Source organism: Ambystoma mexicanum, chromosome 4p (genome assembly GCF_040938575.1).
Source record: "Ambystoma mexicanum isolate Mex_15411 chromosome 4p, UKY_AmexF1_1, whole genome shotgun sequence".
In the NCBI taxonomy this organism is placed as follows: domain Eukaryota; kingdom Metazoa; phylum Chordata; class Amphibia; order Caudata; family Ambystomatidae; genus Ambystoma; species Ambystoma mexicanum.
In genome coordinates, this window is record NC_090927.1 from 46,395,584 (window position 1) to 46,539,762 (window position 144,179).

Below are 144,179 nucleotides of genomic sequence, written 5' to 3' on the forward strand. Positions count from 1 at the left end.
AGAAGACCATGATGACCAGCTCTAGGCTGGGAGGCCTGCGGGTCCCTGACCTCTGCAAATATCAGGTGTCAGCGCAGCTGGGGCCTATTCAGGCTTGGGTTGTTGCTTCTGGGTGCCGGAAACGGGTAGAGGTGGAGCAGTCTCGTCTACCCCTGCTCACTCTGCCCTGCGCCGGCTCTGGCCAGGAATCTTATCTTCCACCAAACACACTGTCATGTTGATGTTTCCGGGGCAACAAGGGCGGGAGGAACAGGAGCGGGGGAGAAAGGGAAGTGACGTGGGAGGGCGGGGGTTAAGCAGTTCATGTTTGGGGTTGAAATAAAGAGCACGTTGGAAAGCACAGCTCCGTGTCTTCAATTCTTTAATATGCGGTGCGCCGTCCCATGCGGGACAGTACAATGGCGACGAGGATGGGATGACGAGCGGCGAGCCCACCTCCCTTCGGAAGAGAGGGAGAGACACACTCTGCCCCACGCCTGCGACTGAGAGCAGAGCACTCGCTAATGCGAACGCCGGCCACAGCACACGGAGGCCAAGGAAAACGCTGAAGCCCGGGAGCCCCGCCTGATCCCAGCGGGCACCGGCCGCGGGGAAACCCACGCGGCTAGAGCAGGAGCTCGCCCGCGCCCCGCCTGGCCGCATCACGAAGCAGAGGCCAGGCTGCAGCGGTGAAAGCACGAGGAAGTGAGGCGCCCTCCCCACCAGGTACAGCCCCTTCCCCCACCCTACAGAGCGCACGCTTCCACGAGCGCAAGCCCCGCAACAACAAAGAGCTGGAGAAGGCAAGGGGAGAAGGTCTTCAGGCACCAACAGCCCCGTGATCAAGGCCTAAGTGGGGCCCACGTGGGGTCCCCCACGGGGTAGAGATAATCAAGGAGAGAGAAACCAGGACAACGCCTGGTGCAAGTGGATGGTGCTCGTGCCTTAACAGGCGGCCATCGCACGGCAGCAGCAGGTCCCCAAGCATAAAGAACACACACAACTGCCAACATGTTGGATCAAGATGCTGGCCAGGGCGGGCAGGCCCCAGGGAATGGGCCTCCAGCACCCACAAACCCGACACAAGACCACGTACCATATCAGTTGCCGGACACACTAGCAGCACAAATGCCTGGAGCGCTTGATGTAACCGACACAAGCAACATGGGCCCCCGATGGACCAAATGGATCAGAGACTTCGACCTGTACATGGGGCCATGGGGCCCGTAGCAGATGCCAGGCAAGTGTGCCTCTTGAAGCTGGCGGTAGGCTCCGCCACCCGTGACATCATAGATGAGATGCCTCAAGACTCTATAGATTCCATACAAGACCTTAAAGACGCCCTGGAAGCCTACTTTACGCCCCACACCAATGTGGACTATGAAAGGCACCTGTTCCACACCACGAAGTAGGCAAAAGGGGAGACAATTGACGCATATGTGATGCGACTTCGCACCAAACTCAAACATTGTGACTTTGCGAATTACTCTAACACCAAGGCCCTTAGATCCCAAATAATATCAGGGTGCGAGTCCGAAACCTTTCGCAGGAAGCTCCTACAGAAATCCTGCACGCTAGAGGAGATCCTAGCGCTGGCCAGGGTGGAAAGAGCCATCGACTCCCAGGTGGAAAGTTTCAGGAACGCACCGGCAGGGGAAAACCTGAATAAATTACACCTCGAGAGGAGATCAGAAGAGCTGTTCTGTTACAAGTGCCGGGTTCGAGTACCCACATGAAGGGACATGTCCTGCTGTAGGGCAACGCTGCACTTTGTGTGGCGAGGAGGGCCACTTCAAGGCAGTGTGAAGACTATTCAAGGATCGAGGGAGAGAGAGGCCAAGGGACAACATCCCCCGATCGAGGAGTCGCTATACAGGGACACCCAGCAGCCACCTAACCCCAAGCACCTCCAACACCCAAAGCCAAGCCCCGAGCGATCCAAGGGACAAAGACTCAGGTGACGACCGGAAGAAACGGAGAGAAAGGCGAAGGTTCGTTATGCGGGCCAAACCAGAAAGAAGATCACAACGGCATGTACGCTACTTGGTGGAACAATCACCTACGGAGTCGGATCCCAGCTCGTCGGGGAGTGACCAGAAGAAGAAGGCGTATGTGTACGCTCTGGGCAACTCCACGGCGACGGTCCATAGCCCTACACTCATCATCAAATTGCAGGAAAGACCAACAGAATTCCTCATAGACACCGGCGCCACTGTCAACGTGGTGAGTGAACAAGTCTACACCAAATTGACCCCTAAACCAAAGCTCCAGCTGGCCACTGTCGACATATACGCCTATGGAGTGAAAACTCCCTTAAAGTGCTTAGGACTGTTCAGCGGGCTCTGCCGCTACAAGGGAAAAGAGATGAAGGTTCCGATTCCCGTCCTAGCCACCGAAACAGATAGCGGTTGTGTTTTGAGTTTTAAGGCAGCCGCGGACATGGGCCTGATACATATCCTCTACAACATCATGGTCCAAAAATACATAGACCCTGTGGACATGATCAACAATTTGTATCCTAAAATATTCAGGGGAATAGGGAAACTTAAAAATCGACAGGTCAAATTACATGTAGACAACTCAATATGCCCAGTAGCTCAGCCATATCGGGGAATCCCGGTAAACATTCAGAAGAAGGTGGAGGATGAGTTGAAGAAGCTGCTGGAGCAGGACATTATCGAAAAAGCCACGGGAGCAACCACCTGGGTCTCCCCAATCGTTCCCGTCCCGAAAAAGGGGTCTGAAGCCATCAGGCTATGTGTCGACATGCAGCGTCCCAATCAAGCAATCAAAAGAGATAAATACCCCGCACCACAAATTACCAACATGATACACTTGCTGAATGGGGCAAAGGTTTTTTCAAAGCTAGACCTACAGAAAGGGTACCATCAGCTGGTTCTACACCCCGAGAGCCGCAACATAACCACGTTCGTCACACACGTTGGGTTGTTCAGGTACAAGAGACTGAGCTTCGGGGTGTCCGCCGCGGAAATCTTCCAAGCAGAAGTCCACAATATAATAAAGCACATCCCGAATTGTCTGAATTATTCAGATGACATCTTGGTGTTCGCAGCTGACGTGAACAAGTACGACGAAACCCTCACGAAAGTGTGTAAAGCCCTACATGATGCAAATCTCACACTAAATAGAGACAAATGCGAATTCCGAAAGAACACACTAAAGTTCTTTGGTCATGTGTTCTCGGAGGCGGGGATGACCCCAGATCCAGACAAGGTGTCAGCCCTAAATGACACGGTGGCGCCAACTAATGTATCGAACTTAGGTCATTCCTAGGTTTAGCCAGTTACTGCAGCAGGTACATCCGGGACTTCGCCTCAGTCAGTGAGCCCCTAAGGAAACTGGCACACCAGAATGAAAAGTTTGACTTGACCAGTGACTGCCAAGGGGCCTTTGAAATCATCAGAGAAAGAGTCGCTAGGGTGGAGAACATGGCCTACTACGATCCCAACCGGAAAACAGAATTGACAGTGGATGCCAGTCCAGTCGGCCTGGGCGCCATTTCGGCTCAATTTGATCTCAAAGAACCACTACAGAAACACGCCGTGGCCTATGCCAGTCGCAGCCTATCGACCACAGAACAAGCATATTCCCAGGCTGAAAAGGAGGGTCTGGCCGTCGTATGGGCATGCAAACATTTTCATTTGTTCTTATACGGAAAGCCGTTTCAAGTGGTCACGGATCATCAGGCTCTGTTGTTCCTCTATGGCAACCCGCAAGCCAAAATGCCACCAAGGATCACCCGGTAGTGTCTAAGACTTCAAGACTACACCTTCGACATCCTCCACAGGCCAGGGAAGGGTGAAAAGCCTGCTGACTTCCTGTCCAGGCGACCCAGAGGTGAAAGCACGCCCCAGGCCATCCGTAGCGGACCGCTATATGAGGTACCTGATTCATCAGACCACGCCGGAGGGTGTCAACACAGAGGAACTGGCAAGGGAAACAGAGAATGACCCTGCATGCCGCATCATATGCGAAGGGTTGATGTCCGGACAATGGCGAAGGGCCAAAGAAAGAGGAAAAGCAGCAGGAGGACAAACGTGGGAAGACGTACAACGATTTCTCCTAGTGAAGGAAGAGCTGGCCGTGTCGGAGGATCACCTCCTGCTCAAAGATTGCAAACTAGTGATCCCAGCAGCAATGACAACAAAAGTCGTCAACCTCGCACATGAGACCCACCGAGGCATTGTCTCCACTCAGCGCATGCTGCGCCAAAAGGTCTGGTTCCCACAGATGGATGCCCAGGTAGAGACAGCCCTAAGAACATGTTCCACATGCTGCCTCATTACACCTAACCGACATCCCGAACCCCTGGGAATGTCTGAACTCCCACAGAACATAAGGGAAGTTGTGGCCGCAGTTGTGGGCCCATCGAGGGAGGAAAATACATCCTGGTGGTGATGGACGAATATTCGCGATATCCCGAAGTACAACTGATCTCGTCCACAGCGGCTCACCACGTCGTCCCCGTACTGGACCACATGTTCTCAGCATATGGCGTGCCCAAGGTGCTCAAGACGGACAATGGGGCTCCATTCTCTGGACACCAATTCGCCCAATTTGCGGAGTACTTAGGCTTTCGACACAGAAAGGTCACACCCTTATGGCCCCAAGCCAATGGGATGATCGAACGGTTCATGGCCAACCTCAAACATGCCCTCCAGGTCGCACGCCTCACGGACAACACTATGAACAAGTTTTGAATCAGCTGTTGAGGGACTACCGGGGGACGCCACACAGTACAACAGGGAAGACGCCTGGTGAACTCATGTTCGGGCGAAACACGCAAACACGACTCCCGCAGGCAGAAGCCATCATACCACGACCCACACTGGACGCTGAGGTCAGGGGGCAGGATGCTGAGGCTAAGGCAAGAATGAAGGAATATGCCGACACGCGACGGAGAGCTCAGCCATCTCATATAGCAGTAGGTGACGTTGTGGCTGTTCGCCAGCCGTCGACCCACAAGCACACGCCTGCTTTTCGAGAAGAGCCCCTTCTCGTCACACAAAAGAGGGGCTCCATGATCACAGCTCAAGAATCAACTGGAGCGATAATCCAAAATTCGTTTCACTTCAAGGAGCTTCCACAAGATGGGACAAGACGCTTAAGTGGCCGAGTGCAAGCTCCACCTGATGAGGAGTCTGGTGACCAGCTGGCGGATGACCCGTGGGAAGCGGATGAATCCGAGCAGGACAGAGAGTCAGAAATGGTCGAGAGTCGGGCGTCACCCAGATCTGGACCAACGCGACCACAACGAGTCCGGAATAGACCTCGCCGATGGATCGAGGAAATGGACTAGAGACTCACCAGAGAGCCGCCTGTTGCGAAGAATCTGGTAACTGTTTAAAAAGAGGGGAGATGTCATGTTGATGCTTCCGGGGCAACAAGGGCGGGAGGAATGGGAGCGGGGGAGAAAGGGAAGTGACGTGGGAGGGCGGGGGTTAAGCAGTTAATGTTCGGGGTTGAAATAAAGAGCACGTTGGAAAGCACAGCTTCGTGTCTTCATTTCTTTAATACGCGGTGCGCCAGTCCCATGCGGGACAGTACACACACCCTGAAAACGTGGGACTGGGCATTGAAACATAAGGGCATCACTGCCTGAACTACCAGGCTCTCTGGTGTGGGAGGTTTTGACAGATATTCAGGATTGCTACTCGAAGACCTGTACTTTTTGGTGAGGTTCTTGTTCACAGCTGAAATAGTTTTGGGTGCCTCCCAATTTGTATTTACCCTTTTTTGTGGGGCGATATGGAAAGAAAGTATAGGATCCTTCTGAGGCTCTTTATCATGAATGTCCGTCAGGTCATTTTGCTTGAATGGAGGAGCAGGCCGGCCCCATCCTAAGTATATTACTCTGGTCATACGTTGCTATAAGAGCCATCTGTGTGATCTGCTAGGTCCGGTTTGCCAAACTCGAGCTCTGGTGACAAGTCTATGGAACTTGACGATTGACGATTTTCATACGAGTCCTTTAGCCTGGACTCTTCAGAGATAAGGGCCTCTGAGACATTTGGTGTGCCAAACTCCAAACCAAAGGCAGGAGTCTCTTAGTTTGAAGATTTGTGTTCTTTACAAATGGAAGACAAAGGGATGAAAAAATCCTTCCTAGGTTAAAGATGATATGATTTTTCAATCTCAGAGACTTTTGCAGTTTTAGAGGCAAAAGACATGGAAGACGTAGACCCCAATGGTTTCGACAACGATGGCATTGATGCCCTCTGTTAGGGAGAATTCTCATTGATTACTAATTTCCCTCACCTAGTGAGTCCCCCAGCAGCTTTGCTGGACTTCTGGAGTTTATTTGTTTCCACTTGGTAAGAGTGTGAGCTTTTCCCCCACTCTTACCTGTGTTTTGCCATGTGTATTTCCTCTGTTTTTGTGATTGTGGACTCTGGAGTACACCACTTCAGTAGCCCCCTTCTTTTGTGTGTCACACAGCACCTTCAGTGCAGTGGCACAGGGTTGTCTTTGAGACTTCCCACCAACTCCATTTCTTCCATGTAGTACTGGAAAGGGTTACTTCGTATCCCTTTTTATCTGTACCTCCTAGAGCATTGTTTCGCTCTTTTAACATTTAGACTTGGCTGGTGGCAGTAGTATCTACCCTAACTTTTCTACCGCGATTATATTAGATAAACGTGGTATTGTTTTAGGCTATTATGAAAAAGACACCAGACTCATAAACAAAATTCACCAAATCATCCAAACCTGGATGGCCACACATGGCCTATGTTTTAACGACGATAAGACTGAGCTCTTAATCATTGGCTCCACCAATAAACTGAACAAACTACCCCAGCTTTACAACTCCATCACGATCGATGGCATTAAAATCAAGTTAGCTAAGGAAGTTAAAACCTTAGGTTTCTACTTAGACTCAGCTCTCACCCTCGACAAGCAAGTAAATGCTACAGCCTCAGCAACCAGTTATACCTGCAAAGTCATCCACGCCTACAAACCATACCTTTCCACAGACAGCTGCACCACCATAACGCGAGCCCTCATCCTCTCCAAATTAGACTACTGCAATGCACTGTACTTAGGCACCAGTAAACATAATATCAACAAACTCCAAACCCTGCAGAACAATGCCCTCAGAACAGCCCTAGGTATCCCCAAAGGACAACACATATCTACCCATAGAAGAGCCGTCAACTGGCTGGCCATCAATGACCGTATCAAATTCAAAACTCTGAACATTACACACAACTGTCTGAACAACAAAGCTCCCGCATACCTGACAGAAAAATTCACTAAGCACACCTCTGAACGCCCCATCAGAAAGGCCCTCTCAAACAGCATCAAAGTCCCCAACTTCAAACTGAAAAGAACCAGTGGGTCTAGCTTCCCGGTTCTAGCAGCGCAGCTCTGGAACTCCATCCCAGATGCACTTAGAGCCACCCCCTCCTTCCATGTGTTCAAAGCCAAAGCTAAACTCTGGCTTAAAACCAATGACTGCTAAAGGCCCCAAATGCACCAAATACTATGTATATTCACTGTAAACACTGTAACTTATCTTTACTGTAAGTCATCCGACAGTGCAACACAAAAAGATTATGATATATGTAACATATCTCTTTTGTAAGTAAGAATTGCTTGATGTATGAGCCTGCAATATATGATCCTGTAACTTAAGAAATGTAACGTACTCATGTACCTGTAACCCAAGATTTATTTTCTGCAAGCGCCCAGTTGCTCAACGGCCAGGTGCGCTCTATAAATAAATAAACAACAATTATATTAGCCTCAAACATAAACCTGCTTGACCAAATTATCTTTCTCTTGGCTCCAGTCGGGTTTATTTGCCATTTCTTTTTGTTAAAGTCCTTCTTGTGTTTTACTTTGCGCGGCAAACCAGGTTCGCCGTCTTTGTTCACCGTCTTTTGGCGGGCTTCTGCAGAGAAGCCCTCCTCTTGGCGCTGGGTGTCTAGGTGGGCTGAATGTGAGGGAGGGTTGTAGTCACCCCCTGCAAAGGGTATCCTAGGAAACCCAAGTCGCACTTTGCCATGATTGGCTGAGGTGGTTGTCCAGGCTGGAGAAGCGGGTAGAATGACAACTGCTGCAACTATCCCGTCCCGGTGAAGCCCTGCTGCAGTCCTGAGCTATCTACCCTTCGTCGACCAGGGAAGATCCAGTCGGGAGTCTTCTTCCCTTGAGCTTGGTGGGGATAACCAGCTCATCTTCCACAGCCAGAGGATCCTCTTCCTTGGTCGAAATTGCTGCACACTGCTGTAGTGGTCCCAATAGCCATCTGAAGAGCCTCTCCTGTTTTTATGGAGTGCACCTTTTATTCATCGTCGCTGCTGCCGGCCTCATCCCTGTGTGGTGCAGACCCCTTCAGACGTCCTCCTTCACCTCGAAGCTCCAGGAACCGTGGGTCTGCGGAAACCATCAGGAACAACTGCTAGGGCACCAGCTGCACCATTAGAATAAGGTACTGTGTTCTACTTGAGGAAACAGGGTGAACCCCTTTTCTTCATCTCCAAGGCTTGCCCTTGTCTTCCCTCCTTCTTATAACTTTTGCTTCTGAACATTGACAATATCAAAGTACTCGTGGCTTCGTTGAATCGTGAACTGTCTGACTGTGTGATCCTCGACAACAGGCCCCCGGTGTCACTTGACCCTGGCTCCGGCCCTTTGACTCTTGAACTCCTGTCAACGAGTGATTCTCGATTCTGTCTGCCTAACTATAATATTGCCTGTGATTTTTGCCTCCAACTCCCTCTGGGTATCTCAGGTGCTAAGTGTGTTTTTTGCCCCGGTAGCATTTCACGTTACGGATACGCATTTATTCAGTAGACCGAACTGTCAAAAAGTGGTCGCAATTGTATTCACGGTAACGTGTTTTTTTGATAATACCGGTCCATTCAAACACAGGGTACTTACCTTGAGACATACTGTACAAAGTGAATTGGTTAGTTGTAGTATATTTTTCGTGTGGTTTTAAATTTAATAGAAGTGTCGTGTTTATAACAAATGGTTAAAAAATAAATGTACTTATATTTTTCTACCTGAAACCTTGAGTCAGTGTTTGCTTGAGTCACAGTAATTGTGGTCTATTTGTGTAATCTCTGCTACTGCTCATATACTCTTGAGATAAGTCTGGCTGCTCCACCACTGCTACCACTCTGACATAGTAGTACAGGCTTGTACCAAAGATAAAACTTGTATTACCACCTGTAGTCTTAATTGTGTGTAGTGGTCCCTAAGGGCACTGCACATGATTCTGCCTCACACCCTCAATGACTCTGGTGTCGATGGAGCCCTCGAGGGAGTCAAACCCGGACTCGATAGTCTTTGACAATTTCTTGTCAAGTCGAGACCTCGAAGATTTTCATGGGGTTTCTGGCCTACGTCCCGGGATCAAGGACGTGCATGATTTAGCCTTAGCCCTTTCCTTGTCAGCTTTAAATGGTGCAACAGGAGCATGACTTTTAGTCATTTCTTTCAAGCGGGTTGGGCCTCCTTCTCGAAAATGTCCAACATTCCCTGTCTGAATGCCTCCCACTTGGCAGGAGTCGACGACTTGCTTGGACAGGTAATACTTCTCTCAGGAGAGGAATCGGAGGAGGAGGTGGAAGGTGATCTATATCTCCTTTTCTTCATCTTCTTGGATGAAGATGAAGAATGGTGCAACCCACTCCTGGATTAAGAGCACTTTTTTGACCTTTTCCTTAGAGGAGAGTCTCCTCTCGACTCGTCGCACAATTGCTTTTTTGACAGTGTCATTGAGGGGGATTTTGTGGGGGGCTGAGCCGCCGCTCATTTCTACACAGACAGTCTGCTGTCCTATGCTCCACGGTAAGGCATCACAGACACACTCGATGACGATCCGTGAGAGACATCTTGGCGCCAAAATCTTGGTATTTTTTTAACCCGGTCTACGGGGTTGATGGTGTCGATGACGAGTCGCAATTTTCACTCAAACCGAAGCGCGCCGTAATTCTCAAAGCGTTAGCTATTGTGGAAAATCTGAACTGGACATGCTATATGTACCAGTGATGATGTCGTCCTCGAGACTGAGGGCCTTGAGGGACATCGAGTCAACTGCATCAACGCACAACGCCCCTGCCGAAATATTTGTTGCTGAAGCAGCTAAAGCTGGAAGGGAAGATAACTAAAGATGAGGAATACATACATGGGAGGACCCAATCTATTCAAAATGTTATTGCTCTAGAGTACTATTTATTCATATATTGCTTCATTCTTAGAATTAATCCAAGGTAATTGATTGTTGAATCGTGCCTTTAAAGTTCCACAAATTTTATTTTATGTAGTTTACTGTGTTGTTTTCCAAATAAACATTCATTTTTTTATTTTCGTTTTTTTGGATTTTGCAACTGGTTAAAACAAATTATTTTCTTAAAAAGAAATGGTTAAAAAATAGAATAGAATCTCGGACCTATACCAACAAGATGGTGGTTGTTGATGCTGACTCCTGTTGTTGAGTGGGTTCGGAGATTTGTTTCCTTAATATATGAGCTCCGTTGGTCAGTAGGTTTGAAGAAAGAAAAGAGAACAATAGGGTGATCCCTTCTTAGTGGTAGGGTCTACCTGCAAACTGATGTAGGGATCTTATCTGATCCAGATTTGACTACTCAGGTCGCAAAAAAAGCCGACCGGTTTCAGTGGTATTGAGACTGGATATCACCACTTTCTTCAGGGATATAGACGCGCACTGGTTTTTATTGTGTGGTCTGTAGAATTCTTCATAGGAGAACTGGGTCTCTAAGATCCAGGAGTGGAGAGTCACCCCAATAATGCTTTAATTTGCGAATCCACTGGGTTCGTTTGCCCACCTTCCACTCGCTTGTCGGAACGCCGCAGTCGTCCGTAGCGTTCCGACAAGCGAGTGGAAGGTGGGCAAACGAACCCAGTGGATTCGCAAATTTAAAAAACGCATGTTACCCGAATCCAGGACCCTGATAGATGGGATTTGATTAAAGCATTATTGGGGTGACTCTCCACTCCTGGATCTTAGAGACTACATAAAATAAAATGTGTGGAACTTTAAAGGCACGATTCAACAATCAATTACCTTGATTTCGAGTGTGATATAAAATTAGGGAAGTCCCGAGGTCTCGTTTCCCAACCCAGGTTCCAGTTTTGTGGATTGCTCTAGAGTAGTCATGAAGGCGATCTGATGGTACCCTGCATTGAGGTGAAGGGTGGTAAATACCATGGCACCTTGTAGATCTGTGAGGATGTCATCCAAGGTGGGTGTGTTAGGTAGCCGAATGTCCACACCAATCCGCACCCCTTCTGGGCACTTGGGTTTATTAGCGACTACTATGGGCGAAGCCCAGGGGATGGGTCCTTTCACTCGCTCAATGATGGCTTGGTACTCGAGCTTGATAGTCTCTTCTTCCTCTTTCTTGCGTAGATGAAACAGTATTTGTCTGTGCCCTAGAGCTATGGGCTGGACAGACGCGTCAACATGCAGGAGAATCTCTTTCCGCTTCAGGCACCCTGCACCCTCAAACAGACCTTGACATTTTCCTAACAGGAAGTGTCAAGATTATCAATTGGCGGGCGTACCCTCCTGAGCCTCCTCCTCACCTTGACCTTCTGAAGAACTGTCCTTAGGGTCTGTTTGCTTCTTCCTTCTGTTCTTTCTTGCATCGGGATCTTTCTTTTCCTTTGGCTTCTTGTCTTTTTTCTCATGCAAATAGGGTCTAGCTTCCTCAGAGGCCACCGTGACTGGTTTAGTTACCAAATCGCGAGGAACTCCAAGGAGCCAAACCGCTAGACCAGGGAAAAAACCTGCCAGCACCAAAAAACACTGGAAGATGTTGCTGCAGTTCAAAGGAGGTTTCATGATGATGAAAAATGGCTCAAACTAGTAGGTGAGTGCTTCTTGGAATACGCATGCAAGTTCACGTAGTGGAGAACCAGAAACAGCCAAATCCACGGAATAGCTTGGCCACTAAGGTCCACAAATCCACTTGAAGGGACCCAGAGAGGAATCCCAGGGTCCAGAATGAGCCAGACCCGTTATCAGAAGGAGGAAGGACTCTGCGACCGTAGCCGCAAGCAAGATAACAGAAGAGGGAGTTCAATCCAAGAGCAACGACGGGTTGACAAGGAAAGGCAAAACGTAACAGAAGCGGAGAGAAAGCGCTGCACTGAGAACGAGAGAGAGTTCTCACTGTGACCGAAGAAAGGCAGAGTCAGTACAAGTCAGAATTAAACAGAGTGAGCGTGAAGACGTGGAAATAAGAAGACAGGTAAGTAAGATACAGGAAAGCAGAATCTACGGTAAGAATCTGAGCAAAGTCTAGAAAGAAGCGGAATAAGCAGTACAGTAAACAAGATTACTGCTGTTAAGTAGAAGTGGAAAGATAGCGTTCATGAGAACGCAGAAGGAAAAGCACGTAGTAGAAAGAAATAAGAGCTCAGGCGAAATGCCAAGGAGCAAAAGGAACGAGCAGGAATCGAGAGGAACTGTGGAACACACAGCAGTGATGACCTTCGGAAATGACGATACAATGCGCTGTTCCGGGGGAAACAAAACTTAGATAAACACAAGGTGGCCATGATGGATGAGGACTAGACCGCGTCTCACACAGCATCCAGAAGACAATCGCTAGTGCTTCCATCTCTGCCACAGCTTCCAGGGGCGAAGCCTGACAGTGGGTCTATGTCATTCTGATACACTTGAAATACAAAATTGACTAACCCTAGGTCCTCGACTGTGGAGCAATTTAGCAGGTTGTCTTTGGCCACAGGGGTCCATAGACTGTTGCTTCCACCACCTCCTGCTCATGGCACACCTTTGTCCTGAACACCCCATCCAAGGGTAATGGCGAAGAGCCACCCTAGGTAAAGATACAGATTTTCAGAAGTCGTAGCACTGGTGTGGGCTTGAGTCTTCGAAACTGTGTTGCCGGCATAACTTTTACCGAAGCCCCAGTGTCAATGAGTATGTCCATGTCCAGAATGGACAGTGAGCACCGCAGCATCCTCCAGACATGTTGCTGAAATGAAGACTGCTTCTTCGATGTCGACAGCGCCTTTAAGTCTTGACAGCACTGACAGTACTGACCGTTGATCTTCAACAGCTGCCACCTGCCGCTATTGGGGTCTAGGCAGTATCGGGGTAGGTTGTGACGACTGGGCTGTCTGCCAGGGAGCTCAGAACATCTGGGTATAGTGGTTAGATTCTATCGCAATCCAAGTGAATCACACAGAATGCTATCAAATGTCATTATCTTTATTTCAGGTACATATTTACAGGCTGCAGCTCTCTCCCTTAATCCGCCACTAACTGACCCCAGTTCCAACATAAACATTACAAGGCTCAGTGATCCTGATGATGACACAGTTGTTGTGTTCCAGCATGGAACAGTATGACATAGCTACAGCAGTGAATGCAGAACACTGTACCATAATGTCATGCCCTCTTCCATCACGTTTTTACCGTTCCGTTAGTAATGGTCTAGTAGTTTTTGTTCTAAGATGACCGCCGCCAGGTTTATCCAGACACAACATCCGCGCCTCTGTGCGTTGCGCCTTGGATTCTTTCTGTGCTTTTTTATGCTCACTCCTTATCGCTTACTTTCTTCCCTTCTTGCTTGCTCCCTTCTCAGGATGTCTGCCCTTCGTTTCCTCTGGTATTCCTCTTTCATACTTTCTCGCTCCCTTTGGCCATCTCCGTGCTGGTCTCTCTCTCTCTCTCTCTCTCTTCGCGTGGCTCGTACACCTTTACTTTCCTTTCACCTTTCCCTATTTCTCTTCTCTGCGTCCGCCGACATTTCTGTCTCCCGTTCCACGGGATTCTTTTCCTTACCTTCCTCTTCAGCTCTGTCCTTTCCTTGGTTTCTCTGTTACCTTGTTTTCCAGGATCGCCGCTGCTCCCGAAGCTTTCCTGTAAGGCTAGACGGACTTCTTCCGTTCCGGCTAGTGGACTTGTCGGCTGTTAACACATTAGAGTGATGCTAGGTCCTGTAGATTCTTGTGATCGGTGTACGCGACAGTCTGATGCTTAGCCCCTAGAAGATGGTGTCTCCAAACCTGAAAAGCGTCCTTGATGGCAAGGAGCTCTTTCTCCGTGACCGTATAATGTGTTTCGGTTGACATGAATTTTCGTGAGTGATATGCCACTGGATGCAGATGACCAGTCGTTGGACAGGGCTGGGAAAGGACTGCACCCAGTGCGAACGAAGACGCATCTGCTTTCACAATGAAAGGGAGTCCTGGGTCCGGGTGTTGTAGGACCGGGGCTGTAGTGAAAGTAGTCTTAAGGGAATCAAAGGCAGCTTTATGTTCGGTAGACCAGGAGAAAGATACAAGAGGACTGGTCAAGGCAGTCAAGGGGTCAACAATAGAAGAAAAGTTAGCGATGAAACGCCTGTAAAAATTAGCAAACCCTAAGAAAGATTGGAGTTGCTTAAGGGTCTCTGGAACCGGCCAGTCCGTGATTGCACGGATCTTAGACTGATTCATTGCCAACCCTCCTGGAGAGATATGGAACCCCAAGAATTCGACTTCCTTAGTATGAAACAGACACTTTTCAGGTTTCGCGAATAACGCGTTCTTTCTGAGTCGGGATAACACTTCTCTGACGTGGACGATATGTTCCTCAAGTGTAGAGGAGAACACGAGTATGTCATCCAAATATACCACGACATAGATGTCTAACATGTCGCTAAATACATCGTTAATAAAGCGCTGAAAGGTGGCCGGAGCGTTACACAAGCCGAAGGGCATCACGTTATACTCATACAGACCTTGGCGAGTGCAGAACGCTGTCTTCCACTCATCCCCTCTGCGCATACGGATCAGATTGTAGGCCCCCCGGAGATCCAGTTTGGTGTATATAGATGCATGGGTCAGTTTATCTAAGAGCGTAGAGATGAGAGGGATGGGCTAGCGATTTTTTATGGTGACAGCATTCAATCGCCTGTAATCCACACAGGGGCGTAGATCCCCCTCTTTCTTCGGGACGAAGAATTTGGGGCTGGCTGCAGGCGAGGAAGAGGGTCTGATATGGCCCAGAAGTAGGGCTTGTTGGACATAATCTTTCAGGGCCTGTTCTTCAGAAGGCAACAGGGAATAGATACAGCCTTTTGGTATCGATGACTCGGGAACCAAATCAATGGGGCAGTCATACGGTCTATGTGGTGGCAAACCTTCAGCCGATGCCTTATTGAACACAACGTGGAAATCGTGATATACCGAAGGTATGCCGGTTAGGGTCGCCCCTACCGTATGTGAAACTCCAGCCGATACCTCCTCCCCGAGTGTTAAAGAAGCCACCGCCCCGAGAGCTCTTGCAGGGTTGAGCATGCCCTCTGGTTCCACCAAACAGTAGTGCTGACATACTTCGTACTCAAAAAGAACCTGGCCCGTACCCCAGTTAATAAGCGGGTTATGCTTCCTCAACCAGGGAATGCCGAGTATGATCCCAAACTGTGGTGTCGAAATGAGGTCAAAGGATAACGTTTCCTTATGGGTGCCTTGAATGACTACCTCCATAGGGGCGGTTTGTTGTTTGATCGGACCGGATGCAAGAGAGGTACCATCGACGGCCTGAACCGGTTCGTGATGCTTCTTTGAGATCAATGGGAGATTCAATGTGTTGGCCAATGCGATATCAATGAAACAACCAGTAGCCCCTGAGTCTATGACTATGTGTACGGAGTGTGAGCACTCCCTGGTGGGGTATAGCAGAGCATGGACTATGACTGGTTTTATAGGACCAAAGGCCGGGATGACTTCGGAGGAGTTTTGCAACAAGCTCGCCTTGTCCCCCGATCTCAAGGGCGAGCTTTCTGAAAATCGAATTCCTGTTTTTTGGGCGACGGGGACACTCCTTGACATAATGCCCATTGAGACCGCAGTAAAAACAGGCGTTGTCTGTCCTTCTGCGTTCTCACTCAGCACGGGTGATGGGGCTGCGTATCCCCCCTATTTGCATGGGTTCACTGGTAGTATCTGACGGAGGGAGGGATTGGTTGCTAGAAAGGCCGGCTTCTGCCCGACGCTCGGTTCTCTGGGCGTCCACCCGCAGGGTCAGATCGACCAAGTCAGAATAAGAGGCTGGGAGGGATGGAACAACCGAGAGGGCATCTTTCAAAGCACTGCACAAACCACTAAAGAACACCACAGCATTTTTGTTCTCGGGCCAGGACGTTTCTGCGGATAACTGGTTGAACTGTGTAATGTATTCTATTAGGGTTTGTCTGCCCTGAGTGATGTCTAATAACTCTAGGTCCCGGGATTGTGCCTTATACCTGGTGTCAAAGACCTTAGACATCTCGCTCTCTAAGAGGTCGAAATCGTAGAGGGCCGGGTGGTCACTTTCCAACAGAGGGTTCGCCGAGCTAGCAGCTACACCTGTCAAGTGTGAGAGCAAAAAGGCCGCCTTGGTGGTTGAGTCATGGAAGGCCTGGGGCCGGCACAGGAAGTGGAGTTTGCATTGGTTTGGGGACGTCCGGTACTTCCTGGGATCGCCCTGATATCTTTCCGGGGCAGCTAGAGGGAATGGGGTAGGGATCCCCACGGGAACCGGCGGTGTGGGAAGTGTGGAGGGGCCAGGATTTTGGGGCATGGAATCACCAAACTCAGAGTCCGCCGGTAGAGGGTGGCAGGCACTCTGCAAGGAATCCAGACGGTGATGGATAGCAGTAGTAGCTGCAGCCATGTCCATCCTAAGGGCCGTGACAGCTTGCATTAAAGTGGCCACGGGGTCCCCAGCTGAGGCTTCCATAATCTAGATGACCAGTAGGCTTTACAGTCTGTTAAGACTTGATGGTTGTGTAGATGATGAAACCTCCGTCCTCAAGTACCACACGGGCAAATAATAAAATCACTGCCCGTGCAATCTTTGAGGTCACAGGTGTAGAGTACTGTCAGCCTGGAAACAGGAACGCTGGAAGGACCCCCCTGATCACTGCAAGGCAAGCAACGAGGTTAGGCAATGGAAAGCAAATCCAATGAGACCAATGAAAAGGGCACACAAGAAGGCTTACCCGAATGCAGGTGGTAGGATGCCCCGGGTGTAGCAAATGGGTAGGGGTCTGTAGTGGTCGACGGCAGCAGGCAACAGATGGCAATTAGGATGGCACTCTAGGTAGATGGTGCACACCTGAATCAGCAGAGAAACATGAGCAAGGTACAATGGTAGTAAAATCTGTAATCAGTCCAGTACACAATCCGAGGTCAGAAACCAGGAGGTAACGTCTATTGCAGGGGAAATCCAAGAAACAATCCAGAAGACAAGCCAAAGTTAAGAGTTCCAGGTAAAGCAAAAATATGCAGAAGTACCAAGGAGAGGTCCGTGGAAGCAGTCCGTGATCGATTGAGCCAAATGAACGATAACAATGAAGACGCCAAACAGTACCTGCCGAGAGCAGCTGTGAAGCATTGTCTGGAGTCCGCTCGATTCATTTGAATGGTAGCGTGGTCACATGGTCGGATCACGTGACGCGAGTACCGTGTCACGTTCTTTGTCCACTGGGATGCCTTCCTGATCACGTGGATAACGCGATGCGTGATCAGCGTCCCTCCTTCCTCTCCTAAATAACTTCCTGGTCACGTGCTGATGCACGCGGCAGGCACCCAAGCAACGCCAAAAACCATGGTGCAGCATGGAGTGACGCCACGGCACTCGCCACCGGAGGAAAGGAGCCTGCCCCGGGCACAGGATCCTCCCGTGCCTGCGCCAGCAACTGTCACGCAACTGCCGTTATCGGGTGTGTGGAGGCAAGTGGGAAGCCGGGGGGAGTTGGTTCGTGACCGGGGACGTGACAGTAGCCCAACTAAGCTCAACCTTGGCGACAGCTTAAAAATAATAAATGTGTTTGTAAATCGATTAGTGCTTCCTGTTTTGTCAGGACTACATTTTTTTTATGTAAGGTTGTCAGCACGAGTGCTTCACATAAATTTGTGCGGCTACTACACAAGCTAATTGCATTGATTTCCTAATATATGAAGATGTCACTCCAGTGCGCCAACATAAGCAGATATTCAAAGGTGAGTCAAATTAATGGAAAATATCATTCAGTTAATTCTTCCAATAAAGAGATGTTCAAATTGATTTTTCTGATACATTGATATTTATTGGCTTTGTGTTGTTTTCACACTAATCAAATTATGACTTTGTTCCAAAACACAAATGGCCTTATTCTTGGTGTTGTGTGTCATAATTCAAATTTCACAACTTTAGACCCATTTTCCACATGACAAGTTTCCTTTCTCATGAAGTTTCCAAATTCATAACTCGTGACTAATTTGCCATCTACAAGTTTCTTTTCTCTACTTGTGTTTCCCCATTGACTTTTGCAAGGGTTCATCAGGAGAAAAAAAGGGAGATAGTATTGGTCTGCAGAAAAGCAAAATGGAAAGATAGAAAAGAAAAACATAAATATGAGGTTTAGATTCCCTTTTCGTTTTGAAAATGTTAATTACAACATAATTGTTTTCCAACATATTGATATGTAACTTTAAGTTTGACAGACTCACCCTATTTTGGTAATTAATTGCATTTGGGATTCTTGGACCAGTCATTATATCCAGAAAAGTTAGTTCTGTTAAAGCCACTACTGGTATTTTACAGCTTGAATCAATGGTAATCTAATTTTCCGTTTCTTAGTGTCTACAGGGAAGAGAAAAAGACAAAAAGAATATTGCCTTGATTAGTTTCCCTAGTAAGATGCTATGGTTTGGAGAAAAGCTTTGTTGCTGGAGGTAGTATTTTTTAAATTAATTAAATGTGGCTTTTTAGGTCTTACCTTCCTCCGAGTTTTTCCTGTTTTCAATTTTGTTGAGCGGGATTGCCTTGATAAGCAATTTGTTCGTCCTCAGCAGCTTTCGCACTGTAACTACGCCGAAATACGCTATTTATAGCGTGCCTATTGCGTGATGACATCACCACGCCACGCGCAATGGTTAGATTTGCATGACGCGATGATGTCACCACGCTTGCATGTTTCTGGCGCTTCCCGCGGCCATTTTGGGGCAAGACGAACACCTACGAATTCTTCTCTAAAGTTGTAGTGTCCTGGTACCTATTATAACACTAAATGGTTTGTACATTCTGTTTTCTGCATTCATTAATGCAATATATTATTTGTTTTGGACTATACTACTATTTGCTACTAACTTAGCCTAAAACAGTACCAAGGCTATTTTCATAGTCCGCGTTAGGGAAAAATGTAGATACCACTGCCACCAGCCAAATCTTAAAGAAAGGGGAACAAAATAATGAAACAGACAAAAAGGGATTACTATTAACCCTTTCCAGTACTCTATGGAAGATAGTTTGTACTAGGTCTGTGAATTTAAAAAGACTAGTAAAAGTCAATGGCAACTTTCCATGTTTCTGGGAGACAGTAGTCAGTCCCAGAAAATGGAGTTTAAAGTGGGAAGTCTGAAAAAGACAACCCTGTGTCACTGCACTGCGGGTGCTGTGTGCCAAACGATAAAAAGATGATGCCTATGGAGTAGGTGAGGCTCCATAGTCTATGAACACAAAATGTACAACACACACAGAAAAACACATGTAAGAGTGGAAAGGAAAGGCTCACACTCTTAACAGGTGAAAAAAATAAATCCAAGAAATCCAGCAATGCTGCTGAGGGACTCAGTAGGTGAGGGAAATTAGCCATTCTGGAAAATTCTCCCTAACAACTGGGATGAAGAAAACCACTGGAAGACTACAAAGTATGAGCCAAACAGAAAGAAAGGGCTTTGACAGTGTGCCGTGAAGTCCCACAGCAATGTCATAAAACTTGGAGGCAGGGACCATGGAAAGGAGAGAACCCACAATTTTCAAATCAGCTGGCCGGGGTTTGCTGAGAAAAACTTTGACACATGGCATCCGATACAAGAGAGAAGCTTAAACCAAGGTCCCAACGCAATGCGTGGGAAACAAGAAGAGACACAAGAGTGTAAGGCGAGGTCAAGGTGTTCTGAGCCAGAACCCGAGAGAAGCGGTGGAGTGATTGCAAGATAGCCAGAGTGGACCTGGAGGTCCGTTAACAATGCAGAGACCACCCTGACTAAAGGATTTCAGATATCGAACCAAATGAAGGAGGAACAGAGATACCATTTGTGACACCGCCGAGGAAACGGGATGCCGACCTGACAAGTGAAGGTCCTCGTCTGTTACGAGCCCCAGTGACGTTATCCCTAACCCACACAGGTAACGGGGAACGTGCGAGACTCGGGATGGAGGATAAAGATAGTTACTGAAATGCTCATACTCGTCTTAGTCAAGGTAAAGTATCAAGAATACATAAAGAAAGAGAAGTAATACTGGAACCATGAAATCTGTCCCAGTGAAGATAAAGTGTGGACATTAAGAAAAAGGAAGAGCTTGAGTTTGAATAAGGAGAAAGGAACAAACTTGTCCCAAGGAAGGAGGGCAACCAAACTAACTAGAATAAAACAAGGAGAATAAAAAGGAGAGAGAGAATAACCAACTGAAGGAGACAGCTGAAACTTGAAGAATCTAGTAGCAGAACTGTATGAGCTGATAAATGTAGTTACCAAGAAGTACCTAAGGGTACTTTATTGAACTGAACTTGGTGCAAAACCCCCTCACAGGAGAAGGGAGTCATTCTCCTGTACTGTGGTGGACTGACCTTAACTTGGACTCTCACTGACCACTGACGAGCACCCTAGTTATGTTAGGCAGGGAACACCCTTAGCATAGGAAAAGATGGGAGTACAATTCAAGGCAGCTACTACGGCACATCAATGCCTTTTATGGGAAATCCCCAGCCTATATGAAATCGCTAATGGTCCCTTATGAGCCATCAAGATCCCTCGACTCATCTAATTTGACACAGATGAGCTGCACAAATTTCAAACAAACTAATGGCCTAGGTACATACATCCTTGGCTGTCTGCTCAGCCAGAGTCTGGAACTCCCTTCCCCTGGCTCTAAGAGAAGAAGCTAACACTAGAATGTTCATGTGATCACTCAAAACCTTCCTCTTTGAGCAATCTTTTAACCCTTCACCTTCTCTCCTGATCCACTGTCCCGTTATATTTTTGTCTGTCTCTTCTGTGCACTTATGCGCCCTGATTCCCACGGACTCTGGCACGTTACAAATTAATAAAATAGAAAAAAAGGGTGTGTAGGTGTCCCAACCCCCTCTGAAGAAAATAGGTTGTTTCCTGGGTTAGATTGTTCTTCTCCCTTTTTCTGTTTCATAGATAAACTACTCTGGTGGGGCAACAGAGAGGATGTCGTCTTAAAATTCTCCAGGTTTTCTTTCTCTGTTAGGGAAGACATTTCCCTGGACACTGTAGTTAGAGGATCCTACATTTCACAAGGGGATGATCTCGAATAATTCAGAAGGATACACTTAATTTCTCCCGTACAGGACACACAGGGCTCGCCCCACCCTTCCTGAGACTCTGATCTGCTCCGCACTGTCTCCCCACCTGGTTGCTTTCATATCCCTTGTGGACAATTGCCCACTGCACCCTCCCCTGTTAGCGGCAGCTCCTTTTTTCTCTTCTTCCCTCACTGTGTTCTTCCCCGTATGATTGTAAAGCGCTCTGTTGCTTCCGGAAGCTAGGTCGCACTCAATAAATACCCTAACAATAATAATAAAAACGGGTAACACCCCATGACCCTTCTTCCGCCTTGATTTTCCCAGCAGAGTTACATATGTTACACACCTGGTGGGGACGGTTACCTGCAGGTCTAAGGTAATGATTGCCTTGCCTGTACGTGGGATCCAGTAATCACAAGGACTAAAGAGTTGACAATTATCAAGCCCACTGACAGTATTAACACAACTTCACCCTGACCACGGAAGCCGAATGGAAGTCGACCCTCCACCCTAGGTTGGCACAGGTTCCAGGTTTTGAAATAACAGGGTACCACGTGGCAGCCAGCGGGGGGGAAAGAGGGTTAGGGAGAAGTTGTGAATAGGTAGGGGGAATTATGGGGTTTAGGAACGCCAGAAAGAGGTTTAGGGAAAATGAAATGGATAGGTAGGGGGAGTAAGGGAAACACATGCATACATAAATCCTAGGAACCTAACAGTGTTAGCATATCCTAAACATGAATGTTCAGTCCTCTCCCTCTCTGCATATCCTGACCCTTGTTGTCCTTAATCAGAGGCCTCAACTCTTGTGCTGTTCCCGTCTTCCAGTTTTCAACTTGTGTACTCATTTCCAGCATGACCAGAAGCAGATGATGGCAGGGACAATGTACAAACAACATATAAGCACATAACCAGTCTCATAGAGACGCAAAAGCAACTAGCACAAAAGACATGTGGCACGTGACAACATTGAAGTATGACCATGGATTAGCGGCAACACAGACTCTCTCTCTCCTGGCATTCTCTCTGTTAATTATGCATCCATAGCATAGGAGAGGATGAGTACCCATATGCCCAATAGCAGTTCTTATTATGCTCCAGTATTGTCTATGGAACTCAAACATGCCGCCAACCCATTACATCCTCTCACACAATATGCAATTGTCAGCTTGGTACTTATTTCTGGCCTGGGGAACCGTCCTCGGTCTCCCCAGGCTGTCAAGGAATGAGTGTTGCACAAAACCACCTGCCCGCGATCGCTGCTGCAGGGAAATGGAATTAGAGTGAGTCGGTCTCCGGGCTGGCAGGAAACGGAACGGACGGTAAGGAGTGAAAAGCTCATAAGCATGCCGTCACTGCACCCACACTCCTGCTGCCTCGCTCACTAACTGCATCTGCTCATGCCTGTGCCTGCATGATTGTGAACCACCAGCAAGCAGCATGGGCCAAGGGAGGCTTAAGTAGCCATCTCGTCAGGCTCCTCCCACGTGTCCCATCACGTGCCTGCTGACCAGCCTGATAGGAAATGTAGTCTCCCAGGGAAATACAGCCTCCAGATGCCTGATCCTTCCAGACTCTGTTGGACCTGGACTCCAGACTCCTGACACAGCACATCAGTCCAGCACTCCACCTCCCAATCCTTATTTTATCATACATGCCAACATTCTGTGACCAAAAATCTGTAGGAATCTTAAAGTTTCAAAAATATTGAGAAAATCGGTATTTGTTGCCACTAAATTGGTAGGCGGTAGGACTACTTAAAAAGCGGTATCCTACCGCATAAATCGGTAGGGTTGGCAAGTATGTAGCAGGTGCCAGAGAGAGGGGTGCTGCATTGTGCAGCTATGCTGAAGAAATAGCATATTGCACTTGCAGGTGGGTGGAAGTGGCGAGACTCGCGCTGGGCGGGGCTGAAACGTGCGGTTTCCTCCCGGCTCCTGGCGCAAGCTCACACCTGCCAGAACTCATTAGGAGGAGTGGCTCTCCATTGCTTCAGCGGCTCGCCCCAGCATGTAGATGACTGGCACTGGGGAGCTGAGGTACAGTGAACCATGTGGCTGTTGATATCCAGAAGTGCTGGAACGGATCTCACGGGCACCTCTGACAGTCTGGAGAGGTTGCACTGGCCTGCTAACTGCTGCCAGTAAGAACACACCATTATAAAAGCAGCAGCTTGGACACATCCCCACTGAAGAACGTTCCTCTGATTCTGTGTACTTGTGCACCTTGCAACCGTGGCTGAATAAGCTGCTAAATCCAGGCCAAAAAAAAATAATAATCATGTTTGACGTCACATCAAGAATCACATATAAGAATGTCCCCAACTGGCATTGAGATCTCGTATGAGTCTGTGAAAACATCTCCATTGTGCTTTGTGGCAACAAAGTGGATATTAAAGACAGGAAGGGGAAGGCGAAATCCATAGTCTTCCACAGGAAGAAGAATCTCCAGTACTAGGATATTTCTGCCAAGAGTAACGACAACTTTGAAAACCCCTTCCTGTGGCTTGCAAGAAAGCTAATTGGTGATCCCAACTTGGAGTTTGTAGCAATGCCTGCCCTCGTACCCCCTGAATTGTTATGGACCCAGCATTGGCAGCACAGCAGGAAAAAGATTTACAGATTGCCCAAACCACTGCACTGCCGATGAAGACGACGATCTGTGGGGGAGTGCGGCTGGAGCCCAGCGTCAGAAGGCAACTGTCCTGTGATGTCGATGGTGCAGTGTGTTTGCCACTTTATTATCCAGCTGAGCAGAACATGTGCTTAATCTTTGGGATGCTGAAGGAGATGAATGGGCTTCGGAGTGAATGTGGCAGTAAAATGAATTCCTTAATATTTTGGACCTGCGTATTTAGCTGTTTTGGACTGCAATTACTTTACCCCTCAAGTTTCAAATCTAATTTAAAGACTGCTACAGTCACATCACTTCAGTGGTGAACCCTGTTTGTTACTGTCATTCCCGTTCCTTTTTTTCGTTTAGACCATAATAAAGTTGTATTTCAAATACCTAAGCAAGTGAACTTGTATACACTGTAAGTACTTCTTTTAAGGATGCAGTTCATGTGGAACCACCAATACTGTTTACTGTTTGTTTTAATTGATTTTCTGGTTCTGTGGCACTGTAAAGACACTAGTCCATTACCCTGTGTATTGAACATGCTACTTGAAAGGACTTGTTGCTCTGCTGGTTAGTGTGAAAGTGACTCCATGTTGGCCGGTTAAACCATGCTGAAATGTTGCTCTTGTCTGCAGCTGCAGATGTTAACTATTTGACAAGTCATTACTACTCCTGTCTGTCTTTTGGACCTCCGCTAGGAAAAGGGGCACCTCGAGATACTATATAGCAGTCTAAAACGTTACTGTTGGTGCTATCCAAGCTGGTGCAACCGCTGGCTTTGTTATCTAATCTCTCTCCCTGGCTGTTCAACCAGTATCTGGCACTCCTTGCCCACCGCATCGCCGCTCTCTGCCCTAATTTCCAGTGCTATGCGGACGATACCCAGCTCATTTTCAGGCTACCCTCAGCCTCCCCCTCTCCTTCCCTCATCTCTGACTGTCTGTCTGCTATCCAAGAATGGTGCGCCGCCAATGACCTCTGCCTTAATGCCAGTAAGACTGAGATTCTACTCATCGGTACTCCCACTCCCTCCTTCCCTGCAGCTCTCTGGCCTGCCTCCCTTGGCCCCCTCCCTGCTCCTACCTGCAAGGCAAAAAACCTTGGGGTCATCTTCGACTCCACACTCTCCTTCTCTCTTCATATTTCTGACGTCGCCAAGAGGTCACACTACCAGCTGCACCTCCTCAGAGGTATTCTTCCCTTCCTCTCCTTCCCCCAGAAGCTCACTGTCTCCCGAGCCCTGGTTCTCTCGAAGCTGGATTACTGTAACAGCCTCTATCTTAATCTGCCTGCCTCCACTCTCCGCCCTCTGCAACTCATCCAGAACAGAACTGCGAGACTTGTCCTTGGCCTCAAGCCCAGGGACCGTATCTCTCCAGGACTGAAATCTCTACACTGGCTCCCAGTGGCTGCGAGGATAAAGTTCAAAACCCTCTGCATTGTCCACAAGGCCTTCTGGGGCCTGGGTCCTAAATACCTTCAACTCTCTCTTCCCAAATATCTTCCTCCCCGAGCCCTTCGCTCATCCGCCTCCAACTCCCTCATGGTCAGCCGCTTCTCGAAGCAACGAGCTGGGGGTAGATCTCTCTCCGCGGCAGGGGCCTCCCTCTGGAACAGCCTTCCTGCCTCCCTGAAACTTGAGGAGAACCACCTCCGGTTCCGGAAGTACCTCAAAACCTTCCTCTTTGCTTCTGCTTTCTCTCTCCCTCTCCCCTGCTGAACAGCTAATTAATTCTTCACTAAACTGCACTGATCCTGCAACTGGACCACTCTAAACTGCCTTCGGTCCTGGGCCCAGCCACTGATCCCCTGGAACCCCTCTGCACTACGGGACTGTCTCTGTTTCCCTACAGCCCCCCCCCCCCTTCCCCAGCACTTGTTCTGCACTTACCTTGCCACCAGCTGGCCCTTTTTTATTTATTACTTTACGCCACTTACCTTTACTGCACTTCCCCCCCTCACCTTCCCCTTGCACTTTTCCCCCTCCCCCACCCCTGCACTTGCGCGATCTGAATGACACCTGGCCTAGTAGGATCGTTTGTTATGTCTCCCCTTGTTCCTCCCCTCCCTGCCTCGTCGCGCCTTGAAACACCTGTGTATAGGCGCGTTACAAATACCATATCATATCATATCATATCTCTGGAACATAGCATACAAGTTGCAGCTGGTTCATACGTGTCCGAACGGATGCCACTTTTACACGCCAATTCTAATTTTTCATTTTGATTGGTTTGGCAAAATGATAATTTGGGTGCTTTCCGCTGTAATCCGGGGTGTATACAGAGATGGAATATTGATCAAAATAGATTGCGTTGTGAATGGTTTGTAATATGGGAATTAAAATGTTGGAGAGCTTGGACTCACACGGACCCAATGTCCACATATTGGCTAATAAAATATTTAAAACCCCAGATTGCTCCAATTGCTTGACCTAAAGTTTTGCTTAAGTTTGATACAGTGCACCACCCTCAGAGTCTGTTTGAGTGCAAAACCATTCCCACCCTCAGAATTCTCAACATGTGCAGGTTACTAGATGCCCTCTTGACTGCTACGGATAAGGGCGGTGGCTCAGGGGAAGGTGGCAGAGGGCAGAGCTCAGAAAGATAAATCAGAGACGAGGCATGGTAGCTGAAAGGCAGATAGGTGGGAGCCGGGGTCTGGCTGCTGGTTGGTGCTATAGTCTGTGGGGAGCGCTGGGGGGTTCAGGATGCATGAGGGAACAGCCAGGTGATCCATACTGAGATGGAGAGACAGGGGAAGTGAGTTCCAGAAAGTGGGTACAAGGACGCAGACGCAGGCTCCTCCTAGTCTGGAGAACTTGAAGTGGGGGGACTACCAGGAGGTGTGTTGAACCTGATCTGAGTATTCGGGTGGGGCGGGAGCATGCAAGTTTGTTTTGGAGGAAAGCAGGGTCTTTCTTAATGATGGCACACATGGCTTTGAAGGAGGCCTGTCGGCTGACGGGCAGCCAGTGAAGTACCCTGAGTGTGGGGCAGATGTATTCTCTAGGGGAGAAGCCATGCTGCAGAGTTTTGGATATGTTGGAGCTTTCTGAGTTGAAAAGCAGGCCCCCTAGATAGAGGGAATTGGAGTAGCCTAGGTGCCAGAGGATGATGGCCATGATTGCAGATACTTTATAGGGGTAGAAGAGCTATGGAAAGATCTGCTTGAGAATGCAGAAGTCAACGGTGCATGATCTGGAGACAGCATAGAGGTGGTGCGAGATGTGGCGCGAGAGGGTCAAGTACGAGCTAAAGGTGCATTCTAGGTTTTTGACAGATGGCGATGTAGTGGCAGGGGTCCCATGGAAGGCGGCCATGAGGTAGGTTGGGGAAAGAGAGCTGTTTGGCCACAGATTAGGATTTCAAGTTTCCCAGGATCGAGAAGGAGGTGGTTGTTCATCATCCAGCGGTCTACGTCTGAGAGGCAAGATGCAAGATCTGGGAGGGGTGAAGATGGGGAGTTGGGGATCTTGAAGGTGATTTGAGTGTCATCGGCATAGTTGTAACAGGGGAGATTGTGGGTGCGGATGAGCACAGGAGGGACAAAATGTAGAGGTTGAAGGGGAGAGGGAGGCTCCCTAAGGGACTCTGGGGGGCACTGGGGGGACTGGGCGGGGGCAGAGGAGAAAGGAGGGAGGAAAATGATTTGGGAGCAGCCATAGAGGAAAGAGGAGATGCATCTAAGGGCAGTGTCCCTGATGCCTAAATTAAAGAGTCTGTTTGTGTGAATGGAGTGGTTGATCCTGCCGAAAGCTGCTGAGATCTGTGTACTGCATTCCACAATCCCTAGGCATAGGTGGTCATAGTAGGCACTGCATATGAAGGGCAAACAGTAACCATCCAGATGTTTTGGTCTACAACCCCCATGATCCTTCACCTATGACACTGCTGGTTAGGGCTGATGGGAATTGGTGGCCAAAACACATAGTGGGTCCAATGGGCTAGCCTTTTACATACATTTTCCTCTCACAGAGAAACCAATATAGGTTCTCGTGTCCCCCCGCTGAGAGGATGAGTGGAAAGGCCCAGTGACTGTTGGAACTCAAATGAATACATGGGGATAGATATCAGGAGTAGTATGAATCCTCAAATGCATAACACCTGGATTGGCCTTTGGTCTGATTTCCGAGCAATGCCTCAGCAAGAATCACTGCGAGGAAAGATGAAGCCCCAAGATTCACTGAACCTTTACTGCAGGATGAGCGAGCACATGGAGTCTCAATTGGGTGCCATAAGGTCCTTCAATCCTCACCAGAGATGGGGCTTTAGATGTACAGGACATAGCTGAGGCAATGCTAGTTCCTTGGTTTTGCAACAGGACTAGTTGTCAGAAGAAGGACCAAAGGATCCCTACTACCCTACTAGCATACTTGCCAACCCTACCGATTATTGTAAAAAAAAAAAAAATACATTTTTTTTTACAAAAATCGGTATTTGTTGCCACTAAATCGGTAGGCGGTAGGACTGCTTAAAAAGCGGTATCCTACCGCCTAAATCGGTAGGGTTGGCAAGTATGCATTATCCCCCTCCTCCGGGCCCCTTACAGGTCTGGGTTTGTCTGGATGCAACCTGTGAAACAGTCTTACCATCCTTGGAGCATAACTGCCTCTGCCGGCTCCCAAGAATTATCCTCCGGACCATACCCTGCCCATTCAATGAGATACCATAAGTGATTCCGCCTCCTTCTGGAGTCCAGAATTGGATGAAACTCATACTTATGTCCATTCTTCAGTAAGGCCGGCGGTTTCTGGGTCAGAGCAGAATTCACTGCAGGTTTCACTAAAGAAATATGAAAAACAGGATGTATTTTAAAGGTTGCCGGGAGCTTCAACCAGACTGCCGTTCTAGAGACACAATTCACAATAACATAGGGGCCAATATACCGGGGTAACACTTTCCGAGACCCAGGCAATTTCATATTTTGTGTAGACAGCCACACCTCATCTCCCAGCGTGTACCTAAGAACCCCTTGTCAGCGTACTCTTTATATGATTCCTTAGCCTTCATTAAGTGTTGTCGAGCTCTTTGTCTAACTCTGGCAATCTCCTGCTTCCGCTCCGTTATGGCCGGTACCTTATTGTCAGTGGGTAACACTTCAGGTAGCATGTTTAACTCTTGACCATATAAACACATGTTAGGGGACATGCTCTTAAGATAGATTTCTAAACTCTGAACTGGTGGTCAGAGGTTTAGGAGGCCACCCTAATTTAGTGGAACAGGGGAACCTTCTGTCAAGCCAGGCCAATCACGGTAGCTTGGTAGGTGGTCAAGACTAAGTCTCAGGAGGGGTGAGAGTGATCAGAAGCCCACAATAAGCACACAGTAAATCTCCACAGAACACGCTTAGACAAGTGTATATAAAAAATAAATACATATACATTTATTATAGGCCATCATAATTAAACACTACAGTTACCACACACGCCTTTCACTATTTAACATATATACTGTTACCTTTTTGCCTAATGTGGTAAAGGGGAAAACACAACCACAAACTGCAACAGAAGGGTGGGTTAACACAAATATAGCATTAGGCCTTTCTTCAGAATCATTCCCTAACTTAAGCAGTCCAGCACTACGAAGTGGGTAGCCTTATGCTCAAAAGTACAGTAGTGCGTTGAAAACGTGCGGTCGCGCATAATGAGAGAAAGTGTGTCCTCTTCAGGAAGCTGTAGCAGTTCAGGAAGTGGCTTGAGGTGTTGGTGAACAGTGTCCTACTATTCGAGAAGGGTCTACCCTTGCAGGCAGAGCGACCTTCGAGTTTCGGGAACAGGTAGGGAGCGCAGGCTAGCCCAGTATCTTTTTAGGGATTCACATGCATAAAGAACAATGGCTGTATAGGGGGCCACCGGTAAATGATGCAAGTACTCACCGACCCTCGACACAGTCCAGGCCAAACTTTGCCAGTCTAGGCCAGGTCTCTTATAGGTTCAACGCCTGCAGATTCACGTTGCTCCGGCTATCAGCGGCTGCGAGACGGGATATTCGTCTGTGGTGGGAAAGTAGCCTTTTCTCCATTCTCGGTGAAGAAAAGGAGACAGTTCCAGTGCAGCACGTCTCAGGGCACAGGCGGACAGGCTGGAAAGGCTCCTACAATGACCATCATCACAGCAGGGTGACACAGGGACCGCAAATGCTCACGGCGTGGCTCATTCTTAAATCGCAACCCAGAGAACCTAGGACTACAAAATATGGTGGGAGAGGGCCCAGGACCACAAGCTGGCGATTCCTTAAGTCTTGAGTGTCAACTTGGGACGGCGGTGCTCCTATGCGATACCTCAGGTTTGAGCTGGTCAGTTTGCTGGATGGCACAGGAACACTTCTGATGAGGCTCTTTGGGAGGGTAATCAGGAGGTACCGAGAGTAGTTGTTCCCACTAGTCCAAAGGGTCGAAGCGCCCTTGCAGGTATTCAGTGATCGATAGGAAAACAGGGGTGCTAGGAGACAACATTGGGCACAGGGTGCCAAACCTTGCAGCACATCTCTGACGGTTCCACAGGTCTGCCCTAGCATTTCAGGATACTTGGCTCCTTCTGTTATTCAGTGTGAACTTCAGGTAATTGACCTGGAATGGATGCCGAGCCCTTCTCTTATCCAAGATTCGTTTTGCGGTCCAATCTAGGATAACCATTCAAAGATCTGCTCTCTTGCATGCACGCCAGATCTGGACCACTCATGGTCCATGCTGGTCCCAGTTATTTAGGCATACCAGACATACTAGCACCAGTTGTGTGGATTGGGACTAGACAGTCCCAATCCTCTTCCTGGGCACTAGCACACGTGACATGCAGGAGCCTGCGAAAGTTGTGGTTTTTGCAGGAGGCTGCATGCCCAAATAAGGAATTCCAGGGAAAATTGCACCGAAGGGAAATCTTTCCTAATACTCGACCCTCCCAGACCAAGGACAGGGGGAATTAATCCACGCCTGGATGGGCCTCATGTTCAGGTCGACTAAACATTCTGGACAACCCATCAGCATTTCTATGTTGGACACCTGGCCTGTGCTCAATGGTGAAGTCAAACCCTGGCAGGCTGATGGACCACCGGAGCAACTTTGGATTCTCTCCCTTCATGTTCACTAGCCACTTTAAGGGCTTATGGTCAGTTTGCACAGTGAAGTGGGTCCCATAGTGGTAGGGCCTCAGCTTCCTTAGGGCCCACACAACAGAGAAACATTCTTTCTCTACAGTGGGCCACCTGAGCTCTCTGTCCTTAAACTGGTGACTAATGAATCCAATTGGTTGTTACTTGGCTTTTTCATCTACCTGTGATAGTACAGCTCCTATCCCAGTGTCAGAGCTCAATAATAGCACACTTGTAGTCTGGGGCCCTGAGGACAGGGGCCTGGTGCAGGGAGTCTTTTAAGCCATTGAAGGCCTTTTCGCACTCCTCAGACCAATAGACCTTCTTGGGTTTCTTTGGAGTAGTGAGTGCAGTCAAAGGGGAAGCTATGCTACCATAGTCTGCCATGACGTTTTGGTAATACCCAGTGAGACCTAAAAAGGCTCCCACCCGAGTTTGTTTAGTGGGGGTAGGCCGGTCTTGTACTGCTGCTTGTACTTTACTGGGTAGAAGCTGAATCCTCCCTCCACCTTTCTCATGTCCAAGGTAGACCACAGATCCTTGTCCAATCTGACACTTACTGGCCTTTATGGTCAAGTGAGCCTCCTGAAGAGCCTTCAACACTATTCCCAGGTGTTTCACATGGTCTTCCCAGGTGGCACTGAAAACTGCTATATCATCCAGATACGCTAAACAGAATTCGTCCAACCCATTTAGTACATGATTCACAAGCCTCTGGTAAGTGGCAGTTGCATTCTTTGATCCAAAGGCCATTACCCTTAACTGGTAAAGGCCTTCAGGGGTTGAGAATGCCGTCTTCTCCTTGGCATGTTCTGCTAGGGCTATTTGCCAATAGCCTGCAGTGAGGTCAAACGTGCTGAGGTACTTGGAGGCACCCAAGGTATCCACCAGCTCATTTGTTCTAGGCAAGGGGTGTGCATCTGTCCAGGTGACAGCATTCCGTGCCCTGTAGTCCACACAGAACCTCAGTTCAGAAGTACCTGCCTTTGGTACCAGAAATACAGGACAGGACCATGGACTACTGGTGGTCTCAATCACTACAAGATCCAACATCTTGCTGACCTCGGTTTTGATGTAGGATCTCCCCTTGTCTGACATCCTACATCCCCTACTTTTGGTAGGTACACTATCTCCAGTGTCAATGACATGTTGGCACCAAGGTGTCAATCCTCGGGTTAGTGAGAACAAGGGGAAGAACTGCCTCAGCAAGGTTCTTGCTTCCTATTGTTGATTAGGAGTTTGGTGAGGGGCCACTTTGACACCCTCAATGGAGCCATCTGAAAGGCTACTTTGGAATAGGTCAGGAAGAGGTTCTGATTCCCCCTCTTCAATGCTTGATGCCAAAAGTAGTGAAGCTATTTCAACCCTACGGATGAAAGCCTTCAGCCTATTTATGTGGAACACTTTTGGGACTTGACCCTGCCTCCTAAGAGCCACTAAATAGTTAACCTCACACAGCTGTTCCACAACTGTGTAAGGGCCTGACCATTTATCCTGTAGAGCTCTAGGCCTTATATGGCTTATAATCAGGACTTCTTGGCCTGGGGTAAAGTGTATCAGTGAAGCCTTCTGGTAATACCAATGTTTTACCAGAGCTTGACCAGCCTTCCACTTATCACTGACCTGAGCCATCAGGAGGACCATTCTCTTCCTTAACCGCAGCACATAATCCACTATAATGGAAGTGATATGAGTAGGGAGCTCCCACCCTTCCTTGACTATGGCCAGTGGTCCCCTTTCAGGGTGACCGAAAAGAAGCTCAAAGGGGCTGAAACCAACACTGTCTTGAGGCACCTCTCTGTAGGCAAAGAGTAAGCATACTAACAGGAGATCCCACTTTCTCCTTTGAGGTTCTTCCAGAGCCCCACTTATGCTCTTGAGAGTCCTATTAAATCTCTCAACTAAGCCATTTGTTTGTAGGTGATACGTAGATGAAAATGTATAAGTGACCCCACACTCTTTCCACATGGCTTGCATGTACTTAGACATGAAGTTGCTGCCTCTGTCAGACACAACTTGCTTAGGGAAGCCAACGCAAGTAATGTTTTAGCAACGGACTTGGCAGTCCCTGTCTTCAATGAGATGGCTTCAGGATATCTGGTGGCATGGTCAACCAGCACCAAGATAAACCTATTGCCAGAGGATGTTTGCGGGTCATGGGGACCAACAATGTCGATCCCTACCTTCTCGAATGGCACCCCCACCACAGGGAGTGGTCCCAATGGACCTGGATTGTTGAACCACTTTTACCAGAAATCTGGCAAGTGGCATAACTCCTACAATGGCCTTCTACCTGGACCCCCATCTTGGTGCAGTAGAAATGCATGGGTAGCCTCTGCTTGGTTCTCTTGATTCCAAGGTGACCAGCTAGAGGAAAGCCATGAGCCAGTTGTAGGAGGAAGGGTCTTAACTGAAGGGGTATCACCAACCTCCTATGGTCACCTTCAGTAGACTCTGTAGGCTCACTGTACAGGAGCCCACCTTCCCAATAAATCCTATGTTTCTCAGGAGGTTCACCCTCAAGCTGGAAACAGGCTTGTCTCCTTAGGCCTTCTAAAGATGGGCACTCACGTTGGCCCTTACTAAACTCTTCCCTATCAGGACCACCTTCAACCAATAAACTTTGGAGTTCAGAATCTCTTCCTCGTCAGGTTCAGGTCCTTGGCCAACTCAGGGCCGGTCTTAGACCAGATTGCACCCTAGACGGGAAGCATCGTTGGCGCCCCCCACTCTCCAATAAAATATAACAATGAAAGTTACAGATGTTGTCAATAGGGCACTAAGTAAAGAACTAGATGGAAACGAAATACAAAATGCATACATTAGACACTAAGTGACAGTCTTAGAATCCTACCTGTATTATGTGTTCAAAAGTAACTTTTGTTGACTTTTATCCTTGCAAATACATCAGCTTTTTAGAGTAGCAACTTCGGTTGGGTGATACTTTATGTAAATATGTTCTATGTAAAGTGTTTTGGTGAAAGCGCTGTGTATGAGCGCGGTGTATGAGCGCGATACAAATAAAATATCATATCATATAAAAAAAATATCATTATCATGACTTTATTTGTGAAACTTCCCCTCCAAACACCCTGCTCCCGTACAAGGTGGGGTGACTCCACCTTCTACGAAAGCAGGGTGTTCGATGGGGAAGTTTCGCAAATACAGTAATGATAGAGGCACCCACACTGTAGATTGGTGATCACTCTATTTAAACAGGCCTGGCTGAGGATGTGTGTGGGCCCATTTCAACAGGATTGTTGGGGCCCCCTCCTTGGAGCAAAAACAGTCTGAAGCACCTGTGGGGTTTATACATTACAATGGCAACAAAGATAGGGTTAATAGCCGCCAATTACCACGAGACGGAAGCAGTCAGGGAGCTTAAACACGAAATGCCCACTGAAGAGCTCTAAACCCTTCTTTGTCAGCAAATGGGTGATGTGGAGGAACCAGTTTTAGAAGGCAATGAGGTGGTAACACTTATGTATATCCCGTGGCAAAAGAAAACACGGCTGGTAATGCAAGCGCTGCAAAGGGCACTTTTTAAGCCCCAGAACGAGAAATTAATATATTGCAAGTCTGCCGATTGGAAACCTTGGTGCACTTGTAGGGGGGCCCCAAGGAGTGAGGTCCCTTTAATTTGAAAAGGTTGAAAGTCCCTGACCATGGAAAACAATTGTGATCACAAAGATACTGGGTCTTCTTTTAAATGTGTGTGCGCACCCAAAATGTACACCGATTCCAAGGACAGACCACATCTTTACATAGAAGTAACTCTTTTCAGAGACACTCCCCAAATCTTTAAACATCTTCAAAAAGGTTATTTCATTAACTTTGGACCAACTGAATATAAAATTAATTTCAGAGCTAATACATCAATGTCTCTCCATCAACCACCAGCAGGCTAAAATAAGTATTGCCATCATCATCACCAACACCAGCACATGTTGAGAAATCAGAAAAGGACTGACAGCATTGTAAAGTCGACGAAAGTAGCACCCTGAGCAGGTTAGTTAGTTCCAATAGGAGGCTTCCCCATTGAATCGTGGCCCTGAAAGTGGGGTTTAAAAGTGATGTTTGGGCTGCAGTGTTGACGACAAGAGATTCCTGGTATGAGCCACTTTTAACAGCACTTTGATTTAACAATGCAAGATTTGTAGTGCATCTTTTCCTTTCAACATTGTGTCAGGCGCTCAATGTGAAGGCACCAAGCACTGCACCACTTTTGTACTCTCTGGGGAGGCTCAATGAAACAGCTTGTTAAGGTTACCTGCTGGCATTGCCCCAGGCACACAGAGTGTGCAGTATCTGCATGGAAACTGCACTGAGGTTCAGTTTGATGTACAAAGTTGAAAAGTTGGACCACCATAAACTTTCATTGGTAGGCTGCAAAGAAAGTGCACAAGGGAAAATCAAAAGGACATTTCCTGTGGCCAAAATCTGGACAATTGCCATGAAAAATAGAACATTGTGATCCCAAGAGAGCCTTAAATGTACTTTTCTGCAAGACCAGTAGTCCATGCAGCTGAAACGGGAGAGAAGAGTTATGACTGCTAAAATGGGATTTGGTGGCTTGACAGGGTACTTCATTTTTCCTAGTGTTTCTACATTCTTCCGTGTGGTTGATGCAATCGACTTCTCCTCAGACGGTTTTCATTAGAACATGATTGTCTCCATTCTGTCATCCTATTCTGTTAAAAGTGCGCTCATTCGTCCACCAAACTAGAAAGTGTCTCGCCTACCTTCCGTTTTGCCACAGCAGAAAAGATGCTGCATAAAACTGACCTGAGAAAGGTTACTTTAGCAGGTCACAGGCAATTGCAAAATGGGTACTTGTTTGGCTTCAGGAAATACATAGTGGCTCTTTTTGATTCATGGACCTGTTCTCCTAGACCCAAGGCAACCTACAGTGCTGTCATGGCTGTTTTACTATTTTAGAGGGGCCGCTGGGCTTCTTTGCATAGAATGTGGAAAGTGTGCCTTTTGACAACAGCACCAGTGTTTGGATTCATGTTTCTGGTCCCGATATTTCTTTTATTTAGGGGGCCATTCTAAAGAGTTGAACATTCATACTGTAAACTCATGAACTGTAACTCTCCATACAAGAACACATGCTTTTAAAGGAAGACTGATTTTGGCAGCACCTCCTTTACTCAGTGGGGGAAGTGGGCTGCAAGTTTGGTTTCATACTATCTACTAATGATATTTTTCCAAACTAATGATGAGAAGGAAATGTTTCGAGACTTGTTTGGTATGCTTAAAATGGAATCCGAATCTGGGATGCTTTGCATATATTTTCGATGTGATGGATGCTTTTCATGTAATGTGCTGTTTTTGGATCATACTCTAATAATAATACAGTGTATTCTAACATTGATCTCGACAGGGCAAGGTTGATTATTTACTGGCTAAATTATGGATCGACGGGGACGCATTGTGCATGTCTAAAACTACAGTTATTTTGCAGGAATGCAATTTAAAAGAAAGAACAACTCCAAAGTTTACTGTTAATCTACAAAAGGTTGCCTTTCAACCCTGACCTGGAATGCAAAGTTGGAATATTTTATAAATCTTTCACACATAAGGCATAATCAGAATGTTGATACCTTGCATTGGATGAACTGAAAATAACTTGCTTGGTAAAACAGAGACCCACTCTACCAGCCTTTGAGCCAGGAATTGTGCAAGCAGCCGAACTGTTACTAAAAAAAGCCGGCTTTAGAGTTCCTTTCTGCAGGGATCTGACTATACAGTCTAGGTTACTCGGAGTCAGCTGTCCATCTACCGAGCACGCTGAAATCGTATTGCCCCAATTACAATACTGCTCTGAATAGAGTATGTCTCAGATACATCTACACATACAAAATATATGGTGTTTAATTTTATTTTCGTATGAGATAGTCGTGGTGGTGCTGGGTACTGGGTACGATTACAAACAAATCTTACTCAAAAAACACTGTATGGAACTTTAATGGCAATGGCACCTGGGGCAGCTTCTCTCGCACTGCTGGAGGTCCTTGCTAGTTGGAGTTGGCCGCATCAGCCCCCTGTCTGCTCCTGTCCTGTGCCTGGGCGGCTGCTGTGTTGGGGCTCTCTCATTCCTCCGAGCCCAATGATGGCAAATAAATCACTCCCTCTGACTGCACTGAGACGGACAGGGAGGAGGCACATGAGGTCAGGCCTGGCTGGGCCCGGCTGATAAGCAACAAATGTTGCTTTTTACCAAGAGCAGCTGAATAGCCGAAAATAAAGCACATGGAGCTGGCCTGGCTTGGCTGAACAGCAGCAGCAGCCAGAGCCAGGCATCTTGCAGTCAGTGCTCTGCTCGCTCTCAAACATAGTCTGATTTCAAGTAGCACTTTTATTTTACACAGATAACGTTACCTGCACCCTGATGACATACAGACTTTATGAAATGAAATGATGCAAAAGCATCAAACATCATTACTCAGTGTGGTTGATCCTCTTGGAGGACTCGGGCTGCACTGGCTGGCGCCCCCTAGAGGCTAACATGCCAGGCAGCCGCTTGCCTGGCCTTATGCAAAAACCGGCCCTGGGCCAACTACCTCCACCTTAGTGGCAGGTGAATTAGGGGGAATATTCTCTTACCCTCTTCTGATTCTTTTGACTCCCTTAGCCTTGGGTTTCCACTTTGGCTTTAGCTCAGACTTGGACTTGGCCAGGGCAGCCTTTGTTTGTGACCTTGTGCATGGTCTTTCTGCTGACCTAAGTCTCTGTGGTCATTTCCCAGCAGAACCTTTCCAGGGACTTGCCTCTGAACACTCACAGGTATCATTACTACTGTTCCACTAATGGTAAGATTTACACACATTACTGGGAACCTGAGAGAGGGGCCATCCGCTAACTTGGTGGGCATGGAGGGAGCTCTGGCAAGCCCTTCTTGGTTTACCAAAGTGGAATCCACCGCAGTTTTACTGGCCCCACTATCATAAAGGGCGGCGTGTCAACTCCATTGATTAGCACACTGGGCCTCATTACAAGTTTGCCGGTCCGGGAACTACAGTAGCAGTAAGCTTGCCGGTACCGTAGTTCCCAGACCGGCAAACTACGAGTTCTGCTTGTGGGTGGTATTACGGCCGCCAGGGCTGACGCGAGCAGAACCTGACGGTAGTAATGACCCAGTAATTGCCCATTCGCGGGTGCCGGAGAAAAATTGCAAGTTTGGCAGCAGCCTGCCGGTTTTACCGGCAAGGCTACTGCCAAACTTGTAATGAGGCCCATTGTCTTTAAAGTAGTGCTTAGTATTGTCAGGTATACTAGCATTGGCCTCTGAAACGCTAGGCTCCAAGGAACCCAGGGATACTAAGACTGCTTCAGACTCTATCCCACTGGGGAAGGAGTCCAAAGAGAAGGATGTCTCTGTGACAATTTCTTCTTCCTCATAAGAGGGGAAAGCCATACTCACAGAGTGGATCCCCACGGTTTTGACCTTACATCTGGGTTCCCCCTTCACATGGTCACTTGTTCCACAAGCCACACAAGATCCATTGGGTCTTGGGACATAGGGAGGCTTGCTGCCAGCAGAGCTATGCTTGGGAGGATGACTCCCACTACCCTGAATATTCTCATGGGACTTAACTGTATTAGACGTTTTGTGGCCCTTACAGGAGGAAGATTTATCAGTACTCCCACCCTCTATATCTTTGTGCTTTTTCCCCTCCTCCTGCTTACCAGGAGCAGGCGTGACCTTATAGAACACTCTGTGTGACACCCATAATTCTGCTGCAATCTATCTCCTTAGAGTCAGCCAAGTGCTGCTTAAGCTCAGAGGAACAAGAAGCAAAACTATGTTCAAGCGTGACTAAATACATCATCATACCCTCAAAGGTGGTGACCTTGTAACCTTCCACCCAACCAGTCAAGTTTTTTTAAGGAATCGGTCACATACAAAACCCAAGTATTACCTTCTTCTTTTTGCAATCTCCGAATCTTTTTAAGTCCTGGGAAGGAGTCTTCCCAAACTTCAAGACCAGAGTTTGCTTCAATTTTGCAAAGTCCTTTCTGTCAGCCTTTGACATTTCCATAATGGCACTGCAGCCAGAATGGGGCAGTCGACTGAGCAACCAGGCAATCTTATCAGCATCCACAACTACTTGCACTTCACATGCATACGCAGATGCCTTTAACCAGTCCATGATGTCAGTCTTGTCATCATACATCGTAAGCAGATCTTTTGGAAATCTTGGATGAGAGGAGGAGCCAGACCCATTACCAGATCCTCTAGAGGAGCCATTGGCAGCTTGTAACTTGGCAAGCTCCAATTGGTGATCCCTGTCCTTCTCTTTCTCCGCTTTCTCCAGTTCTAGCTTAGCCATGCAAAATTCAAGCTCCTTCTGTTTAAACAGCAACTCTTGTCTCTTGAATTCCAGCAGGGACTCGGCCTCAGAGCCAGTGAAAGAAACATGGGACACTGCATAATCCCTATTATCATCAGTCTCCTCTATGAAGGCAGCAACAGTCCTTTAATCACAGTTACTGGGAGCAGCCCCAGCACCTTCTGCACTGTCATAAGAGGGTAGGGCTGTGATTTGGCTTTCCTGCCATTCCATTGTTGTTGTGTGGTGGATGATAGGGGAGCATGGGTGAGAGTAGAAACCCATTTGTTTTGGTGAGGCATGATGGTGCATGTCTTTTGAGGTTGTGAGTATGGGTGTGAGTAGTACCCATTTGACGTTATGTAGGTATGTTGAGTATGATATGATATGATATGATATGGCATTTGTAATGATATGATATGATATGATATGATATGATATGGCATTTGTAACGCGCCTATACACAAGTGTTTCAAGGCGCGACGAGGCAGGGAGGGGGGAACAAGGGGAAGACAGACAACGATCCTACTAGGCCAGGTGTCATTCAGACCGCGCAAGTGCAGGGGTAGGGGGAAGGGAAAAGGTGCAAGGGGAAGGGGGAGGGGGGGGAGTGCAGAACAAATAAGTAGAATAGAAATAAAATAATAAATAAATAGGGCCAGCTGGTGGCAAGTGCAAGGTAAGTGCAGACAAGTGCTGGGGGGGGGGGGGCTGTAGGGATACAGAGACAGTCCCGCAGTGCAGGGGTTGCCAGGGAGGCAGTGCAAGTGAAGAGTGACTGGGCCCAGGACCGAGGTCGGTGAGAGTGGCCCAGTTGCAGAATCAGTGCAGTTTAGGTGAAGAATTTAGCAGGGGAGAGGGAGAGAGAAAGCAGAAGTGAAGAGGAAGGTTTTGAGGTGCTTCCGGAACCGGAGATGGTTCTCCTCAAGTTTCAGGGAGGCAGGAAGGCTGTTCCAGAGGGAGGCCCCTGCCGCGGAGAGAGATCTACCCCCAGCTCGTTGCTTCGAGAAGCGGCTGACCCTGAGGGAGTTGGAGACGGATGAGCGTAGGGCTCGGGAAGGAAGATATTTAGGAAGAGAGAGTTGAAGGTATTTAGGCCCCAGGCCCCAGAAGGCCTTGTGGACAATGCAGAGGGTTTTGAACTTAATCCTCGCAGCCACTGGGAGCCAGTGTAGAGATTTCAGTCCTGGAGAGATACGGTCCCTGGGCTTGAGGCCAAGGACAAGTCTCGCAGTTCTGTTCTGGATGAGTTGCAGAGGGCGGAGAGTGGAGGCAGGCAGATTAAGATAGAGGCTGTTACAGTAGTCCAGCTTCGAGAGAACCAGGGCTCGGGAGACAGTGAGCTTCTGGGGGAAGGAGAGGAAGGGAAGAATACCTCTGAGGAGGTGCAGCTGGTAATGTGACTTCTTAGAGACGTCAGATATATGAGGAGAGAGTGGAGTCGAAGATGACCCCGAGGTTTTTTGCCTTGCAGGTAGGAGCAGGAAGAGGGCCAAGAGAGGCCGGCCAGAGAGCTGCAGGGAAGGAGGGAGTGGGTGTGCCGATGAGTAGGATCTCAGTCTTACTAGCATTAAGGCAGAGGTCATTGGCAGCACACCATTCCTGGATAGCAGACAGACAGTCAGAGATGAGGGAGGGAGAGGAGGAGGCCGAGGGTAGCCTGAAAATGAGCTGGGTATCGTCCGCATAGCACTGAAAGTTGGGGCAGAGGGCGGCGATGCGGTGGGCAAGGAGTGCCAGATACTGGTTGAACAGCCAGGGAGAGAGATTAGATCCCTGGGGAACGCCACAGGTGGAGAAAAAGATGTCAGAGAGGAAGGACCCAAGTTGGACCTGGGAGGGTCGATTGGAAAGGAAAGAGGTCAGCCACGCCAGAGCCTGACCAGTGATACCCAGGTTATCACGGAGACGGTTGAGCAGGATGGCATGGTTGACAGTGTCAAAGGCAGAAGAGAGATCCAGCAGAATGAGAACACACGGAGTGTTGAAGTCGAGGTTCAAGAGCAGGTCCTCACGGATGTTCAGGAGAGCAGTTTCCGTGCTTCTGGCCGCTCTGAAGCCAGATTGATGGTCATGGAGACTATCAACAGCTTCAGCATGGAGGTTAAGCTGGGAGATGGCCAGTTTCTCCAGGAGCTTGCCCAGGAAGGGAGTGATGGAGATTGGGCGATAGTTAGCCAGACAGGAGGGGTCGGCAGAGGGTTTCTTAAGGAGAGGGTGCACAAGGGAGTGCTTGAGGGGGGATGGGAAGACTCCAGAGGCGAAGGAGTGGTTGAAAAAGTCAGCCAGGGCAGGAGCCAGGGAGTCAATGTGGTCCTTGATAGTTTTGGAGGAACAGGGGTGAATCTGTTTAGACGAGACTTTCATAGATCGGACTTGTCTGGAAACCTCGTCAGCAGAAAAAAGGGGAAAGGCAGAGAAGGAGGGAGGAGGGGTGGCTGCAGAAGGGCCAGAGGAAGAGCAGGGAAGAGAGGGGGGGAGGTGATAGGAGGAGAGTGACGACAGGATGTCCTGAGTTTTAGAGATGAAGTGGGAGGCCAGTGCAGTGCAGAGGGCCTGGGAGGGGACAGGAGAGGTAGAGACTGCAGCAGGGTTGGCAAGCTCCTTGCAGATTTTAAAGAGTTCAGCCGAGTTGTTAGATGCCGCAGAGATGCAGGCTTGGATAAGGGCTCTCTTCTTGGTGAGAACAGAGAGACGGTATTGCCTTTGGAGCAGGCGGCAGGCCAGTTTGTCAGAGGATGAACATGAAGCACGCCATTTCCTCTCTGCCACCCTGCACTTGCGTTTTAGGGTGACGAGATCCGAATCATACCAGGAGTTACATTTGGCTTTGGGCTTCAGGTGGATTTTCATGACAGGGGCAAGGATATCAAGAGTATCAGATATAGCAGAGTGGAGCAAGGAGAGGGCTGTGTCAGGGTGGGAGTCAGCCGAAGGGGGAGGAGGGGGCGAGAAGGTGGCAGCGAAAGCCGCAACTGACACGCGCTTCATGGGTCGGATGACCGAGAAGGTGGTTGGCAATGATGAGGGTGGCTTTGCCTGTGGGGTAGGGAGGGTGAGGTGGGAGGATAGGAGAAAGTGATCACTCCAGGAGAGAGGAGTGGAGAGAGGGACAGAGAGGGGAAGGTCAGAAGAGATCAGAGCATCAAGAGTGTGCCCTGCAGAATGAGTAGGCCCAGACGGGAGAATAGAGAGTGAGAGAGAGTCGCAGAGGTCACGAAAGAGTCCAGTGGGGGGGACAGGAGGCATCTAGGTGGATGTTAAAGTCCCCAAGAAAGAGGAGTTGAGTGGTAGAGGACAGGAGTGAGGAGGAGAGGTCAGCCCACTCAGAGAGGAAGGAGGTCATTTGACCAGGTGGCCGATAGATAGTAGCCACGGTAAGGGAATGGCTAGGAGAGAGAGAGAGTCGGCAGACAAGACATTCAAAAGAGGAGTAGGTCTGCGTAGGAGTGACAGTGGCAGGAATCCACTCAGGGAAGATAAGGGCAACACCCCCCCCTGCACGGTTGGTCCTGGGCACAGAGAGGATCTTGTAACCTTCAGGTAGGAGTGTGTCAAAGCTCGTGACAGAGCTGGCTGTGAACCATGTCTCAGTGAGACCGAGGACGTCAAGGTCCAGTTCCTCAAGAAGGCGAAAGATATCGGAGGAATGCTTGATGGCATAGCGAGAGTTAAGAGTGGCAAAGTGGAGAAGGTTGACCATCCTTGAAGGACTTCCGGGGAGGGGTACAGATCAGAGGTACGCCCTGCGGAGATGTAGAAGAAGGAGGTGAAGAGGGAGTGCGAGAGGGGGCAGGGAGGGGGGGTAGAGGCAAGGTAGCCGAAGACAGGGGGGGGGACAGCAGGGGAGGAAAGGAAGTTGATGAGGCGAGGGAAGCGTCTATCAAAGAGGTGAAGGTTGGCCTGAGGGCCTTGGACCAAGACGGTCCCATTAGCGTAGACATTAATGATGGCCTTAGAGGAGCGGAAGGGGGCCAAGAGGACATCCCAACGGGTGCCACCATTAATGGGAGAAGAGGAAAAAGGAGAGAGCACAGAGACCATATGAAGGGTCCATAGGTCAGGTGAAGGCACGAAAAAGAGGATGTCAGTGAGAGTTTCCTTAGAGCAGGCACTAGTGTAGGTGTCAGCGATAGGGAGGCCTGGGTTGGAGACCGGGATGTCCTTTTTAAACTTTTTCCTACCAGATTTAGTGAGGAGAGCAGGATAGTCAATAGAGAAGCAGTTAGAGAAGATAGGCGAGATAGAGAGCACCATGGAGTTGGAGGGGGGGGGGAGACAGATGATGCGAGAGCCCACAGACAGGAAGGAACGGCAAGACAGGTTACCACATTTCAGAACAACAACAGTATTGTGTTTTAGGAACACAGTGGAGAGGCCACCTAAGTTTGAGAATCCTGCGAGGAGAGAAAAACCCTAGTTACCACAACTGTGGAACACAGTGAGGTGAAGACACCGTGCAAATGCAGTGGCCAGGTGTGGGTGGGGGTGGGCAGGAAGAAGGTGGAGAAGGCGAAATTACTTGCGGCTTGCGTCCCCTGCGGACACCTGCAGACACACAGGGAGCCGCAGCTGCAGGAGTCGCCCTTGGCCTTGGGGCCCTTAGCCGCAGGGGGCTGCCGGGCAGAGGGCTGCCCAGGGGCAGGGTGGTAATAGAAGAGGGAGGAGAGGAAGGGGAGGGGGTGTGGGCGGGCAGGGAGGCGGGAGAGAGAGGAGGACCAGGAAGTGGGAGGGGAGGGGAGAGCAGGCACAACAACGCGCTCAGAGCGCAAAGGCAACAAAAATTCATTTTTTTTTTTTTTAATTTCAGAAATTCACTCACAGAGGCCCGCTAGGGCCAGGCAGGGCTTCCTGGCCTGCAGTTCCCTCTTGGCTACCGGCGACCGCTCTCCCACGCTCAGCTCAACAAAGAAGCGAGCAGGGGGAGCGGGCGTCGAGTAGCCCAGAAGGGAGGCAGCCAGACAGCCAATCAGAGGGGGGGTGGGCGGGCAGGGAGGCGGGAGGGAGAGGAGGACCAGGAAGTGGGAGGGGAGGGGAGAGCAGGCACAACAACGCGCTCGGAGCGCAAAGGCAACAAAAATTCTTTTTTTTAATTTTTTTTTTTAAGAATCACAGAAATTCGCTCACATCCTTCCTGGCCTGCAGTTCCCTCTTGGCTACCGGCGACCGCTCTCCCACGCTCAGATCAACAAAGAAGCGAGCAGGGGGAGTATGGGCGAGAGTAGCACCCCATGGTTTTGGTGTGAGGCATGTTGGTGCATGTTTATTATGTGGTTTTGAGTATGGGTGGTGGAAGCCCATTGAAGTAACAGGTGTGGGGCAGGGCCCTGTCTGCATACTGTTGGTAGTACAGGTGTGGTTGGGACGCCTTCACATCTCGTTGTCAGTTTTTACAGTGTCCAGTTGTGAGGCTGTTGGGTTTAACTGGACTGGAGTGGTCCTCATTCCCAATAGTTGGAATAAATCCAGAGTTGGAGGATCTGGATGGAGTGTCAATGTACGTTTTCTGATTTTTGTTTTGTGTTTTCATTCTGTTCACAGTGTATGCCAATTAGACTGGTGTATTTCTTATGATAATGTGGCAATTTTAGTTTCTTTTCCATCTGGTTGCTGTAGGTTCATTTTGTGTGTATGAAGTGTTGGATTCGGTTTGAGACACCCTTGCAGGCCTTCAGTGATCAATGCAAAAACAGGGGTTCTATGGGACAACAGTGGGCTTAGGGTGCCAAACCTTACAGCACGTCTCTGGAGGTTCCACGGGTCTGCTTTAGCATTTCAGGATACTTGGCTCCTTCTGTATTTCGGTGTGAACTTCAGGTGATCGACCTGGAATGGATGAAGTGCCCCGGCTCTTATCCAAGATTCGGTTTTGCCCTCAAATCTGGGAATGTCATGACCGCAGCCTCCAAGGAGTCAGGTTTAGCCCAACTGCCTTGGAAGCTGGGTCACAACTTCATTTCCAGGCACCCATCGGCTCCCATAGGGGCCTTATGGACCTTGTCCTGGCGCCAGTGGCGCCAGGCTCATAAGGGGACCCAGTCCCGGCACAGGACGTGCCGGGCTCATGATTTAAGGAATGGTGCTTGGGTGGACCTACCTGCTGCAGACCATGCTGCTCACTCACCTGCAGGATGAAATCCTCATCCATCCATGGCTGGAACTACTTTACCTTCTGGGTGTGGCCAGCACCACTCCCTGGGACTGGATACTGGAACTATTCTGGAAGCTGGGACTTCTTACCTGGGCGAGGCTGCTGTGGAAGGAGACACCTAAGCACTCCAGTAAACTATTTAAACCACGCCCGATCAGAGCAACGTGCTTCGCGTTATTCTGCAATAGCAGCAGGACGCTCACCGTGTCAGCTCCAGAGAATCTTCAACTTCTGCATCTGGGGAAGAGAAATCCGCAATCTTACCTTCCGAAATACCATTTTCGTCTTCAGCAGCATCTGAAAAGGGAAAAGAACACCAGATTAGCACGAGATAAAAACCAGCGCAGCACTTACCCAGTCCATTGGTGCATCTCAAGCCACGGGCTGCAGCTTTCCATTTTTCCGGCACCCTGTGGAAGCAAAGACATTGGTTAGTAAACCTCCGTGAAACTTTCCTTACCTGCGCTGCATTCTTCTCGCCTCCGCCGACGCTGCTACTCGCATCTGCAAAACAAAAGGACATCATTAAGAAATACAAAACTCCATCTATACGCACGTGTTTTGGGCAGCGCTCATCTTTCTCACTCCTCGGTGCATTCCTCGACATCCATTTTTCTACCCAGCTGCTTCTACGACCTGAAAAAGGAAAAGAGACATTAAGAAGTGCTTTTAACTTCGAATTGACATTTTCTACTTACTTGCCTGCAATACCTTCGCCATTCCATCGCTCTCCAGACCTCCATATTCAAGCAACCGCCGTTCGTGCTGCTAACAACGGCCTAGCTCCAAATCTTCATCCTCTGCAACCAAGAGGCTGGACGATTAACCAGTGAAGTAACTGGCTTCGGCGCCCCTGCACAGACGCAGGATGGAGAGCTCTGCTTTCACCTACATAAGGTGAGCACATTTAGCCTACGAACTACTTGGGAGTACCAGGAAGGGGAGGCAGCTTACCCAGTCAGGCTTATATATCCATATTAACCCCTTGCTCTCATAATTGCAGACACCTCACCCTTCAGATCAAGATCTCAGTGAGGAAAGGGCCTTTCCAGGGTGGCATTCGAGGCCTGCACGTGACCCTAGAAGACTCAGAGAACCCCCAGCCCAGACCTGCGCCTCCGAGGGATTCAGGTGAGCGTTACAGAACGCGAAGCCTACCGCAATTTTCCCACCCAGGCGCAATGGAAACCTCGGACACAGATCAACTGGCTCAATTGCTTGGGGAACTAAGGGCAGAAGTACACGCATCTCGCCAAGAAACAAACGCTTTACGAAGGGAGTTGATCATTGCCAAGGAACGGACGGATGATCTGGCCAGACAGTTGCTACAGGCTCAAGCGGGACAGACGCCACTGCCTCCCTATGGAGGGGGCGGCACTCCTACAACCTCAAGTAATCCGGTGCAAATTAATCTGCCAGGGAATGTGCCTTTGGCCCCGCCCGAACGTTTTTCCGGTGATCCAAAGCGATATGCAGTATTCATCAATCAATGCCGCTTGCACTTTCTGTGTAGACCTGCCGCATTCCCAACGGACCAAGCCAAGGTAGCGTTTGTACTTTCCTATCTTAGCGGTAGTGCTGCAGATTGGTCCATTCCTCTTGTGACACAGGATGACCCGCTCCTCTATAACTTTCAAGACTTTCAGACCAGTATGGAAAAGTTGTTCGCAAGACATTCACAGGGGCAGGCCTTGGACAATGAACTCCTGTCACTCAGACAAGGTAATCAGGATCTCCTGGCTTACATAGCGTCCTTTAATAGACTGGTGGTTGAGACCAGGTGGCCTGAAGATAAGAGAATCACGCTCTTCTACAGAGGTCTACGTGGGGAACTTAAAGACGTTTTAGCACAGGTGGTTAATCCGCCGCAAGACTGTTCAGATTATATCGACCTAGTAGTCCAATTAGATCATCGGCTACAGAACAGGAAGACCGATCGATCCAGATTTGAAACCCGGGTACTTTCAAGACCTCAGAGCTCCTCTAAAGGGAATGACTCCGTGGAACCAATGCAAATAGGAGTAGTAAAAGGACCATTAACTCAGAAAGAACGGGAAAGAAGAAGGCAATTACAGCTGTGCCTATACTGTGGGAATTCTGGACATTTCCTTCGTGATTGCTCAGTGAAACCGGTCAAGAAGACCGTAGGAGTTTCTGATAAAAATGCTGAGAAACTGGAATCGGGAAACGACCTCGCCCGACAAGCGTAGAGGTCCGCTTGCCGAGCGTTAAAACCAGTTCCTTGACCTCGCATTTGGTAATGCCTATGGTCCTCATAAGTCCCAATAGACCAGATTGCATGCATGCTATCAAAGTATACATTGATAGCGGAGCAATCGGTAATTATGTGGACCAAGACTTGGCTATCAGGATGGATCTTCCCCTACGTCCCAAGATGGTAAAGGACGTAATCACTACAGTGGATGGTACTGAAATAGCTTCCGGACCAGTTTCTCATACCACCATGGAGGTAACGTTGTTATGTCAAGACGGACATTGGGAGAAGATCGTGTTTGATGTAATCAAGGCCCCGCAGTTTCAGGTGATTCTGGGAATGCCTTGGTTGGAAAAGCACAATCCTCAGATAGACTGGCGAGCCAAGGTAATTCGGTTTCCAGAATGCGCTTCAACCTGTTATTCTCAGCCCGAAATCAAGCTAGCAGCCATCACTTCCGAGGACCCCCGATTACCTCTGGAATACCAACAGTTCAGCGACGTCTTTCAGAAAGATCAAGCCAACACCCTGCCTCCGCATCGGTCATACGACTGCCAGATAGACCTAATACCTGGGTCCACCCCTCCGTGCAGTAGAATATATGCCCTCACTGAACCAGAAAACCTCCATCTCAGGCAATACTTGGACCAGTACTTGGCTAACGGATTCATCCGTCTCTCGAAATCCCCGGCTTCCTCAGCTTTGTTCTTCGTCCCGAAAAAGGAAGGTGACCTAAGAACTTGTATCGATTATCGCGCCCTGAACCAGATTACAGTCAAAAACCGATACCCGTTGCCCTTGATTCCTGAATTATTGGACCAGGTAAAAGGCGCCTGCATATACACAAAGTTAGACCTCAGAGGAGCTTACCATTTGGTACGCATTAAGGAGGGCGACGAATGGAAGACGGCCTTTCGCACTAAATATGGATTATTTGAGTATCAAGTAATGCCCTTCGGACTATGTAACGCACCGGCCGCTTTCCAGTTTTTCATGAATGATGTCCTCAGAGAACTTATTGATGTGTGCGTAGTCGTTTATATTGACGACATCCTGGTATACTCAGCCTCAGAAACTGATCATCGTAGACACGTCACAGCGGTTTTACAGAGACTTCGCCAACACCGCTTGTTTGCTAAACTGGAGAAGTGCACCTTTCACGCAAAAGAAGTGGAATTTTTAGGATTCATCTTGTCACCCAACGGAGTTCACATGGACTCAAGAAAAGTGGATGCTATCACCAAATGGCCTTCCCCAACTTCCGTGAAAGGTGTACAGAGCATGCTGGGCTTCGCTAATTTTTACCGAAGGTTCATTCCTGAATTCTCTCGGGTAGTCCAACCTATCATGGCTCTTCTGAAAAAGAATAAAAAATTCGAGTGGACTCCAGAAGCCGAACAAGCCTTCCAAGAATTAAAAGCCAAATTTATCTCTGCTCCAGTCTTAAGGCATCCCCGTCCAGAACTTCCCTACATCGTCGAGACAGACGCTTCCAGTCTTGCAATGGGGGCGGTGCTGTCACAAAGAGACCTCGAAACGCACCAGTTACACCCTGTAGCCTTTTGGTCTCGCAAATTTTCGGCTCCTGAGATCAACTACACAATTACGGACAAAGAACTCTTGGCAATTAAGTCCGCCTTTAAGTCCTGGCGGCATTATCTTTTGGGAGCCCGGCACACAGTAACTGTAATCACGGATCACCGTAACCTCCAGTACCTGAAGTCAGCTAAAGCTCAATCTTCGAGGCAACTACGCTGGGCTTTATTCTTCGCAGAATTCGATTTTGTAATCACATATCGACCAGGCGTTAGGAACGGAAAAGCAGACGCCCTTTCCCGGATAGGGGTAGACGAACTTACAGCTAATCCGGAGCCGGTGCCAATAATTCCTGAACAAAAGATACTAGGAGCAATCAACACACTATCCCTCGAAGAGATTAAAGCAAGGGTCAATCAACTCATAACTCCCGAAGATTCATCGAATTGGCAATTGAAAGGAAAGGATTTTACAATAGATCAGAACCTATTGTATTTCCAAGGAAGACTATTCTTACCCTGCGTTGACTTACAAAAACAGGTCATCACCTGCTACCATGATTCTCTAATGGAAGGACATCCTGGAGTTGCCAAAACCTCAGAGAAAATTAAAAGGCATTTTTGGTGGCCATCTTGGAGGAGAGATGTTAAAGAGTTTGTGGCTTCTTGTGGTATCTGCGCACAAAACAAGAGTCAGAAGGAAAAACCAGCAGGATTACTACGTCCAATAGACATTCCACCAGGCCCTTGGCACACGCTCTCGATGGATTTTATCACGGATTTACCCCCTTGCTCTGGATACAACACAATTCTAGTGATCGTGGACCTTTTTTCAAAAATGGCTCATTTTATCCCACTGAAGGGTTTACCTACAGCTTCCATTCTAGCCCGAGAATTTCTTGAAAACATTGTCCGGTTGCCCGGTTTCCCTTCAGTACTAATCTCTGACCGAGGGAGCCAATTTATTTCCCATTTTTGGCAGAGTTGTTGTCGTTTAGCACAAATTGATGTACGACTTTCCACCAGCCATCACCCTCAAACCGACGGGCAGACTGAGAGAACTAACCAAACTTTAGAACAATATCTGCGCTGCATGTTGCATCAATCCGAGGGTACTTGGAAGGATGTCCTTTGGATTGCTGAATACGCTTACAATAATTCAATCCATTCTGGGACGGGAAAAACCCCTTTTTTCCTGCTGTATGGAAGTCATCCTCGAACCTCAAATCTGGACCCACCTCAAGCTCTCGGAACACCTGCTGTTGACCATCTGCATTCGACGATAACTCAAGCATTTAAAGAAGCCACAGCTCATCTTCAACGAGCTAAAGAATCATACAAAAAAGGAGCAGACCAACATCGAAAAGAGGCTCCTCAATATCAAAAAGGAGATCAAGTCTGGCTGTCCACTAAACATTTATCTTTAAAAGGGCCACGCACCTTCAACCCAAGATATTTAGGACCCTACTCGATCACGGCCGTGATTAACCCAGTGGCTGTCAAACTAGAATTACCTACTCGAATGAAGATACGTCCTGTCTTCCATGTTTCTCTCCTGAAATCTGTGCAACTCGGAACCCGTTTGACTAAACCTCCTGAACCAATCCAAGTTGACGGAGAATCCGAATTTGAAATTCGAGACATCTTGGACTCCAAAATTTCCAAATAAAAACTATACTACCTGATTGATTGGAAGGGATATGGACCCCAGGAGAGATCTTGGGAATCCTCAGAATATGTACATGCACCTCGTCTAGTCCGAAAATTTCATCGGGCTTTTCCCAACAAGCCAAAACCTCCGGTAAAGACAAGCTTGGGAGGGGCCTTGAGGGGAGGTGCTGTCATGACCGCAGCCTCCAAGGAGTCAGGTTTAGCCCAACTGCCTCGGAAGCTGGGTCACAACTTCATTTCCAGGCACCCATCGGCTCCCATAGGGGCCTTATGGACCTTGTCCTGGCGCCAGTGGTGCCAGGCTCATAAGGGGACCCAGTCCCGGCACAGGACGTGCCGGGCTCATGATGTAAGGAATGGTGCTTGGGTGGACCTACCTGCTGCAGACCATGCTGCTCACTCACCTGCAGGATGAAATCCTCATCCATCCATGGCTGGAACTACTTTACCTTCTGGGTGTGGCCAGCACCACTCCCTGGGACTGGATACTGGAACTATTCTGGAAGCTGGGACTTCTTACCTGGGCTAGGCTGCTGTGGAAGGAGACACCTAAGCACTCCAGTAAGCTATTTAAACCACGCCCGATCAGAGCAACGTGCTTCGGGTTATTCTGCAATAGCAGCAGGACGCTCACCGTGTCAGCTCCAGAGAATCTTCAACTTCTGCATCTGGGGAAGAGAAATCCGCAATCTTACCTTCCGAAATACCATCTTCGTCTTCAGCAGCATCTGAAAAGGGAAAAGAACACCAGGTTAGCACGAGATAAAAACCAGCGCAGCACTTACCCAGTCCATCGGTGCATCTCAAGCCACTGGCTGCAGCTTTCCATTTTTCCGGCACCCTGTGGAAGCAAAGACATTGGTTAGTAAACCTCTGTGAAACTTTCCTTACCTGCGCTGCATTCTTCTCGCCTCCGCCGACGCTGCTACTCGCATCTGCAAAACAAAAGGACATCATTAAGAAATACAAAACTCCATCTATACGCACGTGTTTTGGGCAGCGCTCATCTTTCTCACTCCTCGGTGCATTCCTCGACATCCATTTTTCTACCCAGCTGCTTCTACGACCTGAAAAAGGAAAAGAGACATTAAGAAGTGCTTTTAACTTCGAATTGACATTTTCTACTTACTTGCCTGCAATACCTTCGCCATTCCATCGCTCTCCGGACCTTCATATTCAAGCAACCGCCGTTCGTGCTGCTAACAACGGCCTAGCTCCAAATCTTCATCCTCTGCAACCAAGAGGCTGGACAATTAACCAGTGAAGTAACTGGCTTCGGCGCCCCTGCACAGACGCAGGATGGAGAGCTCCGCTTTCACCTACATAAGGTGAGCACATTTAGCCTACGAACTACTTGGGAGTACCAGGAAGGGGAGGCAGCTTACCCAGTCAGGCTTATATATCCATATTAACCCCTTGCACTCATAATTGCAGACACCTCACCCTTCAGATCAAGATCTCAGTGAGGAAAGGTCCTTTCCAGGGTGGCATTCGAGGCCTGCACGTGACCCTAGAAGACTCCGAGAACCCCCAGCCCAGACCTGCGCCTCCGAGGGATTCAGGTGAGCGTTACAGGGAAAACCAATCCAAGATCTGTTCTCTTGCATGCATGCCAGTCGTGGACCAATCATGGTCCACGGTGGTGCCAGTCATTCAGGCATACCAGACATACTGGCACCAGTAGTGTGGATTGCGACCAGACATTCCCAATCCTCTTCCTGGGCGCTAGCACACGTGACATGCAGGAGCCAACAAATGTTTCGGTTTTTGCAGGAGGCTGCGGGCCCAAATAAGAAATTCCCAGGTCTGCTCGACCCTGGGTAGGGCAAAGGGACAAAATGGCCAAAGGACAGAACAAAAGACTTCATGGCACTAGCCACAGTCTTGAGCCAAACGCGATAAACGCAACATGGTTCATTGAAAAGAAGTAGAAATACTATAAAAGTAAACTGCTGCCACCAGTTCGTTCTAGGCACACCAAATCCTTAGAGGGTGTCTAGAGCCATAAAATAAAAGGTCCCCTAATGCGCAGTGCTTTAAGTACTTGGCACATAGATAAAAAGTTACCAAGAAATGGCAACATAGTCAAAGATTAAGGGAAATAGTTTCCCAGTACTGACAGACTGAAGGACGTGTCTGTTTCCCCATAACAGCTGAGCAACTGGTAGCCACAACGCCTGCACCCAAGAGGTTACTCCGTCTGCAAAAAAGCAATGGAGAAACGGTTCCATTGTCTGTTTGATTCAGTTTGCCCATCAGTCTGCGGATGATAACTTGCAGACAGAGCGCAGGAAATTCCCATTATGGCACAAAGGCTCACCAAAACCGGGACAAAACTGTGCTCCCCGATCTGAAACAATCAACAGTGGAAGACCATGTAACCTTGCTACATGTTGTAAGAACAGTGTGGCCAATTCCCTAGCATTGGGTACCCACACACAAGGAATAAAGTGGGCCTGCTTGGAAAGGTAATCTACTACCACCACGATAGTGTTGTATTCCCCATCCTTAGGGAGATCAGTTACAAAATCCATAGTAATGTCTCCTAGAACGACTAGCTTTAGATCTCATACATGTATCACAGTGCTGAATGTAAGCATGAGTATCACAATTCATTCCTTGCCACCAAATGTATCTTTGTAACATTCTCACAGTCTTCCTTTCATCTGCATGGCCCGCCAACGGGGACTTGTGGCACCACAGCAGCGCCTTCTCTCTCAGGAATTGAGTGGAGAGGAACAACCTGCCTGCTTGGTAAGGCAACCCATTCCGTATACTCCCATCATTCCTGTCCTCCCAATTCTGAAATTCCCTTGTGGAATGTTACCAGATGCATTACTCCATCTTCTAGTCGTTGCGACATAATTTCTCTGATCACTAAATTGGATACATCCATTTCCACTTGAAAAGGCTCCTCCAAATTCAGATGCTGATCGGGGCTTCCGTAAACGCAGTCTTCAACTTCAGAAATGTGGCCTCAGCTTCCTCAAACTGACCTGAACCCAGTGGCCTTCCTCACTAGTCGCGTTATTGTGGTGATGATATGTGAAAAATTGCTAATAAAGCACTGGTAAAAATGGACAAACCCCCAAAAAGACTGAACGTCCTTTACACACCGAGATGGCCCCTGTGTGACTGCTTGTATCTTCTTCCCATCCATGATCACACCAGCTGGAGTGAGGATAAATCCCAAAAACTCCACTCAGGTGGTATGGAACTCACATTTCTCCAATTTTGCAAATAGATGATAGTTTTGCAACTGTTGGAGCATGTCCCTAACCTGTTGAACATGTTGTTCTACTGAGTTAGAGTAAATCAGAATAACATCTATTTACACAATGACGAAAACATCCCAAAAATCTCAACAACTCCAGCACAAAGTGCTGAAAAGCAGCAGGGACATTACACAGCCCAAACGGCATCACCAAATATTCAAAAAGGCTGTACATAGTATGGAAAGCCGTATTCCACTCTTAGTCCTCCTTTACACAAATCAAATGATAGGCCCCTCTCAAGTCCAATTTGATATAGATCTTGGTTGTCTTCAATTGATCAAGTAAGCCAATGGCCCTGGCTAGGGTAAGGCAGTTGTTCGGGTGAGGAATTTTCTGAAAAGGTTGATTAACTTGAGGGAATAAGCTGCTGAGGAGATCATTGCTTAGACATGTTTCTGCATGTTTAGTTCTGCGTCAAGGTAAACTCCTAGCGTTTTGACGTGGGGTGGTGTTCCTGTCGATGCAGAAGGAGGTGAAAGCAGGACTGAGGTGTTTGGGGCGGTGTGGGGAGCCCAAGATAAGGAGCTCTGTTCTTTCAGTGTTCAGGCACAGATGGTGTGTGGCCATCCATGCCTGAATGATGTTATGTTATTTGGCATTTATATAGCGCCCTCTATATCATTAGTATGATCTCAAGGCGCTTGTGGGTGCACGTCGTCAGGATGCATGTCAAACCAAAATGCTGTCCTCTGTCCAAAACCACTATTCATTCCCTGCCAAAACCAGGAGAATGGGTCCCTTCTCCTGGGATATCAGAGACAGCCTTGAGGGCTGGGTGACAATACATTCTTACCAAAATCTTTAAAAGTCTCTTACTTCTTCCGAAAGATTCGGATGAATTTGTTTCAGGGTCTTATCAATTCTACTTCTTATACTTGTTATTTCTCATGCTTTTCCTGGACCCTGTACTTGTCCCCTGTGGGTGAGTGTACTATTCCCAGACAGTTCCTGGTTATTTACACACTTGTCTACTTTATTGTAGTCACCACTATGACGAGGGAGATTACTCCCAAGTGATGCTGGACTTAAGTAGCTATGAATGTCACTACCATGACAAGGGAGATTACTCCTGAGTAATGCTGTGCTTACAGGACTTTGGGTTTCACCACTGCGACGAGGAAGATTACACCTGAGTGATGCTGTACTTCGGTACCTCCCCGATCCCACAGGATTTCCCACGACTCCCTTCACCTTGCTGGGTGATGGAGTGCTACCGGTTCTTCCCTTCTTTCTCAGAGCGGGTCTGCTGAGCCAATGTTGTAGCGTTCTTAGTACTGTTTATGGACCAGCCTGTCCACTTCCAGGAGGTCATGCCACTGCTGGATTCTTCACGTCTGCACTCTGCTGTTTCCTTGCCGAGGACCGACTGCCTCTCAGGACGTCTGCTTCTGCTTGGAACTCTGCAGCGCAGGACAGGTAAATGCCAGTGTCCCTCGCGATATTCCCTGCTTCCCCTCTCCATCACTGTATGTCCTCCTTCAGTTTTTATAGAAGGAAGCTGGGCCCACCCCAGCGCACCTGGGTCTTTTCTTAGTGTCTGTTGGGTGATCATCAAGTCTCCTTGGAAGCAATTATTTGACAGTATTTTTAAAGCTCAACCTGTTGGTACTCTGCATGTTTCCTTGGCTCGTCCTCGACTCAGTCATACTAGGTTTACAGAGGGGAGAAGAAAGAAACCCTACAAGAAGCACTAGTATCTTCAGGTTCAGTTTCAGTGCTATTTCCAGGGGACAGGCAGGCTCTCTAGGGGAAAAGGGTTTTGGGAGTTACTTCACAGAAGGAGAGTCCCGCTTTCCACAACCCCTAACGGGACTATTGGGTAGCAGTCTCACCTCCCTAGCCTCACAGAGAAGGGCTCTCCTGTGGGCAGAAGTGACAAGATCCTGTGAATCATCACAGTACATAAACACTGTTCATAGTAAAACTTACTATGCAACAAAAACAATGTACATGCAAAAAAGTGCTCATTAGAAAACTAACATAGCACCAATATGGTGCAGGTCTACTTAACATCCCTACTGAGGAGCAAAATATATTAGTCAGGAGAGGCTGTTAGGTAATGAAATTAATGCAATGAACCAACCTGCCGAGGTTAATCTATCAGCTTTGCTCTAGGATGATACTGTGATCCTGGACAGACCATCGTAACCGTGCAGTACTGGGCTGTCATTGTTAAAAAAGGTTTATTTCCTCACATTCTGGTGGCAATCATTGGAATTTTGCCTGCCCCTTACTTTCCTCTATGCCTTCTGAGCTAAAAACGTCCTAGGCTGGAAAGAGCTGGTCAAATATCAAAGCCCTCTGGTGAGCTTTTTTGACCCAAACTCTTTTCTTTTTTCGAGTATTTAAAATGTACTTCTTCACCTCCTGAGGAGCAATCTGCAAATCGGTGTAAAGCAATGACTATATGCAGGTGAACCTATAGCACCTTTTCTTTCACCTTGAAGTATGACAAGACCTGGGAAGCAATTAAGTTGGTGCTGAAATGGTCTACTGGGCTGTGATCCCAGCTTCTCCACTTCACCAGAGTATGTGATCCTGAGCAACACATTTAATCTCATGAGGTCAGATTCTCAAAAAAGCAACGCGGATGAAAGAAGCGCAGAGAATGTGCTCAGGTCAGTTTATTCACAAAGGTGGAGCAAGTATTTCTGGACGGAGTGTACTGTAGCGCTGTCATGGTGCGCAGCACTCCACAGTCTCCGGTGCACAAACCGCATAGAAACTACTGTTTCCATCTGCGTCCCTGGCAGTTGCCATGGCGTCTCTCGTAGCGCCAGGCACTGTGGGAAACTCATGGTGACATAAGTAAGACAAGAAAAAAAGGAAAATTAAGGTGTCTTCACCTTGTTTAAGACTGATGCTCACAGTTGGCCCTTGTCCGGGCTGCACAGGTAAATAGGATGCTTTTCAAAGTATTTTTTCTTTTTCAAAAATACACAAAATCAGTAAAAAGTTTAACAAGGGAAATGTTAAATTCACATTTCTAATTTTCCGTGTCTCGTATTTTACTCTTATTTAGTGAGGCAACCAGTAAATACGTAGGTCAGTTTGCTAATAAGTACATGTGCCAATGCATTTCGTTCTATGACCATCTTCAGGGCTGTACTTGAAATCATATTAGATATTTCTAAACCGTTGTAACAAGTAGGACAATGCATCATATTACCATAAAAAATGTAAAACACATACCCCAAGTAGATCCGGAGGGTAGAAGTCAAAAAGGAGAAACAAGAAGCACAAATAATGTCAGAAACACTCTATATTGTAAAAGACAAGTATTGCTACCGTGTTAATCTGAACAATCTGTACCTTCTGTGTTGTTGTTATCCTCACGGCTACGTGTACATAATTCTTGTTGTGTCCAATGCTCCTGTTAACCATGACAAAAGACAGTCAAAGCTCTTCTATGTGTTGGGTGTCTCTTCTGTGCGGTGTGCATGGAGGTCTCTTACCTGCTAGTTTGAGCTTGCGTTCTGGACCAGGCGCAGGGAAAGCGAAAGCGAAATGCGTGCGAGTGCAGACGCTATGCTACATTCCCCTGGAAACCGGGGCAGGGCGACGGGCAGCAGCGCGAATGCCGCTGCACAAACGCCTCGGGCCCCACCTCTCCATGAGGTCACAAAAGGGTGGGGTTGTCGCCATGGGAATACTCAATGCTTAGCAAGCTCCGTGTGTGTACGTAGATGCTATCTAAAACCAATTAAATGAAAGTGATGAAGCATATGGTGGCGGTTTGAAAGCTACCGTCTTAATCAATCATGGGGTGAGTGGATGCGTAAAGGGGTGGGATAATGAAGCTTATCAACAATGCCCTCTAACTCTTCATATTAAAATGACCAAGGTTCTCGCTATTATTATCCTACAGTTAACATGGATACTGAAGCTATCTATTTATAACTCGATTGGAAAATCTAAATTAGGATGAAGGAAGTCTCGCATTTCTTTGAATAAAACCTAGACACCACATTTGAATATCATAGAATCAACAATGCATAATGAAAGTTCTCAATGTTCAGGTTTAGAAAATACTTCTCTCTGGATCATAGGAAGCACATGTAGTTGATCTCCTCATTGATTCCTTTTAGTATCAAAGAGCTCAGTCTGTCAATCCAGAACGTCTCACGTTGATCAAGATTTTTTTTGGAAATCTTCATGCTTCTCTCTTCTTTGGACTCTTTCTAAGATTACAAATTTAATTTGGGCCAAGTTGTGCTGTTTGTTCTGCCAATGTCTGGCCACTGCTGAGTTTGCAGTCTTATTCCTGATACAACGATCTGTGCTCGTTACACCTTGCCTTTGCTGTGCGCTGTGTTTTGCCCACATAATACAGACCACATGGGCATTTGATCCCATAAATAATCTCTGGTGTATCACAAGTTGCTTAACATCCAAGTTGTATCTTCTCTCCGGTGTAAGGATGGTTTACTGTTTCTCCTTTCATAATGTAGCTACAATTGCTGCAATTCAGGCATAGGAATGTTCCTATGCGGTCTGTGTTTTTCTTCTTCTGTGGTGGCCTGGTGTGGATTAATCTGTGTTTTAGGTTTGCACTTCGTTGGTAAGCAAACGTAGGAATTTCCTTGAACAATTGCTCAACCCTTTTATCACATGTTACATTGTTCCAATTTTTCTTGATGATTGCCTCTAATTCGATTGCTCTGGCATGAGTACTTAGATACAAAAACAAGTGGTGGTGTCGTGTCCTTCTTAGTTGTTCTCGGCTTGAGTAAATCTTCTCTGTTTTGTGTGGCTGTGCGTAATTCCGCCGATGTTACTTCTTCCTCTGAATATCCTCGTGCCAAGAATTTCTTGCCCATCTCTTTAACTGCTGCATCATAGTTTCTTTAGTTGCTGACTATTCTCTTCACTCAGAGCATTTGACTCTAAGGTAGATTTTAATCAGGCTAGCTTGTTGGAAGCTTAATCTTTGTAACAAACTGTTTCTGTCTGTACTCTTCTGATAGATCGTCATCTGGTATTCTGTTTCTGGGATTTTTATCTCAACATCTAGAAAAATGTATGGACTCACGTGAGTATTCATACGTGGGTCTATGTTGTTAATATAGCCAAAAAATTCATGGAGTCGCATTTCTGTGCTTCTCCAAATACCAAAAATATCATCAATGTATCGAATTCAGATGATAAGGTCTTGGTTCCATAGATGATTCAGAAGGATATGTTCAGTTTCAAATTTATCCCTAAACGCATTTGCATATGCAGGGGCCATGATGGCCCCCATAGCTGTACCCGCAACTTGCAAGTAATTTAAGTTCTTCTACTGAAAATATGAATTATTACTGATGAATTCAAGAAGTGCCATGATAAATTCTTTTTGGGGAGGTATTTCACCTTCCTCCAAATGTATCAATTCTACTGCTTCCCTACCTAAATCGTGAGGGATAGACGTATAAAGACTTTTGACGTCAACTGTGACACAGATGTTGTTGATGTTAAATGGGACGGCTCTCAGATGTTGTAGAAAATGTGTGGAATCTTTGATGTAAGTGCTGGTTTTTTGGATGAGTGGTTGTAAAAAATAGTCAATATATTTGCCAAGTGGTTCCAGAATACTATTGATTCCTGCTACTATAGGTCTTCCCGGTGGTTTTTGCACGTCCTTATGTATCTTTGAAAGAGTATAAAAATGAGGTATCTTAGGATGTGTGTTCGTCAGGAATTTCTTTGTATTGTGGTTGATCCATTTGAGTTCTTCTGCCTTTTCCAAAAGTTTCTCTAAGTTACATCGAATTTCTTCTGTAGGATCTGAGTTAAGTGGAGCATAGGTGTTGATGTCACTAAGTTGGCTTATGCACTCTTCTTCATAGTCGCTGGTGTTTAAAAGTACCAAGCCTCCTCCTTTGTCGTCAGATCTTATCGTTATGGAGTCATCTCCATATAGATTCCTAATCAGTCTGAGCTCATGAGGTTTCATATTCTGATTCATGGGGTGTTTGAATTTGACTTTCTCCAGGTCTCTTGTCACCTGTTTTTGGAAGATATCTACAGAAGGAACAGTTATCGGTGGAATTAAATTACTCTTACTTCTGAATTCCTTAAGATCCAAATCGTCTATATCTCTAGGGTTGTCATCTTCCATTTCGATAAAGAACATTTTCAATTTCATTTTGCCAACCAATTTGTATAGTTCAATTTTAGAATCAAATAAGGTACTGTCATAGGTTGGGACGAAGCTGAGTCCTTTTTGTAAAGTTTTAGTTTCACTTGAAGTAAGGATTCTTGAGGACAAATTGATCACTATGTTTTCTTCTGTTGTAGCCTCGTGTTCGGTCTTCCTCTGTTTTTCTTTTCCCCCTTCGTGTTCTCTTCTTCCTCCTCCTAAAAAAGGCACTCTGTCTCTATCGGATGTTTCTGCTGTGTACGCTGTTCTAGACGTTCCCGGGGTGGCTTCCTCTGCTTGGTTGGTTGTTTCTCTTTCTGTATCCGTGCCGGAGCTTGATGTTTCACTGATATAATTTGTCTTAGGTTTTCTTAGTGGGGGACCATATTTCTCCATCCAACTATATACTTCATCTTTCAAATAATCGTGTGTATCTCGTTTAAATTTTCGAATTTTCTTAACCTCCAGTTCTGTTTTATATCTGGACAATTTATTCTAGAATAGAGTCCACTTCTTCTCGATTGAGGGTTGCCACTAATACTTTTTTCTATTTCCTGGATCTCTTCTCCCAACTCTTTTAAATTTTTGGCCAATTCTTGTATAGTAAGTAGGATCAGATCTAAGAAACATTTATTAAGTATGGCTTCCCATTTTTTTTACAAAAGCTTTACTCTCCTTGCATAGGGTGGGTCGCAGCTGTATACGTAGACCTCTTGGTATTCTTTGGCTTTAATGGTATCTCCCCAGCATAATCGCATGGAGTTTGCGATTAATCTCCTTCCTTATTAGATATTCCAATTGTTTAATTTGAAGAGTTGGATCTTGTTTATTAGTGCTTGGTGCACTGAATCCGCTGTCAGTAATCAGACCAAGTATTTCGTTTGCCTCCTCGGCTGTGAAACCTAATGTTTCTGCTCTGTTTGTCGTTAAGCCTTCTATGTCGGCAAATGACATTCTTTCTAATGGAAATTCTTCAATGTTTCAAAATGTGTGCCTCCACCTTGGGTATGCCTAGACCAAGTTCAAGAAATACAAAGTATAGGTGGGCACCTATACTTTGTATTTCTTGAAACAAGTAAGACAGACAAGTCATCACAGTTCAAGGGTTTTAATTGAACAATGAAAGATGTTGTGTGGGTTGGAAAAACACCTAATCTAAACCTAAATCTAAGATGGGGATGGGTGTTGACCATCAAATGAAAAATAAGGCAGTCCTAATGGTGTTGTGTCAAACAAAAGGGCCTATACTAATAAAAACCTATTTCCAATTCCTTACGCTCAGTTTCAATTAAAAAAAAGTGTTCTCAAATAATAAATCAGGAGGCGGTAGCCTGGGTCTCCCTTGCCCAAGTTTTGACCATGGGGTAAAGTGGAGTTGGTGGAGCACAGTACAGTCTCAGGCTTCTCTAGCATGAGACATTTCCAATGGCCGTTCTCAGGACCATCGATGGCTAAGTCTCGTTTCTTCAGAAAGTCTCTTTCCTTTGGGGCCTGATGTATTTAAACAACAAAAACAACAGTTCCTTCAACAAATAAAAGTATGTTTCCAAAGTTCAATATGGGTGATGGTTTCACCCCTGGATCCCCGTATTCTGGGCTGACCCTTTGTGTATTGTTATTTCACAATTTCTGATAGAGTGATAGCTTCACCGTCACTCTTCTGGGCTGACCCCTTCTCAATAGTATTTCTTTGGAACAATTCAGATGTTTGCGGGCGTCATGTCCATTTTCCTTATTTACCATTTGAGATTCACTTCCCTTACTTTCATGCCAATTCCCAAACCAAAGTCTTTCTAATGTAGGGATCGTTTGCTCGACCTTCACGTATTACCACTTTGCGTTCCTTTGGCAGCCTTTCTATGCCCTTCTGGTTTCTGTAGTTTCTCAATATGGTGCTCGACCATAGTCTCTTGAGTTGACACCCACGTGGTGTCGATTTCCCTCTGCCGCTGATCTCTCCTTCATACCTTTTACAGTTCACTTATAGTTCATCAATTCTAGTTTCAGAACTCGCCACTTTGCGATTCTCACCCAACACCTCCCGGCTTCTATCGCTCTTCCCCTCAACTCACTGGGTGTGCTTAACCGCCTGGAATTCTGCTTCTTTGGAGTCAAGGCCGGTAACATGAGCACGGGAGCCTCCTCTGCTCCGCCTTATCAGCATAGGCTGGCCCTGCGTACCATTGAAATCTGCAGCATGACACTGGGGCTATTGTCTGCTGTCTTAGATTCTCATCGAGGAAGGTTCCGTGGGTCTGGGACGAAAGGGGCAAGGTCACTTCTAGCCTCGCCACCCTCTTGATTCCTGCCACCTTTCTCCTTTGTTTGAACTGGTGCATGGTAGCCATCTTGTCGTGCTGTCTGCTGTACTCGCCTTCTCTGTACTATGCTCTCTGGCTCCACCTTTTATCCCTGTGCGGAAGGGAAAGGTCCGTCAGGTGTGTGTGATTCTGTTCAATTGCCTGACTTTGCGTGACCCTGGTATTGGGACATGTCAGGTAAACGGCTCTAGTGTTAGTCCGTTGTCTGCTGTGTTGTACGAAATTATTTGTGTTGGAAAAGGGGATGGGGCAGTGATTTGGAATATCCTATGTGAGAGGATGGGGAAAAGGTGTTAATGGAAGGGGAATACCGCGTCTCACCCATCCGTGTCCCACTCTCACTCCCCAAGGACCCCCAGGAACTGGATCATATACCGATGGCTGTGTCCTGGCCACCTGGACGACAGATCCCCGGGGACCAGCTAGGGAGGCTCCTTCAGGTTTCTCACAGCACACACATTACAAACGTGATGCGACAGTTCAGTAGCGTTCCAATCGCCATGTTAACGACATAGGAGCTCATCGTCACGGTCCCCGATCGACTGTAACACAGCCTTACTAACCATCTGGTGCTTCTGATTGAAGTTGGTACGCGGTTCGCTACCTTCTTGTATTCGTATCTGGAGTTCTAGTTCTTATTACTTGTGCTTTGTTTTCTGCTCACACCCTGCTGACTCCGGCCTACTTTACAGACTGTTCTTGGCTTATCCCTATACTGGCTTCCTGTTTGAATGCTGCCAGGCCACAGTTTGTTTCACAGACTGCCTTTCAGATGTTTCTTGTACTTTCTTGCTCGCATTCTAATCGACCTCGGCTTGTTTCATGGACAGCAACTGGATATATGTTTCTGCAATGTTGCTCGCCCTCAAGACAGAATTCTGCAAATGACGTATATACACGGGAGCCAGATCCGACTGATGCACGCCTGCACTCTTCAATATCGCACGCTTTGGTATCACATGAAACAAGAAAAAGAAAATATAGGGCCTCATTACACGGTAGGCGGTAAACCATGGTGCTATTAGCGCCATGGTTCATGCCGGTAAAATACCGGCACCGCCTTGGCGGAAAGGGGAATTACTGCCCTATTCCAAGGTTTGCGGGTGGTAATTCCCCCTTCCACCATTGCCCTTCCCCATTCCCATTTTTGCCCCATAGGGCTCTATGGGAATGGGGAAGGCGCTAATTACGGTACCGCAAGTTGCGGTACCGTAATTAGCTCCACTGGTCCCTTTGCGGGAAGGTTTTTAACGCCTGCAAAAAGCAGGCGTTAAATTCCCCAACCCGCAAAGGGACCTCGTAGTAAGGCGGTAAGGATTTACCGGTACCGGTAAAATACTGGTACCGGTAAACCCTTACCGCCTACCGTGTAATGAGGCCCATAGTGTCATACTTGCCAGCATAATAACATCACATGTCATATGGCACTCAACCACAAGGTTCTAAGCATAACAATGTGAAATAAATAGCAGAGGTAATGGTTTAAAATGTGCACTTACAACCTGTGCTTGCTGGAGCCCTTCCCCACCATCATTTCACATGGGCACACATGCCAACCCTCCCAATTAAGTCAGGAGACGTCTGATTTTTCTGTGAAAAATGTTGATATTTTTCACGTTCTCCCACCTAAAATAATTCTAGCCCCAATTCATTCCTATGGGAAACTTTAAGTCTCCCGATTTCTCAGAGGAAATCTCCCTCACAGGTGCCTCGGAATGTTGCATGTATGGTTGGGTATACCGAAGTGTTATCACCTTGTTGCCTTTGACACCAGTTCCTCTGCATCAGCCACAAAGAAGGATTTATAGATTTCCAGTGGGCATTTATTGTTTTGACTCTCCGATAGCTGGAAGTCTCGTGATAATCGGTGGCAATACGCCCCCCCCCTGGTATTTCTTTGTCTCCATTAAAATGTATGCACCCCATGGGTGTCTTGGACTTTTTCTGCTCCAGTCAAGGCCCCGACTTCAACCGTCATGTTGCAATGGGCCCTCACATATCTCTAGTCGGGCCCATCCAAGCACAACCACTGTTAACACCAGCCGGCGCCACTGAAATACACTCAACCAATTCTGTTGCCAAATCTGCATGCAGGCCAAAGTCTTTGCCATGCATGTGCTCCGTGCAACTCTGTTCTAACCCAACTGCAATATCACGTGATTCGGGGGGCTACTAAGTCACTCTACAGCTAGTAGCCCAGCACACCAACCGCGGTCATTGTATGCTGACTTCATTTGTGTTCCATACCCTCCATATGTGTGTTCTCTGTTCTGCACACATCATCTAAGCTCTGGGCATGTTTAATGTACTACCTCAGACCCTTTGGAGTTAGCTTACTTCCCATGTGCTACTTGCTTCTGTACGCATGGGCTTGTGCTTTGCTTACTCAGATGTGCTGTATTTCTGAATGCCCCTAAGTCCCAGACGAAATAATGCAGTACATTTCTTTCAGGGAGATCAGGATATAGAAATAAGTAAAAACAGCAGGAAACTTGCCCCAGTGAGTACTCGAGGTAGCCAGGAAGAATGCTCATTCTGAATAAATGTAGTTTTGGGTGAGGCAATAGTTCACAGCATTAGGAGAATGCTGTGATCAAAATGGGCGAGAGACTTGCAGCCTGTGCATTTTCCGTTGCTACAAGCACAAATGATTTAGGCAAAAGCCCACTGTAAACATCGACGTGCATATAGTAATACGTAGCTAATTGCAAATAACGCTGCCTCAACTTCCTGTGCCCCAGGCCTGTAATTCTTCTTCACATAATTCCTTGCCTAAGCACAGCATCCTGTATTACACTTTACCGCCCGATTCTTCCATTAACCCCCCCATAGCTGAGGCTCATCTGAAAACAGTGAGATGGGGCCTTTAAAAACACTCTCCTCAAAGTGATTGCTCTGGGAGAATATCATTTGGAAAGTCAAAACAGAACATTGCACATTTGTTCCTCTAGCAAATTAATAATATGCTTATCTGGCCCTTCAAATGATAATGGCAGAGAACAAGACTCGTCTCATTCCATCTGTGCTTCTTCTCGCACAACTGATCAACATTCACACCATTGCTTTATTACCTTCACTTGAGACCACAGCTTCTGTTTTTTGTTTCCTCCTTTTTGGAAACTTGACAAAAGCCGCTAAATCTTGAGTTCAAATGCACAAGTCCTTATCAGTCTGAACACACTTGAGGTGAAATGCCCCACTGACAACCTGACGTTCTCTGCACACATGTGCCTAGAGTGGTTCTATACTAATTGACCTTTTCACAATTGACCTCGGGAGAATTGACCTCGGGAGAATTGACCTAATTTAGAAGGCCAATTAGGACATATATAATCAGGGGGAATCCCCCTGCAGCCCCCACCCAATCCCCTTTTATTAATTATAATCCAAAACCAACCCAATACATATATAAAATAACTAACTAAATAACTAAAATAATATAAAGGTCAATTTTGCAGAAGGTCAATTAGGACCACTATAATTAGGTAAATTGTGCAAAAGATCAATTGTAAAAGGTCAATTTGGGTAATACCCCTAGGAGTTACATCAGGTCAGTCACAGTTCATCACGTAAATCAAATAAATGACTTCACACCCACCCACCAGCTGAAATCGAACGCTTTCATTTTGCAGCTCTGCAGCTGCTGGCTCTGTGTCTTGATCTTACTCCGAGACATGAGCGCCTCGGGACCCATAAAGCAACTTCACAGACAGACTAAAAAGCAGTAGGATCAAACACCCTAATCTGTAGGCGGTACAGTGCTTAAAAAGCAGCAGCCTACCGCCTAAATTGGTAGGGTTGGCAAGTATGTAGTGTGTATATTTGTCATGTAGACCGACTTTTGCATACATTTACTTGATCATTTACCTTAAGAAGTGGATTTCAGTTGGCTATATCTGATGTCATGTGACTTGAAATGTTGCTGTTATTGAAGCACTGCTACTGTTGTTTATTTCTGCACCGATATCGGGCGCCATATTGAATCTCCAGTCTGTTTCATTGATGGTAATGTTGCAGGGTGTGAGTTTATTTCTCACTGCTCTTTTGTGACCAATAGTTTTCAAATAGTTTGCCAGATATGAATAATGCTGAGACCCAATGACTAATAAAGAAAACCAAGAAATGCAGCTATAATCCCCGAGAAATGTCAGGCACGATGTGATGTCTCTATGACACACTGACATTAGAGTCTGTTTCATAACTCAAGTAACATACTTACTGGTGGGCAGACCGGCACCCGCAAGCACAACTCGATGAATGCACCGGCTTCCCCATTCCCATTGAGCCATTCTGGGCTCAATGGGAATGGGGAAGAATATTTTCTGGAGCCTGGGAATGGGCGATTACTGGGTCCAGCAAGGTCGTAATGACCCAGTAATGACCCAGTAATTGCCCATTCCTCGGTGCTGGAAAAAATTGCAAGTTTGGCGCCAGTCTGCCGGTTTTTCCAAATATTGCTTATGGCATTCCAGACGACCATATATACAGCAATATTTTTGGTGGGGATAATATGTAGTGAAACCCTGAGAATGAGGGCTCTTAAAGAACGTTTTTAGTTTTGGAAAAATGGTTTGCTCCTTAGAGATAATGGTAGAGTATCCAAGCGTGGTCAAATCCTCGTTATATGGCAACGACTGGATGGAGACTACGGACCAGTTTCACTCCTATGCATCTTTAGTGTACCTTATGGAATATTACAAAAGGAGGTGGCATTAGCACCTTTTCTTAGCATTTATCCCAATAAATGGACCTGTGCCACTTTTATCCGTTTCCGGTGGAACCTGCTTAATACAAAACTAATTATGATGAGACATAAGAAGATACCAGCAAACTTGAGAGGGTGCAGGTTTCGTAAGGCTATGGGAATTTTAGAACCTACGAAACACTGGGTAACAATCTGTCTGGGGCTAAATGGACTTCATGAGTTGTATCTGGGCAGGTTTCTTCATTCGGCTTCGGAACTGCACTTTGGAAAATATATGTCTGGCGGGGCGCACAACATCTATAGTAATCGGTATTACTTCTTTTATTAGAGCACTCAACTTCGAGGATCTTTAGTACGCTTAACAATTGCGATTAGTTTTCCTATTGCTGAGTAATGCTGCTGATTAAAATGATTTATCTATTTTAAACTTAGTATTATCATATTACATCTTCTATGTTTGAAGCTTTAATTAAAAGTTGATTTTTTTTATCAATTAAGAATAAAAATGTTTAAAAAGTACTACTACAAAGAATAAGTGTAAAGACTGGACGGGGTGTCTGTACTTCTGTCTACTATTTGGGTGGGGAAGAGGCAAAGAGGCGCCACAGCCAAGGCCCTCAAATGGTAAATGTGGGCAAGCAACCAAGGCTGGTACTCAATGGAGGGGATGCAGGGTGGTTCTTAGGTACAAGGTATGTCTACAAACTATGTTACGTGCTACCACAGATCTTTTATTCAATAACAAAGGTTAAGTGGATATATACAAATAAATAAGACTCACTTTTACTAAAAACCCGACTTCAATAGTCAACACACTATATACAACACTATGTGGTACCGCAGTTTATCTTCGGTTCAACAATAATGCATAATGCACCCTCTTCTGCTGCAGCACAGATGACATGATGGCTTCTGGTGAGTTGGACCCAGCACTTGACTGCCCCGCACACCTCCACCAAGTCTAGACCCTCAAAACTCTACCTTTGGTTTGGAATGATGGGAAATCCATCGTAGGGCAGTTCACTTCAGGCAGAGACACTGGACTTCCTCAGCCATAAAAGATAGACAGATGTCGAGGTTGCAATGCCCCTTGAAGATTTATTCCTTGGTTGGAACTTATGAACCGCCGGGCGTCGAGCAGCACTATGCCAATGTACCCCCTCTTCCGGGTGATGCACTGCAATCCAGCTTTCCAGTGATCACAAAAAGCCTCTGGACCCTGGATGATGCTGGTGGATGTCTTGGGCTCTAGATTTCTGAACACTCTTCTTCTGGACACATGAAGATACCTCTGCAGGATGGCAGACACTCAGGACTGGTTTCCAGGACACTTCGGGTAAAGAGCAGCAGTTGCACGATGTCCCCTCGTACCTACGGGAAGAGGTCGCCTGTGCAGGCCCTCTCTTGATCAATCCTTGAATCAGCACGGCACCAGAACAACTTCCTCCAGCTGGATTCAGGATACAGCCTCTAGGCTTACTCCAAGCTTCTGATACAGAGGTAAGTGAGGGGTCTTCAATCACAGATCAGTGCATTCATCAGGCAGCACCAAATCAGGCTCACAGACATTCAGGCCATTCACCCAAAACCAGACACCCAAAACAGTGGATGTGTATTAGGGACAGCTCCCAGCCTTTCACAGCACACACTGCATAGTACACGATTTCAACATGGAAAACAAAGAAAACTACGTAGATTCACTGGCTTTTAACTTAAAATGTTGAAAAACACTTACAGTTGCTGGTCATCAGGATTCCATGGTGAAATAGGTGAAGACTCCAAGAAAAATCCATAAATCCTGGTGTAAAGCTACATACCATAGGAATGATCCACGAAAAAGCCAACAAAAAAACCATATTCCAGTGGCAAAAAAAAAAGCTGAATCCAGGCAAAAACCCAAACCAAAGAAAACAATATCCACGCTCCACAGTGACTTGGTAAAAAAAAGAAAATAAAAATCCAGGGAAAGAATCCATAAATCCAGATGTGAAATTGCAATCCTTATGTCTGTTCCAAGAAAAAAGCCAAGAAAAAACCATAATCCAGGAAAAAAAATGTATTAATCCATACGAAAAAGCACGCTGTTCGAAAAAAAACCTGACTCCAGGAAGCATCCAAAGAAACCCAGTAAATCCATTGAAAAATGCAAGAAAATCTGAAGGAAAACCAGAAAAAATCCAAAAAATGAAAGACTGAAATAACGGAGACGCGACCGCGGGAGAACCATTTGGAGCATTAACTTTAAAAATGGCGCTTACGTTTACGTAGCAGGACGTACCGTGCGTAAGAAACAAAAACAAACTGGTGTTATTAGTTTACATACATTTTTAGGTCAATAGCACCATCTAATGGTCATTTAATATATTACAAGTTACAATGAAATTTAAACTCAAGATACAGTTATTTATTTATTTAGATGGTTATATGCGTTTAAAAGTTTATATTTAAAAACTATATTTAGATTTATAATATAATAAAAAAAAGAAAATAAGGATACATTACCTACCTATGATGAATTCTTCTTATTTTATATTTTACTAATATGTTATGTTAATAAACAAAGAAAATAAGGATACATTACCTGTCATTCATTAATTTTTCAGCCGGCAACTGAGCTGTTATATGGGTCGGTAAATGGCCACAAACTTCTCTAAGCACAGATCCGCTAGCTTCCCCCTGATGTTCAATGGCTTTTCTTTTCAGTTCTGTCAAGGTTTTCCTGATGATTATATTAATTTGATCAGGCATATGGTTGTGTTCATGTTTACCTTGTACTTCTGAGCCGAATGTTATTGCGCGTGTGTTACATTTATTTTTTGTATATTCTGCGCAGCGCCAGTAAATCCGTTCTTTTCTCTGAAGTTCTTTATAGAACACGTAACCATTCAAAATTAACTGCTTTCCGTCTTTTTGACTGCTTATGAATTCCACTTTGTTTTCCATTGTATAACCTGAAACGATAGATAAAATTATTTTTTGTGTTATTTCATACTATGCGTTTTATAGTATATTTAATTTTCTTTTAATGTTCGTTTGTCTTACCTGTTTTGAGTATGAATGAATTCTAATCTATTGCCTGCAGTACGCTCTCACGAGATGTTCTGTCAGGTAATGACGATTTTCCACAGCCGTTACTGGTTTCCTGCTACCAAAACAAGGTTCTTTACTCAGGATTGTCACCTATTGTGTTAACCATTTCGTAACCTACTTTTTTCGAGTATGTTAGACGAGTGGGTGATCACGGGCGAGGGGGAGGGGAGGGGGTGTTTGGATGGTTCGTGATGTAGGGTGAGGTTGGGGGGTTGGGGGGGAACCCCCCAATAATCAACGGTATTTGTTATGTTTATTTATTTCGTGTTATTGACAATGTTAAATTATCTTTTTTTTCGACATTTTTTTTCGGAAAAATTGACTTTCTCCATTATATGCATAGGTTGTCGACATTATTGTTTTCGACATTTTATTTCGACATTTTTGTTTGTCGACATTTTTTTTCGACATTATGACTATAAACCTTGCAAACTATTAGAGTCAGACTCCCCTAAGGCAAGTAATCCTTTTAGTAACACCGAGGATATGGATTTACCTCGCACTTCTCCTCCCCCTAGCCCCTACTCATTTTCTGTTATTATCAGTATACTAAGACTTACTAGATAAAGGACACGATTTTACACATATGGAGTTAAGAGAAATGAAAAATGTATCGAATGCAATGATGTACAAACTAAATCATCTTGAAGGTTTCATTATGGCAAAAGAGGCCAGTGCTCCGATTCACTGTCATTGTGTTTATGGGTCAGGCCAATTAAGCAATCTAAATGAAAGACCTATTCAGGTAGATAAGCAAACTCAGTACTGCAATACTCGCACAATTGTTGAGCCTCAACTGCTGAAAGAGGATCCTATTCAACCTTTGGATCTTTGTCCTGTTACATCCCCAGATAGCTGGTTGAATGATATTGACCTCATCAAACAGGATTTAAGGGAAATTAAGATGAGTTTAACAATAGGATCCCGACCTGCTTCGCCCCCTCCGATATCTCAAGATCCAGTAACTGCTGATAGTCCTTCTGTTCTTGTGAAAATCATTGAAGAGGCTGCACAAGAAGAGGGCAATGAGTATATTCCTAAAGAAAAATCTTTGTTTCTATCGCGGCGCTTGAAAAAAACAAATCTCAGAGCGGTTTAATGCGCTGAGAAGCGCAGGAAAGAAAAATTGTTTATAGAAAAAAATCCACCAATAGACCATTAGAAAAGGTACATATTGATCTTGAAGAGACGAAGGTGATTCCTTGCCTTCAGGACGATGATGCAATTGACGTTGATCAATGGTCTGAGGAGAGTCGTGCTCTTCTTCTTCCTACTTTGCCTACAAAAAAAGAAAAATAATAGTAATACACCTCTTAGTATCCAGAACATAGATGATTGTGATAAGCCCTCTTCTCCTCTTAATAAGGTGAGTATTTCAAATTCAAACGAAAAGGTTCTTCAGCCTCGAGGTCAGATAGGCTTGCCTCAATCCTCCCACAACGAATGTCATAAAAACAGCGTGATTTGATTAATTACTTTCCTAGTACTGGTATGAAGTCTAGTAACAAATTGGTGAATACGGTGGAAAACCATGGGCATTCAAAGGTGGAAGTGTTTACTAATAAACCTACAGATGACAAATTGGTGATCTCCGAGGCTCTTGGTGCAAGTGTTGGTACCACCTATGCTAAGGTTTGTAGCTCGGTGCATGGAATTGCTAATTTACCTCATCCCCTTACTAAAAACGATTATGTTATAATTAGCGGACCGGGCAAATGTAGAGGACTCCCTCATTCAGAAGTGAGTGATGCTTTACCTAGTATGATAAGCGTCCCTTCAGTCTTAGTACAAAATCCCGTTGTTGTAGATATGCATCCAAGTCCAGCAAGATCGTGGTTCATCTCCCATGTAGAGTGCCACTGGCCCCCAGTTTTGATGGCAAAACAAGTGGCTTCCTGATGAACTCGTTAAGTTATGCCAATATCATTCACTTCTTGAATACAGTGCTTGAAAGCGGTGTAGTTTCATCGCAATCACTGGCTAAGGAATTGAACTTAACAGGAGTGGAACAGCATTCGCGGCAAGATGGGATGACAAATAATGTGAATCCTGTATCTTGTGTCCCCAGTATTGGTGCATTGAAATCAAGCCCATCCATTCTGTCATTGAATGAGGGGGGATCGACCTCTAGTCTGGAGTATCACGTTGGAGGTGCCATCGCTCCATTAAACATGCCACTCCAGGCTTCCCACTCTGAACCAATGAGTAACGCAATGGCATCTCCTCCCCAAGAGTTTAACATTATTGAATTAGAGGGAAACCCTGATATCCTAAAAGGTGAACAAATCAATCGAAGATATTTCTTGGATGTTATTGCCTGTATACCTTCACTCCGTATCCTCACTACTGGGGATTTTGATCGGATTGTCCTTGCTAGTCTGAACAACTACCGAATGATATGCTATGTATCTAATGTCAGGGTGTTGAAACACATCTGGGGATTTAGTTCCAACTTAATGGAATTGGGCTTCTGCTTGTACACATTCAACTGTGAAATTGGAGCTGATGAGTTCTTGCAGAAGCCGGTAGTAAGGAATGAGGACCCCCTCCCCCCCCCGGAGCATCGGATGGCACATTAGTGGAGGACAACTGATAGCAATGATGGCAGGAAAGCATGATTTGGCCTGAATTGAACCCTTACTTTGTTCAATCGCTTCATTCAAAAATGCAAAAAACCACGATTTAGCAAGTAAGGAAATCGGGTTTGGATATAGTTTCATGGAACTCTTGTGGCCAATTGATGCTGAATGGGTGGTTGACTTATTTCCTTAGTAAAACTAATTTAGATATTATTCTGCTACAGGAAATGATGAGTGTACATGGAATAATCCTGGAAGGTTTTAATACATTTTGTAGCCATGCAATTAAGGGTAAATTGGGACGTCCGATGGGAGGACTTGCGATTGCAATCAATTACAGGATTAAAGGTAAATCTGACATTGTGTATTCATTAGTAAACGTGTTGGCAATCGCAATTGATGTTTATGAAGAAATCAAAGGTCCTCTAATTATACTATCGGTGAAATTGAAATTGAAATTATTAGTGGAGGCCATGTTTGACGATCTAGATCTATGTTTAGAAAGCATCTATATACAAAGGCCTCGCTGCAACATTATCATTGCTGGTGATTTTAACTCAATATGCATAGATCTGAATGGGGAAATGTTGCTTGAACGAAATTCAGGAAAGAGCTTAGCACAGACTTGTGGTACTAAATTGATTGCTTATTTTGGTACGTGGGAGATAGCATTTGTGAAAATGTCTGAATCAGGACATACATGGAGTCAGGGTCTGCTGTCTCGACGATTGATTTTTTTGCTACCTCTAACACGTTGATGCATTTACCTGCACTGGTCTTCATTCACCCGATTACATATGGAGACCATGCTCCGATACAGTTATACCTGGATATGTCCTACCACTGTTATAAGGTAAACCACTTCCTTCCCCTTACTGAAGATAGACCGCCTTAAGACTTCAATTAGGTGGAATCCTCGCCTATGTAATGAGATTTCGGATAAGGTATGGAATGAATTTGCAAAGGCAAAAGCATTACACAGCTATCACCTATCTCCCTTTTTAAAATAAATAATCATAGGAGATATTATAACTCACGCCATACAATCGATAAGGGCCAAACCTGTAGTGAATAGAATCCCTAATGCTGATAAATATGACCCTGAGGTTCAGTTGTTAAAACGCAAAAAAATAAGGAACTCCGCCATCTTAAAAAACTTGTAAACGATTTACTCCAGCCCAGGTATCTAAAAAAACGAATTCTTCAAATGTATAAAAATAAATGGAGATTCTTGCGAATTACAAAATTTTACAATCAAAATTGTGAGATTATTCGCAAACTATGCAAACATGATTCTAGGGCGGTATGGGCCACCATACGTAATACAAATTTAACTTACTCAGTAACCATTGAGAATACTATATCTGCGCAAACATGGGCTAATTATGTTTCTGAGAAATTATCCTGCCCCCCACGCTTCAAATGTAATGGGATTGTGCTGGGTACAAGTATCAAATGGGATTGCTTTGATTGCACTGAACATGATATTATTTGGGCAATGAATAAACTTGGCCATTCTAAAGCCCCTGGCCCGGACGGGATTCCTTCATGTGTGTATAAATCAGATCCTGTTTTATGGGCTTCTATTCTTAAGATCAAATTAGATCCAATAATAAAATAGGGAATACTCCAGAACAATGTGGCACATCTATAATTGTCCCAATTTATAAAAAAGGAAATCTAAATGATCCCCAAAACTACAGACCAATCTCCTTAATAGATACCTGTGCTAAGATATTTTCGAGTCAACTTTTACATGACCTAGAGAAATTCATAGCACAGAATACCATCCTCTCCAAAGCCCAGATTGGATTCAGGAAGGAAATGGGGACTGCATTGAATGCAACTTTGATTTCTCATATTATATCTAATACAAAAAAGAAAGGAGGCAATCCTGTCTAGATTGCAAGCATAGATTTGTCAGCTGCGTTTGACTCTGTGATGAGGGATTTGCTCTGGCGCATATTACTCATCTTGGGGATACCAGAAGGAATAGTATTCTGGCTGATGAGGTTGCATTCCGCTACGGCATATAGGGTTAAAATCACCACACAGGGAGCAATGACTGAGTCCATTAAAACTGTTATTGGACTCAAGCAGGGATGCAACCTTGCGGCGATCCTTTTTAACTTATATCTGTGCGACCTTGATGATTTATGGAGTGGGATGGGTATGTATCCTATTAGATTGGGCAATCTTAGATTGCATTGGCTCACATTTGCTGATGAATTGATCATCATGGACTCTACACCAGCAGGTCTTCAGGTCAAACTCCAGCTATTTGAAAGTTATGCATATGACCTGAATTTAGTACCGAATGTTGGTAAAACCAGTATAGTTGTTCTTCATGCAGGTAGAAAATTAAAATAATTTACATGGAAAATTGGCAAGTTGATTGTACAACAATGAACCGAGATACGTTATCTAGGTTATCAAGTGAGCTGTAATTCATCTGTTGCTATATGGAAAAAAAGCCTTAACCAGAAAGCCCGACCACTAGCGAGTGAAATGAAGTTGATTCTTTCTAAATATTGCCTTTTTTCGCTTAAACCATTAAGGGATTTTTTAACAATGAAAGTACAAGCAGTTTTAATTTATATCCTTGATATGTGTCCCTTTGATTTAAGTAACTACCTGGATTCTTTACAAGGTCGTCTACTCAAAGGAGCCATGCATTTAGCATTATCCATACCCAATTGTGTAATCAGGCACAAATTTAGTCTTATTTCGCTCTCATGTAGAGCTTTCTGGCTAATTACGCAAAGTTTTTAAATTCCCCGAATAATTGCTTGTATAGTGATTTGTATATCCTGATGGAAGAAAAAACGGTCTACTCTATTAACAATTATCAAAAACGTATGCAGCATATACTCTTTGGGCTTTCTGTAACTCAATATGACCTTTGTTTTAGAGCTGCTTTCGTTAAAAAGAAACTTTTTGAAAACTATTGCATCTGTACATTAGATCAATTAAAGCAGTATTCTACTTATACAGAATATGCGAAATTTACACGCAAGAGATTGTCATGCTGCCCCTACATTTCTACTTTTCCTTGCTCACTCATAAGAACCTACTACATTCGATTTAAATTAAATTAATTTCAACCCAAGGAGCGATGTAGATACTGGGCAGATCTGGCACTGCCTATGCAGATGATGAAATGCAGGTTTCCTCATTGTAAAGAACCAAATTAAACTTTGAAACACTTGGTGCTTGAATGCCCGCAGTTTAAAATACCTCATACTTTGTTTTTACTGAAATTTGTTCATCTTGATTTTGCAGATCGCACTGTATTTTTATGGGATAGACTTATGTATGGTTCCCACTATCCATTAATTTTTGCACTAGGTCACTTCTTAAAGTTTATAGAAAAGGACCTAGCATTTTTTGAAAAATATGAGGGAACATGAAAAAGATGAAACTTTTAATACTTCAATGCTGAATATCGAATATGTTGTCTTAGTAATTGTTTTGTGATGTTTTTATGGATGTATTTTTAATGTATTGTATTGTTGTGACACAATTCTTATCTATGATGATTCTCTTTGTAAAGGTTTTATTAACCAAATACAAATAACATTTAAAAAATAAGCATGTAGCTGCACCAGCCCATACCCTATTCTGTGGGGCAGCACACAGGTGCCAAGAAACATACATTCAGGGTACAACGGTGTACCCTTACCCATGGGTACCATGGGGTACCATAGGGGTATCCCATGGGTATTGTTCACAAAAAAAGTAAAGATGAAGAGCTGCAGTGCCAGGGGTCCAAACTTGATTCCTGTGCAGAAAACACACACAGAGTAGTGGAATAAGGACAAGGAGGCCTTGTCTCTCCAAAGCATTTCCAGCATCACAATAAGATGATCTCAAAGTGGCATGGACACTATCAAATCCTGTAATGCAAACGTCAGCTTTACTATCTGGTCTCCCATCCCGACTGAAGATAACAAACACAAAGCTACCATGTAAACAGATTAAAGTGATCTAATGGCCCTTGGAAAGGAGCCTCTGTTACTGGATGGCATCACACCACAATACAGAGTCCAAATAACCGGACAAAGTCAAGACAATGGCAAGTTGCTGTTTTATTAGCAACTATCTAAAACAGGAAGTTTACAATGAACATCAACAGACGTACGCTCATTCTCTCAGCGATTTCCACATGAAATATAATGATATACTTCTTTATACGTCAGAATGACGTCATGCTACGTGGCAATAGTAAAACACCTATCAAGGGCTGGGGTTGGTTATGGGACGCATCTAGATATACAATCATATAGGAGCTGAGTTTGTTATTGGCTGACTTGGCATCTTCTGTGTTCTTTCTTGCACCTTAATGTGAGAGGATTCATCCAATGTACACATGTTCCTCTTCAGCATAGATAGCTGACCTCGACTTCCCAGTTCTCAGGCCAGACAGCCTCCCAACGCAGCTCCAACAACCTTCTATTCTACTGCGCCACAGCCTCTTCATAATTCTTTGTCTTACTTATTTCATGATACCAATGTCCAGTTTCTGTACAATGGCAGCTCTGCCTGCATTCTATTCACTACTTGTAGCTAGCCTGTACGATGACTTAATCTATTTTGCGTTTCAGCGTATGTACATTCAATTTACTTCTGATTTCTGCAGCACTTTTTACGGTGTAATCTTCTTCTTTTATACTTTTAAGGTTCACTTGATTCTTTACTTCGTTATTTCTCCTCTAGGATTCATGCATCGTATTCATTCAGTATTTCAGGACTTTGTGCACACTTTCTTATGACGTCACCAATCCATTTTCTTAGTTCTTTCTCATATTCCTTCAGGAATCTCCTCCTGCAGGCTGTCATCAACTCAAGGGCACATTCGATATGATTGTCTTAATGGATACCATCTTCCAAATAATCGCTGCGGTATTGGTACAATAGTTGGTGTTAGACAGGGCATGGTCTCATGTCTCCAATAAAAGGGAGGTAGGGGGGGGTAGGATCTCCTGTGGATGTGTATGTCTGCTCCTCTATATTCACCCCTCTGGTCGAGTCCTCAACCACCTCAAGTTTTCCTGCTTCTTTGAAACTTCTCTTGAAAAAGGGTTTCTTTGGTATCCATATCTTTGTTACCCCCCTCAGGGTGCCTGCATTTTTGATGTGTTAATCCACACTCCAAGTCATGTAATTACATTCACCCCTTGGGGTACAGGAGACCCAACGTCCCACATAATTTTTATGATCTCTTGGATACAGGAATACTTGCTTTTATCTGGTCTCTAATGGTACTTTCAGTCTGTGCATTGTCTTCTGTTTCATCTTTCACATCGATCATGATCTTCATTCCCGCTGTTTTCTGGCATTGTCCAATTATTATCCTTATAACACAGAATCCAAAAATGATCATCACCAATATTGCTCCAAGGAACTTGAACACATTTGCCATCCAGTCAGGAATCCATGCAAACAGAAATGAGAACCAATCGTCATCTCCAATAGCTTTTGTCTCCTCCTCCATTTTCGTGTGCAGTTCTGTCAACATAGTTATAGCATCATGTTGTGGAGAGCTCCGCACAAATTTACACCACGCCAGAGGAGGAACTTCAGAGGGGTTTATTTGAGCAGCAAGGTAACACAACCCCCATCCTGGGAGCCAGATGCCAACTGACTCTCCAGAGCTTCCCTCTCCCAACCTCCCCACATTCCACCTTCCAAACCACAACATGTATACTTGGAAACCATTGTCAGGCACAGAAGATTCTTAGAACAACAAAGCCCCTTGAAGGTGAGGCTTACAGTAGAGATCAATGCAGGCACAACTATCTACAGCATAGTTACATGAAGGAAACCTCCTACAACTATAAACAGCATGTTTACATGAAGAGAACTTCCTGGGCTGAGTCCTCTCCTAACACCTCCCTTCTTTCCAAAAGAATTTTCCACAAGGCACAGAAATGCAAAACTGTAACATGGCTACCCATTCTCCACACCATCCACACCACTTTTGATGAATGCCACTCTCTCTTTGTTCCACACTGCTCCTCCTTCCACCAGAACAGATGATCCTAAATCTTTTACTACCAATTTGGATTCCGAATAAACAGCTGCTCCCTTCCCCACCTTGCTGGTAGTTTTATCTTAATCCAATCACCTTCCTTAACCAACAGGTCCCTGCAGCAGTTTATGCGGTCATAACAGATTTTTGACTTGACACCACTCACTCGCATCCTCACTCTCACACTCTCAAAATCAACGCTCACCATTCTAGCTCTTTCCATCCAGGCAGGACACAAATGAGAATTAGGTTTCCTTCCCCGCAGCACCTCGAATGGAGATACCCCGGTGACACTATGCGGCGCCAAACGGTACTGAAATGTCCTCCTCATTATCGTTCTCAACCAATCTTCTCCAGTGGCCACCGCAATTCTTATGGCTTCCACAAGCATTCTATTGAATCGCTCGACAAACCAGTTCCCTTGGGGATGATAAAAGTGCTGTGTTTACCTGTTCCACACCATACTTTCTCAGAAATTCTCTGAATTCTCTAGATACCAGCTGTGTGCCATTGTCTGATTGCATCTCCTAGGAAAACCCTCTCTCCAAAACAGCTGGTCAAGAAACTGAATAATTTTGCGGCTTGATATTTCTTTAAGTACACACACTTCCAGCCATTTAGAGCGAAAGATCAATTACAACTAACAAGTGATCATCTCTGGAGCCACGGATATTAAAGGGTTCTAACAAATCCAGCGCTACCTCATCCCAAGCAAAACCGGACTCTCACACACAACCATGGGAACCTTTTGAACTGTTAACCCTTTATTACCTTCAAAGCATTCTGAACAAGCTGAACCCTGCCCCTCTACATCTTTATCTAACCATGGCAACCAAAAATCACCCCTCACTAAACTTTTAATCTGTGCCAAGCACAAATGACCAACATGGGCCAGATCAATTACCGCACTCCTCATCCCCACGGGCACCAAAGGTTGGTGTCCACGATACAGGTAATTTCCTTGAACATATAACTCGTCTTTTACCTTCCCAAAGCCCACCAACATGGGATCACTTCCTTTAATGCTCTTATTCGTCACCATCGAAAGAATGTTATTGTACAAACCATCCTCCACACATGCGGCATCCCACGCATTCCTTTGTATGCGGTCTTGGACCTGAAAAATGTCCACTACCTCCTCCTCCTGAATCTCACCGGCACTTCCAGCCCTGCTCTGCTTCACCTCTCTTGACAGAGCATCCGCCACAAAATTATTCTCCCCACAGATGTGCACCATGGAAAATCTCAAACCTTGCATTGAGGTCACCCATTTCATATTCGGCGAGATAGTCCCTCCAAACCCCCTTTTGAGGGAATACTGACTAGCGGCTTGTGGTCAGTGCATATAACAAACTCCCTACCACACAAACATCTCTTGAATTTTTCTACACCCCACACACACGCTACTGCCTCCTTCCCTACCACCGAGTACCTGCGCTCAGCTCCCTTCAAGCTCCTGGAAGCAAAAGCTACGGTATGTAAACCTCTGCTGTCTTGCTTCATCAGTACTACACCAAGTCCATAGTCACTAGAGGAGTGTCCTCCGATTTTCCTCAAAACCGTCCAAAATGGGAACATTGACTACAGGAGCTTTCACTTCCTCAAATTCAAGTTCACATTTCGCATCCCAGCAAAAATTCACACCCTTGCATGCAAGTCTCTGCATACTCCTTGTTTTGTCTGTCAAACCTTTAATGAACTTTCCATAAAACTCAATTAATCCTAAAAAGGACAAAATATCTCCTTTACTTTTCGGAGCCAACATGTTTTTAATCGCCCCCACAGCATCTTCCTTGGGTCTAACTCCACTCCCCGAGATCTCGTGACCCAGATAGACCACCTTGCTGGCCCTGAAAATACATTTCTCCATGGCTATCGTCAAGCCAGCCTCCTCCATAATTTTCATAACTCTCTTCAATCTTACATCATGTTTTACCTCATTTGCACCACAAACTAGTACATCATCATGGTAGCACATCACACCCAACTCTCTACTTAGCAACTTGTACATGATGTTTTGGAACATGCTGGCAGCTGGTACCAGTCCAAATGGCATTCGTACACACCTGAACAGTCCTATGGGCTTTATGAACGGTGTAAGATCTTTGGAGTCTTCATGGAGTTCTATTTGGTAGTAAGCTGATTTCAAGTCTAGTATGGAAAAAACCATCACCCCTGAAACTCCCACCAACAAATCATCAATTCTGGGTAGAGGAAATATTTCAGCAACCACCATACTATTAAGATGTCGGAGGTCAATGCATAATCTTATCTGCCCACTGGCCTTTCTAACAACTACGATGGGACTAATCCATTCTGATGTCTGCACCCTCTCTATAACTCCATCCTTCTCCATTCTCAACAACTCTTCCTCAACCTCTTTGTCTAATTCCAGGGGTACAGTACACAGCTTGGCAATCTTGGGAATAGCTCCATTCCTCAATCTGATCTTGTGAACAAACCCTCTCAAACAGCCAAGTTTACTTACCTTTCGCTCACCCACCGTTTCAATGACATAATCTCGTGACTCAGCACCATTCACAGATAACACCTGCTCAGGGTTACCAGCTTCCAATATAATCTTGAGCTCCGCCTGGTCACTCCAGGACAACAGCTCCCCACCCTTGGTTGCAACATATATGGTGGACATAGCTCTCCTTCCCTTGAACTGGAGCTCCCCCTCGAAATAACCAACTATTTCTATGGGAATATCTCCATAAGCATTCGCCTTGACATTGTTTTCTCGTAAAGTCCAACACAAACTCATTTCTCCACACCTTCACGCTGATCAAAGTGTAGTCAGCACCACTGTCAATTAACATCTTTACAGGTATGCCTTTGATCATCACTTCAGAATAAAGTTTAAGAATTTTTACTTTGCCTGCCACAGCATTGACTGAAAATACAATCTCTCTGCCAGCTCCATCAGCATCACACATGTCATCCCACTCATTCACTTTTCTGAATTGACCAGCAGTAAAATTCTTGCAGCACCGTGCCAAATGCCTTTTCCTCTCGCATTCATGACAAATTATGTGGCACGCAAGGCACTACTTGTCAACAGAAAAATGCGTGGTACTCCCACACCTGAAACACCTTTTACCGGTTATGTTCCTGGAATCTCTAAACATGCCACCTGCACCCCTTGAGGACAACCTGGGGTCCTTTGATAACCCCCATGACTGTCCACTGCCTCTGTCGCCTGGAAACTTTCGCTCGTCTCCTCTCCACTCAACCTTCTTGGACAATTCAGTGGGAAATCGCTTTGATGACGTCTTGTACACTCTGGGCCTCATTACGACCTCGGCGGTAGCCATGCCGCTAGTGGCGGCATGGCTGCCGCCAAAATCGCGTCTGGGTCCGGGTTCCCAGAATGAGGAATTACCGGGCCATTCCGAGTGCAGAGGGCCCGGTAATTCCTCTTTCTAGGAACCCAGACCCGGACCTTCCCCATTCCCATTTCAGCCCCGATAGGGCTGAATGGGAATGGGCGAGGGAGCAAACAACGGGCCGATTACGAGCGGCCCGTTGTTTGCTCCCTCCTCTCCTCGCGGGACCCGCTCTGCCCGACGTGCAGACCGGATCCCACGAGGGGACCTTGTAATCAGGCAGGACGGGGTTGACGGCACCAGCACCTTTACCGGCGCCGTTAAGCCCGTCCCGCCTGGGTTGTAATGAGGCCCTCGGTGTACCAGACCCTCCTCAAGTTTGGATCTGTCTCTTGTTTGATCACCTCCTTTATCAGATTGGAGACTGCTGATACATTTCTCTGTGTGTGCCACCATTTTTGAAATTTCTATGGCTTTGTCAAGAGTGGGATTCCTTTCTCTCCACAGTTCCTTTCTAATATTGTTCTTGGCACACTTAATCATGAGTTGATCCCTCAAATGTTCATTGTGGCAGTGAGTGAACTTACACTTCAATGCCAAAACTATGAGCGTTGTTACAAATTCCTCAATGCTTTCGCCTTCTCTTTGTTCTCTGGTGGCGAACTTGTAACGCTCCAGAATATTGTTTTCTTCTACTCTGAATTGTTTGTCGAGTTTTGCGAGAGTCTTTTCATAGGGACCAGCAACCCCAAGATCAGTTGGCTCCGGTACCTTCCTTAGGAGATCTTGGCCGGCAGGCCCCAAGCAATGGAAAACAAGAGCTTCTTTCCTTTCATTTGAGTAGTTTGCACAAAAAGCTGCCAGTGCATATTTTATGAAACCCTCCTTCCAGTCATCCCATCTGACTCTAGGCTCTCCTAAACTGGTCAAGAAAAATACTGGGGCAGGAATATTTGCCATGTTCCTCAAATCACCAATAATGGAATGTCTGCCAAACTAAATACAGATACTATCATCTACATAGACCTGACTGTTCACTGGCATCACTCACTGACAAAGGGCAAAGAGGCCACCCAATCAGCGCCCTTCTTCTCTTGTTTTGGAGAGCCTTGATCAGTACAGAGTACCATCGATGATCCTCCACAAACCCAGTGGCTGTGGCTTCAGGTATCCCACACGGGGTCACCAATCAGCTGTCCCCACTTTGTTTTGTTGTAGCAAACGTCAGGGTTCATTCACCGTACATACTGCAATTATCCCACTCACCTTTGGTATAGGAACGTAGTGTCCGGATGCCTCGCAGGTCCGGGTAGGACCGCAAGCCCTGCGGTGCTCCTCCTCGGGCAGCCGAAGGTCTGCAGACGACCTGGCTTCTGCGCCCTCACCAGGTTCGCGGAAGCAAGTACGGCGTGCCCTCAGCACATGATGCACTCCGGTGCTTCAAGTAAGCCAAGCACCTTTCAAGCATGCTACACGCAATGCCTACTGTGATTGGGAAAGGAGTCAGCGTCCCTCTGCGTCCAATGCGCCTCCGCTCCAGCCAGAGACGTCCACCACCCCGCATCAATGTCTCTCAATTCTGCTCCATTGTTCCTGTTCGTACCGTGGCCCTGGTACGTGACTCCAGGAGCCTGTGCCAGCTTCCTACCTTTCGTCGGAGATGTAAGTGCTCCCAGAGGATCACAGCGACAGCAGCTGCTGGTCCAAGGACTGCCCATGACATGCTGGCTTCCTGCCTTTAGCCGGAGGCACAGCTGCTAACAAAGGGTTACGTCGACAGTCACTGCTACTCCCGACTGCCACTCCTTGCCTTCTCCTATCCACCTGGATATAAAGCCGCTGGGGGTTGTCTCTTCGAGCCGAATCCTTGTCGCCAATATGTTGTGGAGAGCTCTGCACAAAATGTACACCACGCCAGAGGAGGAACTTCAGAGGGGTTTATTTGAGCAACAAGGTAAGACAACCCCCAGCCTGGGAGCCAGATGCCAATTGACTTTCGAGAGCTGCTCTCCCCCAATCTCCCCACATTCCACCATCCAAACCACAACATGTATACTTGGAAACCGTTGTCAGGCACAGAAGATTCTTAGAAAAACAAAGCCCCTTGAAGGTGAGGCTTACAGTAGAGATCAATGCAAGCACAACTATGCACAGCATATTTACATGAAGGAAACTTCCTACAACTATATACAGCATGTTTACATGAAGAGAACTTCCTGGGCTGAGTCCTCTCCTAACACATCCGTCAGAGTCCCGTTCTCACTGTCATGGGATGGTATGAAAGTAGAGCAAGAAGGCCCGCCCTTGGCACAAACATCTCCTTCCTTTGCTGTAATCATGTCAAGGACATACCAGTTCTGGACGGTCATTAACCTTATGGCACCCAACTCTTCCTTTATGGTGTTAAATCCTTTTAGTGGCGTTGATTGTCTGTAACAGCTCCCATCTGGTGATCTGCAGCCACTTGGCATTCAATGTTGCTTGGAGTCCAGGCATAAATATAGATGTCATTATCATAGTAGTCTTGCTGAACAACTTGCGCTCATCCGGAATCTCATTATAAGCTTCTATTGGCTGAGCTGAGAAATAATTCGCTCTCTACATCATCCTGAGTGCAAGTGACCTTCTTTTTCTCAAGTGCTCATCCACCTTTGGAAATCCCTCGGTATTCAGGTCGCTCTGGGGAATCACCAGGGCTGGGACATGGATGAGTACAATGGAACACACTCCTCCCCAGTTCCTGGGCAACTTCATATATGCTCTGGATCCACAGGCCCAATATTGATCCATTAGGACAGCAGTCCCTCGCCTCATTGCTGGAATATCAATTATGTTCTTGCACCCTTTATTCTCTCCAACTCAGACTTTACCTTTGCTTCAAAAGCACACTGTCACATTAGTCAATGGGACTACAGCCACTGGTCCAGATTCATCATCTATCCATGTCAGCAGTTTAGAGTAATTGGCTCATGACTTTAGGCACTCATCGGTCACTTTCTGCACCTCATGCACTGGTTCCTTCCTCGTTAGATGAGCTGCACAGGACATCATCCACTCTTCCCATCCGTTGGTCGTAATCACTCGTCCGTAGCTTAACAGCTGTGAGCCCTCCCAGCCTCCAGGCATTCCAGTCTTTTCATTTTTGTCATAGCAATTCATCCTCTTCATTTTTTTAATTATTACTTTGACTTGTCCCATGGAAGGATACCCAAGCATCTTGTCTGTCCATCCAGGCTCTTTTTCCATTTTCTTTGTCTTGGTATAATCATCCTGGCATGAGAAATGTCTGTCTTAATCACCATCGCAGGGTTTTCCAGCTCTCTTGGAACTGTCCTCTGGTAGTATATGCTGCTAGATGGCTGAGGCACTTCGCATCATGTGCCGGCATCCCTTTTGAAATGAATGCTCTTACTGTACTCATGGCATAGGGGGATGAGCAAACAGACATAACAGCTCTTTTCAGATGCTCTCTTCCCCACCTTTTTCATATGTTGGTGCCACATATTATTCCTCAAGTGAGCCAAATTATCAAGATATGTATTTATCCCCATGTTATCTTCTTCTGCACCCCTCTTTTGTCATCTGACATGCCACAATAGGCTAAAGAAATTATCATCATTTTTACTTATACTGGGAAAAATCACGTGTCATGTTTTCAGTCGAACCATCAGAATGATAAAGATTTCGGAATGTAAGATACAAAAAGAAGAAAAGAAAGCACGTGCATACATATATGATGCACAAGAGTCTAGAAAAACATTTTGTGTGTCATGCCATTTCTTATTGAATTGCTTGCCTTCTTGCAACTGCATTTTCTACTCCCTGAATAATTTTTTAATACATATACTCAAATCACATTCGTAGTTGCACAATCTCCTCGATTATTGCAATCAAAAGCCTTCTTATAACTCGGCAATTCTTTGGATGTTGGAGAAAGGGGAGAATATTAACATCTCTCCTAATGGGGGTAGGGTATGAACGAAGTATAAACAACAAAAACTTCAACTACAAACCTATGCGTGTCACTATCGACTGGTGTCATATGTTATTTTTGCAATATATTTTCTCAAAATGAATCTGGTTATTGATCTCTCTTCCAGTTTTCAATAAGGATTTGACACTTAGGCATAGGGCCAATATGATTTCACTTTTTCAAAGAATCTCTAAAAAGTACATTTAAGCTCCGGAATTCACTTAAAGTCTATGCAATTCCTGTTAGTATTTAAGTTTAAGGAGTGCCCAATGAATTCCAGTCCAAAATAAATGTTTTTTAATCACACGCTGCTTTATCGTCCTTCTTGGTCATCGATCGAGCCTGCACACACATCAATTCTTCTTCTTGTCTTGCTTCCCAGTCAGTGGGTACTAGAGAGAGGGTCTCCCCTTTGCAGATCTTTACGTCACCCAAATGTAACCACGCTCTTCTTCCAGACACCCAAACTACAGTAGGGGAAACGTCCTCCATTTGATATGGTACAATACATTTTGGCTTGTGCCAGCTACGTGTAAAGTTTTTGATAAGCACTTGCTCTTCAACATACAACTTCAGTGTTGGCAATAATTCACTTGGATCAGTTACTCGGCCGTCCTCTTCCTTGTTCCTCAACCCCTCCCTCTGATGCTTGACTTGATCTGAAATGAAAGAAACACTGGTCAAACATGTCAAATAATTGTGCATCTCTTCACCTAGAGTCTGTGCTACACTCACTTCTAACTCTAGATGGGGCGGGAGGGGCATCCTCATGCATTGCCCTGTTAATAATTCATGGGGCATAAGGTGATGGTCTGAACCTGGCTGATTTCGAAGGGCATACAAGGCTAGGGGTAGGCAATATGGCCATCCCTTTTTCAAAGTTAATCTAATCTTTGCTATTCTTTCTTTTGTGGAGGCTGTTGAGCCTCTCACATATTCCCTTTGCTTGTGTGTGATAAATAGAAGAAAACATATGCTTTATGTACAATAAAAGCCCTATTTGTTCAAATAGCTCATTGACAAAGTTTGGCCCATTATCAGAACTTAATATTTTGCACACACCCCATCTCGAAAATACCTTGCACACTAAGAACTTCCCTGCGCAGGTGGCATCAGGATGTGTACAAGGACCAGCTTTGATCCATCAAGAAAAGGGACACACCACCAAATATAGATACCTATATCCATTACATGTCTGCAGCATATCGACGTAGTCAATATGTAAATGCTGAAAAGGGCCATTTGGATGGGGGTATTACTCCTCTGATTGTTCTTAGTGTATTCCCAGCTTTAAACTTCTGCACACAATGCAATTCACAATGAACTGTGCAACGTGTTCCAATAGATAGGGAACAAACCAGTCCTCTGCAATAGTGGCAGTATGACTTTCTTGGGTTATATGCGCGGGGAAATGCAGCTGCTCAAGTGCGATTTTTAGTAATGCTGCTGGCATCACTGGCTTTTCAGTGCTTGCCTGTCTCAATAGTGCTTCCGTGGGGGATAAAGAACACCCCCTCCATATCCATAGCTCCTGCTCTTCTTGCGGGGCTCTACCCCGTATCTCTATTAGTTGGGTAATTGACAGCATATTAAACCCCTCTCGTACTAACATGCTTCTAGTTGATACTTCTTTGACATTTCAGTTTTTGAAACTTGAAATTTCAGAAGAATACGCAACCCGTTTGGCTTCTAAATCTGCTGCTTCGTTTTCGCAAGAAATAAAGTCTGTTAATTTAGTATGTGCTGCGCATTTTACGACTGCTATGGCCACTGGGAGTTGTAGTGCCTTAATGAGCCTTTGCAAAAAGACGCATGTTGCACTAGAGCCATCTGCACAGAGATAACCCCTCCTTTTCCAACGTGACAGCTGTGCGTGTACGGTTGATGTCACTGTACACCGTCACTTCCTGGTCTTTCTGTGTCTCTACGCAACAATAATCACTACCAATTCTGCTGCCTGTGCTGAAAAATTAGATGATAGTCTAGCACTTGCCTCTATCTCAAATTCACCATTTAACCTGTATCTATCTTAAAACTGCGGATCCTGAATGCCTCTCCCCATTGGTGTGATACATTTTTGACAAACCACCAATAAAAAAAATCTCCCTTCCCGCTTAAGCATTTTCTTTCACACAGGGTATATAATCATAAAATTCAACATAGTAAGTGCAATTGTGTACATGATCACCTTCTTCCATAGGTTCAGCTACAAACGTGGCTGGGTTCACTATTTTACATCTCACAATTGTAATCGCTGGATTGGAACTCATTACTTCATATGCGGAAGCTCTTTGTGTCATCAATGTACTTTTGGGTTTCTCTAAAATGGCAAATAAGGCATGCTCCCCATATAGCGTCATGGAACAGCACTTGTAATACTTGTGGACAGCTCAATTGCAAATGCGGCAGCAGCCAAAGATTGTTAGCATGGAAAATGTCCTCTCATGACTGGATCTAAAATCCCACTGTAATACTCCAAAGGTTTATACCCTAGTGTTATTCTTTGTGTGAGTATGGCTGTCATTACTGATCCATTGGTGTGTGAAAACAAATTCTGCACTATAATTGGGAATTTCAAAACTGGAGCTGTACACATTGATCTTTTTAATACCTGAAATCCTTCCGCCATTTCTTTAGTCCATTCTATCTTTTCCTTACCAACTTGTGCTTGCAAAAGTGCTTTTGTGTATGTGCTATAGTCGAACACCCAGGCCCTACAATAACTGCACAAGCCTAGAAATTGCTGCATTTGCCTCACTGTATTTGGCTTTGGTGTTTTCATGATAAACTCAGCTCTCTCAGGTGTCACTTTCTTTCCTTCATGTGAAATTAACTGGCCTATGTACAACACCTTTTCATGGCAATACTGTACTTTCTCCTTATCTATTTTGTATCCCTTATCTGCCAATACAGTCATTAACTGAACAGAGTCCTGCCTACATTCATCCTCTTTTTAACTATTAATATGTCATCTATGTACTAAATTAACACACTCTTGAGTTCAATAACACTTAAATCCATCTCTAGGACCCTATTGAAAATTAAAAGGGACTCACAGTACCCCTGAGGCAAACGAGTATGTTTTAGTCTTTAAAATGGTGTATTCCTGGAGTAGAGCACGCTATTCCTTGATCAGTGAATGAAATCATCATGTTAAGTTTCATCATCAAATCTCTACCCCGAATGTTAACTGGCGTTTGTCACAAATATAACAAGGGGACAGACATGTCACATTCCCCTATGGAAACAGGTAATTTATCAGTAAAAGGAACTAAATTCGTAGCTCCCAAGATCCCATCAGAATTCATGGCATTACCTGACATTGGGTATTTTCCCTCACTTATACAAGAGCGAGTCACCCCAGTGTCTACAAGAAAAGAAAAGGATTTGCCTCCTATCGTCACATCGACACTTGGTTCCTCCTGGGGGTCTGGTGTTACTGATAGTACTGAACACATCAAGTCACCCTGTGAGCTGTCCTATTGAGGGTACAAATTCATCACTGTCCCCGTAAAAAGGGTTTCCTTCTACCACAGTGACACCCCATATCCTAGGTGCAAGTGTTTGCCCTGTGTTAGCATTCCATTGTGTCTGCATAGGTGCTTGCTGCGATTGACCTTGCGTTGGGTACATTTGCCATTTTCACTGGCCCCTGCTGTTGTGCCTGCTGTGCTTGTGGCGCTAGTGTATGATAGGATGTGCGATCCTGGGTACAACCCGTGTGTTTGTGTGCTGTATGGCGGTGGATGACCTGACACCCCTCCTGAATTCTGTCCATTCTGTTGCAGGTTTCCTCGACTTCTACATACACGCGCAATATACCCTACTATCCCACAATTCCAACACAATGGGGCTGGCCCTCTGGCAAACCCACCATTATATCCTCCCTGAGTGTTCTGACTTCCACCTTGGGTGTTCTGAAGTCCACCTCCTCTTCCTAGGAATCCTCCACGTCGTCCTCATAGCCAAAGCCCATAACCACTTTGATCCACTGGGTGTACATTATTCACCTGCAACGCATACGTTGTTTCTTGCGTTCCTCCTTCTCCACTTGTCAATAGTGCCCCTTCTATAGCAGATTTTGGCAATTTCTTCTGAACTAACCTGGCTTCCTCAACGACGTATTGGGATACTGTACCCTGAGAGCCCTCCAAACATCCACCCTACAATTATTAAATGGTGCTCCATCATGCGTCGTGCTTTGTGCTGTCACACTTGCATATCCCGCTCGTTTACAAATGTCATCAGCTCTCTCTCCAAGAATAGCTGCCAATAGACCTTTTATGTCCCCTATGGCCAAAGTATTTCCCCCTGTCATTTTCTCTAATTTGTATATCCATTTTCCAGTTCCAAAGTCAAACAAGGTAACTTACATTTTAAGTTATCCTTATCCATCTGAGGCCATGGGGCATATTGCAGTCTTGCCCCCCATTCTCCAGCAAGGGGAATTGTGTGAACCCCATCCCATAACAGGACCCTATTATTCGTTTATTCAATGCAATTGCTCCTGTTTATCTTCATGCTGGTAACAACCTTAACCTACTCCCATAAGGGGGGGGGATTCTCCTCTCGCACTATATAATCATCTTTGGGAAAGTACAGGATATGGTATAGGATCGGGTGTTCTTTCGTTAGGGTGTTCCAGATCTGACCATCTTACCTACTTATCCAGATGTTGACTTCACAAGAGGGAGCATGTACCCTCCCCTTCGATCTCACTAACTACCTGTCTTCTTGTGACATTGCTACACCCCAAGTGGTGTGACTATTCTCCTCCTCTTCGCTATCTAAATCGAATCTCCTCAAAGACAATGCTCTGCCTTCATCACTGAACATGTTTTCCTCCTCATCCCATATTTTTGATATCGGGGATCGTCTGGCGCTCCCCTGAGTCCCATACTCACTGTTCTGCCTATTTGCTGATATAACTTATTGATCCTCTCTCCAATACCTTCTGCATCATATCTTTCCTCTTCTTGTGCTACTTTTGGTATTTCGTGAGCCACTTCTCTAAATTGGGAAAATATCTCTTATCATTTCCCATCGCCACTGTATTTCTTTTCTTGGTCTTATTCTTTCTTTAAGAACAAGACTGGCGTCAAGATCTCTCACAAACCTAATTTCTTTTCTTCGTTCTTCTCTTCTTCTCTGTAATCTTTGTTCCTTCACTCGTTGTGCCTCCTTTTCATCTCTTTCTTTCTTTCTTTCTTTCTTTCCTACCACTTTCTTCTATTTCTTTTGGCCACCTTTCATACTTCCTTTGCCTGCTTTTTGTCTTGCTCTTGGTCTTCTCTATATATCTTTTCCCATCATTCCCTGCTTTTCCTTCCTTGCTCATCCTCCCTAAACTGCTTTTCTCAGTCCCTTTCCTTCTTTTCTTGCTCGTCTTTGTCTTCCTTTTGCCTGACCTCAATACTTTTGCAAATAGATATTCCTCCTTTGTGAAAAGTACAGTGAGCAAAAGGCAATGGCGGCGGACTCTCAAAGTGGGTAAAAAACACTGAACAGGTTATCATGCCATGTTGTTCCTAGAGAGGGGCGCCTTCTTCCTTTTTGTATTTTTGCAAGGAACTTGGGTTTGGTCACCCTAAGTTACCTGGGGGAACCCAGACGTGGACCTCTTGCTCACTGTGCTCAGAGGCACAGCTCCACCTCACTGATGAGGCCCAACAAGGCTGAAACACGTGTCTGGGGTTTCTGTTGGTGCCCTTGTTCAAAGGAGGTTTGCCTGGCATTTAGGTGCTGGACTAACCTTGTGGGCAGGACAAAGACTGAAATGCAAATGGATATTCCTCCTTTGTGAAAAGTACAGTGAGCAAAAAGCGATGGCTGCGGATTATCAAAGTAGGTAAAAACCACTAAACAGGTAATCATGCCATGTTCTTTCTAGAGAGGGGCACCTGGTATCTTTTTTGTATTTTAACTAAAAACAACTTCAATTCCAAATTTTCATGATTTATCACTTTTCAGAACTTCAAACATCAAATAATAATCAAAATAATAACATAATATACATAAAACAAACCCAGTGATCACCTTCTCTTTTCCCTATAATATTTTTAGTAAGAGGTATTCTTTCTACGCCTCCAACTATATTACCCCGTACAGAGTTTAAGGCGTCACCTTCCACGGTCCAGACTGTGTGTATCCTCTCTCTTAATATTCCGACTGGAATTTACGACCTCTTCTTCTATCGCCCTTGAAAAAGGATTACCTAAGCGTTCCTTTATCTATACAAAATTCCAGTTACCCAACTAATTTTCATAAAATATCACAATCCCGCCCCTTTATATTGCCATTTCCCTTAGTCTACTTACATCCTTTTAATCGACTTGAGTCCTTCGGTATCGTCTCCTCCTCCAATCCGACCACTTCGCCTTCCGTCCGTGGAGCACCTTTGGAAACTGAGCAGGGATTTCTTCAAAGGGAGACCTGCCCACCGTTCCGTTTTTTCTTGCAAATGCATTACTTTTGGCCGTTCTCCACAGGAAACTCCACGATCTTCCAGCTAATGGCAGAGGATGCCAATCGTCTGAAACTCTGAAGTCAAACTAGTTTAGATCGAAACCATCTGCACCGCTACCACATGAGCTAATGTCCCTTGGAAACGTGCATCTGTTACTGGATTGGATTACACCAGAATAATTCTGAGTTGAAATAACCAGACAAACTCAAGAAGATGGCAAATTACTGTTTTATTAGCAATTATCTAAAACAGGGAGTTTACAACGAACATCAACGTGTGTACGCTCATTCTCTCAGCGATTTCCACATGAAATACAATTATATACTTCTTTATGCGTCAGAATGACATCATGCTATGTGGCAATAGTAAAAAACCTATCAAGGTTGGGATTGGTTAAGGGACACATCTAGATATACAATCATATAGGAGCTATGTTTGTTATTGGCTGTCAGATATCAGGTGGACAACCTTGGACTACCTCTTCATACGTGTCATTTAAGAAAAATAAGTTACACAGTGGGCCTCATTACGACCCGGGCGTTAACCATGGTTGACACCAGCATTTTACCGATTGCGCCATGGTGGATGGCAGAATTACCGCCCCATTCCAAGTTTGGCGGGGCGGTAATTCCCCATTCGCTCTTCCCCATTCCCATATTTGCCCCCATAGGGCTCAATGGGAATGGGGAAGGCGGTAACTACGGTACTGCAAATTGCGGTACCGTAATTACCTCGAAAGTCCCTTTGCGGGTTCCTTCCTTAACGGCTGGTAAAACCAGCCGTTAATTTAGGGACCTGCAAAATGACCTCGTAATTAGGCATTAAGGGGTTAACGGCGCCGCCACCTTTTACGGCGCTGTTAGCCCCTTAACGACTGGGTCGTAATGAGGCCCAGTGTTTCATTGGTTTCTCAAGCTATGAGGTCCTTCGTCATATGGACTAATACATGTGGTTTGGCACGCTTGTACCATCTCTGGTCATTTGTTTCAATTAGCAGCACATAAGCCAAAACCCAGGTGCAAGTAGCTTGCACGTGCAGCTGCCCTAGCACCCAATTAGCCCAACACCTCTCATCACCCATGCCTTCTGCCATGAAATTCTCTTTGTACTTGTCCTTGCAGAGTATTCTTGTCCTAGGAATGCAATGGGAGTGAGGGCACTCGCTATCGTTTCTGGGCTATTTTCACGATTCTGTTAATTCTGCAAGCTTTTAAATATTGAATGAATTAAGAATTGGCACCTTCTATGTTCTTTCTTGCACCTTAATGTGAGAGGATTCATCCCCTGCGCACATGCTCCTCTTCAGTGTAGATAGCTGACCTCAACTTCTCAGTTCTTGACAGCCTCCCAACGCAGCTCTAACAACCTGCTATTCTACTGCGCCACAGCCTTTCATTTTCTCTTCATAATTCTTTGGCTTACCTATGTCATGATACCAATGTCCAGTTTCTGTACAATAGCGGCTTCCCCGGCATTCTATTCACTACTTGTAGCTAGCCTATAAGCTGGCTTGATCTATTGTGTGTTTCAGCGTATGTACATTTATTATACTACTGATTTCTGCAGCACTTTTTACAGTGTAATCTTCTGCTTTTACACTTTTAAGGTTCACTTGATTCTTTACTGTGTTATTCCTCCTCTAGGATTCATACATTGTATTCATTCAGTATTTCAGGATATTGCGCACACTGTTGGATATATTCTGGGGTTATATCTATTACTTCATGGTATTTTTTATTATGGTGGATTTTATAAGGAATAAGTTACTTACCTGTAACTGTTGTTCTCCAGCATGGGTCTGGCATGGATTCACATGCTCATCAATTCCCCGTTGTCAGGCTGGGCATCCTCGGTAAAAGAACAATCAGTTTCAGTTTCGTTTCTAAACTGTCTTCCTCCCATAAACCAATAACTGAGCTCTGGGTCATACTGCCTCCAGCCAATGACTGCCCTCTACCAAAGCCTCTCCTCTTGCAGCCATCTTCAGATTTGGTAGCACGTAAAGTGGCAGTAGGACCAAGAGAAAGAGCTGCAGAGGGGCAGGCGGAAGGGTTTTCATGTGAATCCATGCCAAACCCATACAGGTAAGTAACTTGTTCCTTCTCCAGCACGGGGTCTGGCATGGATTCACATGCTCATGAATAAAGAATAAATAGCATCACACACATGCACAACCATGGGAGGTGGCAAAGCTCAACAGAAGCAATCTCTTACCTCCTCACCAGGCTCACCTTCAAGCAAACAGGTTGCGCAGCACTGCTTGGCCGACTCTGGACTCCTCCCTGGAATCCCTGTCGACACAGTAGAATTTCGTGAAGGTGTGCGTCGACCTCCACCTAGCAGCCCTGCAGATGTCCAGCAGGGGTACACCAGACAAGAACGCCATTGTAGCAGCGATCGCTCTGGTAGAGTGGGCTTTCTGACGGCCAGCCAGCGGTCGGGTTGCCAACTCTCGGTAAAAGTGAGAGATGCAGCCGGAGAGCCACCTGGAAATGGAAGCCTTGGACAAAGCCTGCTCATGGTTCACAGGACCAAAGTTCACAAACAGCTGAGAAGTCTTCCAGAAACTCTTAGTGCGGCCCACATAAAACTTCATTGCTCTAGCCACGTCCAGCGATTGCAAAGTCTTTTCAGCCAGCGACAAAGGCGTCAGAAAAAACACAGGTAACATCAAGCATTTGTTTTGTATGGCAGTGCGATGGCACCTTGGGCATGAAGGAGAGGTGTGTCCGCAACACCACCTTCGTCTTGTGAAAAGTTAAGTAAGGTAGCTTACAGGACAGGGCCTGGATGTCACCCACCCGTCGTGCAGAGGAGATGGCCATGAGGAAAGCGGTCTTCCATGGCAAAAACATCAGTGGCACTGTCTGCAAAGGTTCGAAAGGAGGGCCCATGAGCCTAGTCAGTACCATGTTGAGTTCCCACACCAGGACCGGAGCCTTCACTGGTGGGAACGAACAGAACAGTCCCTTGATGAATTCCTTGACAAGATGGTGAAACCACAACGAAGACCGTCCCAGGGATCTGGTGTAGGGAGAGATAGCCGCCAGATGAACCTTGATGGAGGCTTGAGCCAGTCCCAATTTAGCCAATGACAGCAAATATGGCAGTACTTGAGGGGCTGTGACCCGAAAAGTGGGTCGATCTTCTGTGAACGTCACCAAATTGCGAATCTCTTTCATTTGTGTCTGTAGTATTTTAAAGTAGATGACGCCCTGGCCTTGGCGAGCACCTCCTTGCAGTCCGCCGGAAGATCGTAACCCCTGAATTCTAATGCTGCAGGGGCCAGGCCTTCAGGTTCAGCGATCCTGGGCTGTGGGTCAGTATTGCGCCTCCTTCCCTGGCGAGAAGATCCGCAACCACTGGCAGCTCGACTGGTGGGGATGCTGACATGCTGAGAAGGTCCGGGTACCAGATCTGCCTCAGCCACGCTGGTGCGACGAGGATCATCCTGCACCAGTACCGTCTCGGTCAATTGATGAACGGAAGAAGCAATGGCAAGGAAGAGAACGCATACAGAAACAGGCCATCGCAGGGGAATGAGAATGCGTCCTCCATGTTCCACAGCTGGGGCCACTGCTGGTGAACCTCCGGCACTTGGTGTTTGTCACCATCGCAAACAGATCGATCTGAGGATTGCCCCATTTGTCGAACAGGTTGTCCACTTGGTCCTGCCGAAGCTCCCACTCATGGCAAGAGCATAGCTCCCTGCTGAGAGAGTCGGTGACAGTGTTCTTTACTCCTGCCAGGTAGAACGGAATGAGGAACATCCTCTGGGCGACAGCCCAGTGCCACAAGTCCTGCGCCTCCCTGGAGAGCGCTGGGCACCTGGTGCCCCCCTACTTCCGGATGTAAAAAATCATGGTGGTATTGTCTGTGAAGACCCTCACCACTTTGCCCTTGATGGACGGCAGAAATGACTTGAGGCACCAAAACACAGCCTGTAGTTCCAGCACGTTTATGTGCAGGGTCTTCTCCTTCAGCTGCCACAGGCCTCTGGCGTGAAGACGTCCGGTATGGGCTCCCCATCCTTCCAGAGATGCATCCGTCGTGACTGTCTCCTGGTATGGGGGCTCTGGAAGTCCGTGCCTCCGATGATATTGGAGCGCACGCCCCACCATCTGATCGCTTGCCAGAACTCCTCGTCGAGGGCAATCTTGTCCTGGAAGCTTCCGGACACCTGGACCCAGTGGGCATCGAGGAACTCCTGCAGGGGTCGCATCCGCAACTTGCTGAGCAGAATCAGGTATATGCATGATGACATCATGCCGAGTAGTGACTTGATGGCCATCACTATGGCGATCCTCAGTGCCAACAGCCGATGCACCTTGCCTTAGATGACCGATATCTTTTCCTCTGACGACGGCGCTAGTCATGACACCGCGTCGAGCCTGGATCCCAGGAACAGAGCGTCCTGCGATGGAATTAAGCAGGATTTTGTATAGTTCACCGAGAACCGCAGATCCGTCAGCAGTCGGCCGGTCCGCTCTGTGTGTTCGACGGCGAGGTCCCTTGACTTAGCCCAGATGAGCCAGTTGTCCAGGTAGGGGTAGACATTGATCCATTGTAGTCGCAGATGGGCCGCCACCGGTGTCAAGCACTTGGTGAAGACTCTTGGCGCCGACTTCAGTCCGAAGGGAAGAGCTTTGAACTGATAATGCTCCCCAACGATGAAGCGCCGAAACTTGCGGTGTCCTTTGTGTACGGGGACCTGGAAGTACATGTCCACCAGATCCTATGACGACAGGAAGTCCCCTTCCTCCTGCTGGCCGAGCACGTGCTGCAGCGTGACTATCCTGAACTTCGGACACTTTATGTATTTGTTGAGCCGTCGTAGGTCGAGAATGGGTCTCCAGCCCTGGGTCCTTTTTCTCCAGAGCCCGGGAGTCAATGTGGAACCAGCTCTATCGCCCCCTTCTGTAACATGGCCCGGACCTCCAACAGCAGCTGAGGGATGTGAGTATTTGCAGACACTGTCGTTGGAATTCTAAGGTGTATCTGTGGCCGAGAGCATCCAGCACCCATCTGTCAGTGGAGATGTTCTCCCACACCACGATGATGTTTGCCAGCCGGCCTCTCACCGGGGTGCGTGGGTGGGGGCTCTTACATCCCGGCTGGTTCAATCCTGTTTGGAGGTCGACGGGCCGCTGTGCGGTCCCCGATGACCTCCTGTCTAAAGTTTGTGGCCTTGAGCCAGCCACGACGATGAAGACAGACTCCATTTCCCATTTGGCAGAAACCCGTGTCTGCGATGTCCAGGGTCACCATGATGGCGTGGTCCGACGTCACCTCTCCTTCATGAAGGATCTCCAACGCTTCAACCTGCTTGTCATCGGGGAGGAAAACCAGCAGTGGGGCCAACTTGAACCAAAGCTCCCGGTTGTATCTGGCCACGATCGCGAGGGCGTTGGCATCCTTGATCGACGTCACTGCAGATTAGATAACCTTTCTACCCATCGAATCCAACTTCTTTCCCTCATTGTCCAGAGGGGTGGAGGAGGAAGAGGACGCAGAGCCCAACGACTTCTTCCTGGCGGCTGCCGGGACAACCAAGTCCAGCGATGGCTGAGACCGCAAGCACTTGGGTGCAGAATCCGGCTCCCTGTACTTCTTCTCTAGCCTGTCACTCTTTGCTGGGGCTGTAGAGGGGTTCTTCATCAATGCCAGCCCATTTACCCAAACACTGTCCAGGAGATGGACCAAAAGGATGGTCTTCCTCTTCGCCTCGTGGCGCTGATATAAGAAGCCTTCCTTCTTCTCTTCCAGCATGAGCTGTAACAGTTCTGATGCTTGGGCGATCATCGCATGGAAAGACCCCACCTTGCCCGGTGGAGAGGCTCTGAGAGGAGGCGACGGGAGGTCCCCCATCCCGCCGTCTTCATCCATGCATGTTGTTGCTGTGTCTGTGTTCATCCCCTTTGGGGGAGAGAGGGTGATGGAGAAGGGGGGAAGGGTGGCATGGAGGCATAGAATGCCTCCTCCTCTTCTTGGCTGGTGGTTCCTCCTGGTGTCAACCGGGCGGCTGGAACTGGTGCATTGGGAGGAGCGGGCGCTGGAGTCCCCGGGATCCTCCTCTGTATCTCCGACACCAGAGTGTGGAGGGTGGAGAGAATGTCCAGTGAAATGTCTCCAGGTGGTATCTGGGGCACAGGAGCGTTAGGCTCTGGGACCTCGTTGTCCTGGGGCCCCTCGTCATCGCTCTGTGGACGGTATCCCCATCGTTGTAGTTGCCCCCATTGTGGGGTGAGTCTCCGGTATTAGCCTTGTCATCACCGCCCCCTGTACCCTGTAGGCCTTCGACGCCCCCCCCTTTCTTCAGGTCCGTTGGGGTTAGTCTCGGGCTGCGGTCCAGCATCCTCTTCTCCGGGGTCTTCTCAACAGGCATGCTCGAAGACTCCCGTCTGGGAGGAAGAGATACCTTGGCCTTCGCCAGGGAACCCTGCGGGTCTGCCCCTATGGCCTATAAAAGTGACACCACCACCTCGAGGGAGGGCGACGGCTTTGCATGGTGAACCTGGGCCTTCACGGAAAGGCTGGTCCCCTTGTCCGGTTTGGTCTTTTCCTTCCTGGCCATGTCGAACACCTTGTCCTGCTTGGCCTTCTCCTTCAGGGCCTTGTCAGACACCTTGTCTACCATGGCTTTCTCCGTCGTGGGTGGGTCGGACACCGCCCGTGCCTGACCTTATGCAGCTTGGCTTTCCCCAGATTCTCTCTCAAGTTCCCCGTGGTAGATGACTTTCTCTTAGATGACGATCCAGGGTGGCGGCTGGAGACCGATGCCGATGGAGAGGACGATCGCGCCCTGACTGTCGCAGGACCCGCAGTAGCAGCGACCCAGACGGAAGTGGACTTGCGGTGCTTGGCCTGGTGTTGGGCCCCCATGGATGGGCGCCCTCAAAGGACCCAGAAGCTCGCTCAGGTTTGCTGGATCTGGGAGAGGCATGCCCCTGGGTGGCAACCGGGGTAGAGGTCTTGGACTGCAACCACGCTTCCAAGCGTTGGTGTCGATCCCTCAACGTGCGCTTCGAGAAGTCACAGCAAAATGCACAATCCTCCTCCTTGTAGGTCGGGTGCAAGCAGTACAGGCACTTGGAAGGCTTATCAATTCGTGGACACATTCCGCAAGCCGCAGTCGGAACAGAGCTTGAAGAGGGAAGCCCCGTCCTTCTCGTCCAACATGTTCCACGCGGCGTAGGCCTGAAGAATCTTCTGGAAGCCTCCAAGATGAACACTCAACAAAAATAGACCTTGAGGAGCGCTAAAAAAAAATAAAAAATAAGAAAATGGGTTCCCGTTAGTCGGATGATCGATGGAGCCCAAGGGCTCGAAATACCAAAAAATATTAACTCTCGAGGACTTCAAACACTTGAATGTGCAGTAAATGAGGATGGTTGCCAGAAGGGGGGCTTGGGTAGAAAGCAGTAATTGGGTGGGAGCAGTATGACCCCGAGCTCAGTGATTGGTTTATGGAGAAAGACAGTTCAGGAACTAAACAGATTTTTCTTTAACCGAGGATTCCCAGCCTGATGATGGGGAATATTCATGAGCATGTGAATCCATGCCAGACCCCATGCTGGAGAATCCTTGGTAAAATGTTGTGGTAACTTGCTGGGGTATTTTTATAGTGGTGAGACTTATTTCAGAATACTGCCTAATCATTATTACCAGGGTCACTAACAACAAACAAAATACTGGACTTGACACACTCTGGATAGATGGCTCATGCCTCCTGTGATACCTTATGTATAATACCACACTACGCTCTTTTGGATGAGTTTCAACAATTGGAAAGCATGCAATTGAAATACTGCACATTCATTCAATCTCTCTAGATAAACAGCTCATGGCGGCTACTTTACTTTGAGATATTTCTTACGGCTTATTTATCTCTCCAAACATGTCAAATGAAATGGACTGAATGCAGAATAAATGTAATGCGTTACTTTTGAATCTATTTTTCTTTTATCGTAAAATAGAAATATGCAAGTTACACAGAATGACAATAGCTTTCAACGCTTTATCATGAAATTTGGCAAGAGAATACACTTTAAAATAAACACAATACGATTTTGAAAACTATAAAAACAGGATTACATGGGCGTTAAAAATAGATAGCACCTAAAATGAAGTGAGCTACATAACATAGACTGCCTTGTCTCATTCACAACATCAGCCCCCCACTTAACGTCATATTTACCTAGATTTGTTGGTGGGAATTTCTGATTCATTTTGGCATGGAAATCTTCCCCAATCTTTCTGTCTGCCTCGCACAGGGTCAACCCAGATAAGGACAGCTTCAGCATCAGACAGCTTGCCAGCATTGAATTCTGTCTGCTTAGCCAGCCCTCTTCTGCTCCTTAGTCTCCCAGTGCCCGAAGATGAATGAAAGCTAGTCTGTCTCCCAACCCTTTTTGACAAACCCCTTTGTCACTCAAGGAAAACACGTCCCCTTGAACAGATCATTCCACTGAAATGGCACGTGATACATCTTTCCTGTGCTTCCTGCCCTTATACAATGCCTTGTTTTACGGTGAACGGATCTTCAAGTTTTTCTTAGTTTATCACCCAGCGCATAGTCAGCCTGCATGTTTAAATTCCCATTTCCAGAGCACCATGCATTTTCAAAATCTGCATTCAGCTTGTTTCATCATGAACTCATTTGCACTAAATGTAATTAAGGGATTCAGTTACATGTTAGCTGGGGTTGGTTTAAATGAGTATGTTATTTTATGTTAGTATTTTATTCAGTGCAGCTCAGTTCATTGGAATATTACCCTGAAGCAAAGTGCAATTTCAATCATGTGCTCTGTGCATTGGCATCTTTTTAATTCTGCCTGAGACTCACACTCTTGAGTCCAGTAATGAGTTTCACACCCTGGGCCCCAGTTGCAGTTCAAACCCACGCTAAAATGTGCATGCTGAAATGATGAACCCAACTGTTAAAATTCAGAGCCCCTTCTCCTACAACACTTTCTTATGATATCATCAGTCTGTTTTCTTAGCTCTTTCTCATATTCCTTCAGGAATTCTCCTCCTGCAGGATGATATCAACTCGAGGGTACATTCGATATGGTCGTATTAATGAACAGGTCTTACAAATACTTGCTGCGGTAGTGGTACAATAGCGGGTGTTACACAGGGCACGGTCTCATGTAAAGGGAGGTAGGGGAGTAGGATCTCCTGCGGATGTGTACATCTGCTCCTCTACAAAAGTGTTGGAGAACCAATCCACTAGAGCAAAGCACTGTAACTATAGCTATGCTCCTGGTGGAGGATCGCAAAGACCCAGCCTAATTCCTGACAACCTCTGTCAGAAGCAACAGGTGGACTACCAGGATTTACTACTGCAATTCCAGGTGAAGTTTTTTCAAACGACCCATGGAGAGTTCAAAAGTGACTTTCATTCATTCAGAATACCTTCTGAGAAATTGGTCCAGCTAAATCCCTATTTCATCCCTGAGGTTCAAAAAAATAATATAGCAGTAGAAAATGTTAAAACTGGGGGTAATATAAACATCAGAAAGCCCCTGGTTCTCTCCCATCATTCTCGTTGCAAATGCGGACGACTCCTGGTGATTCTGCATAGACGTTTGAAGAATAAACTCCATCACAATCTTCAATAAATACCCTATGCCCAGAATCAACATGTTGATAGAATGCCTGGCGAATGCCAAGTGATTCACGACTTTGGACTTGGTGAAAGTCTATTGGCAGGTTCCGTTGAATGCGGATGATCAAGAAAAGAAGCTATTTGCACACTGCGGGGTCTAGATCAATTTACAGCTCTTACATTCGTTCCACCTGGAGCCCCTGCTACATTCCAAAGACTCATGGATACAATCTTACGCCCCTATTTGTCCTTCACAGATGATATAATGATCCATGGTGCCAGGTGGGAAGATGATCTATGCCATCTGTATGAGGACACTACCACCTTGAGGAGGGCAGCACTCCGTGCCAACCCAAAATACTGTAAAATACAGGGTATCACGCCAAATCATTGAATGACATTACTGTGAGTCACATAACATGGATTTGTTTTTAATCTCATTTTTGTGAAAATATAGATGGGGTTGGGATGGGGTCTTCTTTAAGGTGGGGGAAATGGGGAGGCTTCAGGGGAGTCTCCCTCACATATAGTCCTGGGTAAATGGATTACAATGCAATGTTTTGTGACATGCAGTAAAACAAATGGAGGTTTTGAGGTAGATCCAAATACGTATGGTACATTGTTGGCAATGGATTAATACAAACCCAAAGCGAGAAAATAAAAGTAGTGACCTGAACGACCACCCCCAAAACCAAGCAGTAGCTTAGAGCCTTCCTTGGGCTTCCAGACCATTATCGATGGTTTACCCAAACGTTTCCACCTTTGCTGCTAATTTGACAAACCCTAAAAAACGAACAGCCCAACAAACTGCCTGGACTAGGGAAAACCAAAATTGCTTGGATACCCTGAAGAAGGTGATGTGGGATGAACCAGTCCATATGATGCCAGACTTTATCAAGGAGTATATACTCCAAACCAATGCATCCAAAGAAGGACTTGCAGCTGCCCTGTCCCAGTTACAAGAAGACCAAGAACACTGGGGTTTTGTATACAAGTAGGCCATTATTTCCCTGAGGACAAAATTATGCTACTGTGGAATTGGAGGCTCTGGGTATCAAGTGGGCCATTACCACTATGACATACTATCTAACTGGAAGACAATTCAGGCTCATTGCAGACCACTTGCCTTTAACATGACTGTGTCTGAGGAAGGGCACCAATGCCAGGGTGATGAGGTAGCATGTAGACCTACAGCCTTTTAGCTTCATGGTAGAACACCCAAAGTGCAAAGACTATTGGAACGTACACTTCCTCAGCTGTTATCCCATTGGTCGGCTAGAGGAGGCCTTAAAGCAAACAGTGGCAGTATGTGACGAATCCAAGGAGCTCATCCCCGCTCCCCAAAGGGGAGCCACCGCCTTTGGGATTATGGAGGTGAGCCTGCTACACCAACACCCCCTAGCGTACAGGGAGAAGGGGAACCCCATTGGGGGACAGGGAATCCCCAGAAAGGGATATGTTCTCCATTACCACTAAACCCTAATACCTATGATGGCAATTGTCCAGCTGTTTTTGAGCTCCTTGTCCATTTTCTCGTACACCTCTGTTATTTCTTGAATGCTTGTTGCAGGCTAGATGTTAGTAACCTGTAGTCCTTTCTCTATTCTTACTAATATTTGTAGTGAAAACTTCCAAACTCGCACGCTATCTCCTCATATTGAGCACTCGACATGCACGTCATACCATGAACTCTTATACAAAACCAAAAGGACGTGCGCACAATTAATGTCTATAAAACTGCATTTTACTTAGGGGGCTCCGAGCTTCATAATCCATAAACACTGAAACCCAGAATTTGACAGAGTGGTAAAACATCCTGTATTGAAAAATACTTCCTGTTTTACCACTGCTGATAAACTCTTAATCAGGACAATAGGCTTTATTGCTGGACTGAGGGAGGGTGGTGAGAAAAGAATTGACACAACTTCATCTTTGCACATTTGTTATGTAATCAATGGCTGCTGATTCTGCCTGTAAAGTCAGTTTTCATAGAAGGCTTTAATTGATTAAATATATCAATGTCTTAAAGTTTATTATTGCAAACATGTTCTGATGAAAATATTATGAATTTAATCTATTTCACTTACTTGCAGTTTCACGTTTGAAAGGTGCTCAGAAATATGAGGGCGGCTGAGATAAAATGTGGGCACAAAAGGGGAGATTGTTCCGATTTAAAGCAACTAATCATATGGCAAAATTAAACATGAAACAAAATACAAACTAAGTAGTTAAATAAGAAATGCAACTTTGGACGGTACTGTGGCAAAGATTTAGTCACTTCCTTAATAGCCTCTAAATGGTCTGTTGGTAATAAATACTATGAAGTAAGGACTCCCCCCCACCACCCTCACCCTCCATGTAGCCGTCGAGTGCAAGGTTCTGCCACCTGCGGCTCTCCCAAGGTTTTAGTCTGGATGCCCATGATCCTTCACCATGGACTATGCCACATGTAGCCATCTAGTGCAGGGCTCTGCCACCTGCGGCTCTCCAGAGGTTTTAGTCTGGATGCCCATGATCCCTCACCATGGACTATGCCACATGTAGCCATCTAGTGCAGGGCTCTGCCACCTGCGGCTCTCCAGAGGTTTTAGTCTGGATGCCCATGATCCCTCACCATGGACTATGCCACATGTAGCCATCTAGTGCAGGGCTCTGCCACCTGCGGCTCTCCAGAGGTTTTAGTCTGGATGCCCATGATCCCTCACCATGGACTATGCCACATGCAGCCATCTAGTGCAGGGCTCTGCCACCTGCAGCTCTCCCAAGGTTTTAGTGTAGGACTCCCATGATCCCTCATCATTGACTATGCCACATGCAAGCATCTAGTGCAGGGCTCTGCCACCTGCAGCTCTCGAGGGGTTTTTAGTATGGACGCCCATGATCCCTCACCATTGACTATGCCACATGTAACTATCTAGTGCAGGGCTCTGCCACCTGCAGCTCTTCAGGGGTTTTAGTCTAGGATGCCCATGATCCCTCACCATTGACTATGCCACATGCAGCCATCTAGTGCAGGGCTCTGCCACCTGCAGCTCTCCAGAGGTTTTAGTCTGGATGCCCATGATCCCTCACCATTGACTATGCCACATGTAACCATCTAGTGCAGGGCTCTGCACCCTGCAGCTCTCTAGGGGTTTTAGTCTGGATGCCCATGATCCCTCGCCATTGACTATGCCACATGCAGCCATCTAGTGCAAGGCTCTGCCACCTGCGGCTCTCCCGAGGTTTTAGTGTAGGACTCCCATGATCCCTCATCATTGACTATGCCACATGTAACCATCTCGTGCAGGGCTCTGCCACCTGCAGCTCTCGAGGGGTTTTTAGTATGGACTCCCATGATCCCTTACCATTGACTATGCCACATGTAACCATCTAGTGCAGGGCTCTGCCACCTGCAGCTCTCTAGGGGTTTTAGTCTAGGACGCCCATTATTCCTCACCATTGACTATGCCACATGTAACCATCTAGTGCAGAGCTCTGCCACCTGCGGCTCTCCAGAGGTTTTAGTCTAGGACGCCCATTATCGCTCACCATTGACTATGCCACATGTAACCATCTAGTGCATAGCTCTGCCACCTGCGGCTCTCCAGAGGTTTTAGTCTAGGACGCCCATTACCCCTCACCATTGACTATGCCACATGTAACCATCTAGTGCAGAGCTCTGCCACATGTGGCTCTCCAGAGGTTTTAGTCTAGGACGTCCATTATCCCTCACCATTGACTATGCCACATGTAACTATCTAGTGCAGGGCAGATGCATGGATTTGGCAGTACTTTGATATGTCATCTGTTTTTTTCCAAAAGACGCAACAAATTTGAAACCATAAGAAATGTGGACATCAGTCGGTTATATATTCTTTAGGCACCCTAACAATAGACAGGCACTTGTTTATGTCCCATAAGCAGATAACTATTAATGTATTCACAATTGATTTATCAAGCACCATCAGTGAAAGGCAGTCCCTTCTTGGTGTCGCACATTGGGAGGGGAGTTGGGGCTTCTCTCATTCACAGGCTTAGAACTGTGAACAACCAGAGGGTGTTTCACATCCTAATCCCAGGGGATCCCGTACTCAGGGGGCCCGGGAAGGGCCATCGCTTTTGGATCCCGACCCTGGGGGTGGTGGACAAGCGAGGGAGGGTCACCCAGGTAGGGGGTTCTCTGGGACTGGGGGAGAAACACCTCATGGCAAGACATGGTATCCCCTTTTCCAACCGCACATTTAACCCCTGTCCCTACCTATTTTATCGGAAACTACAACACCCATAATTCCACCCCACTTTTTTTTTAATTTTATATAGTTTATTACCAACCTTTACAATTCTTTTAATAAAAACAACCTTAACCCCCCCTCTTTTATTAAAATGCAAATGTCTTTCTTATAAGTTTAAAAACACAGCAGATTGATTAAGTTGAATTTGGTCCATTTATCAATCAGCACCCTGTTAATGTCTGTATGTTTTTAAGTAATTTCTGCTCAAGTCCCGTCCTTTGGTCCAGCTTTTGAAACAATTGCCCTCATTACGAGTATGGCGGTAGCGGTGCCGGTAAAACCGTCAGGCTGCTGCCAGACCCGTAGTGAATTACCGGTGCTGGACTTGGCGCATTTACAGGGGCATCACAACCCCAGTTGTCCAGTAAATCCCGGGCCGGCAATTCTGTTAATCCCTATTCCTGTGGAGTCGCATAGGACTCCACAGGAATGTGGACAGCGGAAACGCTGGCACCATGTGGTAATGGTGCTGGTGTTTCTGAGACCGCCTTCAGCCGGGTGGCGTTATGCCCGCCAGGTCAGAACCCGTAGTTTGTCGGTCTAGAAAACGGTGCCGGTACGGTTTTACCAGCACTGTTCATTCCGAACTGGCAAACTTATAATGAGGGCCACTGACTTTAGGAAGTTGGCAATGGCATAGTTCACTTTCTTGTCCGCCATTCCATATATCAAATCCGACCATTTTTCTGCATCTAGCCCAGCTTCCTTATATATCTCGTTCAACAGGTGGGTCGATCTTAAATCCTTTAGATTCGGACAAAAGAGAAAAGGTGCTTTAATGTTTTTCTCTCATTTTCACAAAATCTTCAATCTTCAGATTTGTCTTTTTTATATAGTTTTAAAGTTGTTCTGTTTTGCAGGACATTCAGCCGCAATCTCATTAGCCAGTTTCGGTCAAGACTATTCGGAAACCTTTACAGATAAGATCTTGTTTGGTTTAAATTACTAATGGTGTTCTTGTTCAAACAGTGAATCTTTTTCTTGATGGAACATCCCAATCAATTGCCAGTATGTTCCTTTTTATTAGCATGGGACTGTTGCAAAGAGTTGCCTTCGACAGCTCCATGTCAGTGAGGATGCAATCACATTTTATCTTCCAGGATTTCATGCAGGCATCATCTTCGCCATCCTCTCTGCTGTGTAAACATTTGAATTGCAAGGGGCCTATTTATTATGGCTTTCCTATATAATGCAAGCGTAATCCATTAGATTATGGCACATGCAGTAATAAAGGCCTAATTCATGGCATATAGTAGCCACAGGAATTGCTTGGGGGAGCTGTAAAATCTTCATTCAAATGTACCCTTCCAGGCGATCCCATATCTCTTTTTGTATACCCAGGCAGGCTTCTGCTCCTTAAATTAGAACAGGTCTCACCTTTTGTTTGTAAAAATTCAAGGAAGGCGTCAATGAAAATTTGCCAAATCTTTTGTCCATAGCTCTCCCCCGTGCAGTCAACTGTTGCATCTTTTTCCATCATTTTTGTATCCTTGGCTTTTCACTTTTGTATGTACTTATGTGTACTCCAAGATATTTCATTTCTTTAACTGCATGGAGTCTTACATTATCCAGCCACCAAATGTTTCTAAGATGTGTTTGTCTAGCCGTCTCTCCGTACACCATGATGACAGTTTTTTCTACATTTATCTTCAAGTGATTTCTTTCAATGCAAGACTGGAGTAGTAAAAGCTTTCTTTGTAGACCAATTTTGGTAATCTCTAAGAGTATTATGTCATCTGCGTAGAGAAGGTATCCAATTTCTCTACCATTTATTTTCGGTGGAAAAGTTGTTTTACTGGTTAGGTCCACTTTGACATCTTGGATGAAGAAGTTAAACAGCGTTGCTGCCAACGGGCAGCCCTGCTTTAACCCCTTATATGTTGAATTTCTTTTTGACAAGTTACCGTATCCATCCAATCCTGCTTGTAGAGTTGTGTTAGAGTACAATTCTTGAATGGCTTCCATTAAATCAGCTGGACAGCCTTTTACTTTGAATCTTTTCCGGAGCAAAGTGTGATCAATGCTATCAAAAGCCTGTCTTAAATCAACGCTTGAGAGGTCGATTTTTTCTTTGTTATTAATAGCACGATGTTTCAACAGATCTAAAAGTTGTAGGTTTGGATTGCCTCCTACCTCGCTCACAAATCCAGTTTGATGGGCGTCAATCGAATGTGAATCTTTGATCCAAGCCTTTAGCCTTTTTAGGATCACCATGACAAAAATCTCACCCATCACATCTAATAACGCGATCGGTCTATAATTATTGGCCTCGTAACCTGTCCCCTTGCTCAAAAATGGGGATTATTATTGCAGTCTTCCAAGACTGAGGAATTCGTTTTTCCTCCTATATTCTTGCAAAAAGCGTTTCACAAAAAGAGGCCGTTTTCATATGCTTCTTTCAAGAGGGAGTTTCATAACCCGTCAGGACCTGGTGCCCTCGAAGAACTGGATTTCTTGATTAAACTTAGGATTTCCCCTTTGTCAGGTGCAAGGGACCATCCATGGGTTTTAGACGATTGAAATGTACTCGAAGTTGTTACTAATTTCTCACCCGTGTTTCCAAATAAGGCTTCGAAGTGGGTCATCCATTTCTCTTCCGATATTGGATTTTCTAGGAGCAAGTCAATTGATTCACCTTTTAGTTTCCATAGCTGCCAGAAGTATCTGCTGTTGGCATAGGAGATAGCTCTCAACATGTTTTCAGCAACATTTTGGAGAGTACTTGCCTTTTTGCTCTTTATTCAATTTCTGTATTGCTGTAATCTTTTCTTTATATGATCTTTATTATTTGATTGATATGTTTTTTTGTGCGTTCTTACGTCTTTCCTTACCAGTTTTTTCTGGTGAATTGTTTTTTGTTATACACATGTGCGTTTAAACATTTTGGCTTTAATGAGCCTTTATTGATTTCTCTGTAGGCGGTTAGAGTGTGTTTGTATTCTACCTCTTTTTTGTTGATGTTAAAAAAGACTCCTAACTTTTTAGCTATGATAGCTGCGTCTTCCGAGCGAATATTCATTCTGTTTCCTCCTCTTTCCGCATCTATTTTGTGATGCCATCTGAGCCTTTGATTTGTCCCTGGTCCTCTTAAGGTTACAATGAGCGGGTCATGATCACTTTAGATCAACTTCTCCACCTTCATGCTTATCACACTCTGCAATATAGTGCCTGATCCAAAACAATAGTCAAGGGTTGCATGTGATTGACCATTTGTCCAGGTGGGAGCTGCCGGGATGTCTCCTTTGATGTTACCATTTAAAATGTGAAGGTCTCTTAGTTTCATCTCTTGTAACATCCGGATCATCTCCTATCCTTCATCGATTCTCTGGGCTTATGTTTTTACATCCCATTTTGATTTTGTCTAAGGCAGTTTGCGTTTAGTTCTCCGTATATGAAAAAACCCACATTCGGGTCATCTTCTAGGCAACGACCTATTAAATCAGTGACTGTATCCAGAAATGTCAAACCTTCTTTTACGTCTGGGTTCCAGTATAGATTCATTATGTTTAAGATATTTCCTGTGTTGGTTTTATTGTTTTATTGGATCCTTATAGTCTGAATATATGGATTTGGGCTTTTTGTTTGAATAATTTGAAAGTTTCAGCTGTTTTTTATCAGTACCATTAGGCCAGCAGATGGTAATCCTTTTTTCCACCACTCACTGGGTTTAAATGATTTGTGAAGCCATCTAAGTGCAGTGGTTTCATTAGCCAAGTTTCCTGTACACATGTTATGTCAGCTTCTAATATTTTCGTAGATACGTCATTAAATAGGTGGCTGGAGCCACGAGTGTTCCAGGTACCTATTTTCTAGTGTCCGTCCAAGATGTTCTTCTGGCTCTATTCATGATGTTTTAATACAAGGGCTGCAGCTAACCATTCGCAGGAATTGTCATTCTTCGCTTTGGTTTCTTTTTCCTTTGGTCTGACAACCATGTTGGGGACGCCACTTCGGTCTTTACGTTGTATTGTTACTTTGATTTTCTGAAGAGTCGTTTTGGCTCCCATTTGAACCGACTGGTTTAAGTCAGAATCTTCGAGTGTTTTTAGGGCTGGACTCCCTGTCACACTCGTTTGTTGCAAGTCAGAATTTGCATTTTCAGTACAAATCTTTAACAATCCCTTTTGATTTGTGTTTGTTACTTTTATAGGCAGAAAAGTATTTTCCGACACATTGGTAGAGTTTTTGTCTCGATCTCTTCAACTTCAAAGCCAAGCGAACAAAGGTTGTTCTTTGCTTCCGTGATTGTTGTCAGCAAAATCGGAGAGCTCAGGGACAGTATAATTTTGTCATTTACCTTCTCATCCGGGAAGCTAATAGTTTTTATATCTTTGGAAGATACCACTCGTAGTCTCGGTACCTGGTGCAATAATGTCATCAAGTTTCCGGTTTAAGACCAATCTATTCTTTAATTTTTTAATTCGTTCTATGAGTAAACAGTCTTTTTTTATGGTTTCTCTCTTATTTGGTGAGAACTCTCTCTGCAGTGAATTTTTCTTCCATCTTTTATCGTTTGTTTGTTGATGCTTTTTTTGTGTGTTTCTGTTTGACCTTAATTGCAAGTTCATGGATTTTTCAATCAACTGTTTCATCAGGCCGTCATGAACCTCTGGTTTTGACTTTAGTAGTTCAGTGGAATAGATTTTATTCCATCAATCGCTTAAAGTTAAAAAAAGAGGAGATTTAGTAACGACTCGCATTTCTCCCACAGGTTTGCGATCTGTAGTTTTTTCAGGATTTATTGATACAATTTGTTTGGGTGTGATCGGGGCATCTGAACTTCCATCGTCATATGTCGAGAAGTCTAATAGTTCTATTAGACTTTGATTAATTTCATCAAGAGGTAGGGTCTCAGTGTTCTTAGAGGTAAGGTGTAATCCGTCTGTTTTTAGATGTTATTTTTAGTTGCAGCACTTTATGTGCTTTTGGTTGCACGTTTGCCTGTTTCAGTTCTTTTTTGGCTGCAGATGACACGATGTAAACATTTTCTCCATTCACATGATTTCTTTTTAATTGATTTTTTTAATGTTTTTTTAGTTTTCTGCAGCATATTTTGTGTGTTAGCCCCTTTTACTTTTTTGCCTACTTTTTGACTTGACTTAAAAATAGAAAATGGGTTTACGTTTATATCATTTGAAGACCCAACAAAGGTTTCTGGTGAAATGTTAGGAATTATTATTTGCAGAGTCTTTGCAGTTGTCGAATTTTTGGAACATCCATGCACTACTTTTTTTCTTAATCAATGGTCCTTTGTTGTTGGCAAGGAATGATTTGGAATCTGGAGTTCGTCTTCGCAGCCTTGCAAGGGGTACCATGATTTTTTCTGTTTCTGTGTCGATTTTATTTCTAGTTTTTGTTAGGTGCACAGTGTCAGCAGGTTTTTGCAATTCAGTTTCAGCAGATGCCTCGCTGCACTGATCACATCTTCTTTCTGATGTTCCGGACACTGTTTTTATCTGACCCACTATCTCTTTAACTCCTTCCAAGAACACTTTTTTATCAGCATTTGCGTCTTGGAGCGCCTCAATTAGTGATTTCAGAATAATTCGTTCTAGTTCCTTTTCTCTTCTCTTTTTTTCTCTCATTGCTTCAATTAAACTTTCCACATGAATCAATTTTGAATTCCTTAGGGCCATCAAGGTTGAGAGGTCCTTATAGATGTCACTTAGAGCCTCGTAAAGTTTTAAATACGGGGAGAGATCATACTTGAAGGAAGACGATTTTGGTTAACAACAATGTTCTCAGCCACGATTAAACGTCCCTCATTTAACCTGGTTCCAGTCCCACTCTCCCTTTCCACCTCTACCCACAGCAATGAAGGTTTGTTCGCAAGCAAGTAGGACTTCTTGTCCTTTGTTGTTGACCTCTCGCATCATGATCCTCCATATCGCACTCCAGATCTGCAGATGCGGAGATAGTGGGAGTGCTGAGAGTGTAGCTGAGTGTTTTGTCACACATCAGGGAACACTCAGCAAACACTCCACGACGCTCCACATCTGGCGTAAAGGTTTTATGGGTATTGCTGGTGTAGAAAGACTCACTGTCACTTATTCCAAGTCCCAAACCGTTTCTAAGCAGGAAAGTAAAAGTGTTCCTTCTCGATAGAACACTCAGCAATCACTCCCCCCACTTCACTTCTACAAAACTACTGAGACGAAGAAGATGAAGAATAAGGCCAAAAGGATTACCTCCTAGGTTTTACAAGAGACCGGTCCTGTTAATAAGATCAGGCAGTCAGGCATGCAACTCTAATAATACACACATGCCACTTGTTAACACTTTGTGTCATGATAAAAGGTGGCACACACAAGCACACTTTGAGCGAGGCTGGATACGTGAAGGAACAACTCTTCAAGAGCTGAGGGGAACCACGCTGTCAAAGCGGGAAGTACAAAGGACTGTGCAACATTTGCCAGGATTACGAGCGAACCCAGTGAGAAAATCACGCATTGCAGAGAAGCCCTAAGTGTTCTGAGATGGAAGTTGAATGAGAAGGAGGGGCATACCTTCCAAATGTTCCAGGGAGGCTTGCTTGCCTCCCGAACAGGAGATGAGGTCGGGAAGCCAAAAGGGAGATGCTGGTGCGAAGAGGAACCCGATTAACACGACTGGTGAGTCCGGTCTGTGTTCAAAGTAAATGAGAGAGAGTAACAAGAGTTGAAGGTTATGTGATGACAAAAGCTGAATGCGGAAGACAATTACTGAATGATTAGAAAAGATACAAGGTAACAGAGTGGTGCTGCAAGGAGGGTTCACACATTCGAAAGACTCTGAACTAATGCAGTTGAAATGATGTTACACGCTAAACTGAATGCTAGAAAGTAATCGCAATTGGGAGCGCAAGTTGATCAAAAGGAAAATCAGAAACATGTGAACATTATGAATGCCAAGAGGGAAATAGCACAGAGAAATTGAATATTGTGAGAACTACAGCTACAAGAACCAAGAAGCCTTTGTGTTGCAAGTTTTTGAATGTTGCGAAAGCTGGGAAATTGTTCTAAGGAAAGTTGAAGTGGTCATGCAAATGTCAAAGCAAAATCCTTTGCAGTCTCAAAAGTATTTGACAAGAAAAGCTAAATTATATCTAAGTGGATTGAAACTTGTGGAAGGGAATCCCAAGGTGTAGAAAAGAGAGCAGGCTCGAGCCCGGCAGAGGGAGGCCTGTGATGAACTGTTGTGAATGCAAGGCGGAAAATAAGAGCGGCTCGGGCCTGGATGAGGGAAGCCTGGGCGGAACTGTGATTCATTACTTGTTACTTGAATTCTACATTGATGACAAGGTGAAGGAAGCCTGAAAGATCTGTTGAACGGTTATGTTATTCCAGTAAACAAGAGTGTGCCAAAGCTGATAGAACTGTGCCAGCCACCTGTCCCTTTTCACTCTCAAGACCCAGTGCCTTTGAACATGGGGAAGGGAGTGGTTACTGTGAGAAACCAAAGGGTGTCTCACCCACTAGTCCTCGGGCACTTGTCATCCAGGTGGCCAGGACACAGACATCACTTTTGGATCCAGTTCCTGGGGGTCGACCAGTGTGGGAGGATCACCTGTGTGAGGGGTCTTTGAGGAGTGGGGTGAGACGACCGATGGTGAGACGCAGTATTCCCCCCTTTCCTGTACCCTTGACCCCTCCTATTTCCGAGGATTTTCCAATGTCCCAACCCCCTCCCCTTTCTACACAAACACTGGGCCGAGAAAGAGAGCGACTGAGATTAAAGAGGCTAATCCTTACACATTTAATTGGACATGTCTCGCTAATCAGGTCAGGCAAAGTCAGGCACTTGACTTTAACTGCATACATCGGACAACCATTAGCTCTCCCCAAATGGATAAAAGGCAGAACACAGAGACACACTCTGAGCAAGGTGGAACACGAGAAGCAGCAGAACTTCTGGGGCGAAGACGAACCTACTGGAGCAGAGCAACGGATCGAGGGATGAGAACCACGGGTAGAGGAACCTAGGAGTTACCTGCAGGAGGTCATTGCCTCCAAAGAACCATAAGAGATACGTGTTGAAGGCAAATCCCAAACAAGAAGACTGCATTGTGTTTTGAAGGTACCCACGACCCTCCCAGGTGAACGACAGAATTGGGGAGTCAAGGCCAAACCTGTGGTATTAACCTTGATCATGAATTAAAAAGCAAAAGACAAGAAAGGAATGCACACAACCAGTGAGTTGGTGAGCGAGATGAAAGACTGCTGTGTGTTAAGGAAAGATTGAAGTGGCAACAATATATCTTTCAATTGAAGGCTGAACGTGTGTGGATGAGGCGAGAAGAAAGGCACACTTGTGGTGAACTTTAAAATAACCGATAACTGTGAAGCCCACAATACAGAGTAGCCCAGTGAAAGGAAGTAGCCCACACCAAAGTCTCTACAAAAAGGTGAAATGTTTGTGTTATAATGCACAAACTGAATGAACTTTAAAAGATGATCAAGACTGACCCCGACTAAATGGGAAATGGAAAGTGAATAAACTCTTGTGCTTATAATCTTGTACTCCATAGACCAAGAAACACTGGGGCAAATAACACAATAGTGCGAGTCGAAGGGAAAGTCGAAGTGGTCCTGCAGAGGTCTATAGTAAAAGACTTGCACATTCGAAAGTCTTTGACAACTGGAAGTGTGATAAGTTGGGGCAAGGGAACCCATAACAAATGTGAATAAAGCTTGGGGAAGGGAACCCCTAAAGTGCTGTGATTAAGAGGTCCGAGCCTGACAGAGGGAGACCTACCTGAACTATTTGTTGAACTATGAAAGAACTATTTGAACGCTGGAAAAGTGACTTTAACGTGGAAGGCCAGGCAGGCCTCAATCCACATTTTGAACTGCTTTGTTTTGAGAGCCTGAGCCACAGTGTGTCATCCTGTCTACAGGGACTGCCTTACTCCGTGCTGTCTAACGTGGGAAGGAGAGCTAACTCAGCCACTTTGATTCTTTATATTCTAACACTGATTTTTAGAATATTTTATTTGCATCGCGCTCATACACAATTGTTTCAGAGCGCAACGAGGCAAGAGAGGGGAACAAGGGAGGACAAAACATCAATCTTATTAAGCCCAGTGACATTGAGAACGTGCAAGTGTAAGGGAGAGGGAAGGGGGAGAGTGCAAGGGAGAGGGAGAAATGGAAAGTGCTGAGCAAAACAACAAAACAAATGGTAGTGCAGCCAGCAAGATGGCAAGTGCAGGTTTAGAGCACAGACAGGGGGTGTCTGATAAGTTCAGGTAAGGGGACTGTAGGGTTACAGATACAGACCCAAGTGCAACGGTTTCCAGGAGGAAGTGCGGGTGTGTGGCTGGGTGTGCAGGGACCTGGGCCCGAAATCAGAGGGTAAACCAGGTGCACGGTGCCGAAGCAGAGCAGATCAGCAAGGGTGAGGAAGAGCGAAAGCAGAAGCAAAGAGGAAGGTCTTGCGGTGCTTCCCGGAACCGAAGATGGTTCTCCTCAAGTTTCAGAGTGGCAGGGAGGCTGTTCCAGAGGGAGACCCCAGACAAGCAACGAGATCTACCTCCAACATGTTGCTTGGAGAAGCGACTGACCCTGAGGGAGTTGGGGGTGGAGGAGCGAAGAGCTTGAGAGGGAAGGTATTTACAGCAGAAGAGTTGAAGGTATTTAAGACCCAGGCCCCAGAAAGCCGTGTGGACAATGCAGAGGGTCTTGAATGTAATCCTTGCAGCCACTGGGAGCCAGTGAAGAAATTTCAGGGCTGGAGAGATACGATCCCAGGGCTTGAGGCCAAGTACAAGTCTTGCAGTCCTGCTGTGTATGATTTGCAGGGGGCGGAGAGTAGAAACAGGCAGATTTAGGAAGAGGCTGTTACAGTAGTCCAGCCTGGAGAGGACCAGAACTCTAGAGACAGTGAGCTTCTGGGGGAAGGAGAGGAAAGGAAGAATACCTCTGAGGAGGTGCAATTGGTAGTTTGACTTCTTAGAGACTTCAGAGATGTGAGGAGAAAAGGAAAGTGTGGAGGCGAAGATGACCCTGAGGTTCTTAGCCTCACAGGTGGGAGCAGGAAGAGGGCCAAGGGAGGCCAGCCAGAGAGTTACAGGAAAGGAGGGTGCAGGTGTGCTGATGAGGAGAATCTCTGTCTTACTGGTATTAAGGCAGAGATTATTGGTGGCACACCACTCCTGGATAGCAGACAGACAGTTGGAGATGAGAGAAGGAGAGGAGGTGGCAGAGGGAAGTCTACAAACGAGATGAGTGTCATCCGCATAGCACTGAAAGTTGGAGCAGAAAGCAGCAATGAGGCGGGAAAGGGGTGCCAGGTATTGGTTGAACAGCCAGGAAGAGAGATTAGACCCCTGAAGAACACCAGAGGTAGAGAGTGAGATGGAGGAGAGGAAGGACCCAAATTGGACATGGGAGGGTCGGTCGGAGAGGAAAGAAGTCAGCCAGGCCCGAGCATGATCAGTGATACCCAGGTTATCACAGAGGCAGTTGAACAGGATGGTATGGTCGACTGTGTCGAAGGCAGAAGAGAGATCGAGTAGGATGAGGACAGAAGGGATGTTGCAATCAAGGTTGGAGAGCAGGTCTCCACAGACGTTCATGAGAGCAGTTTCCGTGCTTCTGGCAGTTCTAAAGCCAGACCGATGGTCATGGAGGCAACCAGCAGAATAGATGAGCAGATTAAGCTGAGAGATGGCCAGCTTTTCCAGGAGTTTGCCCAGGAAAGAAGTGATGGGGATCGGGCGATAGTTAGCCGGGCAAGAAGGGTCAGCCGTGGGCTTCTAGAGAAGAGGGTGCACAAGAGAGTGCTTCAGAGGGGGGAGAAAGCTCCAGAGGCGAAGGAGAGGTTGCAGAAGTCAGCAATGGCAGGAGCAAGGGTGTTGATATGGTCCTTAATGGTTTTGGAAGACCAGGGAAGAACCTGTTTTGACAAGACTTTCATAGATCGGACTTGTCTAGAAACCACGTCAGGGGAGAACAGAGGAAAAGAAGAGAAAGAGTGAGGGGGCGACTGCAGGACGATCAGAGTTAGCAGATAGAGAAGGGGGAGGAGAGGAAGAGAGGGTGGACAGAATGTCCCGTTTTCTTTAGATGAAATGAGAGGCAAGGGCTGTGCAGAGGGCCTGTGAGAGGAGAAGTAGAGACTGCAGAGGGATTGGCCAGCTCCTTGCAGATTTTAAAGAGTTTGTCCGAGTTGTAAGATGCTGCAGAGACACATGATTGGATGTGGGCTCTTTTTTTAGTTCGGACAAGGAGCCGCTATTGCCTTTGGAGCAGGCGGCAGGTCAGTTTATCAGAGGATGTACAAGAAGCCCGCCATTTCCTCTCAGCCCCCCTATACTTATGTTTAAGGATAGCTAAGTCAGAATCATACCAAGAATTGCACTTGGACTTGGGCTCCAAATGGATCCTTACGACAGGGGCAAGAACATCCAGAGTGTCTGAGATAGAGGAGCAGAGCATGGAAAGGGCTGTGTCAGGATGTGAGTCAGCCAGAGGAGGAAGGGGGTTGGAGAGAAAGTGGCAGCGAAGGCCTCAACTAACACACGTTTCATGGGTTGGATGAACGAGAAGGTAGGTGGCAGTGTTGCAGCCTGTGGGGTAGAGAGGGAGAGGTGGGAGGAAAGGAGATGATGATCACTCCAGGAGAGAGGAGTGGTCAGAGGGGTCATGAGGGGAAGGTCAGAGGAGATCAAAACATCAAGTGTGTGCCCTGCAGAGTGAGTCGGTCCAAAGGGGAGAATAAACAGGGAGAGAGAATTGCAGAGGTCACGAAAGAGTCCAGAGGCAGGACAGGGAGCATCCAGGTGGATATTGAGGTCACCAAGTAGGAGGAGTTGAGTGGTTGAGGCCAGGAGGGAAGAGAAGAGGTCCGCCTACTCAGAGAGGAAGGAGGTGATCTGACCAGGAGGCTGATAGATCGTAGCCATGGTAAGAAAATGGCCAGGAGAGAGAGAGAGAGCCTGCAGAGAAGGCATTCGAAGGAGGAGTAGGTCTGTGTAGGGCTGACAGAGGTAGGAATCCACTCTGGGAACATAAGGGCTACACCCCCTCCGGACTGGGTGGATCTGGGCGCTGAGAGGATCTTGTAACCATCAGGAGGAGAGTGTCAAAGGTCGTAAGAGAACTGGCCGTGAACCTTGTCTCAGTAAGACTGAGGACATCGAGGTCAAGTTCTTCCAGGAGGCAGCAGATGACAGAGGAGTGTTGGACGGCTGAACGAGAGTTGAGTGTGGCAATATGGAGGAGGTTCCCATCCTTGAAGGACTTCCGGGGAGGGTTACAGATCAGAGGTACGCCCTGCGGAGGTGTAGAGGGAGCCCAAGGGTGGGCAGGAGAGGAAAAGGGACAGGGGGAGATAGGTAGCCAAGGGGAGCGGAAGGGGACAGCAGGAGATGAAAGAAAATTGATGAGGCATGGGAAGCATCTATCAAAGAGGAGGAGGTTGGCCTGGGGGCCTTGGACCATGACTGTGCCAATAGGGGTAGACATTAATGATGACCTTAGAGGAGTCAAAGGGGCCAGGAGGGCTTCCCAGCAGGTGCCACTATTAATGAGAGAGGAGGCGAAAGGAGAGCGCACAGTGATCATATGAAGAGTCCATAGATCTGGTGAGGGAACAACAAAGTATGTCAGTGAGTGTTTGTCTGGAGGAAGCGCTGGTATACGTGTCCGCGATTGGGAGATCAGGGCCAGACTTACTGAGAAGGGAAGCTAATAAGTGGAGAAACAGTTGTAATAGATAGGAGAAACGGAGAGAGCCACGTGAGAGTTCGAGAGAGAGGGAGGTGAAGCAGCGGGGAGGGTAAGGATTGGACAAGCGGGGTAGAGTAGCACAATGCAGTCACTGGGCCAACTAAGTAAAAGGAAAAGCATGCAATACAACCAAAGGGCAAAGCACAAAAGCACAGCTACAATAAAAAATACAGCTAGATTCAAAACATAGCTATAATAAAAAATGTAGCTAGATTTGGGGGGGGCGCTGTTGTGCTTGATAAGAGTATGGCTGCCTAAAGGTGAAGCTCCGTGCTGGTGAAGACATACTCGTCCATATCTGCGGTTGTACGGCGACTTATGGAAAAGAGACTGGTGGATTACTGCTCATGTTCCCCTTCAACCATCATCCAACTCCTGGGCTAAAATTCGCCCCGACCTAAAGATATCGCTGTTCAAAGCGGCCAGGAGGTGGCACCACTCCAATCCGACGCTCGACTCCAGTGAGGTTGGCCCACTATGTGCCCCGCGCTCTCCAGATTGCCATCAAGAGAGCGGTTACTAGCACCCTCCCTAAGGGGACTGGTGGGTGGCCATCCCCGTCGCACTTCTGGTGCTGCTGCCCCTCCCCTCCCACCAACCGGACTGAAGCCTGGCTCCCCGTGGAGTTGGGCGGGCGCCAGAAGACCTGCTGTGGGCGACCGTCTGCCTGCAATACGCGAGCCCCTCCTGTCCACTACTCGTGGAGTGGGAGCCGATGCGGAGGACATTCCGCCCACTCTGATGGCGGCACCCCCAGATCCTGATTTCACTGAACTGACGACGGAAGAAGACACGGCTTTTCAAGATCTACATAGGGGCGCCTCACATGATCCTGTATAGTAAGTCGTAGGGACGCTGAGGGGCTACAAGCAGCGTTTCTACAAGCAGCGTTATCCTACTCTGGTCCTCATTCGCCTCGCCCTCCACCCATAAATTGAGTGTTCTATCCATGATACATCGCTACAACTGCTGAATCACCCATTTAATGTTCTGGACTCATTGCAACGTGCGCACACCCGCAGCCCCGCTCCTAACATCAACATTCTGGGTGTGCGCTTCCTCTCCTGATAGGAGCCGAGCTCCTTCACATACCTTGTGGCCTACCTTCTATCATCGAGCGGTAAGCGGCCCCCTCCACTAACACCTTGTCATTACTCAGGCGACCGGGTTACTGCTGCACCCTCCACAACACGTGGGAGGACACAGTCCAAACAGACACTGCTAGGATCAGCCGTATCGAACAATACTACCTGCTACATCATCATTATTAAATGGACCTATCAACACACATTGTTCTACGGAGAACTCCCTCTGGGACTCACAAGTTAGTGATTGCTGGCTTGCTCAGACCCCTGGACCAACACCCAACATTACGGGGTTACGTCTCTTGCATCTTGGTCAAGGTGGGACCAGTCCTGCTCAGCTGTAACTATACTTGCTACAGTCATCAGGCAGCGAATTGTGTTATATTATCTGACCCCTGTACCTCTCTGGATGTATATGTTGACATAATCGTTTGATGCTAGTTGAGGAGACCATCTACTTTATACTTCAGCATCTCCATAATTGATCCTAAACCTGTCTGCCTCTCCCGATTTGCTTAGAGTACATTCCCATCTGGCTCTCTGCCTCAAATACACCTGGTGACCCTGGGAAACACTACACATTTTCCCCTTCAGAGTCCTTCTCCTGAAGTCTTTATACAGAATCTGCATAAGATACTATCGTACCCAGAGCTTCTGGTCGAAGAACTGATTTGAAACATATTGCCACAACGAGCCCACATCCACTTACCACAATCAAGTTAGTGTCTGCTACAGCACCCAGAATCCACTGGCTTATTAATTTTCGTTTCCATCCACTCGATTGGGCATTGCTCTCTGGCTCGGACGAGGAGCTTGCTCTGCAGAGTGCCTAAGTGTCATGATGCCTGACTCCAAGGAGCCAAACCAGGCCCGGCACCCTCAGAGACAGACACCATGCATTCAAGGGAAGTCCCAGCAGCCCCAGATGGGGGCCCTTTGGACTCAGTCCTGGCGCCGTAGGCGTCAGGCTCATAGGGGACATCAGTCCTGGCGCCATCGGCGCCAGGCTCATACAGAAGTAGGTTGGGAGTAGTGCTTGGTGTAAACTTACCTGTGCAGACCATGCTGCAACTTCCAAGACTGGAAGGAACTATTTTTCTAGGGACTACTTGATCTCTAGGGTGTGACCGGTGGAGGAATACATATTTCTGGGGGAAGAATACATACCTGGAACTACTTGAAAGGCTATTTAAGCCACACCCAAGCAGCAGACCACGCTTCGCGTTGTTCTGCACTTAGCAGCTGGACGCTCACCGTGCCTGCTCCTGCCTTGGTCCTCCATCACGCCTGCCAGCATCCTGGAAACACCTAAAGAAGAAAAGGGAAGAGAACAGGTGAAAACAAGAATCTTACCTGATACATCTGCACTCCGGATTCTGCACGCCGACGATCCTGCAAAGAAGGCAAACATTTTAAACGCGCATCGCGTTGCGCGCAGCACGCTGCATTTCACTCACCTGCACGTGGCGTTTTCGAGTCCTGCGACGTCCATCCGGAGCTTCCACCGCCATCCCGCACCTATTGGAAGGAAGGAGAAAGAGAGGTGAGAAGGGAAACACGAATCTAAGTAGAACTTACCTGTGGTTCAATTCCCTCTCCGCCTTTGGGTTTGTGCCATACCTTCGGCATCTCAGCACCCCGGCCCCTAAGGGGAAAAGAAACAGACATTGTATTAGTGAGAGCATGTGAGAACATTAGCAATACGCTCACTCAAGACTTACCCATTTGCAAGAGAGACACAGCAGCTCTTTTCGGGTCGGCGCCTTACCGCCGGCATTGCCGTACTCTGGCCCCTATGGGGAAAAAGACATTGGACATTAAAGGAGATACTTAAAACTGCAAAGGAATCTCTCATCGGAATTCTTACCAGAATTTGGCTTCATCCAAATCGCCTGCAGCCCGGAATCTTCTTCAGCACCTGCGAAAGAAAAGAACAGATGAGTGAATATAAACCCAAACTTGCCATAAACATTTGCGGTACAACGGGAATGGACAAACTAGTTTAAACTCATCAATCCAGTGAAGTAACTGGAATCACAACGCGCCCCTGCATCAGAAGCAGGATGGAGAGCTCGTCATTTTGGTCCCTAAGGTGTGTCTTCGCAGGGAATCCCAAAAGGGTTTCACGGAGGGAGAGAAGGGAAGTGGGAGGTCGGAACATCGCAGACTATTAACCCTTCCTTTTCACACACAGTGGGATATTCCTCCGAGCCAGAAAAGCCAGGTTGGGGAATCCAGTCCAGTCCATCTTCCGGGTCTTACGCATCTCTGCAGAAGAGGTCACAGCAGTCCCAGCCACGCCCGTGCCTCCGTGGGAGCCAGGTGAGCGTTACACTAAGCTCCTCTTGCAGCAACCAGTTGTCAACAGGAGGCCCTGCTAAAACTATGACAAAAAGAGCTGGCAAAAAACAAAGCTCCATCAACATGTTCGCAAAAGCTCCATCTAAACTAGCTGGTGATATCCCAGAGCCAGAACCTACCACATCAACACCTCCTGAATCCATGGAGTCGCAGAAGATGATGGAATTTATGAGTAAGGGGTTCACCACTTGCACTCCAAACTTGATGATATGAATGGAACCATATCATCAATTAAAGCCCACATGGAGAAAACTGACACTCGGGTCACGGTGGTCGAGACAAGGGTGGGCGATACAGAGGATGACTTGGTTGCCCTCTGAGCGGAGGTCTCCACACTCTCCAGACAGGTACTTGAGGTTACCAAAAAGAATGAGCATCTTCAATCGCGTTCTAGACTCAACAATCTTCGCAAGGGACCATGGAAGACTTTATTGGTGTCAGGACCCTTGCCCCTGACCCTCACTGGCAAGTCAGCTTCCCAGCCAGGGCCAGGTTCCAGGCCTCTATTGTGGGCTCAAGGCCCTTAGCACCTCATCCAAGACTCTCTTGGAGTCAGTCCTGGTGCCAGGCTCATAATCATTATGGAGACCAACATTAGGATGGAACTATTACATGGGACTACTTTATTTGGAGACTTCAGCTAACATGGAGGCACTCGCATAGCTCAGGAACAAAGAACTGAGCTATGCGGTATAGTGTTTAGGGTGTGGCTGGCCTGGGACTACATTACATGGACTACTTTACCTGATACTATTAAAACCACACCCAAACAGCAGAACACGCTTTGCGTTATTCTGCTGTTTGCAGCGTAACGTTCACCGTGTCCCCATTCGGTCTCCAGTGTTCCTTGATGCCGCTTCACCCGACTCCATGAACCTGAAGAGAAAGAGAACATCGTTAACTCAACCTTACCTGTGATCAGCATCCTGTCTTCAACACATCGCCGGCAGAAGATTTCGCTTACCTGAAGATACTCGAGTCAGTGAACCCCACTGCCTTCTGGAATACAACAACCTGGAAAGAAGAGAGAGAAAGACAGCATTAGTGAGCGCTTACTCACGTTTTCTCCCGAACGACGAAAGCCACAAGATTAGTCTGGTTAATTAACCTGGTTAGTCGTCTTTTGGTCAGCATTGTTTCTGGACATCGCAGCGCTCAGCGAAGTACACAGCGGCCTGCGAAGAAAGGGAAAAGACGCAGGTTAGCAAAATAAAAGGACAAAACAGCGCCGCACACCGCGCATTCACTTATCGGCTTGTGCTCATCACCAATCTGCATGACAGCGCCGAAATATCTTTCCATACCTAAAGGGAAGAAGAAAGACATTATTATTTAAATAGAGAACTGAATACCAAGACTGTAAAGCAGCAAACCTGCCGTGTCAAAACGGTGTCGCAGCAGGCCTGCACTCCAGCAGGGCTTGCACCAGTGAAGTAACTTGGTCGCTGCACGCCCCTCATCAACTCGCCCCTGCTACGAGGAGCAGGATGGAGAACACACCTCAAAGAATTAAGGTGAGGAGAAGGCCGAGGGGAAGGGTTTGAATCCAAGGGAGGTGGGAAGGCACCCTACAAGAGAAAGCCAAGTCCTGAATCCAGTTCTCCTGTATTTCAGGCCTCATTTCCATCTGAGAAATTACCCAGGGATCGGTGAGAGGGTTCGAGGTGCAAGCCATCCAACCAGGGCTGAGTGGCATCCCCGTGGATACCAGGTAAGCGTAACAGAACGCAAAGCCTAAATAAATATTACCCACCCAGGCGTCATGGAAACATCAGAGATTGACCAATTGGCCCAGTTGTTGGGACATTTACGCGCTGAAGTACATTCAGCCAAGCAAGAAACCAACGCTCTCAGGAGAAATTTGATTGTTACCAAAGATCGTACCAAGGAATTAAGTAGACAATTACTCCAATCATAGGCAGGACAGACCCCATTGCCTGGAAATATTCTGTCAGTTCCAGCACCAACCAATCCGGTACAAATAACCCTTCCTGGGGCAGTTCCTTTGGCCCCACCTGAACGATTTACGGGGGATCCCAGCAGGTACACAACGTTCATGAAGCAGTGTCGTCTTCATTTCCTTTGCAGACCAGGGGCCTTTCCTAATGACCAGGAGTGAGTTGCCTTTGTTTTATCATACCTGAGAGGCAGCACTACAGATTGATCGGTACCATTAGTAAGTCAGGATGATCCGTTGTTACATGACTTTGGGGGTTTCCAGATGGAAATGGAGAAACTCTTTGCCCGCCATACTCAGGGACAAGCATTAGGTAACAAACCTTTGTTACTCCGTCAAGGAAGTCAAGACTTGATAACATATATAACAACCTTTTACAGATTAGTCATTGAAACTGGGTGGCCTGAAGATTAAAGAACCACGCTATTTCATCAGGGTCTAAAGAGGTGAATTAAAAGATGTCCTTGCTCAGGTGGTTAACCCACCCAAAGCATGTGCAGAATTCATCAACCTTGTGGTGCAACTAGATCACATGTTACAAGACCGAAAAGCAGATCGGACGAGAATGGACACTTGTGCTATGTATTTCCGGTCGAAGGATATTTCACGTGCATCGGAGAACACAGTAGAACGCATGTAAATTGGAGGTGTACGGCCTCCTTTAACTAAAATCAAAAGAGACAAGAGAAGGCAACAGTAATTATGTTTATACTGTGGCAAATCAGGCCACTTCCTCAAAGAATGTCCAGTGAAACCTCCAAGGAGAATTGTTAGAGTCACAGAAAAGGAAGACACAAAAATCAACAAGGAGTCGGAAAACTACCAAGCCCGGCAAGCGTAGATGTCTGTTTGTCGAGCAAGAAGGATAAGCCACAGACCTCAGACTTTGTAGTACCAGTAATTTTGATCAATCACCAACAACCGTCTCGGATGCATGCTGTTGAAGCATACATAGACAGCGGAGCAGTTAGAAATGATATAGACCAAGGTCTGGCAGCAGTGATGGGGCTTCCCGTATGCTCAAAGTCGACTACTGAAAAACAGACTGGGACAGAAATAGCTTCCGGACCAGTAACCCAATGTACCGCAGCATTAACCCTGCTGTGCCAGGACCGACACCGAGAAGCTATCGCTTTCAACCTCATCAAGGCACCTCAGTTTCGACTAATCTTAGGGATGCCGTGGTTAATGGCTCACAATCCTCTGATTGGCGTACAAAGAAGTTGGCCTTTTCCAATGACTGTGCCCTCACCTGCTACTACCAAGGAGAAGGAGAACCAGATTGACACACATTTGCAGCTTCCAGTACGGGGGGATTAGTACTGGGCGTGACTAGTACTCTACCAAGTGAATACCAAGATTTTCAGGACGTGTTCCAGAAACAACTGGCCAATACCCTACCACCCCAAAGGCCCTATGACTGTCAGATTGACCTCATACCTGGTGCGCAAATTCCTCGTGGCCGAATCTATGCACTCACTGAACCAGAAAATCTCCATCTGAAATCTTATCTAGATCAGTATTTGGCAAATGGGTTTATCCGCCAATCTACGTCACCGTCAGCCTCTCCCTTATTCTTCGTGCCGAAGAAGGAGGGAGATTTGAGGACTTGCATCGACTATCGCACATTAAACCAGATCACTGAAAAATCGCTACCCAATGCCCCTTATTCCCGAATTATTAGATCAAGTTAAGGACGCCCAAATCTATACCAAAGTAGACCATACCACCTAGAGTAAAAAAGGGGGACGAATGGAAAACCGCCTTTCGTACTAAATATGGCTTGTATGAATACCAGGTGATGCCTTTCGGACTTTGCAACGCTCCCGCTGCTTTGCAATACTTCATGAACGATGTCTTGTGGGAATTAATCGACGGTTGTGCCCTGGTGTACATTAATGACATCTTAGTGTATTCTGCTTCCAAACAGACCATGTCAAGCACGTCCGCTCCATTCTTACAAAACTCCGCCAACATCACCTGTATGCAAAACTTGAAAAATGTTCTTTTCATGTCACCAAAGTGGAATTCCTCAGTTTTATACTTACACCGAAAGGTATCAGAATGGATATACACAAGGTAGAAGCCATTTTGAATTGGCCGTCACCAACTTTGCTAAAAGGAATCCAGAGTATGTTGGGCTTTGCAAACTTTTACTGCCAATTCATCTCAGATTTTTCTCACATAGTGCATCCCATTACATCACTGTTACGAAAAAACAATAAGAAGTTCCATTGGACCGAAGAAGCAGAGAAGGCTTTCCAAGAACTTAAGAAAAAGTTCACGTCCGCTCCAATTCTACGGCACCCTCGCCCAGACCTCCCTTATATAGTAGAAACGGATGCCTCCAGCATGGCTATGGGAGTTGGCCTCTCACAAAGGGACCCAGAAACTGGCCAGTTACATCCTGTGGTCTTCTGGTCACGAAAATTCTCACCCCCAGAGCTTAACTACGCTATCACAGACAAGGAACTCTTGGCTATAAAATCAGCTTTTAAGGCTTGGCGACATTATCTCCTTGGTGCCAGACATACAGTCACGGTAATAACAGATCATCGAAACCTGCAATACCTAAAAACAGCAAAGGCTCAATCTTCACATCAACTACGGTGGGCCCTCTTCTTTGCTGAATATGACTATGTAATCACATACCGACCAGGAGTCCGAAATGGGAAGGCTGACGCCTTGTCCCGCATGGGCATTGATGAAAAGGTATATGCAACTCCAGATCCAGTAGCAATCATTCCAGAGGACAAACTCCTGGGCCTTACAAAAACATTGACACAAAGTGAACTTCAAAGCAAAATTCAATACCTAATGGATCGCGAGCCGTGGCGAGGGTGAAGACTGGAAGTATGGTGTCGGAGGCTTGGCCCATCCAAAGGGGAACCAGGCAAGGGTACCCATTATCGCCGATGCTATACATCCTGGGCCTGGAACCAGTGGCAATCTATTTCAGGAGGCAGCTATTTGATTGCGGCATTAACATCGTCGGAATAGACAACATCATCTCCTTGTACGCTGACGATGTCCTTCTATATCTACGGAACCCCAGAGAGAACGCACCCACCGCGCTGGACATCCTCGACAACTTCGCCAAATACTCTGGGATAAAGTTTAGTAGACAGAAATCATGCTCTTTTCCCCTTGCAAGACTCAGAGAGAAAGAGATTGGGATTCAATGGTAGGTGGAGGCCTTTCGCTACCTGGGCCTCACCATCGCGCACTCCCCACTTTCCACTCACGAGCGCAATACTGAAACTGCATTGTGCGGGGTACGCGGGTCCATCAGATTCTGGTCGAAACTTCCCCTTTCGGTGATGGGCAGAGCTGCAATATCCAAAATGATAATATTGCCAAGGTTCCTCTATTACTTCACCAACATTGCGTACTATATCCCCCCCTCCCCTCATCAGGAGACTAGAATCCCTGCTTCGAGACTTCCTATGGGGCCAGACGAGACACAAACTCACCCTGCACATCCTCACGCTTCCCCATGCTGAGGGCGGCATCCAACTGCCCGAGTTCCAGAGATACTATCTGTCGGCACAACTAACACATGTCACCAAGTGGCTTTCGGATGAGCCCTCGGCTGAGACTGGCCTCCTGCACTGGCTGATCACGCCAATGCACCCCAAGGAGGTAATATGGAGTTTACTGGTGGGACCCCCCCCGACCCACCCATGATAGTGACGCTGGGGAGACAGGTCTGGAACAAGGTCAAATCACTACTTGGCCTTCAGCACCCCTACATGCCTGAAATCCCCATTCTGGCTGATGTTTGCAAGACCCCCCTTGAACTGCCAATGATGAGGAGCTGGGAGACCTGCGGCCTCTACACATGGGGAGACTTGTTCAACGAGGGATCATTCAGAGACTTTGACTCGCTTCAACTAAAAGATGGGCTCTCACCGGGCCATTTCCTATGGTACCAGAGGGTGAGACATGTAGCCAAGGCAAAATAGAACACATGGCCCGAGGAGCCGGAGACACACCCTCTTGTACAGGAAATGTACAATCTGAGCGACGGCTGGAAGCCGACATCGAGACTATATGCCCAAATAAACGCCCAATCTAACCGAAGAAGTGCACACCTGAAGGAGAAGTGGGAAGCTGACATTGGAACCGAAATCACGGAGGGCGAATAGGCACGGGCCCTGCTGCAACCGAAGGAGGTTTCACGGAACGCCAGGTTCAGGATGATTCAGCTGAACGTCCTCCACAGGACCTATATGACACCGCACAGAATATCCACTTTCAACGACAGCATTCCCTCGACGTGCCCATGGTGCTCCTCTGAACACGCCGACATGATTCACATGTTCTGGGCCTGTCCCAGATCACAGAAGCTCTGGCTAGCTGCCGAACAGACCTGCAGGAAAGCTGGATTGGAAAGGTACGAATGGGCCCCAAGGAATGCCTCTTGGGCACCTACCCGAGACTCATTAAAATTAGGCATCTAGTCAAACCTATGGACATGGCGTGCATACTCGCGAAGAGAACAATAGCGATGGCCTGGAAGTCGCCTGCAGGCCTGCGATTCGGACCCTGGATCAAGGAAATGGAGAGATGGACTGCCGCTGAAACCAGAGCCTGGGAGGGGGGGAACAGCAGGGGCCGAGAAGATGTGAGTGCCACACTGGAGTCCTGGAAGGCCTTCATGAGAGACATGATCTTCTGGACGAATTTCAAACCCCCCTGAGCAGAGTGTTGTGGCATGAACTGCAAATTAGCCATCCTGATGAGACCACCAAACCTGCGCACGTCCCAGCGCTCCCCCCGAAGACTGGCACGGAGAACGACGGCCCCGATATTGAGCCTACACGTGACGAGTGGACCGCATTGTAACAGCAGGAGAGAGGACAGTCTAAGTTGTTGTTATTGTTGTTATGTTGTCACTTATTGTTCATTTGGCGAATGTGTCACACAATCAATATCATGAGACATAACCTATGCCTAACTGCTTTATGCATGACCATAAATGCCCATAAAAACATTTAAAAATAAACTAATGGATCGCGAGCTCTCGCAAGAATGGTGTGCTCAAGTATAGCTTTACACAATTAAAGATCAACTACCGTACTTTAGGGGCTGTTTATATCTGCCAAGTAAGGAATTACAAGAGAAAGTCATTTCAGGCTATCACGATTCCCTGATAGAAGATCATCCTGGAATTGCCAAAACTCTAGCCAAGCTGAAACAAAATTATTGGTGGCCCACTTGGCGCAAAGACATCATCCGTTTTAATCAATCTTGCGGTGTGTGTGCACAGAACAAATCTCAAAAGCAGAAACCAGCTGGACTCCTTCAACCATTGGAAATTCCTCCCACGCCATGGCACACACTCTCTCTCTATTTCATTACAGATCTACCTCCCAGTCAGGGATTCAACACCATTTTAGTGATCGTAGACGTATTCTCAAAAATGGCACACTTTCTTCCTTTTAAGGGTCTTCCAAACGCATCCAGTTTAGCGAAAGTATTCCTGGAAGAGATCATACGGTTACATGGCTTTCCCTCAGTCGTGATCTCAGATCGAGGTAGTCCGTTCATAGCCAACTTTTGGAAGAAGTGCTGTTCTATGGCCCAAATCGACATTCGGTTATCCACAAGTCACCATCCTCAAACAGATGGCCAAACAGAGAGGACAAACCAAATGCTCGAGCAATACTTGCGTTTCATGCTACATCAGGTGGAAGGGAATTGGAAGGACCTGTTATGGATAGCTGAATATGCCTATAATAACTCATTACACACCAGCACACGACAAACCCCTTTCTACACCATATATGGTAGGCATCCATGTACATCTGAACTAGATCTTCCATCCACTTTGGAAATGCCAGCGGTAAAAACCTTACATGCAACCATATCCCATACCTTCAAAAAGGCGGCTGAACACTTACTCCAAGCTAAGAACAGACCAAAGAAATTTGCTGACCAACATCGTCGAAAGGCCCCCCGACTATCAAGTTGGAGATAAAGTCCGGTTAGCATCAAAATATGTGCCCATAAAAGGAACCCGGACCTTTCGTCCCCGATATCTAGGACCTTACTCTATTAAATCCATAATAAATCCAGTAGCTGTTAAACTAACCCTACCACCAACTATGCAGACTCATCCTGTGTTCCACGCAGTGCTTAATTTGTGCCGGTGGTAGGCGGTGGGGGCCACCGGAACTCTTTTTTGGGGACCGGAACATCATTGGGCGGCTGGCGCACGTGTAATTCCTTTGTTTGTTCACACTTTAACTAGTTTCATGATCATCATAAATCATTCTGCTGCTGCTCTCCTTGCAGAGACATGGCTAGCTCCTGGCTGGCTGTGCCTACAGAGTACAACAACAGCCAATGAAAACCAACATTCTGTTGTTACTATGTGTTAGGCAGAATCCAGTGCAGTTCCCTTAGGGAGTACTACACCAGATTAGGACTACAGGTGAGAGCAATAAATCCCCTTTGCTATCAGTCCGTACCACAAAGATTTAGTTGGTAGCCGTGGCTGAGCAGTCAGACTTATCTCAAGAGGGAGATGGGCAGTATTCAGGGTTTACACATTAGGCCCAGTAGACTATGGAACAAGGAAACACTGACCAAAGCTTTGTAGTTAAAAAGTATATATATATATATATATATATATATATATATATATATATATTTTATACACTTCTAATCAAACACATGTATCACAAGTATCAAGCAATTTAAATTAAGTCAAGGAAAAATATACACACTCCTTATATGAATTGTAGACCAAGTGAATCAGAGTGAAAACTGAGCAAAACGGCACAGTGACAACTACGCACAAGGGATCCTCTAACAATTCCTCACAAGGGAGGGAAAGCACACGTTATTCAGAAATGGGTTCTTATGTACCCCAGCAACACTTCCCATCAGTTGTGAACCAGTTCAGCAGAACAGTGCATCAATATAAGCAATACTTAGAAGGAAAACTGAGCAAAATGGCATTTCACAATGATTATGCAGTGGGAAGAAAGAGTAGTTATAAGAAAGGGGTGCACCACGCAGTTGGAAATGGAGAATCAATCTCGAGAAGGCAGATCTAAGAAATGTGACCAGAGTCAGTAGGCCTGTGCCAGAGTTAGTGGTACAGGGCAAGGGCCCAGGAGCGAAATGTTCTCGTAGCTGCAGTCAAGTCTTTGGTTAACGATATTTGAAAGGGTAGTTGCAAAAGTTTGAAAGACAATGTTAAGAGAAAGGGGGCGGCCAACCCAACACTACTGCGAAGAAAGGGCAGCCTGGCGGAACAATGTACCTTAGATGAAGAAGTGGCTCCTGCGATGGCGGTTGTTCCTGGTAGTTCCTGCAGTTCAGGTGATCCAGCAGAGGAAGAAAGGCTCTCGTCGTGGAGGAAGGTTCGAGTTACTGCACTACCCAGGGATGAAACCAGCCGCGGTGCTGCTCGACGAATAAAAGGTACGTTCCTTTAAATCGCAGTCCGGGTGGACTGGTGCCTGGCTATTAGGCCTCCGAGTACAGGGAACGGGAGATTCGACCAAGGCAAGTCCGGGAAGGCGATTGGCAAACTGGTTGGCCCCACCAGCTCAAGGGAAGAAGGCTCTTGCAGGTGAAGATCATCTTTCGTCGTGTGGAGAAAAGTGGTGAGATGCTGCAGCAGGGCTTCACCGGTGGTTCAGTCGTTGCAGATGTCTTTGGCTTCTCTCCCCTTCGGCTTCTTAGTTCCAGTTGCGACGTCTTGCTCTTCCAGTCCTCAGGACCCTGCTTTTATGCAAAAAGATCCCCATTCATACAGCCTAGCTGTCACTCACACAGTGGAGTGGTCATCTTGGCGGGAGACCCTCCAGCCTATCAGGATAGAATGCGACCTGGGTTGCGGAGGCAACCCTGTCCAGGGGCCCTACTCCCCCTCCCACATAATGGATCCACCCCGCCAAACGGACAAACAAAGGATCCCCGACCTGGGTTAGGATTGTAGAGAAAGACACGAGAAAGAAGTTATTTTAAAGTTCTGGCAATAAAAAACGACAGGAGCAAAGTTAATATTAAAATGCACCGGCGGTATGTTAGAGGCTGTCAGAAAAAGTGGTAGCCTCGAACAATAGGAAAATCCGATAGAGAAATATTTGCGGTCGAATATTTATGGTAGTAACCACTGCCACCAGCCAGAAACTTTTGAGAGAGGGACTTTAGGGTACCCCCTCGAAAATGAACATAGGGGAAAAACTATTAACCCCTTCCAGTACCTCCATAGTAAGATGGGTTGTACTGGTTTAGTTCATAGGATTTGACTAGTAAAGTTAATGGGGACTTTACATGCCCTGGGAGACAATAGTCAGTCCCAGGGTATGGAGTCTATGTTTGGGGGTCGCTACGACACCCCTGTGTCACTGCACTGAGGGTGCTGTGTAACACATGTGCATAAAGGTGGTTTCTATGGGGTTGAGAAAGATCCCATAGGCATTAAACACAAAAATAGCCTAGAACACACCTAGAAAAAATGCCTAAGAGTGGGAAAAAGAGTCTCACTCTTAGCAGGTAAAAAGAAACAAACACTTCAAATCCAGCAAAGCTGCTGGGGGACTCTATAGGTAAGGGAAATTAGCCATAGAATGAGAATTCTTCATAACACTATGCAGTATCTGATACATTCTGTATAGTAACACAGAATGTACAGTTTTCATTGGCTGTGTTGTTAACTTGTTGACTCCAGACTCCAGCCAGTGAAATGACATGATGACGTGAGTGTGTGGGGGTGGATGAGGCACGTGGGTCTGTTGTTGAGCAGAGGCAGGATTCACTTGTTAAGGCGTGGCGTGAGGTGAGGGTGAGACTCGTGTTCCGTTCTGTGTGCTCTGCGGCCCGGGCCTACTCGAGTTCCTCAGGGGCAGGCCGTGCTTGCTGAACAACGTGGCGCCATAACGGTAAGTGAAGTGAAACTAAGCTAACTTGTCTTTTTTTTTACTTCACTATCTGTGTTGTTCGGACCTGCGTCCACCCGCCGCCGTGAAATGTACATGCTCAGTTCTGTGACATGACATCCACGCGACATGCCGCCATCGGCCATCCATATGTGACATGTCCGACTCAGAGTGCAGTGCGACCGCCCCCCCGCACCCGTCCAACTTTGACCACGGCTGCTGGTGTCGGTGTGGCGTGCAATGCAATGCTGCATGCATTGCAGCAGTGTGTGTGCCAGTGCCGCCCCGCGGCCCCCGCGCCTGTTCTGCAGCCGGGCTGGGCTGGCCCGAGGCCAACTCAGCAGCAGGCCGCGGCCCGCGAGACAATGCGAGCGGGCTGGCAGCGGCACTGGCTAATGGGATCATCTGCATGCACCAATATTGATGATGCAGATGAGATCCCATAGCCAGTGCGGCCGCTGCCTGGCCCCGCAATAAGGCGAGCATGAAGTGCGGAAAGGCCCCGCCCCCGCGGCAGCCTTGGTCGGACTCGGACGACCAAGGCTGCCTACAGCTGAGCGGCTGAGCCTGCCAATCTGCGACATCATGTTGCAATCACTACCTTCTAGAACACTCTCATCGGCAAGGCGTCTGTATCCATGTTGCAATGTTCATGGCTTCAGACTCGCCCTATCTCTCCAGTCACCTTAATGCACTCTTTAATGTGTAGCTGACCGCAGGTGCATGCTGGGATTTGTGCTTTTGATTTTTTACCATGACTACTCTGTGGACACATGTGCCAGCATGCAAAGCTTATGGCTAAAAATCAAGAGCATGTGGCCGGCAGGCAGAGTGTGTACAAGCCCCCACGCAGAAAATGTGCTAATCTGTGCATCAGGGGTGGACTGGGAGCCGAAAGAGACCCTGGAAATAACATTTAAAGTCACCCCGTGTTACACGTTTTCAGAAACGCCAACCCTTTTAGTATGAGAACATGAGGCAATAAAATAGGTTACCACACAAAAGAGGCCCAATCACTTGCCGTTCGAATAAGACAGCACTTTTTTTCCACAGTTTTGCTTGACATCCCATGTCACAATGAGTCAAATTCCTGTTTGAGGCCCCAAAATGGACTTGGGAGCGGAGCTTGGGGAACCTTGTCTAACAACTCACTGAGGATATCTGTGTATTCTTTCTTGGACTTCAAAGGACACATACGCCTGCAGAAGTTTTCCATGCGCATGGAAGCCACCTGTTCATAGCACCTACCAAAAGCAGGAACATCACATAGGAATCCGTTGCAAATGCTGTCTTCATGGCATAATTCCCACGCGCCATTTACGAAATGGAGAGTAAAAGCAAAGGGTAAAAGTGATTTTGCCTGTTTTTACTTTTGCCCACTTCATTGTTTAGTTGAAATCTGCGTTGGAGGTCTGCTGCATCCAATTAAAATCCTTTTTACAAAATGACCCCCGGAAGGCTGCACAGTTACAGCTGGAGTCCAGATCCCCACACTACCTTCATCAAGATTGTTTCCCCTTTTCTCTGTTTCAACCACTCCCATCGCTCCAAACATATGTCTTGCTGTCAGTCTCCCTCATTCGCTGTCTCTTTATGCCTTATGACCCTTCCCAAATCTCCCCATCCGCCTCTCTCTCCCATTCTCACACTCAAACTCCACCTCTCTTTCTGTCTGTCCCCTTCTCTCACGCTTCAACTCCCCTCTCAAGCTCCGTACCTCTCTCGGGCCCTATCTATTCCATTTATTCTTCCTTTTCAACTCTGTATGCCCCTGTCTCTTGTTACTAACTGTCTTTCTTGATTTACTCCTAATCCTGTCTGGGGTTGCCGGAATGCTGGAACCACTACACCTACCATAACAAGTAAGAGTTGTCCAACTTTAAAGCATTATACTTTCTCAACATGTGTGCCCTTCCCCATCTGTCCCACTACTAGCCTGTGCCAGCAGTTGCTGCAGCGCCAAACATGTGACATGGAGCAGCAACAGTGTGATGGGCTGCTGGGTGGCCGATCTAGGTAGGTCTAGCACTGAACTGGCACAGTGCGCGTGTCCGCACTGCGGGGTGGCGCCGGCGCCGCGATGCACTGCGGAGCGGTGCCGCGCCCGGCATTATGGGGCCAATATTTTTTGGGCACTGGCACTTATTTTTTTTACAAATTAAGCACTGGTTCCACGTACCACTCCTGAAACCGGTGCAACCTGGTACTCGGGTTACAACACCGCCAAAACCAATATTGGTCGGCGGAGAACCAGAGTTCAAAGTAAAGGATATCCTGGGCTCAAAATACACCAGATCTAAACAGTACTACTTAGTTGATTGGAAAGGATACGGTCCTCAGGACAGATGGAACAAGTTACTTACCTGTAACTGTTGTTCTCCAGCATGGGCCTGGCATGGATTCACATGCTCATGAATATTCCCCGTCGTCAGGCCGGGAATCAGTTTCGTTTCTGATCTGTCTTTCCTAGTAGTAACCAATCACTGGTATGACCAAGTGAAGAGCCGCAGAGGGGAAGGAGGGAGGGTTCGCATGTGAATCCATGCCAGACCCATGTTGGAGAACAACAGTTACAGGTAACAGGTACTGGAATCCCGGTCGACGCAGTAGAATCTCGTGAAGGTGTGTGTCGACCTCCACGTAGCAGCCCTGCAGATGTCCAGCAGGGGCTCACCAGACAAGAACGCTGTGGTAGCAGCGATCGCTCTGGTCGAATGGGCTCTTGGACGGCTGGGCAGCGGTCGGTTTGCCAACTGGTGACAGTGCATGATACAGCCAGAGAGCCATCTGGAAATGGAAGCCTTCGAGAGAGCCTTCTCTTGGTTCACAGGTCCAAAGTTCACAAAAAGCTGTGACGTCTTCCGAAAACTCTTTGTGCGGTCCACGTAGAACTTCAGCGCTCTAGCCACATCCAGCGAGTGCAAAGTCCTCTCGGCCGGCGACAAAGGCGACAGGAAAAATACTGGTAACACCAAGGGCTCGTTGAGATGGAAGTCCGACGGCACCTTGGGCATGAAGGAGGGGCGCGTCCTGAGCACCACCCTCGTATAATAAAAAGTCAAGTATGGAGGCTTGCAGGATAGGGCCTGAATCTCTCCCACGCGTCGTGCAGAGGTGATGGCCACAAGAAAAGCTGTTTTCCATGACAGGAACTTCAACGGTGCCGTATGCATAGGCTCGAACGGGGCCCCCTTGAGCCTAGTCAGTACCACGTTGAGCTCCCACGCCGGGGCAGGGGCCTTCACCGGCGGGAACGATCGGAATAGTCCCTTCATAAATTCCTTCACCAGGCGATGAGACTACAAGGACGCCCGTCCTGTAGTCCTGGTGTATCTGGAGATAGCAGCCAGATGTATTTTGATGGAGGCATGAGCTAGTCCAGCCTTGGCCAACGACAATAGGTACGGCAGTACTTGAGGGGCCGTAATCCGCAGAGGGTTAATCTTCTGTGCACGGCACCAGACAGAGAGCCTCTTCCACTTGTGTCCGTAACACTTGAGAGTTGAGGACGTCCTGGCCTTTGCAAGAACTTCTCTGCAGTCAGCCGGGATATCGTATCCTCCAAACTCTAGTGCTGCAGGAGCCAGGCCTGCAAGTTCAGCTACTCTGGGTCGTGATGAAGAATGGCGCCTCCTTCTCTGGAGAGAAGATCCGCGTCCGCGGGCAGTTTGACTGGTGGGGACACCGACAAGTCCAGAAGGTCCGGGAACCAGATCTGTCTCGGCCACGCCAGTGCGACGAGGATCATCCTGCACCGGGAGCTCTTCAGCTGGTTGACGAGCCGGAGCAGCAGTGGCAATGGAGGGAATGCATAGAGGAACAGGTCGTCCCAGGGGAACGAGAAAGCATCGCCCATGCTCCTCGGCTGGGGGAACCTGCTGGCGAACCTCTGGCACTTGGAGTTTGTCGCCGTCGCAAAATGATCGACCTGGGGTCTGCCCCATAGTCGATCCACTTGATCCTGGCATAGCTCCCACTCGTGGCACGAGCGCAGCTCCCTGCTGAGTGAGTCGGCGATGGTGTTCTTTATCCCTGCCAGATGAAAGGGTACCAGAAACATCCCTTGGCCGATGGCCCAATGCCACAGATCCTGGGCTTCCTTGGATAGGGCTGGGGATCTGGTTCCGCCCTGCTTCCTGATGCAGAACATCGTGGTGGTGTTGTCGGTGAAGATCCTCACCACCTTGCCCTTGAGGGACGGAAGAAAGGACCTGAGGGCCCAAAACACTGTGCGGAGCTCCAGAATGTTGATATGAAGCGGTTTCTCCTCCGGGAGCCAACGGCCTCTCGCGTAAAGGTTTCCGGTATACGCTCCCCACCCTTCCAGGGAGGCATCCGTCCTCACCGTTACCTGGTGAGCTGGGGTCTGAAAGTCCACGCCCGCCATCAGATGAGTGCGGGTGCCCCACCACCGGATCGCTTGTCGGAAGGTCTCGTTGAGCGGGATCCTGTCCTCGAAGCTGCCTGCTTGAATCCAGCATGCGTCGAGGAACTCTTGCAGCGGGCGCATCCGAAGCCTACAAAGGCTTACCAGGTATATGCAGGAGGACATCATCCCGAGAAGGGATTTGATGGATCTTACCCTGGCCACAGGAAATCGTTCTCCTCCAGCTGTCCCAGCACGTGCTGGAGGGTGACCATCAGGAACTTCTGAGCCTTGATGTACTTGTTCAGTCGCCGCAGGTCCAGGATGGGACGCCAACGTCCTGTCTTCTTCTTTACAAGGAAGTACCTTGAGTAGACTCCGGATCCCCAAAGCCTCTTTGGGACGAGCTCGATGGCACCTTTCTTGAGCATCGCCCTTACCTCCAGCAGCAGCTGGGGGATGTGGTTTTCCTTCCTGGCCACGGGTGGAACGCGAGGGCACTTCCTTAGGAATTCGAGGGTGTGCCCCTGGGCCAGGGTTTCCAGCACCCAACGGTCAGTGGAGATGGACTCCCACACGCTGCCGAACTTCGCCAGCCGGCCTCCCACCAGGGTGCTTTGGTGGGGGCCCGACGCCACGGTTGGTTCAGTCCTGTTTTGAGGCCGCGTTGGCCTCCCTGGTGACGACGGCGGGAACCACCCGACTTGCCCCGTCCTCTATAGGCTTCCTGCGATGAAGAACGGGCCACTTGACGGTAGGTAGAGGAGCCGCTGCCGGAACCTTTGGAGGCCCCTTGCTTGCCTCTGGTGTTCCGAAAGGACGGCCGTCGTTGCTGGAGAACTCCCAGGGCCCGGGCAGTCTCCGTGTCCATTTTGATGGCTTGCAGGGACTCATCGACTGTTTTCCCAAACAGGTTGTTCCCGTCGAAGCGCATGTCCAACACTTTGGCTTGTAAGTGCTGGCGGAACTCTGTCGCCTTGAGCCATCCGCGCCATCTGAGGCAAACACCGTTGCCCAACCGGCTGAAACCGGTGTCAGCGATATCCGTCACCACCGTTATGGCGTGGTCCGAAGCCACCTCGCCTTCTTAAAAGATTTCCAGGGCTTCTGCCCTCTCTTCGTCCGGCAGGAAGTCCATATACCATAGCTCCCTGTCGTAGCGGGCAACAATAGCCAAGGCGCTGGCCGCCTTAATTGTTGTCACCGCCGATGTGATGACTCATCGTTCCATTGCATCGAGCTTCTTTCCCTCGCTGTCGGGTGGGAAAGTCGATGTTGAGGCCGATGCCCCCCCGCCTTCTTCCGGGCCGCCGCCGAGACGACTGAATCCGGGCTCGGCAGTGCCCTAAGGCATAGAAGGGCTGCGTCGGGACCCGGTACTTCTTTTCGTATCGGTCCCTTTTTGCCTGCATTGTGGACGGGTTCTTGAGAAGGGAGAGTCCCTCGTCCCAGATGTCATTCAGTAGAGGCACCGCGAGGACCGTCTACTTCTTGGCCATGCGACGTTGATAGAGGAATCCCTCCTTCTTTTCGGGGCAGAGCTGGAAAAGCTGGATGCCCTGGAGATCATTGCATGGAAGGATCTCATCGGGCGGGGAACCCCGAGGGAGGGGGGACAATGGGAGGTCCACCCCGTCGTCGCCGCCGTAGTCGTCCGTGCCCATCGTGGCCGTGTCCGTGCCCGTGTCATCCCCGCAGACCATGGACGGGGATGAGGACTGAGCAGGCCTCGAGGGTTGGAAAGGTGTAGGAGGATGTGTCCTTTTCCTCTGACGGACTTGCCCCTGGCTCCTCTGTCGGGCCTGGCTCCGGTTCCTTCGTCGGGGGTAGAGGCAATCTCGTCCTTATTTCAGTACATAAGGATTGTATTGCCATCAAAATGGCCGCCGAGTTGTCCTGCGGCACTGGCTGCGACGGGCGCGACGGTTTATCTGGGGTCTCATCAGCGCCGCCGTCGTCGCTTTCGTCGTCCCCGTTGTCGGGGTGCCTCACGACGGGCTGGGCCTCCTCCATGCCCGCGTCGTGGCTCTCAAGGAGTTCGATCAGCTCCTCCTCGGAGGCTGTGTCTGTATCCACGACGGCCACTGGCCCCCCCCTTCTTTCTCTGCCGGGGACTTCGCGGGGGTCCTTTCGATGGGCTTGAAAGATACCGTACTCCGAAGTGGCAAGGAGACTCTGGGCCCCGAGGTCGCTACCACTGGTGTACCCCGACAGGCTGCGCCAGGGTTGCCGCAACTTTCTCGATAGAGGCCTTGGCTGGGTGAATCAAGGCCTTCGTCACCGACTGTGCGCCTGAGGCCTTCACCTTGGGGGAGGGCTCCTCGCCTTGCTCCCCCTCTGCCGGAACCTTCGAGATCGACCAGGGCCTCTTCAGAAGCTTGGCCGGGTTCTCGGATTTCCTCTTACCCGAGCCAGAGCGTTGGCTCGTGGTGGATAGCACCGGGGAGGATGCGCCCTGCCTGGCAGCCGAGGAGCCTGACCGTTCGGCGCTCCCTGTGCTCGCAGACTCGTGGTGCTTAGCTTTCTGTTGGGCCCCCGTCGCCGGGGCACCCTCACAGGACTTAGAAGACCGCTCGGATTTCTTCTTTTTCTTCTCACCTGACGGGCTCTTTCCCGCCAGCCAGTTGGCGAGACGAAGATGGCGATCCCGCATGGTCCGCTCCGACATGTTCCCGCAAAACGCACAGTCCTTCTCCACGTGCGTTTTGTCCTCATGAAGACAGTAGAGGCATAAGGAATGCTTGTCTTCCTTGAACACATTCTGCAGCTGGCATCCAGGGTAGACCCTGAACAGCTTCCCGGGCGTCGAGCTCCCTTTCTCCTGGGCCATGTCCGGGGTAGGCCTCAGAAACTTCTGGAATCCTCCAAAAGCGTTGCTCGACGCAATCTTCTCCCTTGACGGGCGTAGAAACTTCTGAAACGGGTCACAGTTGATCGGATGTAGAAACGGTGGAGCTTAAGGCTCAATTTAACCAAAAAATGAGAAATTCTCTTTGAAAAAGCACGAAAAAACGCAGCAGGAGCTCGAGAGCTATAGCACGAGGACTCCCAACACTTGAACGTGCGGTAAAAATCTGAGGATGGCTGCCAGGGGCGGGGCTCAGGGAGAGGGCAGTCATTGGCTGGGGGCAGTATGACCCAGAGACCAGTGATTGGTTACTAGTAGGAAAGACAGATCAGAAACTAAACTGATACTGATTTTTTCTGAACCGAGGATTCCCGGCCTGACAACGGTGAATATTCACGAGCATGTGAATCCATGCTAGACCCCATGCTGGAGAACATGGGAACCTAGTGAACACATCCATGCACCACGTTTGATTAAAAAGTTCCATCAGAATTATCCCACCAAGCCAGGACCAGGCAGAAGTACTACCGTGAGAGGGGCCTTGGGGGGTGGGGGAGGGAGTGTTGTCATGACCCTTGCCCCTGACCCTCACTGGCAAGTCAGTTTCCCAGCTAGTGCCAGGTTACGGGCCTCTATTGTGGGCTCAAGGCCCTTAGCACCTCATCCAAGACTCTTTGGCGCCAGGCTCATAATCATTACGGAGACCAACTTTAGGATGGGACTATTTACATGGGACTACTTTATTTGGAGACTTCAGCTAACATGGAGGCACTGACATAGCTCAGGAATAAAGAACTGAGCTATGCAGTATAGTGTTTAGGGTGTGGCTGGCCTGGGACTACTTTACATGGACTACTTTACCTGAGACTATTTAAACCACACCTAAACAGCAGAACACGCTTCGCGTTATTCTGCTGTTTGCAGCGTAACGCTCACCGTGTCCAGATTGGGTCTCCAGTGTTCCTTGATGCCGCTTCACCTGACTCCACGAATCTGAAGAGAAAGAGAACATTGTTAACTCAACCTTACCTGTGATCAGCATCCTGTCTTTAACTTATCGCCGGCAGCAGATTTTGCTTACCTGAAGATACTCGAATCAGTGAACCCCACCGTCACGGCGCCACATGCCTTCTGAAATACAATAACCTGGAAAGAAGAGAGAGAAAGACAGCATTAGTGAGCGCTTACTCACGTTTTCTCCCGAATGACGAAAGCCACAAGATCCTTACCTGGTTAGTCGTCTTTTGGTCAGCATTGTTTCTGGACATCACGGCGCTCAGCGAAGTACACAGCGGCCTGCGAAGAAAGGGGAAAGACGCAGGTTAGCAAAATAAAAAGGACATAACAGCGCCACGCACCGCGCATTCACTTACCTGTTCGTGTTCATCACCAATCTGCATGACAGCGCCAAAATATCTTTCCATACCTAGAGGGAAGAAGAAAGACATTATTTAAATAAAGAACTGAATACCAAGACTGTAAAGCAGCAAACCTACCGTGTCAAAATGGAGTCGCAGCAGGCCTGGACTCCAGCAGGGCTTGCACCAGTGAAGTAACTTGGTCGCTGCACGCCCCTCATCAACTTGCCCCTGTCACGAGGAGCAGGACGGAGAACGCACCTCATCAAGAATTAAGGTGAAGAGAAGGCTCAGCGGAAGAGTTTGAATCCAAGGGAGGTGGGAAGGCACCCTACAAGAGACAGCTAAGTCCTGAATCCAGTTCTCCTGTATTTCAGGCCTCACTTCCATCTGAGAAATTACCCATGGTTCGGGGAGAGGGCTGGAGGTGCAAGCCATCCAACCAGGGCTGAGTGGCGTCCCTTTGGATACCAGGTGAGTGTAACAATTGAGCATACCTTGAATATGTTGCTGGACTCTCCAAAGCTCTCACCACAATTTGCAATAGAGAGGGCCCACCGCGCCCTGACGGCGAAACCAAAGCCCGGCACACCCCCACGTCCTATCACTGCAAGGGTCTTAAATTACTGTAATCGAGATACCCTACTCAGGGTAGCGAGAGCTAAATGAGAACTCTTCTTGGGATCCTCCAGAATCCACCTATACCCTGATTTTACGGTAGCTGTCCAGCAAGAATGCAAGACCTTACTAGCAGCCAAGAAAAGATTGCGAGAACTGGGGGTCAAATACTCAATGCTATATCCTGCCAAGCTTAGGATCGAACACTCTAATCAGGTTTTCTTTTTTACAATCCCGGCGGAAGCCTACAAATGTATTGATGAACATGCAACCATGTCATTTGCTGAGAAATATATGCTAGATCTAGGTGCGCCCTGGACCCTGTTAGGAGGTCCTTCAGATCAGTCCCGTACTGATTGGTCATTTCTACCCTGGTATAGTTAAGCCCCATGGCCATGCTAGACCACCGGTCTTATCCACCACTTGTACTAAACACCGGTCTTATCCACTACTTGCAGTAAGTACCATGAAAATCCTTAAGTTGTTCCCAGCTCGGAGCATTGCCGCCAGGCCAGCGCGCAGGCCCCCAGGCGTTGATGCTGTTGTTTTGGGTTTCATTAGATGAGAATTGGGTTTTCATTCCTCTGGTTGGGGGAGGGATGTGGGTGGGGAGGAATGGGGGTGGGAAGGGAGGGGAGTTATGTTAAAACAATGCTTGACATGCAAGGAAGCAGTAGAGTGGGTTTATGCAAAGGTGGGCTTGATCCAGTAGGAGATGTATTTGCTGGGTCCAGAATTCAGACCCTTGGCTGCTGATCCAACATTTTACAATGTTTATTTTCACTATCTACCTTAATGGCTGATAACAATCTGGTCTACATGAGTTGGAATGTACGGGGACTAGGTAATTACAGGAAAATGCAGAGTTTACAGCTATATGCTTAATGTTATGGTACGAAAATACTTTTTTTTACAAGAGACGCACGCTCGTACTGAGGGATGCAAGAGATTTGCTAAGGTATGGGGTTCCCAAAGATACTACACTGATTACCCTACCCAAAATCGAAGAGTCATGAGCCTGATTCACAGAAGTGTCAACTTTCAACACAAGGTATCTCACGTGGACCCCCTCGGTAGATATGTTCTGCTCTATGGTCCTTTGCAGAACAAGGAAGTTGTGTTACTAAACATATACGGCCCAACATGGATGATCCTGAGTTATATATGCACCTGGCTTCTCTTCTTGTCGGCTTCCCCCTTGTACCGATCCTTTGGGGAGGGGATTTTAATACGATACTGGATGTACGTTTTGACAGATCGGGCTCCAGACCCCGCCAACTCTCCAAAGCGGCCAAAGCTATCC